Source organism: Lycium ferocissimum, chromosome 1, assembly GCF_029784015.1.
Source record: "Lycium ferocissimum isolate CSIRO_LF1 chromosome 1, AGI_CSIRO_Lferr_CH_V1, whole genome shotgun sequence".
In the NCBI taxonomy this organism is placed as follows: domain Eukaryota; kingdom Viridiplantae; phylum Streptophyta; class Magnoliopsida; order Solanales; family Solanaceae; genus Lycium; species Lycium ferocissimum.
The window spans coordinates 6,642,985-6,786,524 of record NC_081342.1 but is presented as its reverse complement, the minus strand read 5'-3'; the positions used below and the strand labels follow the sequence as shown (position 1 = coordinate 6,786,524).

The following is a 143,540-nucleotide window of genomic DNA, read 5'->3' as shown; positions in this document are numbered from 1 at the left end:
TCAAGTAATTCACATAGGTTGTGACAACATCTATTTCTATTTAAATTTGTGACATCTTCTGGTGTCTGAACAACATGCCCAATAAGCTTTACACTTACCAAGATGCGTCATTTCACTTGATAATAATTTCTACGTTAGCATGCTTTAATAGACGTAGAATTTAGATCCTCACAATCTTTTACAATATTGCGCTATATTGTACCAAAGATATCTTCGACGATATATCATTTGTATCGGTTCGCAATGTGACCAACTTATTGAGATCTCATCACTTTCATTATTTTAGGTACCTAAACCTCTCATAAGGTTTCATGAAGTGTTATGTCGTGTGCTCTTCAAGAGCACATTGTCTCCTTATTATGACCATTTTGATCATTTGCTCCTCGCCCTTTTCAAGGATTATTTCTTTTGGAACCGATCGATCTACCATGCTTCATGCATGTTGTATACTTTGTCCTTCAGGGACATTAATATTAATAGGAGCATTTTGCAGCTAAAATATGAAACTAGTTTTGGGTCAACAAATGCTTCTAACATTTAACTTGAATTACTTTTTGAAATGAGGATCATACTAATAATAATTCATAACATATTTCTCAGCTACTTATTCTCTCCCCCTTATGTTAGAAAAACTAACATATATCCCATTTTCTTCGGGGAATCCATCTCTGTGCATCATGGTAGATTAATTAATCATATACCACACATAAAAAATTGTTAGATGGAAATATCTGGTTCCTAACCCTGAACTAATTGTGAGAGGAGAATTTATGATAATTTATTGGTCTGAAGCATATAAGTGTTGTTGTATGCAATATATCATATTTCAGACCAATACATGAAGCTTTGTTCTCATAAGCAATGGTTTAGCTATTTATCGGAGGCATTCAGTGCCAAACCAGCTTGGATATAAACCAGCATTAACAAGATGAATTATCTTGATTACATAATCTGAAAATTGTGCTCTCAACTCAATTATTTTGAGCAAGCAATTTTGTAAAGGTCAAAATGCAGGTTGACAATAAACACACATGTGACCATCTCATTGATGCATCTATTTAAGATATCACATAACAGGTGAACGGACCCATATTCACCTTTTATATTTTTTCAGAATTTGGGGAATTCAATCCCAACATTTGCCAGTATAATCAACTTCTCATAAGAACAAGCAACAAAAATAAATTCTTGAAGAATCTTCTAGTTCTTCAATATATGCCAAATACTCAATTTTCACATCATATTTGAATCGGGATGGCCAAACGGCCCATGCCGACTAGTAAAATTATTTATACTAGTAAACTTCAGGTTTACCATACCATGTGCTATATGTTTTAGTAAACTTTTGGTTTACTATGACATGAATTATTTTTTGCATCAATAAACTTCTGGTTTACCATGTGATTCATCATGCTTATATTTGTGTGGTACAATTTGGAGAATAAAGAGGGTAACCATTCATATACATATTTCTTACCCACTATAATTTTGAAAATATTTAATCCTCCCATCATTTATAGCTTCAATATGATAGCCATTTATCTTAGTAAACTTCGGGTTTACTATAACTCGTGTTTCGATCATAACAACTTCGTATATTACAAGCTAGAAGGAATTACATAATAGTATATAAGCTCTTCAGGAGCTTGTAATTTATTCTCCATAATCAAATATTGTTTGGAACTACTAGTGCCATGATCTTCTAGATAAATAGTTAGCTCTTCTGGAGCCCTTAATTGATTTTGTACTATCAAATATATTTTAGATACTGCTGGCATCATAAAAGAAATTTTAATTAAACACTACTGGTGTCGTGACAAAAAAAACGTTACAACCAAATGAAAATCATAATGACATTCTTAAATTCATACATGAGAAAAAATAAACATTAAGTTATACAGTCTTTGGTACTTCTATCATCAACTTATATGGTAAATATCTCCTTCAGGGAGAATACCCACTAACATCCGAATATTTTATATCAAAGCGACAACCACATGGTTATTTCTTTCTTCAGGAAAGTTTATGTACGAATTGTTATTTCCTTCTGGAAAATCAGTAAGTAAACATAATATCTTAATATGGTTATAGTAGAAAGTATTTTACAAAATTTGTATCCTTTTGCCTTAGAATGATACATAATAAAAATATCCAAGATGACTTGATGTATGATAGGTACGTGCAGTAATGACTTTCATACCACAAAATAACATTTATATCCTTTGTTATTTTATTTCTTCAGGAGGTGTTGTGATATTTCTTCATTCACTTTGGAAAATGAAATCTAGTCATTTAGATGAGCCTTATACCTAATTTTCAATAGCTACAAACTGAAACTTTGATAAATTTGAACAATGAAGAGTTACCAAAGAAAATATTCAAGTTAGAAAATATTGGGATAATAGCGTAAAGAAACAAGACTGACATAGTTTCAATACAGTGATCTATATACACTTTATTAATTGATCATAATCCCATAATATAGATATAACAATATCAATTGATCACTATCTATCAATAAGTTACTGGAATATTTGCAAAAACTTTACAGCACACATAATTTTAGTAACCAGCCATACAGAAGGAGAATTGGCAAACAATCAAGCCTTATAACTAGTTGGCATGCTTGGATTTTTTTTATTTTTTTTATTTTTTGTCTTGGACAGAGAACCAAGTATTAAAAGAACATGACAAGTAAATAACATATTAGCCAAGTAACTATGTAAAGTTTGTGATTTATCTATGATTGGTAAAAGTCATCAGGTAAAATATTTTAAAGAAGTCATCCGGTAACTAGTACAATAATATATTAATCATAAAATTGTCATCCTTATTTGAACGTGAGAAAATAATGAGCATAACATAAAGCAGATCTCACATACGAAAATGTGTAGCTGCGTTACGCGAATAACTTTAGAGGAAACTTACCTTGTCCTGGATAAAAAAATAAATTAATTAACTCTTAAAGAAGATATATTTGGCTAAAATAGATAATCTCAATTGACAGAAGAAGAATCTTAGAGTTCTACTAATTCGGAAGTAAATTTCAGTCTTACTACTTCGACAGTAAATTTCAGATTTACTACTTCAAGAGTAAAGTTCGATGTCTTATTGCTTCAGGAGTAAATTTCGAATTTTACTACTTTAAGATTCGTTTAAAGTTTTACTACTTCAGGAGTAAAACATATAATATTTAGAATATTATTCTGTCTCTTCAAGAGGTGAGTCGTGATATTTTCATAGCCAAAAACACGTATGTATTTACAATCTTTACTAAATATCATCACATTCACTTCAGGGAATGGATCTGTGTTTATAACATTTATCAAAAGTCCTCATTCTTCAAGAATGGAACATAATCATATCGAATGTGCCTTAACCATATAAAATTATGATCGCTTATAACCTCTTTTAGGATATTGCTACTTCAGAAGCAAATCGAAGTATAAATACAGAGAATTTTTCTCTAACATATCTTCCTTTATAATCAAGATAAGCCTATGAAAGTATTTACCACTGCGAGTGGTCAAATATTTCTTGCATATTCTACAAGAGTACTTCCAGTACTTCTTTTAATATAATATACAAAGTATGATATACGTGTATTTAAATGATACCAGGTAATGGATTAATAACGAAAGAAATTTATCCAATCAAATAGTCCAAAAGGGTATTAATCCAAGGCATTACTTACCTTAACTCATCTGGAGCAATATGATAATAGGATTTGATTGATAACAAATCCCGTTGATGGCCGCATATATGTTGTTGCTATAACCCTTGTACTGGGTCATCCTTCTTATGGGAAACACTCGGCAACTTTATAACATTGTTCAATTTCTCAATTGATTAGAGTCTCGTACTGATAACGTGTTATAAAATAATAAAGCAAGCAAGAACAATATTGTAGACAAAGAGAGAAGAGACGAATTCTTTTATTTCTCTTGAAGGGATTATATACAATGAAGAGAATATCTATATTTATAGGAGAAAGTTAACTTAGTGCCAAAGTCACAAACCCTAAAGTTTCTCCTAAAGATAGACATTCATAATTAAATAATATTTATAACAATATATTAATTAATTATATTTCTGATTATAATAAATTATATCTATATATCTATCTATATTATTTTAAAAGCATGAAATTAAATGTTGGTTGATCAAAATAGTCTTTAAATATTGAAAGACTCTTATACCCCTTTAGTGTAATTCTACAATATTTTTATTACGTATTTTGGTAACAAAAAAATATCAAAGTTTGTACTTAATTGAGTTTCGATTATCAGCCGTGAATTTGATTCCAACGCTAATTGTTCACTATGGTAAGACTTCTATTTAAGAAAAACTTCTATTTAAGAAAAAATGAGTATTCTAACGTTTACTATAAATTAGTGAATTTTTTCGCGCTTCGCGCGATTATACATGACGTTAATAAACTACCAAAATGATCTTTTTGTAAATGTTATCGGCTTAAAATATATGATTTTCATATATACACATGTATATAAAAGTTAATTCCTAATTCCATAAAAGATAAGATAAGAAAAGAAGGGCGAATAAGGATATTAGTACAACTAGATGATGAAAGCTCATGCTAGCACGGACCCAACAGAAAAAATAGTACCATACCTTTTTTTTTTTTTGTCTGTCTTAAAAAGAATGATATATTTTTATGTTAGAAACCATTTAACTTGAAACTTCCCCTTTTACCTTTAATGAAATGATTTAAATTCACACAAATATCTATGACTTGTTTTAGACTGCAAATTTCAAAAATCTTTCCTTCTTTTTTAAACTTCGTGCCTAGTCAAACTATGTCACATAAATTAGGACACATAGAGTACCTTTTAGTAATATAATTATGAAATTTTTCTTATAGAAAGTATTATAATTCAATTAATTGAAAATATCAATAAATTATTTTACTTAGTCCACTTCTCCCATATATGACTTTCCTGGTTTGGTTCTCCAATTAAAAAATTTGAAATACACCTTCTCTTACCGAGTTTCATGCCATCATCTCTTTCTACTCAACAACACTGAAAAACGCTTTCATGTGTTAGCATCTGTTGTAGTCTTAAATTTTTAATTATAGACCAACTTCATCATTTTAAGAAAATATGTGTATACGTTTCTTGACTGTTTATATTTCGTTTTCTTGATGTTACTCCTCATTATTTGTGTGAGACGTATGTGTCTAAACTTATTGGGTATAAGTTTTAAATCTTTTGGTTTTATAACTTCTTTAGCTGTTTTTATGTTCAATTTAAATCGTTATTTCTTTTTTCATGAATTTCTCTTCTTTAAATTTTCTCTAAGCATATCTTTATCATTTTCTGAACTTATTATCATTATTTGAATGTCCTCTTTTTTTCTTTTTTCTTTTTTTGCTTTGTCTCTTATTTCTTCACGTGGACCCCACCTTAATTTTTTTTGCAATTGTCTCCTAATTGTACACGTGGACCCAACCTTATTTTTTTTAATTTCTACTATTGTAGAAGAGTGGGTCCCACCTTAATTTTTTTAAATTATTTTAACTATATTAGAAGAGTGGGTGGACGACGATCCAACCCACTCTTCTAATATAGTGGAAATAGAAATATTCTTGAAACATTTTTTTTTTCTTTTCTTATAGCCATATGAATAGTATTAACACAATTTTAGTTTCTTATTATATAATTATAATACTCTTGTACTTTTTGCTCATATTTCTGCACCTCGTAGTATTAACTAAGTAATCTAATTAGATAAGGGTGAATTACGTATATATACATATTAAGGAGAAATATTTACGAAATGTGACGATAGTTTTCTATTTACACATAACATTACAAACCCTATAACAAACATACTTTTTTTTAAAAAACAAAATATTTTTTTTAAAAAAATTATTTTTTATTTTAATTTTTTTTAATTTTTAAAAAAATATTACTTTAAAAATATTTTTTTATTTTTATTTTTTTCGATAAAAAATTTATGTATGAAATGTGTATATCTCGCTCAAAGCTTGAAAAGTTCGCTCAAAATTTAGTGTATGAAAACTGTATGAAATCTGTATATCTCGTTCAAGGCTTAAAAAATTACCTCAAAATTGTATGTATGAAAACTGTATGAAATTTGTATCTCGCTCAAGGCTTAGGATTTCGCTCACATTTTCGTGTATAAAGTTCATGTTAGATTTCTCTAAAATTAATACAACTACAATAACATTGTATACAACTTTGATATAACATTCAAGACTTAAAATAATCGCTTAAATTTTTGTGTATGAAATGTGTATATCTTGCTCAAGGCTTAAAAAATTCATTGAAATTTTGTGTATGAAAAATGTATGAAATGTGTATATCTCGATCAAGGCTTAAACATTACGCTCAAAATTATATGTATGAGAATGGTATGAGATGTGTATATTTCGCTCAAGACTTAGAATTTCATTCACATTTGTGTATGAAAAACTATATTAAAAATTTTGCTTACACATACACATTTTATACATTTTTCATACAACTTTCATACACAAAAATTTGAGGTAATTTTTTAATCCTTTGAGCAAAAAAATAATTTTTTTTAAAATTTTTTTAAAAAAATATAAAATTGTTTTTTTTTAAGTTTAAAATAATTTTTAAATTTTTTTTAAATAAAATATTTTTTTAAATAAAATTATTATTTTAAAAATAAATTATTATTTTTTAAATAAAATTATTTTAAAAAAAATATTTTCTGAAAATAAAATAAAAAAATGAAAAATATATGAAAATCCGTCATGTTTCGTAAAATGTCGTTATGTTTTGTAAATAAGGAAAACTATTGTCACGTTTTGTAAATATTTCTCCTTAATATGTGTGTGTATATATATATATATATATATATCGTTATGTTTTGTAAATAAGGAAAACTATTGTCACGTTTTGTAAATATTTCTCCTTAATATATATATGTAGTTTTCCCATTAGATAATTTTAAGCGTTTTATAATAAAATATAAACAAAAAGTTAGGGAAAAAGGCAAAAGATGAACCCAGGAAAGGATATACGAATTTTTTGATCTAAAATTTATCATGCACACATATTTTTTACTCGTATTAAGTCTTTATACCATTCAAATGAATACATAACATATCTCTTCATATACATCACTTAATCATAATAAATAAAAATGATTGATGAAAGCATTGGATGTTTATAAGTTTTTAACTATCCTAAAAGAACATACCATTTCCTAAGGAATTTTACTACTCCTAAGGAGTATAATTTATTCTGATCGTGAGACTTTATACAGAGCCCACATTTGATAACTTATTTGAAAAAACGTTCAATATCACGACACTATAATCAACAATCAATAGTCATTTACTCATTTATGATCTCCTTTATCTTTGTGAAAAAAGAGTCAACCGTCCCATGACTCCCATCAAATGGAACATACTTCAACTAACTGAAATATGAAAGAGCTTAACATAACATGGGCAAACTAAACAAGTAAACAAAAGACAAAGTCCATTCATCTTCAAGCTTTCTACAACCAATTATGCACTATGAAAAATAATTATATTAAATATTTATTATATATTTATAATCATGATATGTGAGTTTTCTTGATTCTCTTAAAATGGAAAGAATAGAAAATACTTTTCCAGCAATTTCATGTTTTTATTTTTATAAGTAGATTCTTTTCTTCTTTTTCATGGTCATTTGATAGGAGTACAAATATTTGATTTAGGTGTTTTTAAACACTTCTGTAGTTTAGGCAGTACTTAAGCACCGCCTGAAATCTCTTCATCTTCTTTACCATTTAATTGAGTAATGAATTTGCATTGATTAGCTTATACGTTAGCAGATGGAATTAAATATGTAAAACCAACCGTGTTTGGAAATTTCAGAAGTTAGTGTAAAGTTTACTTTTATTGCAAACGATATGGGTTAGTATCGTTACAAAAATTTAAGCAGTAGTGGATATAGATGATTTAATTTACAACAAGGAATATGAAAGGATGTCTTTCCCTTTTAATTCAGCAATGAATGTAATAATTATTAGACTTATTAATAGAGTAATTTTATTTTTCAGCAAATATTTTGAGGGGAATATAACAGAAAAAGCTCAAAAATTGAGAAAAAAAGAGAAATATTAATGGAGACCATAAAGAAGTGTCACGTCACCTTATTTATACTTAGCTTTATAATATATTGATTTGATATTATTGATGATTGATTGATTGATTTAACAAAAGCATGCACATGCCTCCTTGGAGAACTAAGAAATCCGGCCTTCTGATTTAATATATGTAAGATAAGGCTGTTTTAATTACTTGTTTTTTTAATAGAAATATTATAAATCTTACTTTGGTAATCAACTTAATTTTGTTTCTTCTATAATCAACTTATTTTTTTTAAGAAAATAAATAACCAAATATTCTTGAAAGTGATTGATATTCTTATAATGTAATTTTGTTTAGTTGATTTTCAACGCTTTTATATCTTTAAATTACACTAAATAAATATATGACCACTTTATTTCCAATATTGATTATCTTAGCAGTAACATATTTTCTATATGGGAAAAAGGGAAAAATAATAAATACCGTGAACATCAATTTCAAGTAAGTGTTGAGTAGATATATATAATCCGAATTTTCTTTTACTATGATTGAGATTGTTTGAGAATAACGTGCAACTGCACGTTTATAGAGACTAGTTATATTAAAAGCACGAATGACCTTAGAAATATTGATTGGACTTTTTGCCTTTTATTAAAATAAAAGACTATATAATAGAAAAAATTGTCATTCACTATTTTTCTCAAATTATTATTTAATTATATTTATAATAGTCATTTAATTATCCCCTAATATTTAAAAATAAACATTTAATTACATACCTGAAAATTTTAAGCTCTTGCCATATTTTTTAGGTTTAGGAGTCTTTTTATCCACGGACTGCACGAAAAAATTTCACCATCGGTCAGTAATTTTAACTGCGGCCAGTAATTTCAACCACTTCGTTTTAGACTTCCGCTTCTGCTATCGAAAAACAAGTAAGTTTTCTGTGTTACGATATACACAACTATCTAATTTGTTTAAATTAACACTTTCCAAGTAGAGATTGGATTAATTAGAATTGGTATTGAATCTACAAATTAGATAGGTTTGGATTGGAGTTAAATGATTTTCTTGCGGTAACTCCAATAAATTAAAATTTAATCTTTTTCCTTCATATGTTTATGTTATTAATTTGATGCATTGTGCATATAAATACATATGCACATTATTTTGTTTATCAAGATTCTAATCGTTAAGTTATCTAGATTGTAGGATTTAATAGATTAGACAGTGCTAAATTGATAAGATTTTTTTTTTTTTGATAATTTGAAATGAAGCAATACACACATATTTTTTTGCGATTGACGTGATGCACATGTGCAATGCACGTACGGTTAAACTAGTATATTTAAAGACATGTACCACATATTGATTCTTTTACAATATATGCATATCGAATTTGGTAAATTGCTACCTATCCGAAACTCCATCAAATAATGATAAATAAATCACAATTTAACAATATTTAGCAAATACTTCTTCGTTTTATCGTTTTAGAATATATACTAAAAGAAGAGAAGGAAAATCGATTTAAATATTTTCTTTCGAGTGAATATCAATATTTTGAAATAGAGTAAGATAAATAAAAAAAACACGGACAATACATTGAAGTTGAAAGAAATATCACACCTAATCTCCATTTTTGGCAATCTTGTAGATTGAATTATACATTTAAGCTTAAAAGCATATTATACATTTGCTACACAGAATTTAAATGAAAGAATGGGGTTGGGAGGAGGGGTGATACACTAATTAACGCAGGGCGAATATTGTGAATTTCACAAATTTGAAGGGTGTTTAGATCCTTTTCCCTAATTTAAATTATATACCATGTAAATATAATGAACTTTTACAATGTTAGTGTAGTTTAACCAATAATAGCAAGCTAGTTAGATTTGTTGTCCAAGTAACAAGCAAAAACTTACTTATTTCCCGTGTTTACACCAAATGACATCAACTTATCGTGATTAAATATAAAGAGAGGTAAAAATAGTCCTAATCAATTAACTACTCCCCTTCATTTAAAAAATAAATGAATATTAGAAGTGTGACACACCTCTTAAGAAAGTTAATTAATGACATTAATAAAAGGGTAATTTGTCAATATTACCATTTTACTGTCTTAAAACTTTTCTTAAAACAAGAGATAGTCAATTTTGGGAGTAGGAAAAACAATTAGAGAGGTAATTTTGAAAAAAGTAATTAATACATCTTTGGACTTCGTAAAATTCATTTATTTTGGAAATAGAAAAAGTTCTACAAATTCATTTATTTAAGAATGGAGAGAGTATAATTAAGTGATAATAGTTCAAAATCACACTCATTCATAAATCCTAAATGTAAGTAAATTACATCAATAACCAATTGACATCACTATACACAAATTATCTAAACTAATATTTGGTTGTATAACAAATTTTAATATCGTCAATATATCAACTTAAATCCCTCCTTTATCAATAATCAAATAAAAACGAATCATTAAAAGGGTAATTAAATAAAAAAAGTCAGTGGTTGAGTGAAAAGGTAAAAGATTAGACAGTAAAAAGGATTATGTCGCAGTAATTCTGTTACTTTTCGTTGCCGTGCTCTGAAAAATTTAGATATAACACTGTACCAATAAAACAAGATATTTATAAGATAATTTAATTTGTATTTTACATAACTAACTAACTTGTTGTGTGAGACTTCTTTTAATATCACAAATTCATTTGATTCAAAATTTGTGGGCCCAAAAGTACAAACTTTGGACTCACTAATTGGTAAAACAAAAAAGAGTCTCGCATAACTTGTGTGAATTGTGTGTGCTACAAAATAAAGTTTCTCTAAATTTGCCTTTCCTAGGTATATTTTTGTACTATTACTTAACCATAGTAATTCAATTACAGTTAAAAGTTAAATTGTTTGATTTGATATAGACATCAAGAATGAAGAATTTGTTTGTCACCATTGTTGAAGAGAATGTTGAGAAATTGTCCAAGAGTTTCTTGAAGCTCAAGTAAAAGCTTTTCCAAAAGGTGTTGTGATTATTCATTTAAGTTATGGTCCACAAGAGTTTTTTTTTTTATTATGAAATTTTAAGGTAAAAAAAAAAATGAATAATTTATTTGTTTGTTGTTTTGGGATTTGTGGGGCTATTTCTGCAAAAACCTAGTGGGGTCAGTGTTTGTAATGGGGTTATAACCCATTGATATTAGATTAGTTAAAATGGCTTCATGCATGAAAAAATAAAAGGCTTGATAGAATAATGCTTTAGTTTTTGAAATGTATTTTGGGTTGTTGTTTCAAGCTTATAAAAACCCAGAAGTAAGAATATTATTGTTGATCTTTTTTTTTTTTTTTTTTTTTTTTGTTGGCAAAATATTCATAATAAAAAAATATTATAGTAGACGAGTTTCCTGTTAGTATAATTTTTTTTTGGGTTGCTTTATTTTGCTTGTTTGAGGCTGTGCCATTCTCTCTTTTTTCTTTGTGTAAAAAGTAGTTTTTGTGGGCGTTTGGATATAAGAATTGTGAAATTTGAAAAAAAATAAAATAGTATGTTTTAAAGTTGAAAAAAGGTATTTGGAAATTAGAGTTGTGTTTGGACATGAATATAAATTGCAGTTGCTTTTGAATTTTTGTGAGTGATTTGAAGTGGAGTTTTTCGAAATCCGGAAAGTTTCATATTTAAACTTGAAGTTGAATTCCCAAAAATTGTAACAACTCTATGTCCAAATAGTTTTCCGAAATAATATTCCAGAAAAAAGTGAAAGCTACCCATGGCCAAACGGGCACTTTGTTTTCAAAGTGAAATATGATTCAAAAATTGGAGTTGTTTTTCAATTTTTATGAGTGATTTGGTGTGAAAAAAGTGAAAACAACCTTTGGTGCTTTTCGAATTCCGGAATTTTACTACTAAACATGATTTCTTGAATTCAACACTGGAAAAAAGTAAAAAATATTCATGGCCAAACGGCCACTTAATTATGTTTTCAACACGCTTTGTTGTCTTGCGGGTGTCTAGTCTTTTTCATAAGACAAAAATGTGTTAATTCTGTTGAACTCCGGACTAGAGTGTGTTTGATATCACGTTGAAGTGTATAACCATCTCATTAAAGCTGAAACTGTTGGAGAGAAAACACTTTATTTACTACTTAATTATATTTTTAACACTATTACTATGTGGTATGTAAATAGTATTTTTTCCGACTACAAATGTGTGATTTATGTACCTTCTTAACATATTTTTTAACTGTGTAGATTTTTATTTAAAATATATTAAGAGATGGATGCCTTTATACTCCAAACTCTTCCTGTTCGTTTCGGGATGGAGGTAGTAGTAAAAGGAGTTTTGGAAGCAAAGTTGCTGTTAAAGAGAACTTCAAACTTGTTTTTACAGGTTGAAGATGGGATCTAGTTTAACTTCATAGTAATCTTGTATGGGCAGGGGCAGGTAGTAGTTGTTAAAGAATAACATGGAAGTAAGTTATTGAGACACAACTTAAGTGGGGACTTAATTTCTGTTAAACTGATGTCCTGTTGTTGATATATGGAACCATGCAACTGTCATGGGGCTAATTTGTACCATTCCTTGTAGATTTTTAAAAAATTTCCTCAACAATGTATCTTGGAACACCCATTAGCATCTTTTCTTGTGACAATTGGGTGTTATCTTAGTAATATTAACATTGCAAATTGGGAATAAAAAACTCTTCTGGTTAGTGGTTAGTGGTAGGAAGATGTGTGATACAACAAAGTTTGACAAGTAGGGACTACTTATAATCCCCATTCCCTCTGTCATATCTCTTGGATTGTAGAGAAGATGTTGGCTGATAAACAATAAATACTAGTAATAGAGGACTTGGTGAAATGTGGGGAACAATTCTGCCACTACATTAATTTGTATTTTGGCTGATGAAGTGATTATTATGCAGTCAACCCTTTTCTACTGTCTCCTATGTTATTTGGACTCTCCTAAAATGTCATTGGGTGCGTGTCAGATCCTTCAAAAGTAGTGTATTTTTGGAGGATCCGACACGGGTGCGGCAACACTTTTGAAGAGTCCGAGTAACTTAGACTGTCTCACACCGAGCTCTATTAGGATTTTCTGGAATGATGAAGTATCGGCTTGATGCTTAACTATGTCATACAGTCTGTTTTTCTATTGATGTAGCATTTGATATAACCAACATTCTGCACCTCCTATTAGCTTCCGAAAGAACTGCTAGGAGTCCTCATAAATCTGTACTAGATACTGTTCTACATGGATTGTCATCTAGTAAGTTAATAAACAACAAACAAAACAACAACATACCCAGTGGATTTTATTAGTATGCTATGCTTAAATTTTATCCCAGTCATTGTGTTGGTGCTTTTTCTTGTTTATGGTTGAAATGGAGATGTAATGTTTTTTCTCCTTTTTTTTTTTCGCATTCAAAGGAAGAAGCTATACCTCAACGGGCCCTCATTGAGCCCCTTCAAGCTCTTCATTAGTAATATAAAAATGGCTCCAAGGAATCCGAAAGTTACAAAGGCCTATGAGGCAATGAAAGTCTTTGGCTATACTGCAAAAGATGTGAAGCCAGTGTTGAATAACCTTCTGAAACTGTACAACAAAAACTGGGAGCTTATTGAAGATGAGAACTATTCTGCCCTTGTGGAGTCTATTATAGACAGCAAGAAGTCAAAGGTACTGTTATTACTTTTGATTCAGTGCTTATTTCCATTGTCCATAAGCACATGATACCCCTTGCAACGTGTTAATTCTTTCTATAGATTATGTATGGTAATATTTGTGTCTATCTTGAGATCATGCACAAAGAATAAAAGGGGCCGTTCATTCATCTTCACATCTTTCCTTTCAATTTCCAATGAGAAGGCATGTCATTATAGTTTTCCTGATGATCAGGTAAGGCATTTGGTAGATGAGCCGGAAGAAGATGAACCACCGCTGAAAAGATCTAGGCTCAGCTCCCAGGGAAATAATTCTTCACCTTACGATCCCAGCCCAAGTGCTGACACATGTACTTCAGAGTTGCAGATTCCCAGCAAGCAGAAGATGTCTGAGTTCACTACTGAGTCTTACGAAACCGAGGATGTTGAATTGAAGCCTCTTTCTCTCTTGAACCATCATCAGCGCCAAGGCAAGAAACGGAGTTCTTCAGAGGCTTCTCCTGTTTCGGAGTGGGCTAATGACATTGTGGTACTTTCTGATGATGACATGGAAGGACCTTGTGCTCTTTCAAATCCTGCTGTGATTCCCAAACGAAGACTAACTTTTAATAGTAGCCCGGAAGAGCCAAATGTTATGGGTTCAACTGATGCATCCAACCAAGGTGCTCTGGTTGAGTACGACGTTAGTGATTCTGTGCCCCTCAACGTGCCATTTTCTGATAACCTGCCAGGTTTTGATGTTCCCCTTGCTGTTGTCCCTTCAGGTATTCCTTCCATGTGTAGAGTTAACTGTTAATAATATCTTTCTGTTTCTCTTCCCAGACACGGTTTAATACTTGGAAAGTGTTAATGGAGTGTTCTTTAGTTAGAGTTCGGCTACCCATTCTGTTGATATTCTCTAGATGCAACAACAACATACCTAGTATAATCTCACAAGTGGGGTCTGGGTTGATATCTTCTGGATGGATTTTACTTTTGAAGTTTCTTTTGACTGTCATGTACACTTGTTTTGGTGATTGCATACTAAATCAGAACGTGAATATATTAAAGATTGACTAAAAGGAAGAAATAGAGGAGTTAACTTGCTAACGTCAATAACTATATTCTAGAAGTTAATCTGTTGTCTGAAAGCCAAACAAAGACAGCTAAGTCAAACTGCTATATTGCAATCCTTTCTCCAGTGATATACAATTCTTCTTTTTGAAAGCTTCAATGATTACAAATTTTCTGAGGGCAAATTCTATGAATTTGTTCTCGTTCTAGTGATCTTCTTTGAACAAATCAAAGATGTGAAATCATATTTATATAAATGCTTTCTACAAAAAAGCTACATCTTCCACTTTTGATTGAGCTGGAAAAGCTAATCTCTTCTTTTCTGTTATGACATTGGTTTAAGACTGATTCAGGCTTTTTCTTCATATTATGTGGGTTATAATTTTCAATTAATAAGTCAAATACATGTCAGCTTTATCTTTCATACAAGCTAGCCATGCAGAGATTCTTATGTTTTACAGTAATTCTATATTAGTTTCTGCTCATAGTAAGCCCAACTTTGATATTTTGGTTGATGAAAAGGAAAAAGCTATGTGAATGAAGAACATGCAGATTTGTTGAATCAGATCGTAAGTTCTTTTCTTTTTGTTGGTAAAACCACTGGGAAATTGTATCTATGGGTAAAATCGTACGTCTGGAATTTTGAATCTTTTTTATTTGTATTTCCTTCCTGTTGGTTTTGTCAAATCCTCAGTCTTACCAAAATGTGAATGTTATCTAAATATTTGGGTACAGAAGGAAATGAAGAAGGTGCAACAAATTCATCACGTCTAGATATTGCTTCCTCTTCAAAAGGGGAGGTTAAGATCTCGTTTGTCTATAAGCCAAATTCCTCCTCAGACTTTTGTCCACCAAGTTTAGATGCAGTCTTAAAGCGGATGGAGGAAAAGTATATAAAGTCTTACGGATTTTCTCAACCTGGTTTTGCTCTGTTGAGGTTGATGGAAAATCTGTGTGAATGCTATCTGACAGCTGGCACCAAGGCCAGGGCAGCAAATGAGCCATCAGTAGAGTCTCAGAAACTTCATCCAGTAGGTTTCAAATTGTCGAATCTTGTCAAAGTCGTACCTCAAATTCCAAAATTTCCAGCTTCAGGAAATAGGGATATAATCTGCCATATGGTGAATTTTAACGGTACTAGGATTTACGGTGCTGAAAATGACAAAACTCTTAAGGTCCTTAAACTCCTTGGGCCTCCAATGATGAACAATTCAGTTTCTGCTTATTATATTGAAGACATTTCCATTGGTCAAGAGGAGCACAAAATTTCGTTAATTAATGAATTCAGCCATGAGATTCTTCCAGTCTTCAAGTACATACCAAAAAACGTCATTTTCCAAAATGCATACGTCAAGTTTCTCCTTGCTCGTATATCAGATGACAACTGTTGTTCAAGCTGCAGCGGGGATTGTTTGTCTCAAGATATACCCTGTGCTTGTGCTGGTGAAACAGGGGGTGAATTTGCCTACACACCAGGTGGTTTGCTCAAGGAAAAGTTTCTCGAGAATTGCATCTCAATGAATCGTGAACCCCAAAAGCATGGTTTAGTATATTGTCAAGACTGTCCCCTTGAAAGGTCTAAGAACAATAGCATTTCTGGCCTGTGCAAGGGTCATTTGGTGAGGAAATTTGTCAAAGAGTGCTGGCATAAATGCGGCTGCAGCAAGGGATGTGGCAATCGTGTTGTTCAGCGTGGCATAGCAGTTCCATTACAGGTTAGAAAAAATATTGCAAATTAAGGGTTTCGTGTATGACCACTTTGTCTCTTTTTGAACATAAGAAGGAGATTGTTTCAGTAATAGACTTATATGTCATTTAAATTATTGGTCTGGGAACACATAATAGTTGATTGTGGTTGAACTATAATTCTATGTTGTATATATTATTTTTCGCTATCTTGTTGTGATAGAAATGGTACTTATCTGATATATCCAAAAAGAAAAAAAGAGAGTTTTTCTGCATGATCAATACTTTTGAAGAAACCTAGAGTAGTAAGAAACTATTTGACACATTCTTATCTACATGTCAGGTGTTTATGACAGCTGATGGGAAAGGTTGGGGGCTCAGGGCACTGGAGGATTTGCCTAGAGGTGCTTTTGTTTGTGAATATGTAGGTGAGATAGTGACCAACACAGAGTTGTATGAGCGAAACACCCAAACTGCTGATGAGAGACACACATATCCAGTTTTGCTAGATGCAGACTGGGGTTCGGAAGGTGTCCTGAAGGATGAGGAAGCACTTTGTTTGGACGCAACTTCCTATGGCAATGTTGCAAGGTTCATTAATCATAGGTTAGTTTCTAATTCTCATCCTTGCCTCTTCGTGGTTGCCTCTCTCCATTTCCTTCTTCTCTCCTCTTTGATTTATCCGGTGATAGATGGTGTGTACACTTTTTCTGCATAATATTCATAATATTCATGTCCACCAGCTGTTACCTAATGAACAAACAACATGACCAGGAAGGTAATAAATAATATCATGTTCGCCAATTATGCTTCTCGCCTCTCGGAATGAAAATATATGTCGACTCCCTAATAAAATTTATATTTACACTCATTTTGATTATGACTTTTTGAGTAGGTAATTAATATATCAGGAGTCATGAGAATGTGTATAGTATCATCAATCATGCATTGAAGATAACAATGTCGTCATATTTACTTCTTCAGCATCACTTCTCTATTCTTCCCTGCAACTCTTCACTGCTTTACCCCCTATATCTCCATCTGAATGCATGCTGTAACTTCACTTGATGCTTGGAATTAATATTTTTTCCCTCACTCTTTCAGTGTATCTGTTCTTTGTTTCTATTACTTTGGTCCTCAAATTTGAAAAGAGGGGTGATAGGTAAACATTGGATGCAACATCATATCTGGCATGTAGAGATGTTATAATCAATTGATTCCTTTTGTTCGTATGACTTTCTCTATGAAATAAATTTGGCATGGAATGAACCACCAGTCGAGCACCATTACAAGTTCCCGTTATTCTTCTTTGCGTGATCAAACAACTCGTTCTTTGCATTTATTGTTTCTAAGAATCACATTTATGTGGAACAAAAGTTGTTGCTTCTTTTTCTCTTCCCAATGTGGACTGAAACTAATCACATTGTAATTTTATCTTGGTCAGATGTTATGAAGCTAACTTGATTGAGATCCCAGTTGAAGTAGAGACTCCGGATCATCACTACTACCATGTACTTGTTATCTATCTTTCTTTTCAAGCTGTTTGAAGTACCCTTCTGTTATTTAGAAATCCGTGGAGTATCTACATCAAGCATCTTTTTTTAATGTCACTGCAGGTGGCTTTTTTCACTACAAGGAAAGTTAATGCTTTAGAAGAGTTAACTTGGGTAATGCCCCCATCTATCTTGAACATCATGACTTTAGAACTTTCTCATTTTAATGTACAGGAAGCATGAGCTAAGTCAAAGATAAGTGTAATTTCTTTTTAACTAGCTGTTGACTTTGACTAAAGAATCTTTGTAAATATGAAACATTGCAGGATTATGGCATCGACTTCACTGATCATAGTCATCCAGTGAAGGCTTTCAAGTGCTGCTGTGGAAGTAAAGTTTGTCGGGACATCAGTCTTCGGTGAAATTATTTAACAAGTATATTGCTTCTTGTACAGTTCTACCTATCAGCCTTCAGTACATTGAAATGTTTATTAGGTGCTGCATTTGTTATAGAATAGAGTAACTGAAGCTATTGTTTCACTTCAAAAACCTTGCTGATTGTCAAGAAGCACTATTTTGTTTTTCGGGAAAAGAACAGCTGATGTTAACTATAGAAAAAAGAACTGCTGATGTTATGTACTATCAATTGGTGAAATTGCATGAGTACGTTGGAAAAACATGTTTTGTTTGTTGATTGTTTCGTACATTTGAGTATATTACCTCTTAATCGGCTACCACTGCAACAATAAGTTAGCATTTTCGCGAAAAGAAAACCGAAATACCAACTTAAAGTAGCCAGTATCCACTGAGTGAAGCCATTTCATCTATTCCAATAGATACCTAACTGGTAAAAGCTCATTTATTAGGTTCTCCGTGAATAAAGCTTGGAGTTTATGGTTGGCAAAAGTCTTAAATCACATTTCTTTGCAAAAATGCAAAAAGTCAAGAACATCATTATATTATTCCTTTGATGAAAAAGAATTTGAACTATAAATCTTGCATCTAGCTAGTGACTGGGGATCACAAGATCACAAACCTTTTTCATGGATCACTTCTTGTTTGCTTTGAAGGGGAGTCTTAGCGCATATAAAGTTCTCCGTGTGACCTATATGGGTTCGAGCCACTGATGCTTGTGTTAAAGATAAAATTGTCTACTTGTGTATTTGAATCGCAAAATCAGTCATTGATGCTTGTCACGGTAAAGTTGTCTCCCACGTGACCCATGGTTTTGAGCTACGGGATCAACATGTCATAGTAGGTTTCCTAAATTACATCTCTTGGAGTGCAACCCTTTTCCGGATCCTACGTAAACACACGATATTTCTTGCACGGGCTGCCCTTTTTACAGTCTAGTTTGCTATGTGTACGATGGTCAGTACTCAGTATAGCTGATTAACCAATATGTATTAGGAAACAAGTACTAATCATATCATATTATATTAAAAGTGGAAAATCTAAAGTTGAAATACGGAAATATCCCTAAGAAGTTGATTGACTTTTTTTACCCATCAAAAATAAAACATTCTTAGTTATTATTGTACATAAATGTAAACATACGTTGTAAGTCTGGATAAATATCCAATTGGGAGTAACTATTAGCAAGACAGGAAAGAACTCCCATTTACATTATACAATGAATGAGCCAAAAAGTTAATAGATACAATGAATATCAAAATGGGAATTGACATTAATAGTTTTTAGGAATCTGTTATATTTTATAATGTATAATAATTGGTAATCCAAACGCTTCATATGATAACGCCGATTCCATATTTACCGTAGTGAAACTGCACCTAACATCATCACTGGGTATGAATTGATCACATTCCTATGTATTACTCTACCGTTTTAATTACTCTCTCCATTCACTTTTACTTATCCATTTTTGACTTTTCACGTTGTTTAAAAAATAATAAATAAAGTGTGTATTTACCATGTGCCCATATATTAATTGCTATATAATGGTATTGGTTTTGGAAAATGAGTTGGAATGAGCAGTTAATGTTAAGGGTAAAACAGGAAAAAAGAATTTGTCTTATTTTGATATGTGAAAAATGATAAGTAAAAATGAAAATCTATTTTAGAAATAGTGGACAAGTAAAAGTGAACTGAGGGATTATGTGGTAACTAAAAAGCACTTATATTCATGAATCGAATCTAGTCCTATTCCCCACTAATATTGGCCAGTAAATACTTTCATTTATGATAAAAGGATTAAGAGAGGCGTATAACTTTGAGATTCCAACATGAATGAGCAAGCAAAAAAGTAGTAATATGATAAGCATATGATGTCTTTTCTCGGCGTCTTTCCGATTTACACTTGGGTTCCTTTTTCCCCTTTGCACGTGTGCTCTAATATTGCTTGATATTTATGCTTACAACCTCAAGTTTGGTTTTGTAAATTAACTTAATTAATAATTTTGTCCAGCCTCAGTGTATGTTCACGGCTCTGCTAGAATCCTCAATTATTACACTTCAACCATTTATGTTCCTTATTAATGCCGGGATGCTCAACTACAGAAGCCATCCATCTTGTAAGGAGACTGGTGGATCAATATAGGGAGGGAAGAGCGACTTACACATGGTATTTATCGACCTAGAAAAGGCTTACGACAAAGTTCCAAGGGAGATCCTTTGGAGATGCTTGGAGGCTAAAAGTGTACCTGTGGCGTACATTAGGGTGATCAAGGACATGTATGAGGGAGCCAAGACCAGGGTAAGGACAGTAAGAGGAGACTCAGAGTACTTTCCAGTTGTGATGGGGTTGCATCAAGGATCAACTCTTAGTCCGTTTTTATTTGCCTTGGTGATGGATGGATTGAAGCGGCAAATTCAAGGTGAGGTGCCATGGTGTATGCTTTTCGCGGATGACATAGTCCTGATCGACGAGATTCGTAGCGGAGTTAACGCTAAGCTAGAGGATTGGAGACGGACTACGGGTCAAAGGGTTAATTTGAGTAGGACCAAGACGAGAATACTTGGGTGCGAGTTCGGTGAAGCACCTCAGGAGGCTAGCGTGGAAGTGAGGCTTGGTACCCAGGTCATCCAGAAGAAAAGTAGTTTCAAGTATCTTGAGTCTATTATACAAGGTAGCGGTGAGATTGACGATGATGTCACACATCGTATTGGGGCAGGGTGGATGAAATGGAGGCTCGCTTCCGGAGTGCTATGTGATAAGAAGGTGCCACCACTGACTTAAGGGCAAGTTCTACAAAGTGGTGATTAGACCGACTATGTTGTATGGGGCGGAGTGTTGGCCGATTAAGATCTCTCACGTTCAAAAGATGAAAGTTGTCGAGATAAGAATGTTGAGATGGATGTGTGGGCACACCAGGAGTGACATGATTAGGAATGAGGCCATCCGGGATAAGGTGGGAGTGGCCTCGGTGGAAGACAAGATGCGGGAAGCGAGGCGAGATGGTTTGGGCATGTGAAGAGGAGAGACACGGAGATGGCCGGTGCGGAGGTGTGAGAGGTTGGCCATGGATGGTTTCGGAAGAAGAGAGGTAGGGGTAGGCCGAAGAAGTATTGGAGAGAGGTGATTAGACGGGACATGACGCGATTCTGACTCAGGGACATGACCTTAGATAGGAGGGTATGGAGGACTCAGATTAGAGTAGAAGGCTAGTAGATAGTATCGTTTATCCTTTCATATTAGTAGTTGCATTATCGCGATATAAGTTCTTGTGCTTTGATTTCTGCTACTATATGTTATTTCCTGTACTTTGATTATCTTATTTTATCTGTGATAGCTACTGCCCTTTGCAAACTGCTTCATCATGGCTTAGTTGCTTTCATAATTTGCATTTCCATATCGCTTTGAATTTCTTGACTTTATCTGACCTATTTTGTGCTTTATTGGGAGTGTCTTTTGGAAACGGATCGTCTACCTTTGGTAGGAGTAAAGTCTACTTGTCACTCTACCCCCAGACCCCACGTTGTAGGATTTCACTGGATTGTTGTTGTTGTTATTGTTGTTGTTGTTGTATTAATGCAGGAAATTATTTTGTCGATCACTAAAAAAGTGTGGATAGTTAAACAACATTGCTTATCAACCTTTTTCAAGTCCATAACATCACCACCTGGTTTGTTGCTGAGGAGGATATTATATACTAGCACAAAATTAAGCCGAACCCCACCTGACAATGAAAGTTTGGATCCACAGTATACTGAACGATTAGATACCGTGTTTTCATCAAATAGTGGAAATAAAAGGTTGATACATCAAAATGGTAGGTTGAAAATTTGTTAACCTCTATGTGGTTTGTGTTTACCAAAAATTTATTTACGTGCAAGTTCTTTATGACATACAACAACAAACGGTAGGATGTAAAAAATTTAAGTTTTTGGGAGAACAAAAAGTTCATAAAATTTTATCAACGTAGGGTATAAAAGAGTTTTACTTCCCCCTTCCCATAATGGTTTATACAATTTTAATGTGTTTTTACTGATTCGAAGAACTAGTGATATCAAAAAGAGAAGACGTAATAAAGTCACGGGGAGTCTATAAAACAGGAAGGAGAAAGAATTGAGGGAAGTAAGAGCAAAAAAGAGTCTAACTCCTCACGAGTTGAAAAAATCTCGACATATATATAGCTGAATAGATTAACATGATTATATATCGATTTCCCAGCAGCTTTCACTTGTCAGATAAAGTAAGAAGCTCAAAAATATAAAACAGAATTTAGATACTAGTCTATTTACACCCTTCCATCTTACTATTGATATACTACTAGTCCATTTACACTTCTTCAAATAACATATTGGCACAAAAAAAGTTATAACAGTTTAACCGCGATGCTCATTATAGTAGAGTAATCCTCGATGTCGTGATTCTCATTTCTTTTTGCCTATAACGTGCTGGTGTAGATCATCTTCCGGGGCTTCTTGGGCATCTTGTGTGGCCTGATCCACTTCATCCATTTCAACAGGCAGTCGTCCTCTCTCAATTGTTCAAAATTTAACTGATTACACCAGTAGCTACCACCAGATTTTAATAGAAGGATCATTTTCAACTCAGAAAAAAAAACAGAATTAGTCTTGCAATTTAACTTTACACAATGGTTCAGTAGATACACCAATTTTTGAACCCAAAGAAACTAGGCAGTCAAATTAAAATTGTGTTCGACTTTTCCAAACTTCTCTAATGCAAATTGGCTTCAAAAACTTTTCCCAAAACAACAAGAAACTAATCTCCAAGTCAGTAAAACTTAGTTTTAGAATTCTCAACCCAAAATGGACTTCCCAGTGCTGGTGCCTAAATCAATTCCAAGCTAACAATGAATAAAACAGAATGATTTCAATCATAAAATGCGTATTCACGACAATCAAGACAGATTTCAATCTCAATGTATAGATCTTGCTACACAAATTTTAGAGTCTCAGATTCACGACAATCAAAGAATCCGAGCAACTAGATGTTCAAATTCTCAATTCAGTCTTCAACAGCTACAAACAAGAAGTCAACAATGAACAAGTTCAATGACAATTACCAAACTACTTAAAACTGAAGTTATCAAAATTCTTCCAGAAAATATGCTCAAAACTGAAGCTAGAAACAACTCTGAAATTTATGGGAAGCTGTTAGACCTAAATAAGGGTCTGATTATTGAGCAAAACTATTCAAAAGAGTAATATTTGTGAAAAGTGAACAAAGATTCTCCACAGGGACTTAAAGGAGCAAACAGAATGCAATTACATTGAGAAACTGACAGTGAAACAAACAATGCAAGGGTGTCATGAAAAAGCACTACTCCTTTTTGTATATAACATAAGAATTAAAGAGGAAAGCAATGAAGAAGAACACTCTATCCAGTGAAAACAGATCACTTTAGCTTTTGAAACAACTCCATCCAGTCAAAACAGATCACTTTAGCTTTTGAAACAACTCCAAGTACCAAAAATTACTTCTATAGGCAGACCCTAGTCAACTATCAAAAAAAAAAAATCCTTTTTTTAATAGTGTTACTTTGATACTGACTTTTGCAGGAGAAGAGAATGTTGCTGCACTTTGTTTCTCTAACTAAAATTTTGTCGGATAAGTTCTACTTTAGATCTCTTAACAACACAACAACAAGGAGGTTGAATCAAGATTCAGAAACAAGTCACTGATGAATGATTAGTTTAGTTCTTAGTAGAGTACCTCAAATTTAGGAATGATTGTTTTGCAACTCCATCATGTTTCTCCTTTTGATGTGAAAACTGCAATTTTGATTAATCCCAAGTTAAGGTTCTGCTGTCTAAGTAAATCTTCATAAAAAAAAAAAAAATCAGCTGCCTTAAGTCAATTAAAGTATTTCCATCTGGTCTTGTGTTCATGACAGCTCTCTCTTATTTCAGTATCCATCAGAACTTTTTGAGACAAATAGAATGATAAAGGGTGAAAAGATTATAGAATAAACCAAGATTTGCTTGAATCTGAGTGCAACTGCTTGAATCAAAGCCATAATTATGTCAAAATTCTCATTGAATAAAAGGGACTACTGAATTTTTTCACATTCTAAAGACTGGAGCTGTTGATCTAGAAAATAAAGAAAGAATAGACGAAATTACTTAATATATTTTGAGATAGAAAACCTCCCGCACTTTCAGTTTAGCATAGAGTGTGACATACAACTTGTTCATAAGATGAAACAACATGAGAAGTTTTATCCTTGCAGTTCTCCTTAAGGAAACAGATCATATGATGCGGAAAAACTTTGTTATCCCTTGATTAATAATTCTAGATCTTTCACTTACATTTCTCAGGCGTTCTTGAGAAAATTTACAGGTAATATGATGCAAGTTACCTGTGAAGAAAACATACCTCAATCACAATACTCCGAAGTTTCTCTGCCATGATGTGTGGAATTTTACTGGACTTTTTTGCACCATAATATTCCAAGCTCATTGAGAACCATTTCACCTTAGCTTTAAATTCTACCATCTTTAGCTGAAACTTCTTTTGATTACCGTGAAAAGTTCTCTTATACTGTTCCATAACTGATCCTTTGTTACAGAATTTCCAGCTTTTCGCGACCTTAAACGCGTAGCTTTCAACTTCATCATCAATATTGAAGGCAACCCTTCTAATATTTTCTATCAGTTCTTGAATTTTTTTGTTTTCTTTTTGTGTTTGTTCAGCATATTTGAGTAACTGCTTCATATTCTTGAGTTCTTTTTGAAGTTCCTTAACACATTTTTTGGAACCAAATAAAAGGTTGACTTTGTTTAATCTCAACACACCTTCAATTCTCTCAATAAGAAATGAGACAAAAGACTGAGCCATTGATGTTAATTATGGACTAACAGATGAAAATACAGTGCAAAAACTCAAAGTGATGACAGTATGAAGAGGAAAAAAAAGGGGTAAAACTTAGATGATTTTCAAATGGGGTGGCAGGGAAAAAGAGTGAAAATGAAGGTTCTCTAAATGCTTGTTTTTTGGGTTCAGAGTTTCGTAAAGGAAGCTTAAGTTTCAATGGTGATAATAAAGTTTTTTTTTTTTTTTTTTTTTAGTTGAAATGTCTTTTAGATTTAAACCCAAAAAAATAAAGTTTTTTCTTGATGTCTTTTTGAATTATTTAAATAAAGGTTAAAATTATTTGGATCCAATTGCCACTTGTCACCTTATCGGCTAGGTTTTATGTAAACTGTGAAAAAATTAACCAAAAACACTAGTACAGTCCCGTCAAATCTAAAAAATTGCAATACTAAAAACTCCACCAAACACTAGTACAATTCCGTCAAATCTAAAAATTGCAACACTGAAAACTCCACTAAACACTAACAACAACTACGCTTCAGTCCCAAACACCAAAATTGATAAAAGTAGTAGTTGTCTATAGTGTAAAAGGGTTGGTTTTTTTTTTAAACGCCAAACCAAACCAATTGCGTCGGGTTTTTAAATTTATACACCAAACCAAACCAATAAAATTCGGGTTTTTCAACCTTCGGGTTTCTATGTTATTCGATTTTCTCGGGTTTTAAAGGGTTTTTTTTCGGAATAGTCTTGATAAAAAACATATAACTTTTACTTCAAATATTTCTTTAGTTCTAGTAAGATAAATGTTATATAATTAAGGTGTTTTATATGTTTAAAATATGGGTTATCAAAATGTGAGAAGAGTGATGACATTATATTAAAATATTCAGTAAAGCTAATAAACAAGGTCAAAATAAATATTGCTAATTAACAAGCATAAAAAAAATGACCATAATCTAAAAATACTAAGTCATGCTAAAATAAGTAGGGCTAATAATTATTAATTACATGACAAAGAAATAAAACTTAAGTTATGTTTTTTCATTTCTACCCAAATAAATTATCTTATCACTAAGAATAAATATCCAACATTATTGTCATTCCTAGTGGACAATTGAATTTCTTTTGTTAATGTTGAGTTAGTTTTGGTTTGGTCTTTATTTGAGTTGGACTTTATTTGAGTTATTAACATCTTCCAATATATCAAAACTTATTGACTTTCAACTCAATTCAAAAATGAATAATATGATAATAGTTAAAAAATTACGAAAAAAATTTAAGAAATATTTATAAATTACATTACAAATAAATATTTTTATGTATAAAATATTTTAAAATTTGAATACATGTAATGTCGGATTGAATTTGTTCGGTTTGGCATATTAAAAGTAAACCAAACCAATAACTTTTTTGACTAACTAATCAACCAATTGTCCGAGTTTTTTCGGCTTGATATAATGTTTGGTGCGGTTTGTCGGTTTCACTACTGGCCCTAACATCTAGTGAAATTGGATTTTTTTTTTCTCACATAACTAAAGTGGGATCTTTATAAACAGTAGTATTGAACAAAGATACAGAGAGAAAGGTAATTTGGAATTTCAAACACTTAAAAGGAATCTATGTTATTATCTGAATTTAAAGACAACTTATTTTATTCATGTATAAAAATAAAATAAAGATAATTAAATGTAATAGTGGTCGCTTTAATAGTGTTTTCTTTTTTATTCATTTAATAAATGTTTTAAAATCGTCTTATATATGTTTAAAATATGGGTTATCAAACTTAGTTACAAAGTAAGAGCTTCATTGCTCTCGAGTTGTTCAGTAGAGGCTAATCAAACAATAATAAAAAATAACTCGACATTGACTCATTGAGAGCTAAAGTACTCAATAGCACATTATTCATATATATATATATGTAATCTTGTGTGTTTTGTTATATATATATCATGTGTGTGTGTCTAAAAGTAATAACAGTGGTTACTTACATATTCAAAGGGTATTAATAATTATTACATTTACTACCCAAATTCCGGCAAATTCTTATCACTCTGCCTCTTCACGCGTTTTGCTCAATTCATATTTGAGACAATGACACAAATTTGTAATTATCATAAGCTTTTATTTTCTCTGTTCCATTTCTAGATAAACATTAGATATTAATTGAACACAAGCTTCCAATATTTTGATCACATACAGCTTGTCTGTTGTTCTTTTCCAACAGTGTACAAAATGAATAATTAGTCCTTGTTTTATCTCTTTCATTAACAAATCAGATGAATCCAAATGTTGTGGATTCACTAGTCACTAATATCTTTCTAAGATTTTGTCCATGATAGAAATATAAAATTGTGTAATTCTTCACACCTTAATCCTTGCAATAATATGAAAGCTTAGTGATAATGACGTTGTACCGATTGGCATATTAAGAAGTGACAGTAACTTTTTTGACTAACTAATCAACTAAATTGTGTTTAGACGGCTACATATAATGTTAAAATGTAACATAAGTTGATTGAATATCAATACGTTAAAGTCCTTATGAGTTATGATTCCAAACTCTCGAGAACCACCTCCAAATTGATCAGTTATTTTAATTTTTTTTTTTTTTTAAACTTATTTGGGGTTGAGCGAGACACTTACAAAACGCTCTAAGACTTGCACGTGGAGTTTTGTTTTGTAAGACTTATGTCTTAAGCGTGTGTCCTAAATATGACAAATGCTTAACCTTCAATGTTCAGGGATTATGTCTTGCCTGACATTAAGTAAAACACCTAGTCTAACGTACCCACATTTTAAAACACTGTTCCAAATACCTGATGAATAATCTGGTACATCTCACTTGAATAAAAATGTAAAAATCAACCTAAATTCCTATCAAACACATATGCAAGCATTCAAACGGGTCTAGATTTTTGTCCAAACATCCAATAAAGTCATCAGGCCCCAATTAGTTCGTGCTTCGTAACTGAAGTCAAATAAGAAGTGATACAAATTCATCAATAGTGCAAAAATGATCCACTTTCCTTCTTCCTTTAATTGCACGGTTTGTCCTTCAAATGGGCTGGTCTTTAATTTTTGTCCTTCAAATCGACTTTATGGCTAGCGGAACATAAGTTTTGTAAGATACGTGCATAGTTTGTAAGATACGATGCAAATAATATTGTGTTTGTACAAAAAATTATGCAAATGACCCTTAGGATCCTCTTCAAATTGAAAAACCTTTCCCTCATCAAACAAAATAGTAAACAGAAGCCTTCATTTGCAAATGACCTTTAAGGATCCTCTTCAAAATTGAATAAATAAATAAAACCAGAATTTGTCATAAAAAACCTCGAGGGACAAAAATTAAAAGAAAATGCCAATTGCCCGTCAAAAGCTGCATGTAATAAGCCCAAATAGAGTCCAAAAAGCCCACAACCCAACATTCTTCGAATTAAACCCTAAACTACAATTGCTATAAAACCCTAACAAAACCCTAAATCTCCATACTTGAAGAACCAAAAATGTCAAAACGAGGTAACTCTACTTCCTCTCAATTCAGTAATCCTTCTCAATTACATTTCGCCTAATTCTTTTTTTGTTCTTGCAAAATGATGTATAGGGCGTGGAGGGTCTGCTGGAAACAAGTTCAGGATGTCACTGGGTCTACCGGTGGCGGCGACAGTGAATTGTGCTGATAACACTGGTGCTAAGAACCTTTATATTATATCAGTAAAGGGTATAAAGGGTAGGTTGAATAGATTGCCATCAGCTTGTGTAGGTGATATGGTTATGGCTACTGTTAAGAAAGGGAAACCTGAATTAAGGAAGAAAGTTATGCCTGCTGTTATTGTTAGACAACGTAAACCTTGGCGCCGAAAGGACGGTGTTTTCATGTACTTTGAAGGTAAATTGTTTTATTTTTTTGATTTTGTTATGTGATTTGAGTTTTTGTTGATTGCCTTAATTCCTAGTTGGAGTATTGAGTGGAAAATGAGAGATGTACTCATTATTCGGTGGGGATGATTAACATTTTTGGTCCCTAAATTATGGTTATATTCTGATTTTGGTCTTTGTGAATGTCTGTTTTTAGTCCTTTTATGTAAGAAGTGTGTTTTATTTGAACTACTTTTAGAACTATAGCATGGGTAACTAGGTTGTGAGCCACTATTAATAATTGGTAAATTTATGAATATTCACAAGAGAATGGATCAAAAATGAATGTTTTTATTAATTTAAGGCTAAATGTGCATAGTTAGATATCACAAGGATCAAAATTAAAATTTTCCAATAATTCAGGGACCAATAGTGCTATTAACCCATATTCTGCGTGTATCTGAAACGTGTTAGTCATACTGAAAATATCTATTAAGCAGTGCCCAAATTTTGGATCATATGATTTTATATTAGTATGCTAGTAAAGTAGCTATGTGGATAGTTATAGAATGTTACAATATTGAAAGATTAACGAAAATTATTGTACAAATTGAGGTTCTGTGGACATCAATGTAGTAGAGTTTAGGGTGTTGGGACTTCCTTGCTAGTATAGATATACATTTTCTTTGTTCATTTCTCCCAAATTTTGAGCATTATGTGTATAGTGGAATGCTCCTGTAATGTGTTTTTGGACTTGGTATGCTTTCTTCATTTATTGAAGTAATGTACGAATGAGAGCTGGTCAACCAGTATCAGCATTGAATTTTTTCCTTTTTTTTTGTATAGTATTGTTTTGGTATTTGAGATATTAGCAAGTCAGCTTCTTGGCTGGAATCGAACCTTAACGATCCAGTCAATTTAATTACACAAGCTTGCGAAAAAGAAATAGGCCAGTATCACTCGCCTGAATCTGATTCTTCCCCTTGATTTTTCAGGCCCTTTATCTACTGGCACATCTAATCCTTCTGATTACCAGAATAATTTTATTTTACAATTATATCATAGCTTGAGATTTTGTTTTGTCCCCCCCCCCCCGCCCCCCCCCCCACACCACCACCACCACCACCACCCATTTTTACCAGATTATGCTCTACTGTTAGAATAAATTGATTGTTATGTATGTAATTGTATTAAGCAAACGCACTCTGTCCCAGAACTATAATTAATGTTCTGTGGCAATTTCTTCGTTTGCGAAATGAATGTTATTTCAGCTTTCAAATACTAGTCCACTAGGTCTTTTCTTTCATGATCTTATTGGACACATGGTTGGATTACATTCTTTTTACTTGTGTTTTTCCAGTAGTAGTATCCACATAATAATTTCATATATCGAAAGCAGAGTTGACAATTTGATGGATATTAGATGAACATGATAGTTCCAATCGCAGGTTTGAATGTTTAAACATGTCTTTGATGTGGGAAAAAAATAATTTTACATTTGCTCGGACGGCAGCATTTGCTGGATTACAGATTTTCTGATTTCTACTTGCTGGATTACAGATTTTCTGATTTCTACTCTATGGAATAGTTTTTGGAATTTATACCAAAATTAGATCGTGAATGATCTTGTTAAAAAAACAACTTCCTAGCTAAGGTAGATGAGAGTCAGTCATAAGATCAAGTAGATTTTCAGTCTTCTAGCACCTTGCTCTGTCAAGTCCGACACAATTTATGTTCCATTTCTCTCATTTTTGGGTCTCCATTGGATTTTTCTCTCGTTCTTCTGGTTGCTTTGCTGGTAATGTAGTGTTGAGAATTGGATTTGAGTTTCTCTGCACTTCCCATGACCAGCTATAGCCTAACCAATCTTCCCCTACCTCGGGTGGTAACTTCTTTTACCCTCCCTGTCAAAGATTGGGAAACTTGATGTCATGAATTTCTTTGACTGGTTCATCTTTTTACTCTCTGTGTATATTATCTACCCTTGTTATCAAATTGTATTGTTGATACAGTGTAACGATCAAAAAAATTTATCCTGTCCTGGTTTACTGTCCCCATTTTACAATTCTTTCCTGGATTGTTCTGAAAGAGACCACATTTTAACAACCTTCTCTTCACCTGAAAGTTAGAGGCTATGCATGTGTACCAGTTTCCATGCAAGGGTTATTGTTTGTATTTGCTGGTTTAGGGGGTTGTCTTGATGTATATATGGCCTATTGCTAAATGGGAGATGTATGCAGGATGATGTGATGCTTCCTTAACCAGCAAAAATGAACAGTCGGGTATATAATTGAGTGGGATCTCCCCAGGTGGACCTCACTTTTCGCGATTCGATACATTCTCTCCTTAAGTTGACCATGTTTAGAGATAGCTGAAGTTTAATTTAACATATGATCTTGGTAGTGGGTTAGGAGTTTTTGTTCTGTTTAAGGTGTTTATTCTGTTTTTTAAAAGAGTATAACTTGTACCTTGCAATTGTTATCAAGGTATGACTTTCTGTATCATGTTTCTTATGATTCTGTTTCCGATAATGAGTAATGTTCGTAAAAAAATTTAAGCTTAGGATTGTGGCCATGGTAGTTAGAATTAGCCATTTGGTGGGTATGTGCTGTCTTTTCCCTTCTGTTATAAATTATCTACCAACATTTTTTTTTTTGAGAAAGTCTAGCTTTAAATTTTGAACCAGACTTAGTCAGGTGTTAACATTTCATCTAGTGGTTAATACAGTTACTAGTCTGGGAAATTAATGTTGTCTATCGTTACAGATTTGCTTATACCATTCAAGCACCTTCTGCTCCATATGGGCCCAACATGAAGTAACCTATTTCTTCCATTCTGCATACATATAGGCAGAAATTGATGAATTGGTGTCTGTTGTGTTTTAAAGTTATCTTTGTTTCATTTCTTTTCAAATAAGATGATAGTTTTTTTTTTTTTTCTAAAGGGTAACATTTCTTGATAGTGTTTTTTACATAATCTTTTTCAAAATTTTCTTGCTATTATGGTGTATAACTTAAACATATCCAGCCATTAGTCAGGTAACAACCTCTTATCCTGTGGTTGATGCAGTTACATGTCTGGAAAATGGAAGTGTCCATCGTTACAGATGTGTTCATTCCTTTTAAGCTCACATCTGCTCCATTTGGATACTATATATGTTATTGAGTTGTAGCATTTTAAGCATTATATAGTGTGTCTACATAAATCTAGTTCAATGTTTTCTTGTTATTGTGTTGTTTAACTTAAAAACATATCCAGGCATTAGTCAGGTAACGACCTCATTATAGTGGTTGATACAGTTACATGGCTGGAAAATGGACGTGACCATCGTTACAGATGTGTTGATTCTTTTTAAGCTCACATCTGCTCCATTTGGACTCTACATTTGTTATTGAGTTCTAGCATGTTAAGCATGCATCTGCAAGGTGGAGGGAGTGTGTTTTAGTAGTGATGTTTTGTAATTTCTTCTCAAGCACAAGAATGTTTCTAAAGGTAAAGCTGAGATCATAACATGACTTGTATCCTTCTGCAGATAATGCTGGTGTGATTGTCAATCCCAAAGGAGAAATGAAAGGTAAGCTAATGCTTAATCTCAATCAAGAAAATCTATCTAAATTTTATGCATTGGCGTGTCTGATCAAAATTTCAAAATAAAATCTTCTACATGGTTTTTGTTGTATCATGGATGATACACACTTCCCGTGAAAGAGCGATTTGCATAGTTGCATTGTTAATGAAGCATGTTTTAATTCTTTGTTTAGCCGTATATCAACGACTGTTTAGTTTTCAAAAATTTCTCGATGTATGTATTGTTCATAGCCTGCTATCACTGGTCCAATTGGGAAACTGATTTAGGATTGCTAGTGCAGCTAATGCAATAGTTTGAACAAAGATTTAACCTGCCGATTATGATACCTTATTATTGTATCTCATATACAAAGTTGTAACAGATTCTGTGGCCACGGATTGCTGGTTTTCTAAATTTAAATCAATCAATTACAATACAAATTTATGTTTTCATGAGCTATATAATGTTATAGCTTTATAATGGTGATCCTATGGAAATGCTGAGGCAGTTCTGCTATCACTGGTCCAATTGGGAAGGAGTGTGCTGATCTATGGCCGAGGATTGCTAGTGCAGCTAATGCAATAGTTTGAACAAAGATTTAACCTGCAGATTATGATGCCTGATTATTGTATCTCATATACAGAGTGGTAAATCTCTCAGATTCTGTGGCCATGGATTGCTGGTTTCGAGAAGCGAGATTGAGATTTAAATCAAATCAGGCACAATACAAATTTATCGGTTTTAGCTGTCATATCTTGATAGTCTCGTTATTTTTAATTTTGGTTGGTTATTTTATGCTTTGATTATCCCGTGTTCTGTTTTATTCAATTTCTATACAATGTTAAATTAATGGGAACGTTATTTAAGGACCACACGATGGGGAACTGGTTGTTGTTGTTGTTGTTAAATTAATGGGAACGTTATTTAAGGCAAAAATAGATAAGGAAATGGAAAAAGACGAAGAAGCCTAAAAACAAGTTGAACAAATAAAACATAAAATACCATAATATTATAAACGAAACATCTAATTACTTTAGAAGCACTTCTGTAAAAGTAAAAGAAAAACGGTGAACTTAGTCATAAAATTCTACTTTGATTCACTGCTCAAACCCTCAAAGTCCAAGATCGTATTCTCGATTGTAATGTTAATTTTCATTTCTGAATTTCTGAATTTCTGTGTTCCCCTCAATATTTTCTTTATTTCACTTCAGACTATAGGGGATTTAAGGGTTAAATCCTTTCAAACATTAACCGTTGGGAACCTTCAAAGCTTAAAGAGAAGTATTTTGATGTAAGAAAAAGAAAACTTTGGAGGCTGTGATCACGTGAACTGTTTTGTGCGTTTGATTTGATTATTTTCAGTTTTTATCTTTTAAAAATCAAACCAAAAAGTTAGGCTTTTGGTTTGGACACTGATCTACTGTTGATGAAAGCCGGACCACGGTACTCAACCCCCAAATATATATTAAAAGTAGTTCCCATTGAAATGCTTTTGATTATTAGCTTGTTTTGTCTTAAAAGGGTGGGATTCGGGATTCTATTTTTACAGTTGGGAACTTTTAAAGCTTAACAACCGAAAAGTTTGAGTAAATCAAAAGTATTTTGATGTAAGCAAATATTAAAAAAGATAAACTTTCGAGGCATGAATGCAAATCATCTTGAACTGTTTTGTGCGTGACAAACTAATGGAATTGCAAAAATTTTGGGCAGTAAACATTATGTGTGCTAGATATAATTTTCTTAGAAAGCAAAAAAACCAAAAAAGAAAAGAATAGAGAGAAATATTTAGGCTCATTCTTGGTCTGAAAAAGCAAATGCATATAATTCTAAATGTCCATCTCTTTGATCTAGTACGAGCTTTTGGGACAAGCAGAACAAAGCGGAAAAAGTGAAGAAGAGCAGGGAATAGGAGGAAAAAGATGAAAAAAGCCGGACAACACCCAAATTGATTAAAAGTTGTTACCAGCGAAGTACGAATTATTTTGATTACGAAATAAGCTTGTTTTGTCTTAATGCCCAGCCCTAGTCTTAAACACGAGCAAGACCAAACAAATTGAGGTGTTAAGTAACTATTGCATGATTAAGTAAAATGGTCACTATTCAATTTTAATAAAATAAGAAATTAGTACAGTTACTTCATTTATTAGCCGTAAAATTTTACGTATTATATGATCATCAAAGGCAATAATTCTCAAGGCAGGTACAATTGTTTTCCACTTTGCAGTTGAAGATTGCTGCTTCAATTTATACTGTCCGTCTTTTAAAAGGATACATTGATAAAAATATTTAATAACAAGAACATTTTATATAAATTACCTTTTATAGTAAAGACATGGATTTGAAAAAGAAAATAAATGAGTTTTTATCTTTTAAAACATCAAATATTTTGAAACCATCCGTTGGTCTAATCGACTAATAATTTGGGACCGTAAAGAGTAATTGAGTAAACTATGGAGTATGTCTCTGTCGAACAGACAAAAATAGTTCAATGATATGTTATTGCTTATATCACGTATTGTTTTAATTTTTTTGTACCAAAAAAATTATGTTTCTGGATTGGGTTAGGAATCAGCGTTACATAGCTGTTATGTTGACAAATATGTGTTGACCCAAAAAGAAGTGTCAAGAGACGTGTTACCGACTTGCTGATTAATTCCAATTATAATTGGTTAAGCATTTTGGTGTTATTGTATTTTTAATATTTAGTAAATTATTATTTGTTGACATTTGCCTCTTGTAGCTGTAGCTAGCAATCATAAATCTAATGACCTCCATTGGAACTCTGCCACGTAATATAATAATCAAGACTGATTACAACTTACAAGAGGGTTGAGAAGTAGACGTACTTTAATTACTCATATATTATAGCAAAATATAAAATATTTACTTGCGAAACTTCTAGTTCGAAGTAGTTGTTTATGTCAAATGTAAGTCTAATACAACTTAATCACTTTTCCCCCAAATATAAAATGTTAGGATCATTAAATGTTGTGGTGGGTGGTAGTGTCACTCTATCCTAAATTTGAACCCGATTTCGAGCCTTAGAAATAGAGTTGCCTTTCGCAGGGAATGCTTTAACCCTGTTTAGTTCCACCATCGGTGAGTTATAGGTTATTTGATCTCCTTAAATAGTCTTGAGCAATCTTTATCTCAGAACTTAATTTCTGTATTAAGTTAGACTCATAATTAATTTTTTATCATGATATTAGAGTTAGGACCATCCTAATTCAGTGTACCCAATATTGACCCCATCTATATTGTCCACGCTCCAAATGTAAAGTCTTGGGCATTGAGTATGAAGGGGGATTGGAGTTGGGGTTGGGGGCGGGGGGAGGGGGGCAGGGTGGAGGTCTCATATTGGTGGATGATGACTTAATTTGTCACCTTATATAGTCTTAGATAATTTTTATGTCATGAGCCAATTTTTGAGATTGAGGATAATTTTTATCTCATGAACCAATTTTTAAGGTTGAATTAGAACAGACATTCATTTCTTATCAAATTCCCCAAAATGAATTTCTCAATATAAATCTAAAATAATTGACTCTCATATCGGTACCAGAAATAAAAATATACAATATGTTGCTGGTTTTAAATGGTCATAATAGGACGGAATTTGGTTCCAACCTTCCTTGTTTCTTCTTAAAAGTCAGCCTCAGCAATTAAATTTTTTCCTTATATATATGTACTTACAAGATTCTCCTTTCCTGTTTTTTCTGTTCCTTTTTTGATTTTTCAACTTTTGAGACCTTCTTGACATAGGGATATTAGAAAAGTATTAATTGAGTAACTAAAGCAAGAGCAATCCCAAAAACTAACTCATAATTATTACTCGTACTCAACTATATAGTACTCCAACTTATAAGAAAAAAATCAGTTTTCTTGAAAAAACTATTTGCTTTAAAATTAGTGTTATATGGCGGACAAATACAGTAATTCTCTAAGCCTGCAATAAAGTTTTTCAATTGATATAAATGGCTAGGGACCAAGATATAAATTATAATGGATGATATTATTTATGTTTATTTAGAGATGCCCCTCGATTAGGTTCAATTCCATGTGATATAGCTGTACGTTGAAATGTCAATACGGTTCGACTCCATTGTGGCACCCACTTGGCAATTATTTCTATTTCTAATTATACAATTTCTATTTGGTTTGTATACGTGTTGTTGTTTACTTTCTTATTTTTATATCTATTATTTGTTGTCACTTCTTTATTGTAGATATTATTGGCTTGCTCAAGGCACATGTTCCATCTTCAAGCTTTGCACGGTTCAAATAATTTAACTGCGGAAGTTGTTATTAATTAAGAGTAATTATTTTGGTAAAATTTAAGTCAAAAAATTTTGATATGTAAAATATAAAAAAATAATTAGATTTCTCTTTTTAGTTTGTTTACACAGCAGTAACCTTTCTTGTATTTTGCGATATGACCCATAGCAAACGCAAAATATGTGCAAGTGATATCGACTTATTGACACAAATTAGCATATACGTGGGTTGGTTGAGACAGTACGTGAAAGCTTTAGGATTGTACTTCCTGTCCCTTATAATAAGTTTATGTTGTATTATTTTCAAGCATTGTTGGATGAATCAGAAATGTAAACTTTTCTTTTCTTTGTTGGAAAAAAATATAGTTACATACTCCTATTTCATAACTTTTTCCCTCTAGCAAGCTGTTTCTCCCATTAGATATTATACTCACCTTAAAAAAAAAAAAAAAAAAAAAAAAAACTGGTGTTAATTGTTATTAATTCTGTATTGCAAAAAATACTTTGAATTAGTTAGAGTAATTCACGAAGCAGAAACAGACCGTCCAAAATTTTTTGCAAAATCAGAAAAAGAAATTAACTAATAAACTAAAAAATAATATGAACAAGATGTTAAATTATATGGAAAATCAAATCGAGCATTCCATCAATTCACAAGGTGGCCCTAAGCGAATTATGCTTCCTCAATGCATTCTGTTGGAATCTTTCCTCCCGGGGATAGAACAATTTACTCACCAAAATAGCGATATAAGCAAATTCTCGTGACTACGAACCACTCGAAGGTAGTGGTATCACACGAGAGTTTTTAAAAAGTTCAGAGAAAGAAGAAGAAGAAGAAGAATATCGGTAAAATTTCGTAAGTAAAAATTCTGAGGATCAACGGAAATAAATAGCCTGTTTGGGAAAAGGTTGGCAACCTTTCAGCAAAATTCTATTTAAAAACGGAGGGAAATTTTTTAAATTAATCGGAAAAGAAACGGGTCGGGTCGGGTCGGGATCTTTAATTAATTAAATAAATAAATAATAATTAATTAAATAATTAAAATTAAAGAAAATTTGGTCCAAAAAGATTATCAATCAGATCACCAAATCCAAATCCTAAGCCGAGCCGAGCAACGACGATGGCGCAAGGGGAGACCCTCTTCTTGACCCTTTAGCAACAAGAAGGAGTGCTTCTACTTTTAAGTAGGAGAACTTTTTGTCCACCACCTATGATGACAAATGCTTATTTCATAAAGAATAAATGAACAACTCATTTTCCCTCCATTTCTTTTCCTCCATTTCCCATTCAACCTATCAATTAAACCCAACAATCTCACATGAATGGGGAATGGCTATAAGATAAAGGAATGCGAGGACGTTGTGTAATATACAAGCGAAGATTAATTGCATCTGGATAAGTAGGTTTCCCTTTGAACTTTTCGTAGTGAACTTATATAGGATATACTCGATGATACGAATCGATTTGGGGGAAACACCAAATCAAAACCTAAACGTGGAATTATGGATAAACAAGAAATTGGGGATGAGAAATAGAGGGATAGAAACTAGACCCTAATGATAATGAATCTATGGACAAACCTAAATATAAGAAATCTAGACCCTTCCAATCGAATTCAATCAATAGAACCTAAGCCATTTGGAAATCAAGGCAAGGAAATTCAATTGAAATACAAATGAACAACCTTCGTGAAATCAATGGAAAAATGGTTCACAAACCAACAATGGAATCCACCATTAACTAAGCTAACCCTGAACAAACTATCACTCCTTAGAGTATTCAATACATAATTCATCCCTTCTAAGTAAATAAATGAAAGACAAGCTATATATACAAGCTAAGTAAAGAAGACTAATAGCAATTATAATGCTACCCTTAATGAAGTAAGGGCCTTATTTGGCCAGTCTTCTTAGTATAGTCTTCAATTCAAGGATTGGACTTCAATGGCCAAACACGTCCCTCCCTGCATAGATAGCCCTCTAATCAACCTTGCATGCATGACCTTCTTGCAACCATAACCCTCCTTGCGCAAAGTAGTCACTTGCACAAATAACCTTTTGCGCAAATAGCCATCTTCCGGCCTTGATCACCCAAGCTTGCAATTGTGGCCACTTTAAGAGGCAAGCCCTCGGGGCCTCCTGGACTCTCGACTTTCTCCCATGATATCTCCCATAACTTGAAGTGCCCTCCAATGACTCCATTTAAACGCACCCAAAGCTTCATCCTCTATGAATCCGCTTCCAACACAAAACTTTGAGAAAGTTTCGAGTAGTCGAGTCATTCAGGCCATTTAGGATCATATCATCCTCCCTTCTTCAAAAGGATTTGTGATCGAATCCGTACTTGCAAAATATGGAAGAGAATGAAAAGTACAAACCCCTTCACAAAACAAGCAAGGTAGTCATCATAAGGCCAATGATAATACCTAAAGTAAGCAAAGCATGCAACCAACATACTAAATGGCTCACTTTTATGATATAACTAAGCATCAAATGGATCTAGAAAGAACATGTATCCAAATAATGCCAATGACACTTGGCTATTCAAGTCATTTTGACAAAAGGGTAAATCAAAGAACCCAATGCAAGTAGAAATCCTAACTTGCAAATCTACATTGGTCCTAGCAATTAAGAAGTACACATCTCCCTTCAAGTCAAGAAACAAGTGAAATCCCTCATGTCTAAGTGTAGTATCACCAATAAGCCCAACCCAAGTCAAGGGTCCAATCATCACACTAGCCCACCTAGAGTAAGGAATCACTCCTAAGTCATCACCGGGGTCAAATACAAAGGTATCACCCACACTAATTTGCCCACATTCCCCATGCAAGCCCAACATGAAATCAAGTAATAACACTAGCAAATTATCACATGAATGGAAAGAAGTGTTATTACTATGCTCAACACACCAAGAAGTTACCTTCATGACTTTAGAAAGCCCAAAAATAAGTATGAGCCAAGAATACATACCGTCCTTAAAGGAAGTACGAGATGTGACTTCATACCGAAGTGTAGTCCAATGAGGTCTTCTCCAATAGATATCCTCTTCAAGTCTCCTCCTTTGATGAAAATCCACAAACAAGTTAATCACATAATCAAGTTCATCAAAAGAAGGATTTTTACCTTTAGGCTCTTCGAACCTATGCCAAGCTAAGAGTAGTATCTCCCCACCCCTTGGAATAGAAGATCTAGCATAGTCCTTCCAAGAAGTGTGCTCTTTTCCTTTCAAATTGCTCCCCTTCTTTAAAGAGCACCCATCACTTTCGGAAGCCTTTTCCAAGTTCGACGTTGGTCCATCAAGTGGGTCACAAACCCTTAAGAAGGACTTTTCATCTTCGGGAATGGTGTCAACAGCTTCAACCACTCCATGCTTGTCATCAAGACCAAGCCCATCATCATCCCACAGTGGGTTACTAAATAACTTGTAGTCTCCAAAGGACACTACATTTACAATATTACCAAGCATCCCACTAGGTACATGACTATTCACATGATCAATTTCATCAATATCGTCACTAAATTGAGGCTCATTAAACACATCACAAAGTTCCTCAAATAGTGGATTATCATGCCAAGAAAATTGATCAAAACAAGTATCCACACTAGTTGGACACAAATCGATCTTGCTAGAAGAATCAATTCGGTCATCGCTAGGATCAACTAGTGGGTTTCCTAACATTTCACATGACAATGTACTAACATGCATATCAAGAGGATTAACACTGGGTGGACACAACTTGAATTCAAGAGAAGAGTCAAGGTAGTCATTAATAGGATCAACTAGCATTGGATCATCCACTTCAACTACATTGTCAATTGTCATTATAGCACTAAGTTCATCACAAGGCAAAGACTCATTAAGCTCAATTAAGGACAAGCCATCAATTTCACTCACTTTAGTAACATGATCAATCACATCATTTGTGGTGTTAAGATTAGCTATTTTACCTTGAAGTTCACATTCAACTCCTTTGCCTTGGGTTTCAACTTTGGAGCTCGTTTTCTCCTTCGGGAAGCTCTCAACCACCTCATGAACCTTCAAAGGTTGAGGGTCATCATTAGGTTTGCTTCTGAGAATACCTGCACTATCATCACGACCACTAGAAAAGAAGGAAAGTTACAAGGGTTAGATAGAGAGTGTGATAACTCTCTCACTTTACTCCTCACATCCTCTCCTTTTTTCTCTCTAGAGCTGTCACTTGTCGCTCCCTTCCTCTTAATCTTTTCTCTCTCAATTTCATTTGAGTTAGGACAAGTGTCAAGTATTTCTTTAGAAGGGTTGGGAAAACTCTCCACCTCATTCTCTTCATCTTCTTTATCTTCCTCCCATTGTTTGAGTAAACATCCCAACATTATGGGGTGCATTTGTTCTAATTTCGCCTTGCGCCTTAGCGAAGGATTGGACCCTCCACCTATAGCAAGTATGGTTGGAAAGAGAGGCATTCCGTCATTGTCCACTACAAACTCATGCCACTACCCGTCCGGACGAAACCCTATGCTTTTGGAACAAGGATTACCCAAACACATGTGACAATGGTCTAACGGGAGTATATTACACCAAACCTCTTCTTCTTGGTAGTCGCCACGGGTAAAGAACACCTTCGCGCTCCTATCAACCAAGAACCCTCGTGAATCATAGTAAGGGTCTTGTTTCATCATACACTTTATACCTAATTGTGCAACCGCTTAAGGTGCAAGGTAGTTACCATAACTCCAATCATCCAACACAAGAGCATATCCCGCACTACCAAGTAAAGTGATTTTTGTCTCAAGTACTCGCCTCTCCGAGTCATTTCTCACTTGAGATATTGCATTCCTTCTTCTTCCTTCACCTATCAACATTCCCCTCCTAGCATCCACACCATAACCATGAGAACATGGCACATTCGTTCTAGGATAAGAAGCATGGTCCATTGTATTTCTTGAAGTAGGAAATGTATACTCTCTCCTCCTCCTTGGACTACTCCTACTTGGACCAATCCACACACTTATACAATTTTGCTTTGAATATGAAGTATTACAAGGCGATGTATATGAATATCTACTAGAAGACCCCTCATAAGAATTATATGCAATCCCATTATCTTCACAAACATATTCACCATAAAGTGTATAGCCACTACGCTCATCATCACCACATTCTTCCCATTCTTGCAAATTTCCACCAATTGGTTCATATTGAAAGTGTGCGAAAGGAGCATACCTCAATTCTGCCCCATGTCCATGGTGTGTAGGATGAGACTCTTCATGCTCGTATCCTCTATAGAAATCTTCGTCATACTCATCTACTCCTTCTTCTTCATAAGCCTCATGAGGTGTTGCCTTACAATTGTCCTCGGAGTAGTATTCTTCACTCTCGTACAAGTTATGATCATATCGACCATGTTCCTCATACGACTCATGAGCACCCTCACTATCATATTCATTGTAAGAATAGTGATGCTCGTATCCCATGTCATCTCCCTCATAGCCTCGTCACCCTCATAGTCATACCCTCTATCACGGAGGCATAACCTTCAAAATCATCTCCACAAGACTCGGAAGCTATAGATAACATCCTTATCTCTCCTTCTCCTTATGTCTCCTCTTCAGGTACCTACAAAATGAGCAAACAAGATTAGTAGCAACAGCTCCTTACGTCACTCGTATTTGCACTCAAACTTACCTCTCAACCTAAGCTTCTTTTCAAGGTTGGTCAAGAACCCTTTTAATCCAAATCAATTCACAAGATTGTTAACCTTTGTGGAAGAATAGATTCTTGTTAATTGAAGGACGGATGACTCGATAAAACGAAAGGACTTGAGCCAAAGAATTTTCAACGAAGCTAAAACAAGAAAAGCTTGAAAAGAATTGACACGAAAGAAATTCAGACTCAAGGACTAATCATCAACAAGTAAGAACAATTACAAGTCATTAATTAGTTTTAGGGATAAGGCACCATTACCCCCCTGAACTATACCCGAATTTGCTACGACACACCTTACCTTTCCCTGGGCCCTATTACCCCCCTAAACTTATTTAAAACGGAATAATTACCCTCCTAAATGCTGACGTGGCAAGAAGAGTGTGTTTAACTCTTTTTGAGAGAGTGAGAAACATAAAAAAGGGGAAAACTTAATTTTTTTTCTTAAAAATCCGCATTTTCTTAAAATTTGAAAATAAATCTAGTCTTCCACATTTAGTTTTAAAAACGGGTTTTCACATGTTAAGAAAATAATTAATTTTTTCAAAATTTTATAAAAATTCAGTTTTTTTCACATTTTGGCAAGAAAAACATTTTCCGGATTTTATTTGAAAAATAAAAGTGTCTAAGAAAATGAAATCAAGATTTTTAAGACATTTTAAAAAAATAATCAAGTTTTCCATATTTTTAACAAATCCATTTTTCCATATTTAAAAAAAAAATCATTTTTCAGCTTTTTTTTCTTTTTCAAAAAACGGGTTTTAAAAAAAAAACAAATTTTCAATTTTTTTTTTTTAAAAAGGGTTTTAAAAATCCTTTTTTTAAAAGAAAATTAGCTTTTTAATCCATGTTTTTAGTTTTTTTTTTTTTTAAATGGGTTTAAAAAAATCAAATTTTCAAATTAAAAAAAAAAGACGGTTTTAAAACTCATTTTTTTTTTTAATGAAAATTCGCTTTTTATTTTTATTTTAAAAAAATTGACACGTAAGTCGAAAAAAATTAAAAAAAAAAAGAAGAAAACAAATAAATACACATGTGGCAAGGAGAGTGCTGTCACTCTCCCATATGAGAGGGGCATCGTCGCACAGGGGTAATTATTTCGTTTTAAATAAGTTTAGGGGGGTAATAGGACCCTGGGAAAGGTAAGGTGTGTCGTAGCAAATTCGGGTATAGTTCAGGGGGGTAACGGTGTCTTATCCCATTAGTTTTAAGAATCAAAGAAATGAGATGAAGATGGAAGGAATCAAACTCGAATCACGAAACGATTTTACCTAGAATGTACGTCCAAGGTGTGTAATAGACGTCCGATACTTTAATATACTGGCTAGTTTTGACCCCGTACTTTGCTTGTGAAACTTTTGTAACTTTCTGGAAAAATATAGTAATGTACGCCCAAAGGAACGGAAGAAGGACGTCCCATCCTCTTAAGTACGTGAGGGATGTACGTCCTACTTCACCAAAGTACGTCCAACACAATGTAAGGAACGACCTTCAAGTTTCGGAAAATGTATGCCCTCTTATACGGGGAAAGTACGGGACATATTTATATGTACGTCCAAGTCCCTTGGCCGTACTTCTTCCGTAGATCCTTCAAAGCTCACTGGAAATTTTGTGGAAGAACGTCCACAAAGGACGTGACGTTCTTCAATGTACGCCCAACCTACTTGGACATCCTTTGCTTCAGTTATTTCCTTTTTGCACGACTTTTTCTTGAATTTTGGGCCAAATCTCTTGGATCTGATGACGTTTTGGGACCCACACAACCTAAGACTTTCCTTTTTGGCCCAACAAACAAATTTTCTCTTGACTTGCAATTTCTTTGGATCAAACCTTCCTTTTGGGTCTTCTTCTGAAGATGAAGATATGAATGTCTTCAAGAACATGAAGAACATTCAAATTTCCAAATACCTTAATTCCAACTCCTTTTTGCTCCAAATTTCAGATCTGAACTCCTTATCACTTGGAGAACAAAGCCCAATATCCAATTTGCCTCAATTGATTTTCAATCACTAAACCCACTTTTGAGTTCTTCAAGCTTTGATGCGTTCCTTCAATGGTGAAAGCCTCAAAACCCACTCAAACAACTTCAAACTTCGGATTTAGATGTTTTCCACCTCAATGAACTCAAATCTAACTTCAAAAGCAACAAAATCAAACCACAAAACAATTTTTCGAATTTTTCAATTTTTGATTTTTTTGGGGGTTTTCAAATTTTGAGCCTAGGATTAGAAATTGTATGAACAATCTCTTAGCCTATGCTCTGATACCAAATGATACGAATCGATTTGGGGGAAACACCAAATCAAAACCTAAACGCGAAATTAAGGATAAACAAGAAATTGGGGATGAGAAATAGAGGGATAGAAACTAGACTCTAATGATAATGAATCTATGGACAAACCTAAGTATATGAAACCTAGACCCTTCCAATCGGATTCAATCAATAGAACCTAAGCTATTTGAAATCAAGGCAAGGGAAATTCAATTGAAATCCACAAATGAATAACCCTTCGCGAAATCAATGAAAAAATGGTTCACAAAACCAACAAATGGAATCCACCATTAACTAAGTTAACCGTAAACAAACTATCATTCTTGGAAAGTATTCAATGCATAATTCATCCAATCTAAGTAAATGAAATGAAAGACAAGCTATATATACAAGCTAAGTAAGAAGACTAATAGACAATTACAATGCTACCCTTAATGAAGTAAGGGCCTTGTTGGGTTAGTATTCTTAGTGTAGTCTTCAATTCAAGGATTGGCCTTTCAATGGCCAAACACGTTCCTCCTCGCATAGATGGCCCTCTAATCAACCTTGCATGCATGGCCTTCTTGCAATCATAACCCTCTGCGTAAAGTAGCCACTTGCACAAATAACCCTTTGCGCAAATAGCCATCTTCCGCCCTCAATCACCCAACTTGCAATTGTGGCCACTTTAAGAGGCAAGCCTTGGGCCTTGGACTCTTGAATTCTTCTCCCGTGATATCTCCTATAACTTGAAGGCCCTCCAATGACTCCATTTAAACGCTCCCAAAGCTTCATCCACCATGAATCCGCTTCCAACACAAATCCTTGGAGAAGTTTGAGTAGTTGAGTCATTTGTGCCATTTAGGATCATATCATTCGATCAATTGGTAGATGTGATATCTTTGAACCGTCGAACTTTGTTGCATACCTAGACAGCATAAGTCACACAATTAACCCTCAACTATCTATGGTTCTCACGGTTGTGTTTGTTTCAGCCATGAACACCGCCTGGTTCCGTGAATGCATGAGAATGGCCTTTACCATCATTCCCTGAAGCGGCTTATACTTTTCACACTCACATAGGTGATTTCTAAACGTGTAGTCCTATAGACACATTATACGGTCATGTTCGCGTACTTAGACAATCATTAAAAAACTTTAATGCTTTATTAACTCATTAAAAGCCTTCAGGTTTTATCCTTGTTTCTAAACATTATTTTCATCACGAGAACGGGTTGAGTTATTTGACAATGTTGAACCCTCATTCATAACTTTGTTTGATCTTTGAACCTAACTCTTCGGGATCTCCGCCTACTAGGTAGAGTTACTGCCATGATGACTTGTCCTAGGCCTTAACCCCGTTCCCCTCGATGATCTTTCAACAACCTCTCTAGATAGGCCTTTTGTTAACGGATCCGACACGTTGTCTCTTGATTTTACGTAGTCAATAATGATAACACCACTAGAGAGTAGTTGTTTAACGATCGTGTCGCCGTCGAACGTGACACGATTTTTCATTATACATAACACTCCTCGCCCTATCTATTGCCGTACGGCTATCACAATGTATACATATAGGTGCCAAAGGTTTGGGTCAAAATGGAATATCTTCCAAGAAATTTCAGAGCCATTCAGCTTCTTCACGGGCCTTGTCTAAAGCTATAAATTTAGATTCCATTGTAGAGCGGGCGATGCATGTCTGTTTTGAGGATTTCCAAGACACTGCTCCTCCACCAACGGTGAAAACATGTCCACTCGTGGATTTAACTTCAGATGATCCGGTGATCCATTTTGCATCACTATATACCTCAATTAGTGCGGGATGTTTATTATAATGCAAAGCATAATTTTGGGTGTGTTTCAAATACCCCAAGACTCGTTTCATTACCATCCAATGAAGTTTGATTGGGATTACTCGTGAATCGACTCAAATTGCTAAACACGTGCGATATTTGGTCGTGTATAATTCATAATATACATCAAACTTCCCAAAACTCGTGCATAGTCTAATTGTGAGTCACTTTCACTTTCATTCTTTTGAAGTGCAAAACTTACATCAATCGAGTCTTTGCAACATTGAAATTTAAATACTTGAACTTGTCAAGTACCCTTTCAATAAGTAATGTGATTGTGATAATGCTAGATCTTGTGGAGTTTTATGGATCCTAATTCCTAAGATCAAATCAAAGAACCTTAAGTCTTTTATGTCAAATTTGCTAGCAAGCATACACTTCGTAGCATTTACATCTAAGCAATATCTCGTCATTATCAACATGTCATCAACATATAAACAAACAATGACTTCATGATTTGGAGTATTTTTAATGTAAACACATTTGTTACACTCATTAATCTTAAACCCATTTGCCAACATTGTTTGTTCAAATTTCGTATGCCATTGTTTGGGTGCTTGTTTAAGTCCATAAAGTTGACTTAACAAGTTTGCACACTTTCCTTTCTTTGTGAACCATAAACCATCAAGGGTTATTCCATGTAAATTTCTTCTTCCAATCCTCCATTTAAGAAAGCTATCTTGACATCCATTTGATGAATTTCAAGACCATATACAATGTACATTTTGCCACTAACACCCGAATAGGTATTATCCTTGTTCTGCGCGAGTACGTGTCAAAGTAATTAAGGCCTCTTTTGTCTATAACCTTTGACCACAAGTCTTGCCTTATATTTGTCAATAGTGCCATCAGCTTTCATTTTCCTTTTAAAGATCCATTTTGATCCTAAAGGTTTATTTCCAGGAGGAAGATCAACCAATTCCCATGTATGGTTGTTCAAAATTGATTCAATCTCACTATTGACTGCCTCTTTCCAAAATACTGAATCAGAAGAAGACATCGCTGCTTTAAATGTTTGAGGCTCGTTTTCAAGCAAGAATGTCACAAAATCTGATCCAAAGGAAGTAGATGTCCTTTGACGTTTGCTACGCCTTGGATCCTCTTCACTTGGTGTACTTTTCTTTGGTTCTTCCCGCGGTCGTTTAGATCTTTCACTTGACGACTCACATTCGCTTTATACTGATACGTTTTCAAGAAATTCAAAGACTATATCGATTCAATTACCGTATTAATATGAATTTTGGGATTGTCCGATTTGTGAACCAAAAATCGACAAGCTTTGCTGTTTGTAGCATAGTTAATAAAAACACAATCCTATTTTGGTCTGATTTTTACCCTTTTGGGTAAAGGAACTTGGACCTTTGCTAAACACCCCACACTTTGAAATATTTCAAGTTGGGTTTTCTTCCTTTTCATAGTTCATATGGAATAGATTGTTTTTGCTGTGGGGTACCCTATTGAGTATTTGATTAGCTCTAAGGATAGCTTCCCCCCATAAGCTCTGCGGTAAACCGGAACTTATTAATAAAGCATTCATCATTTCCTTTAATGTTCGATTTTTCCTTTTCGCAATTCCATTTGATTGTGGTGTGTAGAGGTCAGTAGTTTGATGAATAATTTCATATTCTAAACATATTTCTGCAAAAAGAGATTCGTATTCTCCACCCCTATCACTTCTAATCATTTTTATCTTTTTATTCAATTGATTCTCCACTTCGTTCTTGTATTGCTTAAATGCATCAATAGCTTCATCCTTACTATTAAGCAAATACACATAACAATATCGAGTGCAATCGTCAATAAAAGTTATAAAATACTTTTTCCACCGCGAGAAGGTATTGACTTCATATCACATATACGTATGGATTAAGTCTAAAGGATTTGAACTCCTATCAATAGACTTATATGGATGTTTAACAAACTTAGATTCAACGGATTTCACAATTTGATTTATTACACTCGAATTTAGCAATACTTCTAAATTAATCAATTTTCGCAAGGTTTTGTAGTTGACATGTCCTAAATGAACATGCCATAAATCATTTGACTCCAATAAGTAAGCGAAGCCGAATTATTATTAATCATGTCAACAACCATTACATTTAGTTTGAAAAGGCCCTCGGTGAGGTAGCTTTTTCCTATGAACATATCATTCTTCCTTATTACAATTTTCTCACTAACCAACACGCACTTAAACCCATTTTTGACGAGTAGTCCGTCTGAAACTAAATTCTTCCTTATTGTTAGGACGTACAGAACGTTGTTGAGAGTCAACACCTTGCCGGAAGTCATCTTCAGAAGAATCTTCCCATATCCTTCAACCTTGGTCGTTGCGCATCTCCCATAAACAGCCTTCGGTCCGGGGGCCGGGGAGCGTAGTTTGCAGAATGCTTCTTTCACAAGTAAGAAACATGTCGAGTGGCACCAAAATCAAGCCACCACTCCTTTGGGTTTCCAACCAAATTGCACTCCGATAGCATTGCACACAGATCATTTATGTCATCATTCTTCTCCACATTATTGGCTTGTCCCTTTTTCTTGTCCTTTTTAGGGAGACGACAATCTGGGGCTTTGTGGCCAGCTTTCCCACAATTATAGCAATTGCCCTTGAATTTTTTCTCGTTCTGCTCCTTACTCTTTCCAAAAGGTTTCTTCCTTTTCTTATTCTTTCGGGAGACGCATTCTTCAACGATGTTCGCTCCCATAATCGTTGAATTTCCACGCGACTTCTTTTCAAAGAATCCTTTATTATCTTCCTCAATCTTCAAGTGAATCACAAGATCTTCCAGCAACATTTCCTTACGCTTGTGTTTCAGATAGTTCTTGAAGTCTCTCCCTGAAGGAGGCAACTTCTCAATCACAGCAGCCACTTGAAATGCCTCGTTGATCACCATACCTTCAACAATAAGGTTATGGATAAGGACTTGGAGTTCTTGAACTTGGGTTCCAACAATTTTACTATCTGTCATCTTGTAGTCAAGAAACTTGGCAACCACGAATTTTTTTAAGCATGCATCTTCAGCTTTATACTTCTTTTCGAGTGCAACCATAATTCTTTTGAAGTTTTGCAGAATCGTAGACATTATACGTATCATCATCTAATGCACTAAGGATGTATCCTTTGCACAAAAAATATGCATGCTTCCAAGCCTCAGTAATCATAAAGCGCTAGTTTTCAGGCATTCCTTCTTCAGTAACAGGAGAATTTTCGTTTGTGAACTTTTGCACGCCTAGAGTAGTCAGCCAGAAGAACATTCTTTGCTGCCAGCCTTTGAAGTTGATACCAGAAAACTTCCCTGGTTTCTCTGCCGATGCCATCGTGTGTGCAACATTTGGACGGCTTGACGACGCAACATTTGTTGCCCCAACAGTCGCACCAACAGTAGTACCAATAGTAGTACCAACAATGAGACTAACAAATCGCTAGCCCATTAGGAGCATTAACATCACTTTCTGTTTCCATTCTTCACTGTCAATAATTAACAAACTGTTTAATAAATGGCAAATGAAATAGAACGGTAAACAGAGAAGATATATCTTTTTTCAGAATCTGTTTCACGATGAAGTTTTTATGTTCTTCAAATCGCATCACTGTTATGAACTTTAATAGTCCAACGAAGTTTTATGTTCTTCAAGTGGACTAGAGAAATTTAACGGAGTAGAAAACCGTGAAGGTTTTAGTCTCCAAAACAGAATACAGATTAATATGAATATATAAATAATAATTCCCTTAAGATTTTTATTAATTCTGTATTGCAAAAAATACTTTGAACCAGTAAGTTAGAATAATTCCAAACGTAAAAACAGAATTCAGCTTCTAAAACTATAGAAAACGAAATTAACAACCGAAAAATAATATGAACAAAAGATGTTAAATTACATGGAAAACCAAATCGAGCTCCATCGAATTCACAAGGTCCTTATGAAATTATTGCCCTCAATGTACCCGAGGTATTAGAATCTTTCCTCCAGATGGGACGATTTACCCACCAAAATAGCGGTACAACAAATTCTAGTGACTACGAACCGCTCGAAGGTAGTGTATCACACGAGAGTTTTTAAAAAGTGCAGAGAAAGAAGAAGAAGAATATCAAAAAATTTCGTAAGTAAAAATTCCGAGGATCAACAAAATATATGCTTTGTTTGGGAAAAGGTTTTGTAACTTTTCTAAAAGGTTTGCAACCTTTCAGAAAAATTCCGTTTAAAAATGGAGGGAAATTTTTTTAAATTAATCCGGGAAAGAAACGGGTCGGGTCGCGAGTCAGGATCTTTAATTAATTAAATAAATAATAATTAATTAAATAATTAAAATTAATGGAAATTTGGTCCAAAAAGATTATCAATCAGATCACCAAATCCGAAGTCGAGCCGAGCGACGACGACGCGAGAGGAGACCCTCTTCTTGACCCTTTAGCAACAAGAAGGAGTGCTTCTACTTTTAAGTAGGAGAACTTTTCTTTCCACCACCTATGAGGGACAAATGCTTATTTCATAAAGCAAGAGGGAACAACTCATTTTCCCTCCATTTCCCATTCAACCTATCAATTAAACCCAACAAGAATTACATATTTCAAATCACAAGAGAAATTGATAATAAACGAAAAGCTTGGAGAAAGATCTCTGAATTTTCGCCAGTCCAAGATTACTTGCAAAATTATCCTAATTGGGCAATTACATTTTACTTTCATGGAGGTGTGACTGATGATGTAACATGGTCGTAGTGTGAACAAACTATAAAGAATCAAATTCAATTTTCATGATCTAAGTTAGCTTACCCAGAAACCAAACTACATAAAATAGAAGATTTGAAACTATAGAACTAAGTCCATATGACACCATTGATTGACATAATTAGACAATTTTTATGTTTAATTTAATCAACCTGCCACCCAAGAGATCATGTGTTCTTGAGGACAACAATATACATGGTGACAACTAATTCCCATCACCCATGTGACCCTTCATTTGACATTTATCACTAAGTCCCTCAATAAGTAGCTACACAAAATCATCTAAAACTCCAACTTCCTCATCAATTTCTTCAACTTCTTCTTTCTCCCTAAAACAATGGCGAGAAAATTTGGAATTTTCTTCACTATCTTTTGCCTTCTCTTTACTTCATCTCTTGCAGATTGGAACATTTTGAAACAGCACAAAACCAATGATGGTCTCAAAATCAGCCTTAAGAATTACTGTGAGAGTTGGAGAATGAATGTTGAGTTGCACAACATTAGAGACTATGTTGTTGTCCCTCAAGAATGTGTTGCCTATATTGCAAAGTACATGACTTCCACTCAATACAAAGTGGATTCTGAAAGAACAATTGATGAATGCATACTTCATATTAGTACTAATTGTATTTTGGAACATGATGGGAAAGATGCTTGGATTTTTGACATTGATGACACCCTTCTTTCCTCTGTTCCTTACTACAAGAACAATGGCTTTGGGTAAGTTTTTTGTTTCTCATCTTTTGTTTTTAGGGTAAGATTTTATGTTCTGTGCATTGACACTGTATATATAAGATCTTACACTATCTGTTGAGTATGTTTCATATCGGTTGTGAATGGAAAATTGATCTTTTATATAATATTGGATAATCTCACGAATTAGCTTTTTGAAGTTGAATAATTAGGTCTAAGATATATAAGGCTTTTCGCTTTACTAGCAAGAGGCGAAGATTATCAGCTTATAGTCATCTATCTCATTATCTATTCGTTCTGCAAAAAATCAATTTCTTAACATGGTATCAGAATCGAAGTCTGGTAAAAAAATTTAGTTTACCTGATATTGAGGCTCATATCTCACATTCCAATCACGAGCTAACTTTAGAGTTGATTTATGTCCAATGTCCATTTCTTATTACCATTGTAAGGTTAAGTTGCCTTACAACAACAATTAGTTCAACAAGTCTAACATGACAATTTAGAGATAGAGTGATAAAATGTCATAGTCAATTACATTGCATTGATAGTGACAAATTAGTTTATACGTTTTAGTGCATATAACTCCTCATTGAGATCTTTTGATAAAAAATATAATGATATTTTTAATGTTAATAATGTTTTTTTTTTTTTTTTTTTTTTTTTTTGGGTGGCATAGGGGAAATAAGTTAAATATGACATCTATGGAGGCTTGGATGAGCCAAGGGAAAGGAACAGCATTGAGTCATTCTGTGAAGTTGTTCAATCATCTTAAAGAGCTAGGAGTTCAAATCTTTATTGTTTCTTCAAGAAGAGAACTTCTTAGATCTGCCACCGTTGACAATCTTGTCCATGTTGGTTTCTATGGATGGAAGGGACTCATACTAAGGTTTGAAAATTATTCTCTATTTATTTGGTTTATGGTTATATATAATTTAAAAGATTGGTACTAATTTTTTGAGTTTTTTTTTTTTTTTTGGGAATATTTTTCTTTTTCTTTTTTTTTTTTTGGGGAATATTTTAGAGGTCAAGAAGATGAATGCAAGAATGCTCAGAAATTTAAGGCAGAGGTAAGAAGTAAGCTTATAAGCAAAGGCTATAGAATTTTGGGTATTGTTGGAGACCAATGGAGCAGCATTGCGGGTCTTCCAAGTGCAAAAAGAACATTCAAACTTCCAAATCCTATGTACTATCTTGCTTGATGTGGATCCACTTTGTTCATTTCACTTGTGAATTTGTTATGTTCTTGTGAGGATAAAAACATAGACGACTTGTTGGATGTAATCTGTTTTCTCTTTTTTTTTTTTTTTTTTTTTTGAAGATGTGGTTTGTTGATGGTAGTAATTATCTTAATCAACTTGATGATTTGGTTGATTTCACATTAAATATTGGAGAGTTGAAGATTTATCCATCCAATTTTTTATGGCATTATTGGACCTAGCAATTGTCAACAACTACCACCTGCATGTGCACATTTAAGAAAATAGACAAAATAAAAATGAGTTGTCTCTTTTATAAAGTTGAACTTATATACTGACGGCATATATTTAGTTTTGAAGTGTTACCAATTCATATTTGGCATACAATTTACTAGTAGTTGATTGGTAACTTATTTGATGTGCAAACATTTTTAAACTATCGAGGTAAACTCTAACTTTGATGATACTATAGTTTGTTTGGCCAAAATTCCGAAAAATCAAAAAATTTGATAAGATGCAAGATCCTCTGAACATAGGGCGAAAGATAACTTGAAATTCCAAATCCATCTCACAGTTTCTGAACAAAGAAAAAAAGCTTAAAACATGTATACGAGAATACAAGATTCAGGCTAGCTCTTTCTCAAACTATTACATCTAAATCAGAACACTAGCATACGTAATACTTCTAAGTAGAACCTATTCTTGCTTATTAGCATAGTCACCTCCCATGCGAACCTTTGCACAATAGTCGAACAAACTCCCATCGAAGCATCGCCTTATGGCCTCTTTCGATAAGAAACCATCTTCGTCTCGAGCAAGAAGATACAAGATTCCCCACTCCATTTTTGTAGCAATCCTTCAAAATTAGAAGCGAAACACCAAAATGATTAAAACAATTACGTGTTTCAAGTTTCAACTGAAAATAAGCAGTTAAAGAAATGGGCCTACTTACCAGCCAAAAAAATCAAATGCTTCTCTATTAGCCTGAGTCATATCCCACAGTTCTCCAAGACTAAGCTTATCAGGCACTGTTCGAGCATATTTGCTAAAGATGTTCTCAAAATGCACTGGGGTGTATCTAAGCAAAAAACCAGAGAGTAAGATCAAGATCAACTTCAAGAAGTTGAAGTAATTTCATACTAGTATATATACTTGCCTGCCTTCTCTGTCATAGGTCCCTGAATCGCTTCCATGCTTGCACTTGTGTATATTATTAATGTATATTGGAAGCAACGGAGAAGGGAACCACCCCTGCAAATTAACATTTTACAGTGCGCTATTAACGGAGAGAACTAAAAACTCACATCTAGCACCATATGGAAATCATTGAAGCTATTAGTTTTGCTGCCTCTCCTACAATTAGATTTTCGGCCTTCATTACATATTGCTAAAGCTTCCCAAAATGACAAATAAGTAAAAACCATTGCTGATTCTGAATGCATCGAGTTGAACTAAATTTCAAACTATGTGCTACAAATCCAAACGAAGCAATAATGGCATGAAATATATTCGGTTTCTTTAATTTGTAATCCTGCCACTTTCATTAAGTATGTCGCTTCCGCAACGAATATTATTCTTTTAATTTTTCATCAGTTGTTTGGGTTACAAGTATCAGTGACTCTGCTTCAACTTACCGGGAGAGTAGGATAGCTCAAAGCAGCATTGATGACAATAGCCATTATGAACGACCCAATCATATTGAAACCAATTTGACGAAATCCTGTTCAAAGCGATTAGAAAGTGGAGGAAAGATCAGACATTGGCAAGTATCAGCTAATGATTCTAATTGATAAAACTATTCTTGAAGTGAAGAACCATAGGAAATTATGTCATCCCATTAAGTATAACTTCCTTCCTGGAAATCAATAAATTACACATCCACAAATAAATCAGCCTTCACAACAGTTTGCGGACTAGAATGATAATTTACCAGAGTATGTTTCCCATGGATAAATGATGCCATTATCATCCTGGTCGAAGAAGGCTGCGTGCTGCTGAAGAACACTCATGCCATTGTGCTTGTGCCCAGGTGTTCCGTTGGGGTGCTCCATATCTGGAGCGACCAATCCTCTAGCCATATCTGAATATTTTGAGTGAAGTAAGAATGCCATGATTATGTTAATTACAAGAAACAAAAGACCAGAAACACCAGCAGAACTTGCATATAATCAAACTAATAATGAACCACCAAGTGACAACTGGACAATAAGCCACTAATTTTGAGAAACAACACTCCAGTATTGAAATAAAACTAGAAAAATCCATTCAACTTTTGCAGATAAATGCTCTTAATCAAAAAGCAATTATCTACAGGTTCAACGCGTTTGTTATACTTAATACCTTTAGTTTGGTAATTTCTGTCTTAATTCGACTATGAATAAAGGATCCACAGACAGAAAGTAGATTTAATTTCTAATCATAGCTCGGCACTTTTTTTTTTTTTCTTTCATGAATATGGTGTACTTTATTTTGGGGTTTTTAATCTTAAAGGCTGGAATACGACCTTCCAAATTCCTCTAATTAACAAGTTCATCGCGTCAGCTTCAGGAATTACTGTGTCTGAATTTGGATAAGTCTTGGTCTGAGGGAAGAGATGCACAAACTTACAAACTAACAGAACTCAGTACACGGTTCCTTCTAAACACAGCGATAACCCACCTTACATTAGAACTCGCTACCCTTTAGCCTACTTTTTCATTACTTATTACTAGTCAAGCACATTACGCAACTCTCAAGGTTGAGGTGCCCATTTAAGTAAAATTTAATCAATATATAGACATACGCAAAGTATACACACTTGTACAGTCCCGCCCCGTCTTTGTGCTACAATTATCAAATATTTACCTTTCTCAAAAGAAGTCTAGAGAATGCAACTAATAGCAGTCCACAACCAACCAAATGAAGTCTCATCATCAAATGTTCAAGACTTGAAATACAATTTGCGAATATATTCACTTTCAAGAGGAAACATAGACGCACAACTAGGACTATTCCAATATAGGACTATTCCAATAAGAGGTATATTTGCGACTGCAATCAATATGCTATTCATCTAAACAACAACATACAAATCTCATAAGTGGGGTCTGGGGAGGTTGAGTGTACGCGGACCTTACCCCTACCTTGGGAACCTTGGGAGCCTTGGGAGGTAGAGAGGCGGTTTCCGAAAGACCTTCTGCTCAATGCTATTCATCTAAAATCTGACTTTAATAGAAGTTACTTATCACTTAACAAGTACCTCCATCCGAGATTGTTGAGTCCCATATCAGTAGGCACGGGAATTATGTGGTAGGAATGAGGATTATGTCTATCTTTATATATGATATTGGGCAAGGCTCACCTTATAAGCTAGTTCTTGGGTTTGAGTTTCCATTTTCTTATGAGTATGATTTTCCGGCATTCGTCCTTAAAAATTTAAAGTAATTTATTTTTACTCCTATCTTTTATGTATTTTAAAAAAAAAGAAAAAAAAAAGAGGGGCAGCCGGTATGCGCGGGGTCCGGAGAAGGGCCGGACCATAAGAATCTGTTGTACGTAACCTTACCCTCCCTTACCCTCCATTTCTGGCAGAGTCGTGGAAACAGCCTCTTGCAAAAATAAAATGGAGGATAAGGTTGCGTATATCCCCTAAATAATACAAGATTAGAGGTTGGCCAGGGTTCAAAATTCAACTTGAGGTTCCGAGTTAAAATTCACTAGAAGGTTTTTGTCATTTTCTATAGGTTATTAATAATTACGGGATTCAGTAGGCAGCGTATCGCTCTTAAGATAGTATATATCATGAGTGCATAGAAATAGATGAGTAATCATGAGCACTACAGAAATAGATTGAGTAATCTGTTTCTTTAGCCGAGAAAAAGCATTTTTAGTTAGTTTGCATGGTCAAATCATTAATCACGAAAATTTCTACAATAAACTGAGTAGGCCGCTAGTATAGTTCCTTTTATAGGCACATTCTGCAAATTGCAGGAATAATCTAGGATGAATACTCCTGATTGTTGGAAATAGAAAATAGAAAAAATTAAACTTTCTAAGTGAAGAGTCACCAATCACTTATGCTGTAATGCACATATCATCAAAAACTAAAAGAAGAAGCAAACTTACAAGGCTTAGGAATAGAAGTTTCCAAATCAGTTCTAACTTTCCTTTCAATAGTAACTGGCGCAAGAGGGGCCTCTGTTATCAATGCTTGATTCCTCTCCATTCCACCTGTTGTTATTGTCGTTTCTGCCATATCTCTCTAGTTGTCCACACACTTTACAACTTCTAACTTCAAGAAACTGAAAATGTAGATATCTGATGGAGGAGAAATAGTAGTGAAATTAGTGGGCAATAAGAAGAAGAGGATGGAGCTTTGTAAAGGTTACAAGTGGAAGTGTTGCGCATGAGTTGCTCGCCACAATTTTGCGCTGCTTATGACACGTATAGTCAAACCTGTCTGTTATTTCCCCCACAAATAGGCATACTTTGAAACTTATATCTGTCTACTAGAATACACTAGATGAAGATTTTATCATCACTTTGATAATAAAATTAGTATCTGTACCTGTGCGATGAACGGAGAATATTACCATTGAAGTAATAATATACGTCAATCATAGTACAATACATTCAATTTTAAATATGTTAAGATTTAAAATTTCATTTCTTAATAACATAATTCAACTAATATTTTATATCAAATTAATAAATGATAATTGTAAGCAAAGAAAGTTTACAATCTCTAGATAGTAATATTAGAAATTTTTTATTACTTAAGATGGAATCAATCATAATTGATTATCCTAGAAGCGTAATTCTCCTGATAATTCTCCTGATAATGTAAATTAGTCTTATGTTATCCCATTGAACAATTCAATGATTAAAAATAATTAATTATGTTATCCTATTGAACAATCCAATGATTAAAAATAATTAATTATATTTTTATGAATGAAGTTTAATGTTGTTTACTCAAAAGATGTAACATCTTAAGTTAGGTGGGACTAATATAAAAATGATCATCTCAGTGAATATCAATGTTGACTATACGAATGTCAAAAAATTGAGCGTTTGCTTTTTTACATGAGTCACTAGTATTTGTACCCGTGCGATGCGCTGTGAATATCAAAATAAATATTAATCAAGAAATAGTTTTGATGTCTTGTTGGAGTACACATTATTACATTATACTATAAGTTTTTATTACCATGTGCTTCACTAATATTGTTTTTGCCCCATGCTCTCATTTTAGTATAATAAGTATTAGTAATAGGATTTGCACAATGAGCAAATATTATCATAAAATATTAAGCTTATTAAATTATAATTTTCCTTATTTTAGCGCATTACATCATAATATTTAATTTTAATTAAATAACGACTGCAACTTGTTTCATAATATGTCAAAGAACAAAAGAGTTATGAGATTTTGAAAAAATATAGTATGTGATATAAACAACATGAAAATATAACATGATTCAAATATAATAAGCTAAACAAAATCTCAATAAAGCATCTTCAATATGATATTTCCTTTTCAAAATAAGGACTTAAACTTATATATAGAATGTATGAATTTCCAACGTAAATATACTTTGTGCCAAATAAAGATATATCAAATTGAATTAGCATCACACATAGCAACTTCTTTTGAACTTTCAAACCACTATATATAAATATATAAATAAGTGTTAAAAGATTAAGAAAACACAAGTCAAACAGTTCTTTTCTCTTCCAACAGTAGGAAATTGAAAAGCACAAGGGCAAGAATTGTTCTTTTCTCTTCAATTTAATTAAGGGATTAGAGACACAATTTGTCGGATAGAAGAACAAATAATTAATATTTACAAATGTTAAATCTACATCAAATGTGACCCTATTATTCAAAGTGATATTTTACCTCATTATTCAATTAGTGATATTTTCCATTTTTTTTTTTCAAAAGAGCACCATAAAAAGGATTAAATTTAGCGGGAAAAGTCACTAAAGATAAATTTTTGATATTTTTAAATATTTAGATGATATTGATCACTTTGGAGACTCAACCTTCTTAATGAAAATGTGAATTCATAAAAGCCATATATAATTTGTCATCGTTTTGTTTTTCCCTCTTTATTTCCTTCTTCTATAGGTCCCCTTTCTTCTCTCCTCCGTCATTCTTCTTGCTCTTTCCAACAAATCAAAATAACAATATCAATTAAATCAGTCAATGATAAACAAACAATAAAATATTATTCTCAATTAATATATATGCATTAGAATAGGAATTTTATATATTGCAAACCGAGCTGATCTATAGACATGCCATAGTAAATCATATCATCAAGGAGCTTGCATATTTTTTCTTTTGCCTAGCAGTCTAATTACTATAACAATTATTTGTATAAAAATTCCTTGTTATGAGGCTTTCCACTACCAGTAAATCTTTCAGGAGTAAAAAAAATAAAAATAAAAAGTAAAAGAAAAAGTTAGCGACAAATAAATCTTTGCTTAGAAGCCCATATCCTCTTGTATATATTTAAGGATAAGATATTGTCAACCTTATACAACATAATCAAAATACTAACTTTGATCCAAAATACACGCATATGATTAAGAATTATTGTATAATATATTAAAATACACAATAAAAATTACAATAATGTACCTCTGCCTTCAAATCCAACAATTTCGAAAGACCATTAAATACGCAAAAGTAATGTCCACAAATGTGAGAATTTTAGAGATGCCTCCCATAAAATAAAACTTAGGCGTGAAGACAAAGCAAAAACTAATAAAAAGTACGGTATTATCGATTCCTTATACAACATAATTAAAATACTAAATTCGATCCAAAATACATGCATATGATTAAGAATTAATGTATAATATATTAAAATAACACAATAACAGTCAAGAATAAGAAAATTTACATAATGTATCTCTGCCTTCGAATCCAACAATTTCCGAAAGACCAGTAAATACTGCAAAAGTTAATATCCACAAATGTGAGAATCTTAGAGATGCATGCCATAAAATAAAATATAGAGGTGAAGACAAAGAAAAAAAACTAATAAAAGTACATTATTATCTTTTCCTAAAGTTCTAAAACAAATTAAAAGCAAAAGCAAATTAGAAATAGTGGTTTGAAATAACACTAAAAGAAACATAGCCTTGATAAGTTGAAGAGAAAAATGACTACTTCGTGAAATATTTGTGCAGAACCAATTCACATTTGGTTGAACTAACTTCTCCTGCTGTAAATCATCAATCTCAGATTGAACCCTTTTAATAAAGCCGTAATAAGGCGGTTGATCTCGAACTTCTGAAACTCAATATCAATCCCATTGCAGTTAATATCTGAAAATGTATTATCTTACTTGTTTGTGAAGCAGTTTGAAAAATGAACATGTTTTGAGATGAAGAGGATTTTTAGGATTTTGCTGTGAGAGGTATTTACAGTTGAGTTGAACTGTTATTCTTATCTCAATTCAATTCTTTAAAACAAACCCACGATTAAAATCGTTTCTTTTGTCCTTTCTTTTGGATGTGCTATTTTTCTACTATTAAAGAATTGAATTTAAAACATCCATTTATCTTCTGCCACTTGGCATTATTTTTTCCATATTTTGACATGTGGCTTATTTCCTGATTAGTTGTTTGCAAACGTGGGTTTTTTGGTTTAACTTTTTGTCTGATTTGCTTATTTTTTTATTTTTAAATTTTTAAATTTAGTTTCAACAATTTTAACTTAAGCAGTTTTCTTTTGTACTTTAAATTAGGAATTTGGAATTTTGTAGTGTCATCTTAACAACTCTTTGCCTCTCCTATTAATAATAGATAGAAGTTTGTAATTTTCCGTTCTTTGAGGGAGTTTATTTTTCCTAATGTCTAGGACGGTGGAAATATAGTTCCCCACATAAAGAGGCTCTGAAATTGATTCTTAAATTTTTGTCATTTTTAAATTGTACGTGCAATTATCTTGTAGAACATATTTTGTGGAAATATAGTTCCACAAAAGTAGGCTCTGAAACTGTTTGTGTTTAAGAACGTGATGTCACTGTTTTAATAGTTTTTTATTTGCTAAGTATGCCCTTGCAGTTTTTTAAAAAATTTATTTTGCTGAATAATTTGTTCATTGCAGTTTTTTTCTTTTTTTAAAAAAACTTTTGTAGCTTATTCTTTTTTTTTCTTTTTGATTTTTAAATTTTTAATTTCTGATTTTTATGGTAATGACACTTGTCATCTCATCATGCTTTTGCCTCTCCTATTATATATAAATAGATTGGAGATACCTGAATCTTGATATGCTTGGACACAACTTATTCGGCTCTCCAACAGGAAATAATAATATGTCGGAATTTTGTCATTAACTAATATCAGGCAAGTAACTCAAGGAATTTTGATTTGCCTATAGTATTTGATAAGAATATTCTTGTTTCTTCTTTTTACGTGGACTTAAATGTTATCCTATACTTTATTTTCTCGTCTTGCTTTTAAACCTCTTTTAGCGTCGAACGTGAAGTTAGTAATAATTTTTTTTTCATATAGAGCAACAATTTAACTTCAAGACATTTTATTAACTTCTTAATCTCAAAGGAGTCAGTACTTCAGAGTAATAGCTTCTTCAGGTAGGATAGCTAAAATTTTGGATAGCTAAAATTTTGAATTGAACCTTTTTTTGTTGTAATGGCATATGTAGCAAAGATAGCACAAAGGGACCTTTGGGAAATTTGAAGCATATATCTCGACAATTCTTATAATAGTGATGTGTCTCATATACAGGATGCCCAAGTAGAAGCATTGTTGATTTTGTAAGATAACCTCCTTAAGTGAATTGTACGTACTGCATCCAACATCTGAAAAATGAATTTAAAAACCGTGTACATTTTTCATAGTCATTCGATTATGTAGGTCATAATTGCACCTTACTGAAGTAGTAGTTTTACCTGCAATTTATACCACTATAAGTATCCATCTTTTTACCTGTTAGAGATAGCAGAATGTTGAACGCCGAAGCCCGAAAGAGCAGATATCTTATGTAGAGGTGTTCTTTTAGGATGATTATGTAGTGTTGTTTTTGAACTTTCATTTCGTTTAGACATTTCTTGGATCAAGGAGATGTTTTAGTAAGTCGATTGCTTGTGCTAAAATGTAGTGGTGCCTGCACAGTACAGAGTGCCAATCCAATATGGGCTTGTCAATGAGGACATCTCAATTCCCAAACCAAGAATTGAAATTAGCATATTGGTAAACCTTTTGGTAAATCCATATATGTAATACATATGACGCCCTATACAATTATGTACTTTTCACTCAACAGTGGATTCTAGTAAGGATCATTTAAGAAATAGAAGAATTCCGCAACTGGAATTTGAACCTGCATGATTAGAAAAAATTTCTGTCAACTCAACCAAATAGATTAACAATGTAGATAAAGAAATAAATTGATTAACTGTTTTCTAGCCAAATAGATTAACAATGCATATACGCACAACTGACTAAAGGTTAAAGTAGCAAATCAAAGATAACAAATGAGGACATTCACATAAAATCCCATGGTTTGCGAAGAAGAATTTGGTAAACACGACAAATACATACGAATTGTTCTTAAGCTCTTTTCTTGCCCCTTTTGACAAAAAATTGAGAGCTTACATGTTCGTCACTATTTTATTGATAGATAAATAAATCATCCAACAAAAAGTAAATAAAGTTAAAAAACAACAAAATAAAAGAGTAAAGTGAAGTCTGCATAGATTGCAATTAAGCTCAGGTAGGTATTTCTCCACTTTCCAAATGAAATAGTTGCTTTCTAATTGCAATCCAAAGGCTTATGTGGTGTCGTTACTGATGCTTGCTGGTACCTTCCCTTCAAGTCCAAGTGTTGTAGATTGGTAAATGATGAAATCGATCCATTCTTTTCCTGAGAAATCCGATGGCTCATGTGAGCTCGGATCTTGCTGCGCCTTGTCGATTTCACCTCGCTACAAGCTGGTTCATCTTTATTGAGGTATGTGGACTCTTCTTCTTCCTCTTTTGTGTATCTCTTTTGCAGAGTTCCCCAGTATGTACTTGATTGTTACTGCTGTTTATTTGGTACCCGAATTGGTTTTTCTCCTTGTTTCCTGTGGGTTTTGTGTGTTGTTGCTGTATTAAATGAAATTCTCAGTAACCCCCGCTTCGATTGCCCCCAGTATAGAGTTGATTCGTGTAAGATTTGTGCATTTCCAAACCCCAACTGAGCCGAATCCAATTTTGTGTGTTTTCAATTGATTTCCTTTAGAATTTGTTCTTGTCCTACCCTAATCCCACTGATTTTTGTTCCTTAGATTGAGCACCATAAGGTACTCTTAGTTGATGCAAGTTCCTCTTAGTTGTACCTCCTCCATGATTTTCAATTTCAGCTTTTTGTTGAGCCGTTTCCCGAAAATTAATGCTTTTGTTGTGCCTGCATCCATGAACAAACTGTTAGTAAAAAAAAAAATTGATCCTCCCTACTCTCCTCCCAAAGGATTTGAATATGAGGATCCCTTCCATTCCTCCCTTTCCTCTTCTTTTCAGATTTTACTGCATTTCCTTATTCTCATATAAGGTTCCTCCAATTTGTCACTGTTTACTAATTTCCTGCCATGAGTATCCATCTCCATGAAATTATTGGCCACAAAATTTCCACTGTCAAGAGCAAGATTAGCTAGATGGTCAGCTACCTTGTTCCCTTCCCTGTAAATATGGTTAGCCAAAACAGTTTTCCCTTCAATGAGCTGCCCAATTTCCTCCATCATACCAACAATATGCCAAGGCCCTTCTCACACTCTTTGGATGATGTTCTTTAACAGAAGAGAATCAGTTCAAGCACAATCTTTTCAACCTGCATATTATTCAAGTATCTAAGAGCTTGAAGAATAGCCTTAGTTTCTTCTTGAGTGTTAGTACTCCAGGATCCTCTATTTCTTGAGCTTGTGCCTGAACTACATCACCTTTTTCATCTCTCAGACAAAAGCCCCAAGAACCCCTCCCAGGATTCCCTCTATATGCCCCATCAGTATTAGCTTTGAGCCACCCTTTATCAGGCAGTTTCCACACAATAGTAGTGACTTTAATAGGTTGAGAATATCTATTCAAAGCTTCTACCACAACACTCCACTTGTAAGGGGCATATTTGAAATTTTTCCTCCTTATCTTCATAAACATTATCAAAGTATGCATTACCTGATAGATCAACTTTGTAATTGTCATTTTCCTGTCATGCTTTAAAGCGTTCCTCCTTTTCCAAATCTCCCAGATTATAATTGCAGGCATCGCCTGGTAAATATATCTTATCGCCTGGTAAATATATCTTACCTCAGGCTTAGCAGGCAAATCCCACCATTTGTTTATCACTTGTGTGATATGCAAGTTCTGAATATCTATCCCCACAGGTCTGCAAAAATGTTTCCAAATGACCTAAGCATCAAGAGCATGTAAGAACACATGGGATATGTCTTCAGCGTCTGGATTCTGACAACAAAAACATCTAGATGGAAATAGATGTCCCCATCTTTTGAGTTTATCATATAAAGGCAACTTAAACTTCCAGAATCTCCACATAAAGAAGGATATTTTGATAGGCAGTCCCTTGATCGACATTAGTTTGTATAACCTACTAGGTTCCCTTCTTTGCCTGAGCAATTGAAAAGCTGATCCCACAGTAAACTTTCCCTTGGCCTCCATTGGCCTCCATTTTCCAGTAGGCTTTATCCACCTCTTTATGATCAGCTGGAGGTGCAATATTCTCCAGAATGTGATTAGCTAGATCTACAAGCAAGATCTCCCTCATCATGTCTTCATTCCATTGTCTATCTTCTGTTACATCTTTGACCAAAATTACAGTTGGATCCCATTCAAACTCAGTTGGAATAATGTGATAAAGAGCACCCACTCCTGTCTAGTTGTCCGTCCAGAAATAAGAATTCCCTTGTTGCACCTTCAACCAGATCTCCTGTTCAATTTCTTCTCTGACTTTGAGCATCTTTCTCCACACATAAGTGCATGTATTCTTCAAAGGTGCTGCTAATGCATGAAACTTCTTCAGATATTTATTACTCATGAAGGTTCTCCACAAAGATTGTTTGGTTCTCATATTCCACCATAATTTTGCAAATAATGCCTTGGATAAATCATGCATACTTCTGAATCCCATTCCCGCTTCTTCCTGTGGGTGACACAAAGTTGTCCATGTACTCCGGTGTTTGCTAGAATTCTCAACAGAATTGTTCCAAAAAAACATGTTTTATCAAATATGGTTCTTCCCTCAATAGATAATAGCTTCCCAGTCCAAGAGCTAAGTCTATTTTGCACTTTCTCTATCAACTCCTGAAAATGCACATACTGTCTTCTACTATAAAACACCAGAACCCCTAGATAAATAAATGGGAACTCTTTCCTTGGAATCTGAGTTACATTAGTCACCAAATCACTAATGTTTTGTGTCACTGAATGGTGCATATAAATTGGACTCTTCCCTTTGTTGATCTTTTGTCCATTAACCTTCTCATAATCTGCTAAAGTCTTCATGATCAGCCTTAATGAATAGTCATCTGCAGAGGAGGAAATAATGGTATCATCAGCATATGCCAAGTGATTGACATATGGACTCCACTTTGGCATCCCAAATTTATTAAATCTCTCTTTAGCATGTAAAGAATTTAAAGCTCTAGTTAGATATTCAACAACTAGTATAAACAGAGTGGGGGACAATGGATCCCCTTGTTTCACCCCTCTTGTGGATCTGAAGAAACCTTGTGGTTGTGCATTTATCAGAATTGAGTACCAATTATTTGAGATAATTATGATAACCATATCAATCAACCTTTCTCCAAAACCTATATGTCTTAGAACTTTGGTAAAAAATAACCAAGATACCCTGTCATAAGCCTTTGCAATATCAAGCTTAATAACCATATTAGCAAGCTTACCCCTGATCCTAATATCATGAACTATTTCTTACACCAATAGAATGTTCTCAACAATGCTCCTTCCTTGATAAAATCTGATTTTTGGGGTGAAATCATGTCTGGTAACAGCTTAACCATTCTTTCATGAATTATCCTGGAGAAAATCCTGCTAGTAATATTACTCAAACTTATAGGTCTCAAGTCTGAAAAATTAGTGATTTTTTTCTTCTTTGGAATTAGTACCAGATTGGTACATGTAATATATCGAGGTAGTTCATGTCCACAAAAGAAAGACCCCACCATATCTGACCCCACTATATGTGTCATGTCCTGAGCAATTATATCCCAACAAGCTTGAAAAAATTTTCCTGTATACCAATTAGGAGGGTAGGCCCTCCAACACTGTCTCCATTTAGGCCAAAGACTGCCTTTTTCACCTCTTCTTCTTCTTTTGAAATTTCATGTAGCTTTCCATTCTATTCATCACTAATCATTTTGGGAATGTGCTGAAGCATCTCAAAGTCAGTAGGTATATTCTCCTCTCTGAATTGATTTGAAAAGAATCTGATTGCCTCCTCTGCTATATCTTCCTCTGTTTCCAACCAGACTCCACCACTGTCTTGTATTTTTTCAGTTGTAATCTTCTCCTCTTTCCATTGACATCAGCAAGAAATTTTTTTGTATTTCTGTCCCATCTTTAAACGATTTCATACCTGCCTTTTGCTTCCAGAACTTCTTTTCAATAGCATAAAATCTTATCAATTCAGCCTGCTCTTTCTGCAATCTTTGTCTATTCAAGTTGTTGGGATGTTTTTCAAACTCCTATTCAAGGATTTGTACCACCTCCTCCAAAGTAGCAATTTGTCTAAATATATCTCCATAAGTTTCCTTTCTCCATATGGAAATAGCTTTACTCACCTTTTTTAACTTGTTATGAAAGTTAAAAAATAGATCAGAACTGAAATTTGAAGCCTAGTTATTTTTGACCACTTCCTGGAAAGTCTCATGCTCCACCCAGAAGTTCAGGAAGCTGAAAGACTTCTTGATTGGTCTACTATCCTGCTTGGGACTTATCAATAAAGGAGAATGATTTAACCCTTGCTTGATCAAATGTTCTACTTTGACCCTTACTTGATCAAATGTTCTACTTCCAGATTAGGGTAAGTGTTCAGCAAAGCTTAATTCCCTAAGCACCTGTCCAATCTTTTGAAAATACAGGCCTCATCTGATCTCCCATTCCACCAAGTGAACATACTCCCTGTGAAACCAAGATCCACCGGTTGACTTACATCAATGCATTGTCTGAAGTCTTCAGTCTCTGCAAATTGAACACGAAGCCCTCTATATTTCTCATCAGCCTCTGTAATCACATTAAAATCTCCACCAACCAGCCATGGGAGATGTATATGTGTAGCAATATCATACAGGTCCTCCCATAATGCAATTCTAGTGCCTCTATTTGTACTAGCATAAACTACAGTTATAATAACTTCCTGTTCCCCATCAAAAGAAGTGAGCTTGAAGGACAACAATTGATCAGTGTCCTTCAAAATTTCCACTTGAAATTCTGCTTCCATAAAAATCCATATCTTCCCATTTACATTGTAAGCAGCAGTCTCCATAGTAAGCCACATTTTATATATATCAATGTGTCTAAAATGTTGAAATGGCTCCAAAAGGGCTATAACATTGAATTATTTTTGTCTGTTAGTAACACCACTCTTTCAAAGGCCTGTTGAGTATTTGCAGATCGGATATTCCAAATGAGAAAGCAATTCATTGAGAAGTGGATTTGGCAAGTGCTTTCCTTGTTTGTACACCTCCTGTTATTTTAGGAGGTGCACTTTTGTCTCTTTGTCTGTGATGCCTAGTCTCCTTCCATGCCTTTGTAGTATTCTTTGGAGATCTGTCTGCATTACTAGTATCTTCAAACATCTTTCTTTCTTCTTCCTCATCATCTCCAATGTCAATCTCATGTTCTTCTTCATTTTCATTAATTATAAGCTGATCTTGTTGCTGCAATTTACTGCCTTCCTCTACTTCTGTAGTGCCTTTTGTTTCCCCTGTTATGTTCATCATTATTTCCTCCTTGTTGTTCAAAATATGAATTTGATTGTCTTTGCTCATGGTTGTATCTGTTTGCCCATCTTGAGTATCTGCTATAGCTAATATCCCTGTGGTAACTGATTCTGCAGGTAATCTAGGTTGGAACAATTAAAGATCTGTATTGTGATTATCATTAGGCGGTTTTTTCAGAGTGTTTTTTTCCCCTGAACAGGATTCTTCCTGGCCTCCACAAGAAATGGCTTCTGGCCTATGTTGAGTGTTTTCCTGATCATGCCTTTTCAGAGACCATTCCCCTTATTGTTATTTGTTGTCTTTTTTAGTAGACAACTTCTTATTTTGTTTTGCTTCATTACCTTGTGGTTTTGTCATTAAATTTTTCGGTTGGTCTTTGATTGCATCTGCTTGTGTTTAAATTGTCTCTGTCTTGTGTTGGTTATCGTTGTTATTGTTATCTTTGTTGTGAATCTCTGTCCTCTTCCCTTTCTCCCATTCTTTGTTGTTTTCTATATCCTTGCTGGTAGCACTTTTCTTGCCAAAAGATGCCTCAACCCAAGGCTTGGAAGTTTCTTTTTGATCTTTAGTGTTGGTTGTATGCTGTTTCTCTAATTTCTCTTGCATCTCCTGTGTTAGATCTACCAAAGCATCAAACTTGTTTGCTGTTACTGTATTCTTGGAAGTATGTTATCCTTCTGATTGTGTTGCCTCCTTTACATTTTTCTTGTTTTGCACCACATTCCAATTCTCATATACTAGTTTTCCATTTTTATACACCCCATGTTGTTGTAAGTCATCAACTGGTTGTTTTCCAGTTGATTTGTTGATTTCCTCCTTGGTTTTCCCTTTTGTAATATCCTGTCGTCCTCCTTTTTGCTCCTCTCTTTTTGGCCTGTGTTCCGGATACAAAATCCAGCAGCCATGTAAGTCATGGCCTTGCAATTTGCAGTGTGTACAATATTTAGGGAAATAATCATATTGAATTTTTTGCCATTTTGATCTCAATTCTCCGGTCTCCTCATCCAAGCAATTGATTTGAATTCTTTTTGGTTACTCTTTCAACAAATCGACTTCCACTTTCATCCTAGCACAACTAGGTATCGTTTGATTGTTTGTGGCCTTGTCAATCATCAGTGGTGTACCAACTGCAGTTGCCAAAGAAAACATTGATTCTTTGTCAAAAAGATTTGTTGGTAGTCCAGAAAAAGATATCCAGGCAATGGCTATGGTTGTCTCTTCCTCCGGATTGAACCATGGATCCCATTTTAGAAATCTGAGGGGAAAATATCTATTTCTGACCCTTAATTCCCAAGCTGTTGACATTAATGTTGCATAATCCTCTAACGGTGACAATCTAATCAAAATGTGGCGTTCCTCCAAAAATCCAATATTGCACTTTCCTTTGATTTCCAATGGGATTGGCAATATTTTCCTCAATTCCGCCAGATCTGGCCTTCCATAGGAAAATTTTGCTGCAACAGCAAATTGTAAATTTTGTCGCCTTATTAACTTTTCAAACTCGTTCTTCGTCCATGTCACAGTTGGTTCACTATGCAACAAAGTAATAATTTTTGGTTCAAAAGGTTCAGAGGTTTGTTGTTCTAAAGCATTATGTAACGCAATAGCATAGTTCATAGGTTTAGGGTTGGTGTTATTTTGTGATTGGAGTATTTGTAGTAGGGGTCCCGGGGGTGGCCGCCGGCCGGCGCCGCCATTCCTGGTAGAATAGTTCAACAATGATCTAGGGTAGTGTAGGTTTTGCGTTAAATTGTAATTATTTATCAGCAAGTGGGAACTATCAAAACGTGAGGCAATTGTTGGATTTTTGGAAGCACGTAAATGCAGCACTATCTTTTTTTTTTTTTTTTGAATTACCATTTTTTAAAAATTTTAAAATAAGAAATTTATGGTGATGACTTGTCATCCTAATATTGTTTTATCTTTTTGTCTTTTCTTTTGATTTTTGTTGTCTTTTTTAATTTATTTTATTTATTAAATATGAATTTTCTGGTGATGACACTTGTCATCACATCATGCGTTCTTTCTCCTATTCTATATAGATAGATAGATTAAGAGCAGTTTTGTAGTCTTAAAAGATATATATTGTGTGTCAAAATATTTTTTTAATTTGTGATTTTAAATATGTTATGTAGGGTATTGAATTAAAGAGTTGTCAAAAAGTTTTTTTTTTTTTTTTTAAAAAAAAACAGCCTAAAAATGAAAGTAAGATAAATAAATTGAAACAGATGGAGTATAGAAAATATTAATTTTGTTTAAATTTAATTGTATTAATTAATTTATTTATTAATTCAAATTATTTTGACTTATTTAGATAATTTATTTAAGGCGGAATAGTTTTGGGAGACCCTGCACTTGTCCATTTTTGTCATCTCAGTGTTCGTAGTTTGCCAATTAAACCCGTCTACCTTTTAAAACTGAGTATTGTAAATACCTCTGACCGTTAACCGATCCTATTTGGCAATTTGATGGTTGAATTGGAACAATGCATGAATTTCATGCATATAAAGAGCGTGAACATAAAAAATTAAATAAAAAAATGATAAAAATGAAAAAAAATAGAAAGACAAAAATAAAATAAAAAAATATGAAAACTCTTTCTTCTTCCCCCACGGGCCCCACTCCACCCTTTATTGTTCTTCCCCATCCCCTCCCTTATTTCTTTTTCCCTTTCTCTCCCCTTCCCATTTTCACCACCTTCATAGCTTCAATCAATATTTGAGAAAAATAATTTTCATCTCCCTTTGTCTTCCTCGTATTTTCTTTATACACCAACCTAAAATACAAAGAAACACATTAACAACTTTCAGGTGAGTTTTCCGTTATTTACTTTCTGCTGCATTTCATTGTTATTTAAGCTTTGTAAATTTCTAGGTTTCCTCTATATTTAGCTTGTTTCTCTATTTTTAATAGATTGAGTAATTTTCAAAGTTTTTGAAGATCTTTTCCTTGAATCCAAGAACAAGGAAAAATGTTGAGCTTTTACGCAATGAAGTAGGCTGATGGTGACATGATTTTGGTGGTGGATGGAAGAGGGAGATGGGAGGGTAGAAAGAGAAGAGAAAGGTTTGGTTTTTTTTTTTTTTTTTTTGGTAAGAAAAAGGAATAAATTTGTTTTTTTCCCAAAGCTAATTTTTATAAAAATAAATGATGATATGGCATTAATTTATTTAGGTGGATCTGATGTGTCCTTCATGTCAGGGCGAGTGAACTATACACAGTGTCAGAGGGGTTGAAAATACTTGTTTTGATAGAGTTGAGGGGTTTAGTTGACAAACCCGTAAATACGAAATTGCGTGACAAAAATGGACGAAGTAAAGGGCGAAAAGCCTATTCCACTTTTATTTAAAGTTGAGCTGATGAAGGTTGCGTATGACATGAATAATGCATCGAATGAAATTCTTCTCTTCCAAAAAGTATTTGAAAATGAGAAAAGAACAAAATTTACAAGCGGGATGAGGCAAAAGCAATGGCTACAACGACAAAGAGGATTATTAGCTACGGACGCTTATTTCGGTTGGATATTTACGCTTAACGGTTTGACTTACCGATTTTTAAATGTATATCAATTTGTTAACCTAACCAATAAAATATCAGTTCGTTCAGTTTGAATTTAACAGTTACGATCGGTTAACCAATAAAGTCAAATAAAAAAATAAAAAATAAAAAAGCAAAATCCAAAAGATTCATCGCTGAATCTGGTAAAGTGAAGCATGAAATTCAAGAACTTTCTCATCACTTTCTAATATAACTGAAGTATGATATTCAAACACTTTCTAATCACTTATCACTAGCAAAACCAAAACACATAAACAAAAGAAAACTGAAGCAGAAAAGTCAAAACAAATGAAAAAAGAAAGAAAAATTGCATAAGAAAGAAAAAATGCATACGCCTCTATTTTGGGGAAAAAAGGGCTAAAAACATTCTCCATTACAAATTTGGGTCAAAAATATCCCTCCCGTCATTAAAGTTTTCAAATATAACTCCGTTAACGGAAATTCTCAAAATAACCCGATTTCATTTTTATACCCGCTCCTGTGCCTAGTGGCTCCAAATGTAGGACTCGGGAAGAAGTTGCTCGCATATGAGTTTTTTATGTAGTTGGGTCGGGTTTAAATGGAGCGGGTTTAAAAATAAAATCTGGTTATTTTGGAAAATTTGGGGATTTCTATTAAGATAGGGGTATTTTTGAAAGCTTTAATGACATGAGGGGTATTTATGGCCCAAGTTTATAACAGAGAATACGTTTAGCCCTTTTCTCAAAGTAGAAGGGCATTTTTTACCGTTTTACCTAGAAACATTTGAATTTCAAGCGCGACTATATCTACTCTTTAGAGTTTAATATTTTAATAACTTCTTATACTTTCTAAACTACTTATATATACGGAGGATATAAATGTATATTTAATCTTTCTTAATGGGCTAATAATTTATCTGATAATGAAATTTAGTAATCTTTATTCCACACCGTTAAGCCATTAAGTATAAATTTCAATCAGTTCACCAACCTTTAATCCGATACTCCAATACTAATAAACTTATAAAATTATTTGGAATAATTACTTGGCATAGCTACCTCTAAGAGGTAATTATTGATAATAACTACCTTTTAATTTATTTACTTTTCATAGCTACAATGAACTCTCAAGTTACCCGTCATAGCTATACCAAAATACATAAACCTCTCTCTATTCTCCCTCCCTACACATTTCAAATTTTTCATCTTCTCCAAACTCTAAATAACTTTCTCTCTCTTTCTTATTCACTAACACAACCGCTGCCGCCCCACTGTCGGGGCTCTGACGACGAACCATGACAGCAACACCTCTCTCCTCTCCCTCTCCTTCACACGACTCCCGAAGCTCTCATTCGACGAGTAACTGGAGCTCCACGAACCATAAACAACCACCACATCCCGCCGCCATTGCTTCTGTCATAGATGCCGCCACGTCGGCGTCGAAGAAGAACAAGCAGAACTTACTCCAGCGGCTGTGTTTTTTACCCAAATACAGTGTATTTTGTTAAAAAAACTGAATAGGTTCTTCATTTTTGGTGAAATACAATGGTGTATTTCGCCAGAGATTCGACCGGTTTTGATTGCATTCTTCCTTTTAAAATGTATCTCGTCTAGACGGATCCATGACTTCTTCTCCTTTGTATCTCATAGCTGAGTGTATTTGAGTGTATTTCGTCATATGTATCTCATGTGTATTTGACTCATATGTCTTGTATCTCATATGTATTTGGCTGTTTGTGTTGTATCTGAATGTATTTTTGCTTCTTGTCTTGTATCTGAATGTATTTTGCTTCATATATATTTTAAACGTACACAATGTATTTGAAATTTTGTTAAAATACATTCAACTTCGCGGCAGCTTGAGTACATTTAAATACATGCGACATCAAATAATGTTGGATACAACTGAACAGTGTATTCAAATAAAGTAAAAATATCTAATGTAGCTACGAATTATAAATATAAAAAAGATAGTTACGAATGATTAATTATTTCTAAAAATACGAGTTATTCACGTAAGTTGCCCTTTATTTTTGTGTTGTTGTTGGGTTATCATCTGCGGAACCGCACAATTATCGGCCCATTCAGTCATCAAACATTTGCAAGACTCTTAGCTACAAGGCCCACTCACATCAATCAACTGGGCCCGTATAAAACACAACTCCATCACCATAACCTGACCCTCTTCCTTGCTAATTTCCTTAACGCCTCTCCGTCTACACAAAAAAGGAGAGGATATTTTGACGCAAAATCAAACAATGGCAACTGAATCGGCACCGGTAGAGTCGGCGACGGAGATTCCGCCGGTTACGGCGGCGGGTGAGACGGCGGCGAAGCAGTCACATAAGCTAGATAGAAAATGGACGTTTTGGTTCGATAACCAATCGAAACCGAAACAAGGTGCTGCTTGGGGAAGTTCTCTAAGAAAAGCTTATACTTTTGAAACTGTTGAAGAATTCTGGAGGTAATAGCAACATCATATCTTCTAGATTGTTCGCGTTATGTTTAATTAGATTTGTGGAAACCCTACCTATAGCTCGGATTTTTAATGAAACAAAATTTCTGTGGACGTGTTTTTTTTCTATTTGCTCGAAGTTAGATTTTTAGTGTGATTTATCAATTGCGTTTGTGGCGTTGTTTTATGTCATCTGATTAATTAATCAATTAAGATAGCTTTCGTGTTGAAGCATTTATGTGTTGTGGAAACCCTATCTATGGCTTGTAAACAAATCGATGTCTATACTTTACGATGAAATGAATTAGTAATATCTGTGCACGTGTTTTTTTTCTATTTGCCTGAATTTAGATTAATTAATGTGATTTATCGATTGTGTTTGTGGAGTTTTTCTTGTTCAATCTGATTAATTAATCGACTAAGATAGCTTTGATATTGCAACATTTGTGTTGAGGAATTCTGGAGGTAATAATCGTCGCTATTAAATGTATAATAGGAAAAAATGATGTGTTCTAGATTGTTCTGGTTATGGTTATTCAGATGTGTGCTCGGTATTTGTGGAAACCCTATCTATGGCTCGTATCACAAATTGATATCCAAAACAAAATTTCTGTGGATGTTTTTAATCTTTCTAGTGCTCGAATGTAGATTTTTAATGCGATATATCAATTGCGTTTGTGGTGTTTTATTTCATCTGATTAATTAATCAATTAAGAGAGCTCTGGTATTGCAACATTTATGTTGATCTAAGAGTATATGTGATCTTCTCAAAAAGGAGCATGTTCTGGACAGATGTTATATGGCACTGTTTCTATTTTGTGGATGTTGAAAAAGTTTGCGCCTTAGAAGATATCTTCGATTAAGTTCCATTATTAATTTTGTTCTATGCAACTTTCACAATTTTCAAGAAATCAAATTTACTTAGCAGTTCAAAGCATATGATGCTTTCTCTATAAAACTAACTTTTAAGATATTACTCCCTCCAATTCAATTTGTTTGTCTTACTTTCCTTTTTTATCTGTTTCAAAGAATGTCTCTTTCCTTTTTTGGCAACTCTTTAATTCCAACTTTCCTCATGACATGTTTATGACCACAAGATTAAAGAACATTTTGGTACACTCTACATGTGCTTACTTGACAATCACAAGATTCAAAAGTCTTCTCTACTTTCTCAAACTCCGTGTCAAATCAAAACCAGATAAACAAATAGAAACTGAGGGAGTATTATTTTAATATTTTCTTCAACTACCATTGCTATAATTATGGGTGAAATCGGCATGTTAAACTCACTGTCCAGTCAAGCAGTGTAATATTAAACGAATGGAGCACCTTTTATCTTAAGTTTCATAATTTTCCTAATAGTGATTTTTGATGCGATTTATCTAATACTTTGGATGTTGTACGGCTTGTTTTTGATTGATTAATGAGGTACTATGGTTTAGAAAGAATAATAGGTGGTAGAAGCTTCTCTTAAATGTGGATTGAAGTGTTGGATCATCCTCTTTGCAGTTTATATGATCAGATATTCAAGCCCAGCAAGTTGACTGTTAATGCAGAGTTTCATTTGTTCAAAGCTGGGATTGAGCCCAAATGGGAAGACCCTGAGTGTGCTAATGGTGGCAAATGGACTGTTACAAGCAGCAGAAAGGCTAATCTTGAGACTATGTGGCTTGAAACTGTAATTCTTTACTCTTTGGTTTCTATTCATTAGTTACTATGTCATAGAAAGCACTTTGTTGATTAGTCTTCTTGCTAAAGATGCTCATATATTGTTTGCTGGATGGGATTCTTTTGGACAGCTGATGGCATTGGTTGGTGAACAATTTGATGACTCAGAAGATATATGTGGAGTGGTTGCCAGTGCGCGTAGGAGTCAGGATAAACTATCCTTGTGGACTAAGACTGCCACCAATGAAGCAGCTCAGGTTAGTTTCAAATTCTCTTGGTGTTAAATAGCTTCTGAACTGAAATCTGAGTTGTTTTCCCACTATTTCCTAAATGTGATATGAAATATTTTAAAAAAAAGGATATACCAGAATACCAGAAACAGATACATTTGAAGCAATTTTGGTGACTCTCCTCTTTCATTTTCCATTAATATGGTCTTGTGATGTGTTTATCTTTTTTCTTAATGCCGATATGAGACCTATCTCTGTTTTTATTTTTATTTTTTATAAATAGGTAAAAAAGAAAAAGCGGTTTTATTTGAGAACAAGAAAAAATGCCCTTCCCCATTCCGACCGTTAGGTATTGAATATATAATTTATATACCTGATCAGAACCATCACAAGCCGTTGATTATTCTTATTTGCTGGCAGGGAAGTCCTTAATATTTCTCTTCACTTATTCTTTAACATAGTTGGTAGATATGATATTCTTTTGTTATGTATTGTAGTGGTAACCTTTATCTGTGGCATTTGTTCTTGTTATCTCTTTCTGGCTTCTGTTCTTGCATTCTGATAAAAAGCGCTTTGCCCGGGGCCCTTGTCCTTTGCACTGTTCATGGATGTGTGCATCTAAATCTGCTTCATTTTCAACTTTGCTTTGAACTCTTCTGAAAACCCCTTAAAATGTGTCTTGGAATCTAAATTGTTTTGTGGTGATGTTCTATAGAGCGTAAGAAGGTTTAAAGTGTGTGAAGCTTTGAAAGGTGTTCCCTCGGAGGCTGTACTCATCAGTGACTTATCACCAACGTGGTTATTTTGAAGAGTTAATGGCTAAAAACACCTCTTAATCTATCATGTTTTTTGCAAGATTCATACCCCATGAACTATATCTTTCATGGGTTAAAACCCCTTGCTTCACAGTTGACAAAGCGTTTGTTAACACTTACAGGCGCGTGAGGGGTAAAAGAAGTCTTCCACGTGGCTTTTATAATTGCTAAAACCTCCTAAACTATCACTGTTTTGTAAGTGTCATACTTAAAGTATCAGGAATTTTTATTACCCCTAAGGGGTAGTTATTTTTTTTTATTAAGGTTGTGGTGGGACGGGGTATAAAATGGTGGTTTTTTTTTTTTTTTTTTTTTGGGGGGGGGGGGGGGGGGGGGGGATACACCTGCTTTTTTTTTTTTTTTTAAATGGGTCATTAGCATCTTTTAACTATGAAAAAAGAATCCTTATGAATTGTCAAGTCGAAGTATGAAGATCATAGAAGTGTGATGAATTAGTTGTGCATCCAACCCAAAAACCTTAAGGCTGTGTGAGGTAACCAAACATTTTTATTAATTCCTTTTGAAGCCCTTACTTCCCATGTGGAACAACTATCCAACTTATGAGAGTGAGATATGAATTTTGTGAAAGGTAGGTTTTGATACGATGTCAAACAATTTGAGCATTCACCCTGGAGCTCTAAGGGGTCATTTGGTATGATGGATAAGCAAAAATAGTCCTGGGATAAAAATTTAGCATCTTATAAGTTGGGATAACTAATCCCGGGATTGTTATTTTATCATAGAGGGTGGAATAACAATCCCGGGATTAGTTATCCGGGATTAGTTATCCCGGATGCCCAAACCAAATGAGCCCTAAGGTCTTTGGTGGAAGACAAGATCAAAGCAATAGTATAGCTCATGTCCTTCATTAAACCCTTTGGATGCCCTCCCATGACCCATGTAAGACAAGTAGACAACTATATAACTCAACAGCCTTGGTTCTTAACAAATCAGCTAACATTATGTGGGAGAAGCAATTTAGGACTAATATGAAAAAATCCTGAAATAACTGTAGTACTGTGGTGAAACATGTATCATTTGGTGGTAGTAAACTGAGGAAGGGCAAATTCTGATTGCTTAATTACCAGCATCATGCTGTGAGAGTTTCAGATACATTATTGGGTTTTCCTGAATTGTTTTCTTGATGTATCATAATATAGTCTGTTGATACTAAACCCAATATGGTAATATTTGTATGTTTTCCTAAATTATACTTCCTCGTTCTCAATTTAGTTATCCTATATAAGACTTGACTGTTATTTTATTACAAAAGAAATGTGGAGATATTTATTGTATTCAGGCTTTCTAATTTAAAGAGTGGGTGCCGAAGTACTACTCTTTTATAGCCGAATATTGACGGATTATTTCAGTGTATGAGGAACAAACTTCCTTTTGGGAAAAGCAACATAATGGACGAAACAACAAGGGGAAATAGTTTTAATTAATTTGGGACAAGAGAGGATGGAGTAATTTTTGGTTGTTAAACGTGGTACAAAGTATCGGTTCTAATGCATCATTCATCTAATCTGTGTATATGTGGTAATTTAAGTTAATTCTTGGATTGCAGTTGAATGTTATGGACAGCTGGCTCAATAAAGTTGTGTACCAGTTCTCATCACCTTTGTTTAATACACATGCCACCTGTGTGTATTAGTATTAATGGATTTGCTCATGGATGATTTAATTCCCACTCTCATATTTAGTTTTTTTTTTTTAAAAAAAATATCCTAATAGATCCTCTTTTCCAATTTATTCAAGTACCCCCGGCTCTCCCTCTCCACCTTTCCCTAAGATGAATCTTCCTTCCCTTTAGATATACGTCATGGAGTTTTCAAAATGAGTACTTGTATTTCATTGTTTAAGGACTATTCCATGTAATACCAAATGCTTATATTTATATTCATTGTTTACAGCATTGCAATACACAGTTCTCCTTGCTTCACTAGGTTTTCTCAATCCTCTTTAGCAGATGATTCTCCTTTTTGTATTGATCTGTAATTGCGTATGCTTTCCTGCTTTTGGCCTTGTAACATGTCTGCATATGACAATGTTCAGTCTGAAATGATTTGCCTTAAGGCATGATGTTACACTTGATGCACCATGGTTTTGCAAATTATATATAACTGGTTTATTTTATGTTGTAGATGGGCATTGGTAGGAAGTGGAAGGAGATTATTGATGCTGAAAAGATAACCTATAGTTTCCATGTAACTTCCCTTACCACTTACCCTTCTTGCATATTCAATAGTAATTCTTTCCCCTTGATTTTTCTTTCTTTCTTAACCAACATTTCTTTTGGTCATTGCAGGATGATTCCAAGAGGGAGAGGTCAGCTAAGAGCCGATACACTCTGTGAATTTCTTTAACGTGTGGGATTGAAACCTCTCCCTAAGTTTTACCAGAAATTGTATGATTAGCACAGTTTTGCACTTGTCTGCTGCAAATTTTGAGTGTATTGAAATTTATTTGGACTGATGTATGTTTGGATGTAACGTGTTAAGAGATTTTGTCCAGCTTATTGTTACTTATGTAGCGTTGCTCCTTTTCTAAATTTGGCGATGAGAGTTTTGCAGAGTTTTCATTCCCCCCCTCCCTCTATTAAGAAAAGTCTACTCGATTGATTGAGTAATTTTATAGCTAGCTATTTATTGTATGGAAAAGAACAAGAAGAAAAAAACTGGTTAAGTTATAGGTCAGGTCGATCGAAGCAGAAAAATGATTGTAGCAATTGAGCCTTTTTAGTGAGGGTATAAAAGAATTTGGAGGATAATAGTAATTGAAGACTTTGCATGCTGATGTTGGATCGAACTAGCAGACTGACAAAAAATTCAGATTCGTAATTTTGCAAAGAACACTTTCACCTCGAACGTACACTAGCTAAAAGTAATTCTAAGTTACTAGCAAAGATTTGAAGCACATTTCATACTTTATAATGTTCTTACTCCAGTACATCGTGTCTCAGATACGGTCATACTTTTGTGTATCCACGTGAGATTGTAAGTCCATGTTAGTTACTTCTTTTTTATATGCTAATAATAATGATGATGTTCAGCTTGCACACTAACTCATTGGATGCCTACTATTTTCTTCGCACATTTATCGTGTAATTCTGTTCACTGAGCATAAATAGATGAGAAGAAGTATATTTGTTACATCCGTAAACTTAGACTATTCTTCCACATGACGATTCAAAGTTCCAAATATTGATGGGCTTTTGGTTTGCACTTTGCACCTTTCAACTTGTGCCTTGTGGGAAGAGGAATTTGAGGGATGCAAAATGGTAACAAGAAGGATCCTTTCAAATATGATAGTACTTGGCAATTTGGAGTACGAAGTTCAAAATTAAAATCTTATTATCATGACTTTTCATGAAGATGTATTTCTTCTTTTCGAAAATTTCTCGCGTACTTCGTTATATTTCCTTAAAGGGGTTAATATATACGATGAATACGGATACAAATACAAATGTTGAAACAAGAAAGCATACCTAGACTACAAAGCATATCGTATATGTTTGAATAGTACAGATAATTAAGTTGTATCTGATTGATTTGTCTCAAGTACACAAAGCTATAGCTATTTGATCATAACACATTTTCCATTGGCAATGGTATGGGACACTATATATAAAGAGCATCAAGCAAGAAATCCAAGTCTTTCACCATTCTTCTTTGCCAATCGGATCAATCCTTGCCTTTGCTTCTGATCTGCTCCTATTGACTTGCAGAATTCTGTGATTACCTGAAAACAAATACCATAAAACAGAATTCTTTTTTAGTACTATAGGTTGTAGAAAATGATAATACTACTAGATACTTTCGCTTTTCTGACATGAGGGATGGAGCTAGGGGGCGCAAGGGGTTCATCTAAACTCCATTCATCGGAAAATTACACTATATATACTAGGTAAGAATTACTTTTATGTATATATATCAGATGTAGAATGACTTGGCTTCTTCATCTGTTTACTTCTTTATATTTTAAATATCTTTAGTTAAAATTCTGACTCCATCAGTGTTTAGCATATTCAGGTATAGAAAGTTGTTTCTAGCTAACGTGCTTATAAGAAAGTAAAAAATCTCTTCGATATGATAATCTGATGTTCATGGAATGAATGGGCGTTGTATAATTCTTCTATTTTTCTTCCAAAGAAATTAACAGTTTAATCTAGCGAGGAGAAAAAGCTTGAAATCCATTGACACAACCCATTTGGATATTCCAAAACAATTTTGAATTGGTAATACAAAACTTAAAAATAGTTTGTTTGAACCCTTGTTTCAAATGCATTCAAACTAATACAGAACTTTAAGGATCTGAAATATGTAACATCTCAAAATCTTGCCATAAATCCAATTCATTCCAAAATAGACAAAACTATATATTTAGTTTTCAATTTGAACATCACACGAAATTGTGTTTAAATCTTGATATTAATTTATACTTTTTATCACATTTTACCAAACAATTGTGATATTTTTACTGACTTTATCTCCAAATTAGAACTTTGATAGAGCATTCAATCACATCAATACTTAAGAAAGACCAACGCGAAAAATACATCTGCCCAAGTTCTACAACTACATAAACAAGAAGAAAAAGATGACATAAATTTAAAATATTAGTTAGTGACTTAGTGCACACAAGATGTGGTCTAGTAGTCAATGAAGTGGGTGAAAAATAATAGAAGATCAAAATCTTAACAGAGACAAAAAGACCTTAGGTAATTTCTGGTCAACGCAATACTGGTGGGAGGACAAAATTATTCGATATCTATGCTGGTCGGCAGTTACAGTTTCCAAGTAAAATAGTACTAATAAGTGATGATTACCTGAGAGTGTAAAGCAATAGCTTTGCCCCTTAGTTGGTTGAATCTTTTCTTGCCAACAATATTCCTAGTCACAACAACAATTGGTGCAAATAGTCCTTTCCCTTCATTAACATTCCCCATCATTGGCCTTGATCTCACTGCCTTCCCAATTCCAACATTCACAGGTTGCACTTTCCTAATAAGCATCCCATAATCTTCACCACCAACACATGAAGAAAAGGATGTAGTTGCAATTGCAGTTGTAATTGCCATTGGGAAAAAGAATTACAACTTTTTTTGAAGTACTAATATATTCTTGATTATTGAAGGAACAAGTGATAAGGGAGCTAAGGGATTCTTTGTTGTTATTGTGGTGTGTTTTTGAGCTTATGTTATAAGATTATTTTTTTGTGGTTTATGAAGGAGGGGTTGTTGTAAAATTTTTAGCCTTAGTTTGGTTTATATTGAGTGGTAGTGAAGAGGCATATTGAGAGCCACACAATTGCACTTGCTGGCTTTGATTTTTTTGTTGGACTTTGATTTTTGCATTTTACTTGAATAATAGGAGTAAGATTCTTCTTATTTTTAGGGTCCCCATTATTTATTCTATTTTATTTTTATTTATCCCATCTGTTTGGAGATCTGTATCTTCTATTCTAGTGGTTCTTTTTCTCCGTGTGGGGACACCACCATTGCAATTTGAACATCCATATGCCAAGTGGTGGTCGTTTATTAATTGAATTTTTAAAAGTCTTTTAATGAACACGAATTGTGATTCTCAATTTTGGAGCTTGAACATTTTTCTAGAAAATTTAATTAATAATGAATTTATTGAACCACCTAAATGAAAAAAGAGAGTAAATTACTCTAAATAGAACAAAATTTTATTTTCCTGTGTTCGATAAGAGTCTTTTTGGTCTCATCAGAGATTTATATTGCAGAATTTCTGATATGAGATTTTTTTTTTTTTTAATAATATTGGCCCAACACAAGCTTCAATAAATTGATAATACAACAATGATGATTCATATGCTCAATTACAATTTGCTTGAAATTGAGGCATATATACTCGATAGTAGAATAAAAATTTATTAGTTGAATTTGAGTGCATATTAATAGTTCAACACGTTGTGAGTACGACTCTTTCTTTTTCCTTTTGCTTTATGACAAGGTCTTTTTTTTTTTTTTTTTAGACTGCCAATTTTTTTTTTTTGTTTTGAACATGTGTTGTTTACTAATGGACGATGCAAAACACTTGAGGGGAAATGGTAGGTTTGACCCAAAATGCGACATTTTAAGTTTTGTGTTCAAGAATCATAAAGGGCAGCTCACCAGTCACCACTAGATGATTCTTGTTCATACTCCCTCTATCTGGATTTATGTATCTTAATTTCTTTTTTAATCTCTTGAAAAAATAATATCGCTTTTATATTCTTAAGCTTTTAATGCCAATATTTTTTCAATATTGTTCATGCACCCCTTATAGGAATAGCATTGTAAGTTTAAGACGGCAAGATTCGAAAGATATTCTAATTAATGCGTTATCACTTTTAGTTTAAGATTATAAAATTTCCTTTAAAAAATAGCTTTGAATTAACTTTTTGTTCAGTCAAATTAAGATCTGAGATAAAACAAATGAAATAAAAGATTTGTCTATTCGACACAAATTTTAATTGTACGTACGTTTTTTCTTAGTGGTTTCAAACCATTTGTGAAACAATATGGTTCAGAATCATACACGAAGTCGTAGACGATCCAAGAAACTTGGAAGGCTAGCATGCTATTAGTTGACAATTGGACGGTGCAAAACGTTTGAAGACGAGTACACAGTTTTCACTCGAGGTGGGATATTTGAGTTTGTATTTGTAAAGTCATAATTTTTTTTTTTTTAATTCAGTTTCATATTTGGTGCATGTGAACAATATTCTTTATGTGGAGAATCTGAACTTTCAGCCGTTAATATGGTAGTATGTATGTCCTATATATGAAGCTTCATAGAACTACGTACTGCAAATTATTTGCCTCTCGAATGAGACATGTTTACTTGGCTTTCTTTAAGGACGGTTTACATATACGAAACAAAATTTATATTTGCAATAACTCATACTAATATTATTTCATTACGTAGAACTCATCATGTGTATTTCTTTGTTCAATAATCTTTCTGGACGCATTTTGATCCTCCTCATCATTTAGAAAAAGTAAGTCATCGGTTCTTTACTATTATTACTGCCTAAAAATGGTAAATTATCCGATAAGATCTCATTTGTAAGTGGCTAAGTGCTACAAGATCTCGTGCACTTTTTATTCCTGGTTCTGAACTCGAACATTAGTACATGATATTTCTTATTCCAAATGGTTGACCCTGATGGATCATCCAAATATAACCTTTTTTTATTTAAACTCTATTAGTTTTACTTATTAACCATCTGTTAATCTAAGTTTACCATTTGCCTCTTATATTGAAATCAACGCATAATTATCACTCCTTCAAGACCTTTTACATGCCAGGCGGACTATAGGGAGAAGCTACAAGTAAAACGCCTATTATCGACCAAATTAGCGTATATTTTATGACATATTCTATATTTAAGAGGTGATCCAATTTACTGCATCTAAGAGAAATGAATCCTAAGGTTTTGGAGCCTAAACATTTTTCATTTACCTCAAAGTTCTATAACTATAATGTATGTCATAATTTAATCATTTAGAAATATAATTATGTCTATTGGTCTGTAAGCATCGTGAAATATTTTTATCACATTATAGTAACTGATTGTGCGTGGATTGATCATAGATTACAAATAATTGGAGTGATTATATGCGGAGATGATCTTCTTTACTTCTTGGAATTACTAAAATATGTTAAAGAGTCTTCTGTTACTAGTTTGGAATGTTTTTTGTTCTATATTTCTTTTTTATATACCTAATGTTTGGTAAATACTCTAGTGCATCTAATAGCTTACTCCTGATGAGAATAATCTGATTATTAATTTGTTTCAAATCCTTTTTATATATATTCAAAAATTCGTCTAGGAATTGAAGCATATCCTGAATTCCGGTTTTGGTTGATTCTGCAAGCATTTCTCAATTGGTCGACAACGTTTTTGGTGATTTATATCCTACGATATCCTTCACGCCTATCATGCTCAAATCAAACATATTTTTGCCACTCTCTTTTTAGCCTCATTTAATATCTCTTCATACATACATAATCAGGATATGACCTATTATTAATATTTTATGTTTTGAAATTAGTCAAGCGAATTCATTAAAGAAATATTAAAATGATCAAAGCTTGTCATAATTAACCACATGACATGCTTATAGAAATTCAGATAGCACTTTTGGAAGAAGAATGCTCCGATCCTTACACGTTTGTTAGACAATCCGAGGAATTAATGAGGACAAATTTAGCAAAACTAATAAGTTACATTTAGTAAATAAAATTTAAAATAATATAATATTAAACTTTTTTTCGTTAAGAAAATATATATTATATATACTTAAGATGCAACTTTACAAAAGTTAGTGCTGCTAGGAGCACCAAATGGTGATCACCATATTGGTGATTTGATGAGATGTTATGGGAGTCAAACATTAGCTGATAGGATACCATAGTGGTTATCTAGAACGTTTTGAATATAATTACATAAATTATTGAAATCATCCTAGCAAAAGGAGTTCTTATTTTGTCTGACTCAAAGATTGGCAAAGCAAACAAGGGAATCTTTAAAAACCACAAAAAGATCATGAGATTTGAGCCTAGCTCCTTCCTTAGCTAAGGCATCCGCTAGCTGGTATGGTGGAGATGCAGGTTTCGAGCATGAACATTAAGAATCTTTAATGGAATGCCTATTAAATCTTATAATATTTAGGACCAAATATGGACTATGATATCAGAATATCATGAGCATGCCAAAACTCATCAAATTACCTTTCAAGAAATCAAGTGAAGGAAAATCTGGTTTCAAGTACCAAAACATAATCATACCAAACTTACAAATTGCCTATCATGGCATGAAATTATCAAACTCTGGTTATAACACCAGAATACAAACAGCCGAAATCAAACGCCAGAATACAAACAGAACGAACCCAACTTATTGCTCTAAAAGAAATTAGTAAATCAAAACTTGGACAAATCACCAAAACACAAAGCAAAGATTAAAATTTTCAAATTGAAACCAACAAGTAATCAGTCGAAACAATGCTATTATTCGAATATTTTTTGGATTCTCTTGAGCACCTTATCAATGATTAATTTAATTGCATCAAAAGGAGGCACCAAAATCATAGGTATTTGGCTGAATGACGACCAAAAGAATGATATGTGGAAGAGTTTTGGTGGAAATTGTATTGGAGTTGGAGTTAACTTCAAAGAGAAGTTTAAGTAAGTTTATAAAATGTTTATCCTTCATAGCTGTTTCAAATTTTTTCAAACTTTTGTTTATTGTTTTGTTTCCTAAGTCTACAGGCAAATACTTTCGAGGCTGGAGATATTGCATGATTTTGGATTACGCCATGGAAATTTGCTTGATAGAGTTTATTTCGGGGCGAATGAGAAAGTTATTTTATGCAACTTTTTCTTTCCCGAAAGTACATATCATCCTTTGCACAATTATTTTGACATATCTACCATTTTCATCTACCAAAAACCCTAATTAAGCTTATGCTTGAAATTCATATTGGTCTTCATTTTTCAATTCTTGCCCTGGTATGATGCAAGGTTACGAATTGGTTCTTCTGTTTGAACTATTTTGCAGATGAATGGTTTTGGAAGGTCATTTTTTTGTTTGACATAGTCAATTTTTTGAATTATTTGTTTGACATAGATTTTTTTTAATTTTTTTGTTAAATGTTCTTTTTTTTTTTTCTTTTTTTTTTCCTTTTTTACTGAAAAATTAACACTAGGACACTATTATATTTGTAATTTTTTCTTACGGAATAGTGTTTTAGATGAGGAATCCGCATTTTCAAAAAGAATTCTTCTTGAATGTCCAAGTTCAAATTTTAGAACGCAGTGTAAAGTGGTACATGATTCAACCTTAACGATTTATAAATAATTTGTAAATTGCAAATTGATAATATAATTGTTCAATTTATTCTATTTCCATTTGGTGAATAGAAAAATTAAGACGTACATATATAATAGTTTAGCATCATCTTTTGTGTGAATTGATGAGTAAAAGTGCAGAAAATCCAACAACTGAAATAATTTTTTTGCATACAATAGTTATTTCACTTGAATATTTTAAGGAACTGAAAACATTTTAAGGTTTATCATTGCTAACATGTGAAAATGCCTAACAATAAAGTGAAAATAGATAATTTAAACGTTATCAATTATATTTTTTATTTGATTATTATGTTTTATTATTTGTTTGAATATTATTCAGTTTGTTTGTATCTCAAACTATGTAGTTATGATTGTTGTGCCATTCAAACGGCTCTGACATTACAATTTATTTTCTTTGATTTCAAAGATTTTTTATTTTTGTGTATGTTACCAAGTGATATTGAATGAGAATAAAGATTTAAGAAAGAAACTAAAAAGAAAATTCTTTGCGTGCTATTAGGTGGGATGTTAAAACAGTAACTACAAGTTTTCAATGATTTCATCAAATAAAATCTATCCAACTAAAAAAGTTCTTTCCACTGTGATCGTCAGATTAACTTTTGTACAAAAGGTGTGATCGCCAAATTAAAATATTGTTCGTCTTCCACATCTTTTAACATTTCTTCCAATTTATTGTTAGATATTGGGATGGATCAATAAAGCTGAGATTTTTAAGTAAGAATTAGATAATAAATTAACACTAGTTGATAAAATTCTAACACTATAAACTTTAAATTCTCTTTCAGTAATATCAAGAAGAAAAAATACTAGGACTACTTTAAGCTAAAGGGACAAGTTCATCACTTATTCAAACTATATTGTCAAATCAATGTGTTTATGAATTCACCATAGCAAAAGAAATCGAAAAAAGCATTGAGTCAAGAAAGAGCATTGGAAAAATAGAGCAATCGAGAGATGAAAGTTATGAGTGAGTGAAATAGTCTAAAGACGAAGTGGATCACTAATGTCAGGATTAGAAGACACGTTAATCTATTAAATATCTTAACAAATATCTAAAATGGCCTCAAATGAGTGAGCTAAATGGCTGTTTTGCCCACCATGGATCATTCTTGATTTTTTTATATGATAAAATTAAGGGAAAAGGGTCAAATATACCCCTTTACTTTAATTTAATAATTAAAGATATCCTCCGTTAGTCAAAGTAAGTAAATATATCCCTTCCGTTAGTCAAAGTAGGTAAATATACCCCTTTCGTTAGTCAAAGTAGATAAATATACCCCTTTCGTTAGTCAAAGTAGATAAATATACCCCTTTCGTTAAGAAAGTACACAAATATACCCCTAATTCCATTCCACCATTAATTACCCAATTTAACTTAAAAAAAAAACCCATGCCCTACCCGCCCCGTCCGCAGATTAAATTCTTCCACCCAAATATACCCGAAGACTACAACCGACCCAACACATCCACCATCACCACTTCCACCACCACAACCAAGTAAATTCTTCATAACCATCTTTAACTACAATCCCAATTGTTTTGTGCCTAAAACTTCAAGAGATTGTTGGTTTTTAGTTTTTAATTTTAGATTGGAGGACCGTTGTTTAGAAAGGAGGCTTGTGGCGGGATTTTCTAGCCTTTTTGAGCCTAAAGCTTTCATTTTTTATTGATTTTAATGTTGCTAGCTACCTGGATATGTGATACAGTGATACTTGAAGAAATTTATCTCAGTTTGCTCCAAGCCAAAGCTCTCCGTTGGATACCTAAGTATTTTATAAAGGGTGAAATATTATAATAATCGTGTTTGATTGATGACAATCATGCTTTCTCTGGTATTTCGCATATGATATTCAATACTATATTTACTGAGATTGAATGATCTTTTTTGTTTTGTTCAATTAATGATGTTCGAGGACATGGTTAAGGATGGTTATGAAGAATTTATTGGTTGTGGTGGTGGTGGTTGTGTTGGGTCGGTTGTAGTGGTGGTGGGTATATTTGGGTGGAAAGAATTTAATTTGCGGGTCGGGCATGAGTTTTTTTAAGTTAAATCGGGTAGTAGAGGGATATATTTGACCCTTTAATAATAATAATAAGTATTTTGTTTCATTTAAATAATTTTACTTAAAGACCTCTCTACTTATAAACTGCAAAAAAAAAGAAAAAGAAAAACCTCCAACTTAACAAATTTTGGACAATCACACTTTTAGAGAAAAGTAACAGAACATCAAACTTAAGGTATCTATTTTTAATAATACTAGTTTCACGCCAAGTGCGTTGCATGTATGCCGAATAATGTTGTTAATGCACCACCACTTCATCGCGATGACACTCACGTACTGCGCACACAAAATTCCACATAAAAACCATCTCATTCAAACGTCTCTCTCACATTGTCGTCTTTACTATTTTTTTTACATGCCACAATTTTACCCAACAATCCTCAATCGCTATAACCCATCTTTAACCGCCATAATATTGTTGCAAAGGATTTAGAAGTTAAATATTGTATACATAGGTTTATTTTAACATTAGGAGGTTGATGTGGAGCTTTGAAATTAGTACTGGTGATCTGAGAAGGATCGTTGATGGAGTTGCGTTGATAGAGTTTCCAACAAAGGGTAAAATTTAACTTGGTGGTGCTAATAGTTACATTGTTTGAGTTATATTTGGGATGACTTTGGGGCTTGAGAGTGGTTAATTTGCGCTTAGGGAATAGTGACATTACGGTTGGAGGTTTTGAGTGTTCATGAAGACGATTTTGCTGCCGTGGATATAATAAGCCTAATTTTGCAAAGTTCAGACACAAATCTAGACCATTTCACAAAATCTAAGGGTAAATTTGAATCTTTTCTCTCGTAAAAAGGTCACGTGTTGAAAAACTTCCGCCATTAGTGAATAAGGACATATGTGCCAATTTATAACGATAGGGGTGTATTTTACCCTAGATATTAACAGATGACATACTTGAGTAATCTCTAATTTCAGTGGCGTATTTGAACTTTTTCTCTTTTTATATAAATTCAAAGAGAAGCAGGAGGATAACAGGTGTTTCATTTTGAAGTTTGAAGTGATGGACAGTGGGAAACTGGAAACACTTTAGATCATCCAAAATGGGATTTAAAAAATAGTGACGGACAAGATGATATTTCGCTTCTTTTTGTAACTCTAATCCGTTCCGATCAAAATGGCGATAATGTGATTTGAACTCATGACCTTTTTGCTCTAATAATATGTTGAATTGTGTTACAAACTCATTTAATAATTCAAACTGTTAGAACACACTTTTAATTTATTTAATTACTCTATATGTTATATGATCAACACCATAGATACACCTATGCACTACAAAAAAAATCATTATTTTCCCACGAAAAATGTTTAGTGACTATTCTCATAGATATTTTGATTGAAACACTGAGAATAGAAAAAAATAACAGTGTTTTCACATGAAAATATTATAAAGTTTCCCAGCGTTTTAATAGGGACCTGTTTTCCTCCATGCGTTTTCTCAATGAGTTGGTTCGATGGCAATGAGGTAGGAAAATCATATTTTATATCACAAATTTTTCACTGGTTCTGGTTGGGAAAAATCTCTGTTTCTAGTTGTGATATATGTGGAGCATAGTGATTTCACATTATACATTGAGAGAGCATACACACAATAATGACGTTTGTAACGGACATAGCAGGGTAGATCCAAAATCTGGGACCGAGTTTTAAATGAAAATTCTTACAAATACGATGATTTGAATATTGGAAAGAAAAGGATAAAAATAGTCCCTTAACTATGATAGTAGGTTCAAAATAGTCCCTTAACTATGCACTTAACGGTTTTGGTCCTTTAAGTTTGCCACAAGTTAACATAAATGGTATTATGTTCAAAATAGTCCCTTAAGTATGCACTTAACGGTTTTGGTCCTTTAAGTTCTCCAAAACAGGCTTTAGTCTCGACAAAATATTCATCGAACTCGTTTGTTAGAGAGAAGCATAAAAAAAATTAGCGAGAACTCTAGATCGGTCAAATAACTCGGGACAAAACCGAAGGACGTTAGTCGGTTATAGGAAAAAACTGAGGAAAAAACTACAGACTTGATAATGTTAGAAAATAGTGTCTCGGAACACAAAGACCGATGGACTTTGTCGATTTAAATCGAGGAAGTCCATTCGCTAAAAGAAAATACACTAGATTCGTTTTTCCGAAAACTCGAGAAAAATAAATACAAGTGATTCTTTTTTGAAAAAAAATAGTTTCCGCGCATTTTTCCTCAAAAATAACCGATGGACTTCCGTTGGTTTTCATAAAAACAATAAAAAAAAAAATAGTGTCACTCGATTTATCCATCGGTTTCCGTCCGTCGTTTTTTGCTTGTTTTTGGTAGTGACAACTTTTTTTTTTGCTATTTCTATTTATTTGTAAAGTCTAGTGATGGATTCCCTGTTTTAATCGACGAGTCCGTCGGTCTTTGTGTTTTTTACTTTCGACATTATGTTCCTATAATCCAATGTCCGTCGATTTCGTCCCGAGGTATTTGATCGTTTCTTTAATAATGTGTACCTCTAAACCCGTTAAGTGCATAAAGGGACTATTTATGTTAACTTGTGGCAAACATAAAAAAATTTGCATAGTTAAGGGGACTATTTTGAACCTACTATATTTAGGGACTATTTTTGTCCTTTTCTCGAATATTGGATAATGGAGCCTGATTACAATTGAATGTACTCTTCTTCTTTTTTTTGGTTAAAATTGAATGTACTCTATGCGTTAGTTGTTCCTATACCAATGATATTCAGAAAGTGATCTCAAAATCAAAATCAAGAAAGCATAAAAAAATTTCTTCCAAGTTGACCCTTATTTAAATTAGTGGAGTTGTACCTACCAAGAAACCATTAAATACCGTACTTCTTCATCAAGAAATTTAATTAAAAATAAGTTAGTAAAAAAACTTATTATTTTCTAGAGTAAATAATTTCTTAAGGGGTGTGTCCAAACTAAAAATATCAGTTAAACGGAGGGAGTGATAATTAAGGAATGGAACACAAATAAATTGGGATCTTCTTCTTACTCAATTGAAAACGCAAATAAGAACTCTTTAGAACAAATTGAATCTAGACTCAAATGATATTAATGTACCTGCTTGGGTAGCATTTAGCAATCAAATGAGAAAAGAAAAAATCAGGCACGGAACTCTCGGTATTCTCCAACAAAGATATCACCCTCAAATTATTCTAAAGATTTGTCAAATAAGGAACTTTGATAAACTTAATAAATTAATAACTCAAAGAAGAGTTTAATATTAGAAAAGGGTAAATTAGTTCAATTGTAATTCTTTTTGTTTAATGATAAATATGTTAAAAGAATTATTACAAAAAATAAATCAAAATGAAGGAGGAAATATCGTAAAACACGAGGAAGGTAGTGTTACGAAGTAAGACTTGAAGGGAGGTCTATGAGATTATCCCTAATTTATATACTTTGCTAGACATAGAAGTGTTGCGAGAGAGCAAAGCAAGTACTAAAATTTTTACTGAAAAAATGAATGAAATTCATCTAACTATTTACTTTTATTATTTATTTTATCGAAATTGTGAACATCCCCTCCTAAAAACATCTATTTTTGTATCTTTGGATCAATATGTTATTTTTAGTCTTAAACAAATACATACCAGAATGAAACGGGAAAGATAAAATATGATCATACCTCTTTCAAAATGAAGAATGGAATTTTTTTTCACTTTGTTGTCTTGTAACGGCTTAGCAAACATAATCAATAGGATACGACCTTTTAAGTTCGGGCTTTGAGACGGTGGCTGTTTGTAGGTGTTTTTAATAAATGTTGTAATTAATTTTTTAAAAAGTCATTTAAATAATTTAACTTTTAAATTTGTCTTTTAATATAATATTTTATCTAGAAAAAGACCAAAAAATTGTGTTTGATTCAAAATCCCCTCCATTAATAGTCCATTATGTTTGCAAAACTTTTACAATCCCGAATATTATGTTAAAAATTTAATTGAACTATTAGAAAATATCTAAAAATACCTTCATTATTTGGATAAAAATAGTAACGGCATTTATTTATCTTCTTTGAACAAATAACATTACATGTCATTTTATTACTAGTCGATTTTCAAAATCTGGAAAGATAAAAGCCCCTTTTTTATGATTTTTATTAACCTCTTTTAAAATTTGAAAAGTGATTTTTTTTTAAATATGGAAAATTGAATTTTTTTTATTAAAATTTGGATATTTTAAATCACTAAATTTTTTAAGTAAAATATTTGTCCATGGTTTTCTTCTAGATTTAAAAAAATTGTTTTCTGGATTTGTTTTTTAAACACGGGTTTTCCACACTTTTTGGAAAAAAATAATCATCAATAAAACACAGATTTTGAAAAAAAAATCCCTTTTAAGTTCTTTTTTTTTTTTTTTTTTTTGTTAAAGTGTCCTAAAATCATGAAATCTAAATTTTTTTTTTAATAAATATTATAATTAATTTTTTAAAAAAGCATTTATTTAAATAATTTAATTTTCAAATTATTTAAAAAAATAATTTTTAATAAAATGCCATGTGTAATTTAAATGATTTGTTTAGATTTTTTAATTGGCAAAAAATTAGAAATTATTTCTGCTATAGATGGGTAACGAATGTGATTTTTAATATATAATATAGATAAAAGAATGTATTATTTGCAGCCCAAAGCAATTTTCTTCAATTTTTTAAGGTAGCCGGCGTTAAGATTTTCAGGTATTGACTTTTGCTAAAAACATCACCATTGATGAACATTTCTCCTTAATCTCATCAAACCTTAAAAACATTCAAAATCATCACATTTCTTATACAATTAAGATGTCATTAGCAACCCATTTTTCAGCATTCCTTATTCTTTTTACACTAGGCATTAGGCGTCTTGTTTGTTGCATATGCAATTATCTCAAAAACCCATCACTTTACAGATCAAAAACATGGTATTTCTCAGAACCAAAATTAAAAAATCTTGATTTATACTCTCTTCTTATAATCCTTCCAATTGCCTCTTTTTCTCATGTATTTTTGTTCTTAGCTTTTTCAGGCAACAATGTAACATATAAATTCTCATTCTTGCAACAATCTTTAGTCATTTTCTTCTTTTGGGTATTATTGATTTTGATTATAGTTAAAGAAAGTTTTGATCTTTATGCAATTCTTGATAGTTTGGTTTATAGTTTTGGTGGGGTTTGTTTTGCTGTTGAATTCTTGATGAATGGGAAAGGACTTGTTGGTCTTAGTGGTGATATGTATGGACATTTGGGTGAATTAGCATTTGTTTGTGCTGGTTGTTGTTTGTGTTTAGCAGTGAAACAATCTTGTTTCTTTGTGGAGTTTTTGTTTTCTTGTATACTTGTGTTGAAAGGGACTTGGGTTTTGCAAGTTGGGTTGTTGTATACTGATATGTTTTCTTTAGAGGGATGTGAGAGTCTTTTGGTGGGGTTAGCTAAGGGAAAGAATGATGTTAAGTGTGATCTTGAGGAGAATAAGTTGAGGGGAACTGCATTGATGGATCTGTTGTTTATAGTGCACGTTGTTGTGGTGATGATTATGAGCTTTGGGTTGTTTGCGTTGTTGAATCGGAATAAGAGGATGAGATGTGGCGATACAAGTGGACCGTTGCTAGCACAAGTTGGATCAGAAGGTGTGTTGATGCGTCCGCTTCCTGAATTAGAGTTAGAATGAGAAATTTTAGATGTTCTTTGATAGAGCAGGATTCGAAAAGAAACTACAGAAATGGTTTCCTTGTAAGTTTTGAATTTGCAGATGTTTCTTTTAATCTTATATAGGAAATTCTAGTCTTTTGTTTCTCTTGAGCTTCTATGTCTTTTCCAATGTACTTTACTAGCATGAAAGTTTTCATTTCTGACACTTATTATTGAATGAAAGCAGAGTTTCTATAGTTCATTATGTTATTGTTGTCTTTCTATATTTGTATATTCATTTGGTTGTTAATGGCAAAATGCTGGTAGCAAAGAAAGAACTTCGTGAGTCAAAGTACGATCTTGTCTTTAGTACAAAGATACTTCAAAGACTAATGTTTTGAGTCTTAACTATCCAGCTCAAAAAAGTAGTATCTCTTACACCAATATAATTCCCTAAACCCCTTAGCATTTGTTACACAGTTCTTTTTTATGAAGTAAGAAGAGTCATTGAAGGTATCAGAAGATGCGAAATAACAAAAGTAAATGGGAAGAAAAAGAGATTTTTTTTTAGCTGCAATACATAAGAATTGGACTAGAAATAGGGAGTTGGCAAAATCCAAGAACTGTTCTATGCTATATACAGAAGAGAGTTTACACCAGGTAAACAAATTCATACGAAATCTAGCCTTTAGGGAGTAATTTGTTACCAAATATTATTATTACTATTATATTTAACGGAAAAGGCTCAAATATGTCATCGAACTATCGAAAATGACTCATTTATGCCACTCATCAATAGTTTGGCTCATTTATGCCATCGAACTATCGGAAATGACTTAGTTATGCCACTCATCAATAGTTTGGCTCATTTATGCCATCGCCCGTTATCAAAATGACTCATCCATGCCATTTTTCATTAACGCCAGTTTTACAATACCAGATATGATACGTGACCTCCCACTAGATTATGGTTGTGGGTGGCTTGGGTGTATGGGTCGTATTTTTTATTAATTTGGGATTTAAAATTGGGCTGGTTTATTAAATGACGTAGACCTCTAATCATAGGCGGAGCTAGAATTTGAGGTTTGTGGGTTCCAAATTCAAATCTTTAAGTTACTGGGTTCTAAATTACTAATTTATACATATTACACAAATTTCTTAAAGCAAATATAAGGTTTGAACAAAAGCTTGTGGGTTCGGCCGAACCCGTCTTCGACACTGTGGCTCCGCCACTGCCTCTAATTGGAGGCCACGTTTCATATCTGGTATTATAAAACCGGCGTCAATGAAAAATGGCATGGATGAGTCATTTTGGTAACGGGCGATGGCATAAATGAGCCAAACTATTGATGAGTGGCATAAATGAGCCATTTCCGATAGTTCGATGGCATATATGAGCCAAAGTATTGACGAGTGGCATAAATGAGCCATTTTTGATAGTTCAATGGCATATTTGAGCCTTTTCCGTATATTTAATAAAGTAATATATGTTATGCAAATATTATCCATAATTTCTAGTGTTAGACAAGCTTCAGGCATAGCAATCCTACCTGATAGAATACTTTTGTAGGGCCTTTTTATTCTTCCAGAGTTTCATGACATTCTTTCTCAGCTCTCCTATGTTGAATCATGTTCTGGTAATATGCTATTACTGTAAATGATCTGACCTCCCTGCTATACCGCCCCCTTCCTCCAGCTCTTTTAGCAACAAAATCAGCCTTTGTACCTCCCAATCATCAATAAAGCTTTCACTTGATAATTTTATCTTCACAGCCAATTAAAAAGATTTTGTGGGTTATCGATCTGAGACCCCATTCCTCCCGTGGTTTCAGTACTACACTGCACTTTATCAGATGGTATTTATGTTGATTAATATTTCCTTGCTACTGAATTTTTCCTTATGTTGTCAATCCCTAATAAACCTTAGCAGGAATGGAAACAAGGACATAAAACATCTAAAAATGCTGTCAACACACTGTTAGAAACTTTGAGTCTTTTCCCTAATGGAGAGATATCTTCTTCCCTTGTGTGGACCTTCTATCAAATTTCGCCGCTACCCCTTACCAAATATCCATAGCTTTGTGGCTAGCTCCCTATAGATGAGCCAAATAGCTAGTTGGGAATTCCCTCACTTTATACCTAAGTATCTCTGCCAAAATCTGGAAATTCTGCAACGTCTTAGATAGATTGAGGACACTATTGCTTGTGTTACCTGATATTGCTTCAAAAGCCATCAATACTATTTTCAGGTATAACATTTGTCTCTCCTTAGATGGTTGGAGGTATGTATGCAAACCTCACTTTTTTCTTTCATGCCGATGCCAAGGGAGACTGACTTCTAGTCTTGTGTACATGCGCTCAGTTTCTAAATGTGACCGCTCATCAAAATACATGTGCATAAACCTCATCTTCAATATTTTCAAATGTGTCAAGAGTCTGAACAATTTACCTTTCTTTTCAGGATTCTTGTATTTATAGATATACAGCATATATAAAGTCACATTTATGTATTTTTGTTTCATTTGGAAAAGAAAAAAGAGAAAAACATCACGTACTTTGTCATCCGTCAATAGATGTTTATGTTAAAGGAAATCAAAGCTAATGCCTAACTGATAGTGTAATAGTTATGAGTAAGTAGCTGTTCCATGTTATGAGGGTAGCAAATTGATCTAATGTTTATGGACAGTTGCACTAAATAATCACCTTCAAACTGTTGATCATCAAATAGAAAAGAAACTTTCTTACTTAACAGCTAGAGTAATATGCAAATCTGGGTTTAATCTATGATAGAAGTGTAAAACAACTGCTAACCAACTCATTTATGGTGCTTTAATATTTGTACATAGTACACGGGTATCAATATGTATTGACAACATTTGAAATACAAAGGTGTTTTACATGCTAGAGTGTCAACTATCCTGATTAAAGGATATTTTTGTCCCTTTTGACGTCAACTATCCTAATTATGTTGAAGAGAAATATCTTTTTCCAGTTTTCTGTATTTTGTCTTGGAGGAGAAGCTGGGGAATGTCAACCATTTTCGACGAAAACGGTCGAACCCATGGATTTTTAATCTCGAAGGAATCCTCTTAAGTTTACTGGTGAAAGCACTTCTATGTCTGAGTATTTTGAATTTTGAGAAATTTACCAACTTTTTGATGCGCTTGTATCCTGCATGAATGTTGGTTAAAACAATGTGAGCAGAAAGTAAAATAAAAAGGACGTATAGAGTTAGCAAAACAGTTAAAAAAGAAAGAAAAGCAATTAATATGGAAGGTAAGTGGGTCCAAGCTAATAGAATTTATGGTCTTTCATTTTATGTGCATAAACATCATAAATCCTGTTGTACTGTTATTTGGTTGTTAAGTTCTCTTTAGGTTTTCTATTCAAATATATGTTGTTGACCTCAAAGTCGAAGATTCATACCTTTCACCTCTTTAATCTGTTGGTCATCTTGAAGTCCCGTTTTCTCTAAGACCTGCAAGTTGCAATCAGATAGTTTATCACTTCACGTATTTTGGCAAAATTAACATCTCACAATGCAGAGAGTAAGAGAGTTTTTCTACTGTCTATACTTCATGAACTATAATGTGCTACTCCTGGTGAATATTTGATCTATTGCTTTACCTCAACCAGACTCTTCAGACATGTTCTCATCCTTCTTTGTATGAATCCTCGAGTGCTCTGTTTGGTGCAGAATATAGACATAAGATGTTAATAGTTATAATGCTATCACTCTAAAAGAATCTTTTTTACCTTTACATGATTTTTGACAAATGCGTAAAAGTTCAGAAGGTTCCACACAGTCTTGTCTAGCCTTTTCCCTTCAATATGACGCGACGTGATATCTGTGAATCCCATGGTAAAAAGGTAAATATCAGGCCAAATCCAATTCCAAGATCTTGCCAGTTTACAAGTAGACCTTTTCTCTTTTTAAATGTCTGTTTCAAATCATCACTCATGTTTAGGAAGTTTTTGGAGTCTGTTTTCTTCTCCAGAGCTGAAGTAACATAAATATTTTACTTTTGCCATTATCAAGTGTTTCATTTATTTTAGAGAAACAGTTATTTGTCTGTACATGTGAGGTGTTAATAGGACTTAAGTTGATACCAAAAGAAACAAATCCTCCATTTGTGCTTAAGTCTTCAATTGCTTCTCCTCTTAGCTCAGGAGGTGGAATAGGGGACCAGATACAATGGGGTGCCTTGGCACATGCTTTTGAATTTGCAACATCCATGAGTTCCTGCTGGGGAAACTGTCAGTTATCCTCAATGCTTGAACAAAGTGATACATGCTATAAAGTTACAGAGTCGTACATGTTATAAAATTGTGTCACCTGGAAGAAAGCTGTTGCTATAATCACATCTGTTTTATCCTTAAAACGCATTGGGAAGACTGCCGTGATTTTCTGGGGCTGTCACAAATGTGGAGTTCACATATTAAGAAGCATGAGGCTGTATCCTCTCAAACAAATCTCATATTTAGGAAGGATTTTTTCTCTACATTTTTTTTGTCGAATTATCTGTCTTCATTCAAGTTCCTTTTAATATGCCGATATAGCTGTTGCCTGTTCATGTGCCATATTTTGAACTCAGCATAATGCAGCAGCTATATGCAGTAGTTTGGAAGTATTATATGGCGTAGTTTAGAATATGATTTCAATATGCTTCTAGTGCCTTCTAAAGAAATTGTATTTTCAGTGATGGTGTGATTGAAAAAAGTTTCACATAATACGGAGTACCTGTTTTATGACATAAAAAGGCTCTCTTGGGTGATAAACAAGCTTGATTGGTTTGTACATCCCTTGAGCCACATCTTGTGAATTCACATTCATCAGCATTTCTTCCAGCTGAGAACTCAGAATTACACCTTGCACAGCAGCAATGTCTGTGATCGTTTTTATCGAATCTGAAAAGAAAACAAGGCAACACAATTTTATGAGCACCACTGCAGTGTGGAATACTATCAAAGTTGTAAATGTTGATTTGTACAGAAGTGGGGAAAATTTTAGTGATTTGAATTTGAAATATCCAAAACCAAATTGTCTGAACAGCATACAATGAAGATGGCAGATAATTCAAATCTCTTCTGGGAATTTGCTCTTTTTAGTTTGAAGATCTTGAATATTGGATGGCTTGGTTTCAGTAAAAACCAACTGAAACGTGTATCTAAAGACAGGTATTTATTTTCTTTGCTCCATTTCTATTTTCCTTTCTTTTTTTTTTTTTTTGCTTAAAACTTGACTAGAATTTTGTTAATTAACTAGGCAAACATGAGTGTTCCTGTTCGAATTTTTGTAGGCATGACTCTCCATTTAGCTCCTCCTTCTGTCCTTTTTTTCCGTCTTCTTAAGTTTCTTGATTCTGTGAAGCTTATTTTTTCCGAAAGAAATATTTAGTTAAAACTGCTCAATAAACCTCCAACGTTCAATTTCTTTGCATCGACACAGAGTAATCTTAACTGAAACTGTTCTAGCAGCAAGAAAGATGTGATTATAAATTTATATCAAATTACCTGACAAGAAAGAAGTTCAATATTGTTACACTACCGATCTACGATTATTATAACAAACTGGAAGTAGCTGACCACTATAATGGTTCTCTTTTTGGCTTGTGATGCCAAATTTAATTGTTTATTACATGATCTATCATTCTACTTCTGAGAATAGAACAGGAAAAATGTGTGTGTGTGTGGGGGTGGGGGGTGGAGGGAAGCAGAGTTGATGTGAGGAGTTCCGAACCTTTACCATACGGCAATCTAGCAAAATTGAGTCGTAAAGTCAGCTGATATCCTTCTTTTGGAGGCTCAACAATCTCCACAACTTCAGCACTAATTGCCTTTACCTTCTCCATGGTGTAACGTGAAAGCCGAGTTGAGATCAGGAATGCTTGAGACAGAATTGGGGTTGATATTGATAAGTAGGTATGATCAGGATCTGACACCAAGGACTGATAAAATATTTTGAAAAGATAAAAGTTATGGAAGCTTTATCACACATATTTTGGATTGTTATAAAATGCATTTCTCAACTTGGAGTTCTTTTTTTTAATATAAAATTAATTACTTAAATTGTTCTTCTATCCGAAGGATCTTCCTTAAGACAAGCCTTGTCTTTTGTGCCATGAATTTCAATCAGCCATGGATCGTGTGTTTGTAATTGCCTGTTGCTCTTACCTGAATGTAATATTCAACGGACCCAAATTCATGAAGGTGATGGTCGGCATCAATGATCCGTTCATCTCTGTCTCAAGAAAAAAAAAAAAAAAAGAGCATGTTCATTGCTAGAGTTCTAGTTTTTACATGTGTTATTCAAGAACTTAAGATTCACTGTAGGAAGAAAAACATTTAAGGACTGCTTAAAGTTCAGTTAGTAAAATCTAAGTTGAATTACTTACACTTATTCTAGCTTAACAATACTAAATGGACCTCAACTTTGTATAGTTTTGTTTTTGGACTATCTAAAATGTATTTCTCAATAGTGTCTTTACCTTGTCTAAAATCGCCCTTATTCAGTCTAATTTCTAGTCTAACTTAATGCATATCTATAAAAGGAAGTAGTTCCAATTAATGTGTTGCATGACTATGATTTATAACAGCATGTTGTTTCTGCAGCGGGACCAACTTCGCACAAACTTCGAGAATATCGCTGTTGGCTCATCTCCTTCAAGCACTTTGGTAAGTCCAGTGTACCTGGCTTGTGAGCAAAAAAGTGGCATTCCCTTAAATTTGCTCAATATTTTTTTTTTGAAAACTGGTAAATTGAAAAATTTGCTTTGCTCAAATATTGCTGACTAACTGGACTGTTGAAAGCAACATTTGATAGTGCAAATAACATATGTTGTGCTAGAATTGGAATTTTACTTGTACAACACCTTCTCTTGTCTGACAAATACAACCCTTCTGCACACTCAATTTCTATCCACTTCCACATCATAACTATACATAAATTCTTATTCATCGTCAATGTTCACTGATCCTGTATTTGTATTGAAAACGTAATTATACTTCACCTAATGATTCCTGCTTAATCTGTACAATATCCTTATGTTCTGTACTTTCTCCTTTTTACGTATGAGATGTTCTCCAACATGTTCTGTGAATTTAATTTCAGTTTCTAATAATGTGATCTTGAAAATTTTCATGAAAATCGGAAGTGATCTTGAATACTAGACACATCGTACACTATGATCAGCACTGTACAGGAAAAGAATATGTCTATTTTATTGAGAAGTAAAAACATGACTTGAAGTACAAATAACAAGTAGTTCATTTTACCGGTATAATCTGAGCAGAATCTCCTTCAATGCTGGCGATGCACGTTCGAAACACGCCATGCTCCGTGTGTTACCTTGTGTGTTGATCTTGATGGTAGAATGAACTTCATGAAGGTATGTAAGACAGGTTTTTACTGATGAGTTGTGTAGTAGTAGTTCACTTTTTTGAGTAAAATGCAAGTTTCTAAATTTTGCAATCATGTTTAGCAACTTTTGAAGCAATTTGTTTGACTACCAAGACAAATGGCACCCCTCCCTTTTGTCTCTCAGCCCTTATGATAATATCTGCCAATGCTTGTCTTCAAAGATCAGGAAACAAATAATAATCATGTTATGATTCTATGTACTGGCTACTGAACTAGGAGTCTTATTATCATTATTGTCTTCACTTACTGAATCTTGGGTTTGTTGCATGTGTGCAAATCAATCAAGAAGATCTCATTCTACATTTAAGTTATTGAGTTATGGAACTAATGTACTTAATCAAAAGAAAATTTATTTTTGGATCTTATTCTGGTGTTGGGACCAACTTCCCATACAATTGAGATCTTCTTGTCTTTCTTAATGAATTGCTATTTTTTCTTATTTCAATTTACTCTGGGATAATTTTTCTCTCTCTTAAATGGACAAAGGTGGTTTGGAGACAGGTCAATTCAGAATTTAAACTCAATAGGTTCAACCATTAAGGTTATTAACACTGAACCCATTACATATTTAAAAATAATGCAAATCATATTGTAACAGTTCTGAACCCATTACATATTTTAATGATTCTTGTATATATAGATCGCATATATAAATCATATAATAGTATTTTGTTGCAATTTTAACTGTTAGTGGAATAGTTATGAGTAGGTACCCGTTCCATGGTAAGAAGTTAGCAAATTGATCTAATGTTTATGGACAGTTGCACTAAATAATCACCTTCAAACTGTTGATCATCAAATAGAAAAGAAACTTTCTTACTTAACAGCTAGAGTGATATGCAAATCTTGGTTTAACCTGTGATAGAAGTATAAAACAACTGCTAACCAACTCGTTTATTGTGCTTTAATATTTGTACATAGTACACGGGTATCAATATGTATTGACAATATTTGAGAAAGTGACAAATGCAAAGGTGTTTTACATGCTAGAGTGTAACAACTATCCTGATTAAAGGATAGTCCCTTTTGAGGTCTAACTATCCTAATGTTGAAGAGAAATATCTTTTTCCAGCTTTCTGTATTTTGTCTTGGAGGAGAAGCTGGGGAATGTCAACCATTTTTGATGAAAACGGCCGAACCCATGGATTTTATCTCGAACGAATCCTCTTAAGTTTACTGGTGAAAGCACTTCTACATCTGAGTATTTTGAATTTTGGGAAATTTACCAACTTTTTCATGCGCTTGTATCCTGCATGAAGTAAAATAAAAAGGACGTATATAGTTAGCAAAACGGTTAAAAAAGAAAAGAAAAAAAAAAGAAATATGGAAGGTAAGTGGGTCCAAGCTAATAGAATGTCTTTCATTATATGTGCATAAACATCATAAATCCTTTTGTGCTGTTAGTTGGTTGTTAAGTTCTCTTTAGGTTTTCTATTCAAATATATGTTGACCTCAAAGTCAAAGAGTCATACCTTTCACCTCTTTAATCTGTTGGTCATCTTGAAATCCCATTTTCTCTAAGACCTGCAAGTTGTGATCAGATAGTAGTTCATCACTTTGCGTATTTGTGCAAAATTAACATCTCAGAATGTGGAGAGTAAGAGAATTTTTCTACTGTTTATACTTCATGAATTATAATGTGCCGCTCCTGGTGAATATTAGATATAGTGGTTTACCTCAACCAGGCTCTTCAGACATGTTCTCATCCTTCTTTGTATGAATCCTCGAGTGCTCTGTTTGGTGCAGAATATAGACATAAGATTTTAATAGTTATAATGCTATCACTCAAAGGATTTTCTTACCTTTACATGATTTTTGACAAATGCGTAAAAATTCAGAAGGTTCCACACAGTCTTGTCTAGCCTTTTCCGTTCAATATGACGGGATGTGATATCTGTGAACGCCATGGTAAAAAGGTAAATATCAGGCCAAATCCAATTCCAAGATCTTGCAAGTTTACAAGTAGACCTTTTCTCTTTTTAAATGTCTGTTTCAAATCATCACTCATGTTCAGGAAGTTTTTGGAGTCTGTTTTCTTCTCCAAAGCTGAAGTAACATCAATATTTTTCTTTTGCCATTATCAAAGGTTTCATTTATTTTAGAGCAACAGTAATTTGTGTATACATGTGAGGTGTTAATAGAACTTAAGTTGATACCAAAAGAAACAAATCCCCCATTTGTGCTTAAGTCTTCAATTGCTTCTCCTCTTAGCTCAGGAGGTGGAATAGGGGACCAGATGCAATGGGGTGCCTTGGCACATGCTTTTGAATTTGCAACATCCATGAGTTCCTGCTGGGGAAACTGTCAGTTATCCTCAACGCTTGAACAAAGTGATACATGCTCTAAAGTTACAGAGTCGTACATGTTATAAAATTGTGTCACCTGGAAGAAAGCTGTTGCTATAATCACATCTGTTTTATCCTTAAAACGCATTGGGAAGACTGCCGTGATTTTCTGGGGCTGTCACAAATGTGGAGTTTACATATTAAGAAGCATGAAGCATGAGGCTTTATTCTGTCAAACAAATTTCAGATTTTAGAAAGGAAGTTTTTTCTACATTATTTTCCCACTTTTTGGAGCATGATTTTGAGTATTGCTACTTGAATGCTAAATTAACTAATTGATCATCACAAAGGGTTACAGCATTTATGGCTGCCATATAATGCATTTTAAAATTTGGAATTGTATTTTCAGTGTGTTCATCTATCCTTAAATTTGGAATTATATTTTCAGCAATGGTGATTAAACAAAGTTATCACATAACGTGAAGTACCTGTTTAATGACATAAAACGGCTCTCTTGGGTGATAAACAAGTTTGATTGGTTTGTACATCCCTTGAGCCACATCTTGTGAGTTCACATTCATCAGCATTTCTTCCAGCTGAGAACTCAGGATTACACCTTGCACAGCAGCAATGTCTGTGATCACTTTTATCGACTCTGAAAAGAACAAAAGACAACACAAATTTTATGAGCACCACTGTGGTGTGGAATACTATCAAAGTTGTAATGTTGATTTGTTACAGAAGGGGGAAAATTTTAGTGAATTGAGATTGAATATACTAAAAAAAGTCGTCGTAATAGTATTAAATGAAGATGGCAGATAATTCAGATCTTTTCTAGGAAGCAACATTAATGTATCTGAGTTTGTTTTAACTTGCATCTATCTATTTGCTGGGATTTCTTGGGACTATTTCTACTATTTACTTGATCCAGTTTGTTACGATGATGTAGAAAGCATTTTCTGTGCATTCTCTTTTACGATAAATAATTCCCGGTTTCAGTACGTTTACATCATTTGCTCATTTTAGTTTGAAGATCTAGAATACTGGACGGGCTTGGTTTCAGTAATAACAAACAGAAACATGTATCTAAAGACAGGTACTATTATCTTTTCTCCATTTTTTTTTTTTTTTTTTTTTGGCAGTAAACTTGATTACTAGTCTTATTACTTTAATCAACTATGCAAACATGAGTCTTTCCCTGTTCTGAAATTTTGTAGACATGACTCTCCATCAAGCTCCTTCTTCCCTCTTCTTATTTCTTCTGTAGTTTCTTGGTGTGCAGTTTATTGTTGCCGAAAGAAATACTTAAATAGAACTGCTTAGTAAACCTCCAACATCCAATTTCTTTGCATCCACAGAGAGTTAGTCTTAACTGAAGCTGTTCTAGCACCAAGAAAAATGTGATTTTAAGTTTACAAAGCTCCAATTACTTGACAAGAAAGAATTTCAATTTTGTTCCACTACCGATATGAGATGTTTCTAGAACAGGAAAAAGAGAGGGGAAGAGCAGAGTTGATGTGAGGAGTTCCAAACCTTTACCATACGGCAATTTAGCAAAATTGAGTCGTAAAGTCAGCTGATATCCTTCTTTTGGAGGCTCAACAATCTCCACAACTTCAGCACTAATTGCTTTTACCTTCGCTATAGTGTAACGTGAAAGCCGAGTTGAGATCAAGAATGCTTGAGACAGAATTGGGGTTGATATTGATAAGTAAGTATGATCAGGATCTGACACCAATGACTGACAAAGTATTTCAAAAAGAAAAAGGTTATGAAAACTTTAACACACATATTTTGGGTTGTTGAATATCAGAAAAAATTTAATGTGTGCTAGTGGTTGCTTGTTGCTCTTACCTGAATGTAATATTCAACGGACCCAAATTCATGAAGGTGATGGTCGGCATCAATGGCCCGTTCATCTCTGTCTCAAGAATATAAAAAAGCATGATCATTGTAAGAGTTTTACTTTTTACATCTGTGTTATTCAAGAAATTAAGATTCACTCCAGGAAGAAAAAATATTTGAGGACTGCTTAAAATTCAGTTAGTAGAAAAATGGTGAATTACTTACACCCATTTTTTTCAAGCTTAACAAAACTAAATGGACTTCAACTTTGTATAGTTTTGTTTTTGGGCTACTGTAAAATGTCTTTCTCAATAGTGAGAAATGGAACAGTCGAATCTCAATGAATTCGGTCATTTACGGTTTGGCAAGAATTATCTCTGTAATTTTTGAACTGGAAATGGGAGGTCTAGTTCGTCTTGCTAAACTAATGGGAGGTCCTTTTTGTTCCTAAACTAGAGGAAGGTTCAAGTAATTCACCAAGTTTTCAGAAAATAAAAGAATTATTTTAACTTTTTTTGAGTCTGGAATCATCATCTCTTAACCTAGATTGGCTGTAGTAGTCAACCTCTTGACTTCAGAAAAGGAGGTTCCAAAGCAGATCTCTCTGTTTATTCGATGTTATTGATGTGTCTTTTCTTTGTAGGTTTCCTATAAATCTCTTGAATATAGTAATGGTACGGATCCAAGTGGAGTGAAATGGATAGTTAGGATTCATATACTGGCCGCCCAACTAGCTTGTGATTGAGACGTAGTTGTTATTATTGCTGCTATTTTCTTATAAATATCCTTCTTGGATAGTTTCCTGAACACCCTGTTGGACCTGACTGAACTTGCAAACCTCCCAAGCGATACCTCTTCCCAAACTTAACCCTGTCCTCCACCCCCACCCCCTCCTCATCAACCTAAAATTACGATTATTCAGTCATAAATTCTAGTCTAACTTGATGTATAACTATATAAGGAAGTAGTTCAATTTGTTGCATGAATCTAAATAATGGCATGTTGTTTCTGCAGCGGGACCAACTTAGCACAAACTCGGAGAATATGGTGGTTGGCTCATCTCATCTCTTTCGAGCACTTTGGTAAATCCAATATATTTGCTTGTGGTCACAAAAAGTGGCATTCCCTCAAGTTTGTTCAATATTGCTGTCACTAACTGGACTGTTGAACTTGAAAGCAACATTTGATAGTGCAAAAAATAAATGTTGTCCTAGAATTGGACTTCTACTTGTACAACGCCTTCTCTTGTCTGCCAAATATAACCCTTTTTCTGCACACTCAATTTCATTCTACTTCCACATCATAACAACAACATACCTAGTGTTTCCCACATCATAAATGTTCATATATTCGTATTCATCGGCAATGTTCACTAATCCTGTATTTATGCAAAAACTTAATTGCACTTTACCTAATGATTCCTGCTTAATCTGTACTATTGCCTTATGTTTTGTACTTTCTCCTCTTTACTTTATGAGATTCTCCTCTTTACTTTATGAGATGTTCTCAAACAAGTTCTGTGAATTTTATTCTAGATTTTTCTAAAGACGACTTAGGCAGATGGAAAGAAATCACCTAGTGTTTTTGTTTCCGCTGATCTGAACTTGTGACCTCATAGTTCTTCCCCCACTACATTGACCACTAGGCCACAACCTTGAGTTTATTTTAGTTTCTAGTAGTGTGATCTTGAAACTTTTAGTGAAAAAGTAATGTTCACTAGGACAGACTAGAATTACCATGGAAATTGGAAGTTAGAACTGAACTCGAATATTAAACAAAACCTATTTACTAGGTCTTGAAATTACAGAAGTTGTTATGGCTCATATTATGGCTGCCATTCTGGAACAGGTGATGATTCTAACTTATTCAAGATAGATATATAATTTAATTTAGTAAAATGCTTTGTTTTGTTAACCTCTACAGGTAAAAGAATATTTGTCTACTTTATCGAGAAGTAAATCTTGAACCATGACTTGAAGTACAAAGAACAAGAAGTAGTTCATTTTACCGGTATAATCTGAGCAGAATCTCTTTCAATGCTGGCGATGCACGTTCGAAACACGCCATGCTCCGTGTGTTAGCTTGTGTGTTTATCTTGCAGGGAGAATGAATTTCATGAAAGTATGTAAAACAGGTTTTTACTGATGAGTTGCGGTAATAGCAGTTCACTTTTTTGAGTAAAATGCAAGTTTTTAAATTTTGCAATCATGTTAAGCAACTTTTGAAGCAACTTATTTACCTACCAAGACAGCACCCCTCCATTTTGTCCCTGCCCATATGATCACATCTGCCAATGCTTGTCTTCAAAGATCAGGAAACAGCTAATAATCATGTTATGATTTTATGTACTGGTTACTGAACTATGAGTGTTATTTGTCATTATTGTCTTCACTTATTGAATCTTGGGTTTGTTGCATGTGTGCAAATCAATCAAGAAGATCTAACATTTAAGTTATTGAGTTATGGAACTAATGTACTTAATCAAAAGAAAATTGATTTTTGGATCTTATTCTGGTGTTGGGACCAACTTCCCAAACGATTGAGATTTTCTTGTCTTTCTTAATGCTTTGCTATTTTTTCTTATTTCAATTTACTCTTGGAATTTTTTCTCTCTCTTAAATGGACAAAGGTGGTTTGGAGATGGGCCAATTCAGAATTTAAACTCAATGAGTTCAACCATTAACGTTATTAACACCGAACCCATTACATATTTAAAAATTATCGGTTCATAAATTATATAATAGTATTTTGTTGCAATTTTAATTTATTTTTACACATTAATTTCTTCTCTACTCTAAAAGTACTGAGTTCAGATGAATTGGTGGCCCAAGGCCGCATATGCAACTTACATTTTTATGGTTCAGCTGAACTCAATATTTTCGACACATAAGATAGATATGTGAAAACAACTAACATTTCAACAAATACCAATAAATTTGAAAAGCCATTACTTTATGTCCAACCCTTTTTTTCTTCCACAATAGTTTCAGTGTCTTTGAGCAATAGCAGTGAAATGTCAAGGAGGAATGGGAAAGAGGAAAGTTAGTTGAACATTTACCTACTCTGGCAAGTGAAGTTGGCAATTAAAAAACAAAGATCAATATGTTTTTATGATTTAAACAATTATGCCGAGATACTAAGATTATATGAAGGCATTTGTTGGATATATAACTTATAAACTTAAATTTAATACACTGATGTGGTGGTGGACTAAAGTGTAGGATTTTGGACCACCTTAGATTTTAAGAGATCTATAAAAAATTTAAAAAAAGGATTATAGACCACCTAAAATCTAAGGTGGTCCAATAGTTCACACTTCAGTCCACCAGTGTATTAAATTTATCCTCTTATATATCCAACAAATTCCTTCATATTGTTTTAGTCATTGTCCACATATGTAAATTGGATAATTCCTTCATTTTTCAAATCATAGACGAGAGAGATTTTTTAGTTTGAGTGGGTAACCTATGTCTAGCCAAAGAAAGCAATATTTATACATAACTAAATTTATTTCCCAACTATCAGTAACCCAAAGAAAATAATATGTTATACATACTAAACTCCAAAGAAAGAATTCCAGCTAGACTTATGGTAGGAGCTTAATTTATATACACCCATGTTATAAATTATTCTTGAGCTCAGGGTGATCTTTCGGAAATAGTCTCTCTGATCTACATCAACTAGATAGGAGTAAGGTTTGAGTACACTCTACTTTTTCACTTGTGAGATTATACTGGGTATGTTGTTATTGATATTATAAATTATTCTTAGAATGTCAATGTGTAACAGATCATTTATCATAGTTTGCAGGCTGTATTTGTTATAAGAGTTACCTGTAATTAGTTTTTAAATAATTTGATTGAGTAATTAGTTATCTATAGACCCCTTATTTTTTTGCATCATTCCATACGTCACTATCCACTAGTGCCACTGTGCCGTCATATGCCAAAATATCATGCACAAATTTGACAATTACAATGTCTTTTTCCCTTATATAATTAGACCTTACTATCTGCTATTATTTGCTATACACACCCCGCAGCCACAAAGTTTACAATATTTTCTAGGTATACATATACTTGTAGTCTTGTATTACAACAATGTTCTATATATCCAATAACAAATTATGTCTATTTGCAAGGAAACGATTAATGACAATAATTTTACTAGACACCTCTTTTGTCCAATAATATATCATTAGATTGAACAACTCTTATATGTTTATGTGTTTAGAAAGCAAAGGAGGTCGATAAAGCTTAGTCGGGTGTCGTAATTTATAATTAGATAACTCCTCCTAATAATGCAATTCTATTGCTTTACTCAAAAGAAAAAGAAAGCAAAAGGCTAGCCTTAACTTTGAGATGAATTAAGTTTTAAAATGCTAAAAATGAACACACAACAACGTTTTCTTTAATACTTAAAAGTACGGTCTCAAAAGTATTTTCTCTTGATGCAATTATTTTTGAGTTGGCCGAACTATTTTGTATCCACCTAAATAAAGGAAGTCTCGTGTTGTCAATGGGGCTTGTTGTTTGATACGTACACAACAAAAATGATTTCCCTATTTGCATCCCCCCACCCCCACCCCACCCAAACAAAAAAACATACAAAATTACTTATTCTCAAAATCAATCACGTGTCGAAAGATATTATTAATAAGAAGATGGATCGTGAATCTAACTCAATTCTAAAAACTAATGCATGAGGTGAACATGTTCAAGATTATTGGCACTTATATCCTCTCTTATGTTGGTTTTTAATTTTTGCTCCTCATAACAATTAATTTTTTCGCGGGACATAAATTTATATTTTCATATCATAATATCTCACAAGTTATGTCTTTGCCCTAAGGACTTATGCCCTGCTAGATATAAATTCGACTGTTAGAGGCCAAAAATTAAAGACCAGCTCATTTGAAGGACAAAAATTAAAGACCTGTCCATTTGAAGCACAAAAGTGTAAATGACACTACATCAGTTCATTCCGTTATGACAAGCTAACAAATTTTTCACTAGGACATAATTAAGCATATGAATATTGAAATCTTTCTTTCTTCCTTTTCCTACTCTGGACTTCTGCACGAATAAAGCTAATATTAAAAGGAAAATAATAACAAGGATTGCAACAAATACTATGGACCCTGTCTCACCCGTCATTATGTACTAGTGCTAACTAATATAAAATTTTTGCTATTTGGTAGTATTGGTTTTTGCCTTTATTGCAAACATTATCTTGCCAGGTTCTGAAATCTTAAATTAATTTTACTATTATTTTAGCATAACAAAAACCTTTTGCCAATATTTTAATAGTTTGGTTTGCTCCTTAAATGTTAATTTAATCAGCTTTAAGGGTATATAAAGCGGCGGTGAAGATTTAAAATATTCGTTTTGATTGACGACCTTTGTTTGTTGTGAATGGCTGAATTTAATTTATGGTAGCGGTTGTCTAAGATTTTATCAGTTTTAGTTTAATTTGTTTTGGACTTGTGAGTTTGCTTTTTGGAAAAAATAGGTGAGTGTTTAGATGTTTCTAGAAACAGCTCTATTTGAAAAAATCACTTAAGTAAGCTTAGATTAGAAAATATTGCCATTTGGTTTGAAATTATTACTGCTAAGCATCTTTAAATATTGCCATTTGGTTTGAAATTATTACTGCTAAGCATCTTTAAATAAAGTTCTCAATGGTCAAGGGCTGATGAAGTGTCGTAGTGACAAGTTTATGAGCTTTGTATTATTATTTTTAAGTAAGAAAGTCAATATTTGCTTATATTCTTCAACAAATTAGGTAAGAATTCTTTACTTTGGGTGAAGTAAAATAAAGTACTTATGTACTAATGTATCTGGAATTTGTGTTGAAACAATTTCTTGAAAATATTTTAGACATCACTTACAATGTTTGATCATCTTGAAATATTTCGTTACATAAATGGAGAAATCATTTTATCTTTTTCTCTATTTCATTTATTTCAACCAAATACTTGAAAATTTTATCAGAGCACTATCCATAATTCTCAACCGCCCCAACAATCACAAAGACACTCAATTTTTATACTCAGCATACTCGAATTGTATATTTTCACGAAAACATATTATTTATGTACAGCTTTTTTGTATCAATTAATCAAACAGTACTCAAAATATATGCATAATAGGTTTAAATAATTAATTAGCTACATTATTTGAATATAGCATGAGCCAGGTACAAACTGATGCAAATCGTAAACTCAAAATCTAAGAAAATGTGGACCCAATAAAACCAACATCATTGTGGGATTGTGAAGAAAATATCAATGTTATTTCTAAATGGCGACAGGCGTAATTACTAATTGTAGATAAATATAAACAAGGAAGAGCTGGTCTAAAGCACATTAGTTAGTTTAATAATCATGTCCCTTTTCTACTCATGAAGACTTTCTTGTTTTTCTTTAATAGGATGAGACTACTTAAAGAATTCTTAAAACAACTTTAAATCATCCAAGAGATGACTTAAAGAAATTATTTCTCTAATAAAATGCTCTATTGTACAGCCAATTCCATCATGTCCACTTTATTTCTTTTTGAGAACACTTATTAATTGAAAACTATACATCAAAAAGTCCTCTCAAGGAGAATTTTTTTTTTCTTTTTTCTAGGTTCCTTCAATTTTAACCATTGAATACAAACTCAATGGGATGAGGGATTGGATATTTCTTATTTCATGTTTTAACAACCAAGTTAGCCTACCAAAAAAAAAAAAAATGTCCTAGCAACATGTCCTTTTCTTCTTTTCCCAATTACCTAAAGTTGGAAATTGAGAAATTTAGTGATTAAAAATGGTGTCATAATCATTTCAGCTCTATTAAATAAGAGCATAATACACTGCACCGCATTTGATTAAATCAAAGATTTCCATTATTCATCAAATTAAGGATATTGATATTGTGGTTTCGTACTTACGTTCAATCATTCTCGTGGGAAGAATTTTTCAATCAACTCATAAGTACTAAATACAAAGAAATCTTAGATAAAAGGGATGACATCCTAAATGTCGGTATGTCTTTATAAGTGTATCACGTGATTGGTAGAAAAAATACTTAAAATTATGAATTGATTATAACAAGTATAAATATTCCTTTACTCAAAATGTTGTATACTCAGCCCTCTGTATAATGATTTCATGGAGTGCAGATGAAACAAGTATTTCCAAACTAAGGAATATTCAAATGATAATGAAATTAACTAACCAAACACTTGTTAGAAAAAGAAAATAAAAGACACCTTCATGTGAAAAAATTCAGTGTGTTCCACTTTAATGTGTTGCGTCTTATTCAACATGTAGCCCCACATTGCCGCCCGCCATCTTCATAACTAACTTTTTTTTAATTTTTAATTTTTTTTTTTTATCAATAACTAGTTAGCCGCCATGGCAATTATTTACTTTTTTTCCCGGATTTTTTTTTCATTTTATTTAAAAATTAATGTTTAGTCATAAAAATTCTAAATAGTTATATTCAAAATTTGAAAAACACTTACATCTCTATTTTTACCTCTTTTTTTTTTCACTTTCAGTACATTCAAATAACTAAATATTTTTTATAAAAACTATAACCAAACACAACTCTATCTCCAACTCCAACTTCAAAATTTCAAATAAAGTGAAAAATATTTAATTTCTATATTCAAAACGCCTACTCATTTTATAACACTTACCCTCTTCTAGTTTAAGACTTTACAAAATCATTAATTTTAATTTTCACGTTATAAAACCTATTCTCTCCACATAAATTGACTCACTTTTCATTTAATATATAATTGTTGTTTCCTTAACAAATTGTCGCTAAAACCTTTAGCTATCATTTTGGAAAATCTAAGGAATAACAGGAGAGCGACAGAGCGGATGAGTGCAATTTTTATCTTTCTATTATAATTTTACTTAAAAAGATGAAAGAAAGTAATATGTGTTTTTGTTTTTGAACTTTTCGATCCCTTTTCCTTTTCGATCTTCTTAATATCTAAGCATAAAGTAAAGGTGATAGGCAAGTCTGTAGAGTCATATAGAAAGAGGAGTTAAGTTCTTCAACCTATATGTTTGTTTGGAATTTCCAAGTTCAGATTATCTGGGATCCAAGCTGATCCAATATATGTAAAAGTGTAGTTTAGTGGACAATAAAGATAAAATAAACCACGAACAATTAGGATTTAAGTTCCGATAGCAGTAAAAATGCTAAGTACAATACTCGATTTTGCGTATTGGACATAGTTATTTAGTATTTGTGATAATGAGAAGTAACCAAGTATATGATGAGTTATAGGTGTATATAAGTTGAATTCGCTACCACTATGATTATAATTAAAAAGATTGGTCCACTTTTGTGTTTTTAACTTAGCAAACTCTAAAGTCCTTTTAAGAAGAAAACTTTTTTCTAAATCCAAATTGAACTTGCTCCCCAAATCAGGTTTATCCGTAAAGGCTCATCTATATAAGTAGGGGTGACTGTGGTACGGTATTTAATACGATTACGATGACTTCAGTTTCTAAAAATATTATACCATTAACATACAAAATTAATTCGGTATGTTTCGGTATTTTTAAGTTCGATTTCGGTATTTTGCGGTTCGGTAAATCGATACCATAGTTTATTCGACTTAGACTTACATATACTCATATCGTAGAGAGGCTACTCAAAAAACGTCTCAATTATATTGTATTAACACTGTACACATGTAAAAATATTCAAAAGAATGTACAAACAATCGCCTTCGTAAATCAATTATACAAAAAAAAAAAAAAAAAAAATCATCAACACACTAATGATGACTTGAATTACAATGAACACCAGTTAGATTGAATTACATCTAGATCATTTTAGAACCAATTTTAACGAACATACTAAATTTAATCATGTTTACAAGCAAATCGTTCAAATATAGAAGTGCATTTAATGATTGTTAGTATGTAGTTAACCCCAAAAAAGCAACAATAACAACTTACCCGTTGTAATCACACAAGTGAGGTTTGGAAGGATGGTGTGTACGCAGACCTTACCTTTACCTTGAGAAGGTAAAAGCAGTAGCAACAAGCAAAAACAGTAGCAAGTTAATAAGATAACCCCAAAATGCAAACTTTATAAATCTAGAAACTAAAATTAGACTCCATTTTTGTCGCAGAGTGGAGGGAAGTATTTTTTATAATATATTTATACAACAAATACCAACTAATATAAAGTGACACCTTAATTTCTAACACACTAAATAAGTAGAGAAAACAACTAACATATAAATTACACAAGAATTCACACAACAATGACAATCAAACCTATATATAGAAAACACTTGTTCTCCGCATTTTCACCTATAGAATATTTAATTCCTAATTATAAGTGAGCTTTTCTTTTTTTAGCTTTCCACAAATAACAAAAGTAAACGCACTTGTCTTTCTATTTCACTCACACACACACACACACACACACACTCTTGTCTCCCTTTTTGTTTTCTCTCTCTTTTTTCCAAATCTAATCATAAAAATTTGAGGGTTTTTGATTCATTGCTATACCAATCTTTATATTATCTCCATTTGCCTTCACATTTAGAGAGGAAAGAGAAAAAAGAATTCTTGGAGTTTCAATTGTTTGATGCTTTATTTGTTCTTTACAAAGTTGAGATTTTTAATGCATACCCTTATAGTTTTATGAGGATTTGAAGATCAAGAATCTGAAAATTCCCTTCTTTTTTTTTTTGTCAATTGGGAGCTGAATTTTTGTTTGTCAAGAAGATAATACATTAAATCTTGGAATTTTCTTGCAAAGATTTGAGCTTTTTGAGGATTTTGTAGCAAAGATTTGAGCTTTTTGAGGATTGTGTTGAAATGGGGTTATTGGTTCTGCAATGGAATCATTTGATTTTGGGGTTCTTTAGGTAAAATTTAGTAGGAACCTTTGTTGTTGTTGTTGTTGTGTATTTGGATAATGGATACAAAAAATAAGAAAGATTTTAAAGGGGAGAAAATTCAGTATGTAGATAGTGTAGAAGCTCCAAAATCTGTATTGAATGGGGAAAAAGATGAGGATGATGAATCTAAAGCATTGTTGTTGCCTTCAAGAAAAGGTGGGTTGTCAAAAAAGACAGTAAAGCCAAAGAGAAAAGTTCAGTGGAATGATACAAATGGGAATAAACTTACTGAGGTCTTGGAATTTCAGCCAAGGTAATATTTTTTTTCTCTTTTCAGTAGAAGTTTTGGTCCATAAAATGTGTTTCAAAGTCCAATTTTCCTCTGGTTATAAGTGAATTGTTTTGATTGTTCATTAAGGAAAATCATACTAGCTAATCAACTTAATGTTTTTGCATAGTGGATCACTAGAACAATTTGGCATAGCAGTAATTCTCAGTAGAACTATTGATGGTATAGTGACTTGATTCTGGTATTAGATTTTGTAAGTCAAAATATTTGCTGGTCTGCTGCTTATTTCAAATCTGAAACACAGTATTAGATGATGTATATGCAGCCTGTGTGTCGATACTTTTTTATTATGATAAGCATATCGATAGAGTGAATCGCAGCTATAGACTAGTTGTCCACGATAGCGTTCTTGGCATCCTAATATATGCAGCACAATATAGCCTGTTATTATGAGTCCCCGAGGGAATGAGTGAGTGGTTGAGGCATATCAGTAACAACCTGGAGATTGAAACCTATCTACAACAATTGAATGTGAGCGCATCTGCTCCAACTCTGGTGTGCATGGTTCACAACGACTGTGATTGTGGGCAAAGGCGGATCAAGGATTTCTAGAACATGGGTGCACCACTAAATAAAGGAGAAAAAAGAATGAATTAAGTGGGAACCGATTCCTATTCTTTTGGTTAAATAACTCAGCATTCAACCAAGTGCACCATTCAGCCCTTTTGAAGCATGGGGGCCAGCAAACAATATTACATCAATTCTAGAAAATATGTAGATAAAATACCTTGTTTGAAGGAGAGACCATGGGTTCACGTGCACCACAATTTCTAGAGTAAATTCGCCCCTGATTGTGGGCTAGCTATCGGTGGATTAGTCGAGGTGTGTGCAAATGGCCTAGACACCGCTATCATCCAAAAGAAAAAGAAAAGAACCAGTGATCATTAATTTCCTATACTATTAGCTGATGAACCATGAGGCCTTAAAGGAACATGCTTTGATCCTGGCTGCACGACTTGCCTGATCTTGTCAAAAGGTACAAGCTTCAGTATTAGCATTGCGTAACAAAACGATATAAATTCTCAGGCTTTCCAAGATCACAAAGGACAATGGCTAAGTAGTATGTCATCCGAATGCCGCAATGTAGTGGCAACTCCCCATGTTTACGAGCACTTATTTGAGCAATATAGGTATTTAATGAGCTGCCCGTGTTTGTTTCATTTTAATTTACCCATGGATTGTATTCATCATAAGTTTATTAAGCATCTAAACACTCTTGCAGAAGCAAGTACTAATGTAGAATCTTTTAAGAAATTTTGGTCTAAGAAATGTGTGCGAGCAGCTCGAGAAGAGAAGTAGGATAAAAGCTTGGGGGAGGTGAAGCCCTTTCTCATGTATTACGTGTCATAATTGATATCTACTAGAATATTGCATAGAGCCATCTGCTTGGAAATGTGTGCCTCTACAGTTCGCTTTAGTACCTCTTAGGAATAAAATTGGGCATAGAATATATGCGTCTTGACAAAATTTTAGAAACCAACCCCACCCAACCCAAAACACACAGACGTACAAATTTTACTTTGACTTATGAACTAGGAGGTCCAACGCTTTATACTGGATTGAGTCATTATGCTATGAAAAGGAAGGGTAGAAAGATTTACGAAGTGAAAGAGGAGTGATAAGCTTATTCTCTTTTTGGTCAGATGTGGGAAATTCCTCCATGTAAGCATTTTCCACCCATTTGAAGAGACATCAAATTACTTCCATTTCTCTTCAGAAGTGAATTATAAGTACTTCACTGAAGGGAAATAAATTGATAAATCCCCTTCCACCCTACACCTCCCTACGTGTTTGGTGAACCAAACAGATTTATAAGGGGGTTTTAACCCAGTGAGAGCAATGATTCACTCTGCTTTAACAGCATTGCTATCACTTACTGTGGTCCTTATGTGTATGAAAAAATAACTGCAGTTTCCTTCTGTTCAGAGGAAGGAGGTAATAGATAAGTGGAGTAGGGGTGAAGCTTGGTGTATGAATTAAGCTAGCTTGTTTCGTGAGTACTAAATGACACCTTTTCACTTGTGCTTTTCAATTATGGTTTCTAGCCTTTTGAAATCTTCTTTTTCGGACTTCTTACTGTTGTTAAGAGTAAATGTATGTATGTTGCTTAGAGGCTTAGTTAGGTGAACTAGGGATGATAAACATGGCTAGTGAATCATTTTCCTGCAACAGTTTTAACCCACCCTGCCCCTCCCTCCCCGCTCCCTTAACTTTTTCTTTTTCCGTTTGTGTTGTTCTTTTTTTCATTTTTGTGCACTGAATTATAGTAATCTTTTTAACTCTATTAAGAGTTTGGACCTTAGGCCTAACTCAACTGCAAAACCTGGCTCAGGAGGTGAGGGTTACCCCAGATCATATAAAGAGATAATAACACATTCCTTCAACCAATATGGGCATTCTATAGCAAACTCTAACAACTAAGTGCACGTTAAGATAAATCAGATAATGGATTCAATCTTATACATGCTGATTTAATAGGGAAAAAAGGTATAGCAGTGGAGATAATTTTCAGCAAACCATGATGATAATAGTTAAAGATACGGCACAATGGAAGAAAAAGACCCATATATGTGATATTAGTTGAGAATAGGTTCTAAACTTATTATAGAACTTCTTACATATATATATATATATAAATAACTTATTTCCGACTTTTATTTTATTTAGTATGTTGATGATATGAAATGCTCAAAAAATTAATTGGGTTTGTTTGGTTTAACTTATTAAACGAAGACTTACTTAAGCCAAAAAAAATAAGTTGGACTACACCAACTTATTTTTTTTTGGCTTATAAGCTGTTTCAACACTTTATAAGTCGCTTTTTAAGCCCATCCAAGAAGTGGGTATTCATATAAACCAACCCCAACTTGTATGGAACTTTGATGTTTTTGTTATATGATGATGATAGTTAGCAACAACCATAAAGGATGAAATTCTCCTCCTATTTTCCCAGAATAATAACAAAACATTTCCATTATGGAGTTTATCTAAGCCAAATCTACTAGTAATAGTTTTTCCCTTTCTTTTGCTCCGTTCAAAGACAGCCAGACGTCTCAGGACTCACATTAGAGAGGCTTCATGATATGGCCAAAATCCCCATCTAACATGTTTAATATTCTGTATTTTATCAAACTTGGTCATTGATTTTCCCTATAATAATGTGGCTTCTCCTCAGTAGACAAAAGCTATTCATGTACCGCCAATTAAATTATCTAAAAGCATCATAAGCAGTAGAGCTTCAGTTAGAAACTAAATTTTTTTATTTTCTCCAAGGTTGTGATTGCAGAAAGAGAACTCACGTAACAAAGTTTTAGAAGTCAAGAAGAATAATACAAGGTTTGAAAAAAAAAAGAAGAATACTAAATATTCAACACTAACCCTGAAAACAATCTTTTATTACCAAGCTTCAAAAAAAAAAAAGAGCCCTAAATCTAACAATGGAGAATACAAAAGGCGCAGAAGTTAAGTAGTATTACCTAAGCAGAACAAAACTAAAAGACCAACTGCACCTTTTTATTGTTGTAGGTTAAAGCGGTTACATCTTAGAGGCATTCAGACGGGATGTAATTACTTTGATACACCTCTGCTATGGAACGTACAATTGCTTTAGTTTTGTTTAGTTGCTGTGCTAAAGCTTATTGTGATTGTTCTTATGTATAGCTTTTTTGTTTTTCCTGCAGTGATGCAAGTGACTCGGATGACGATGAATCAGATTCTTGCATTTGTAGAATAATGTAGTTCTTATTGAATGCATTACCAAGCCAATTGTCCTTTTGACTTAATACAGGGTTAATCAACATGTTGAATCTACTGTGATTCACATTTTATGGCATATAATAACAACAGTTTATTATAAAGAGAGTCAACTGTTTCTAGTTTTGGTTCAAATCATCTGGCACCTCGAGCCAAATGAATCGGCCCTTTCCTTGTACACAATCAGATAGAGAGAATGACTTCCTATGTTGTATAATTTATATGAGTGCTTCGGGTTTTAGTAGATAACATACAGAACCTTCGGGTTTTCTTGTGTTTTTTTTTTTTTTTTTTTCTTAATTATAATGTATATGAGTGCTGAGCCTTACATGGCAAGAATGGTTTTGTAACATCTTTCTTCCTCTGTCCACTGTTTTCTTTTTGTAACAATAAAGAATTACAACATGCATATGATATGCTCTCAACCAAATACAAGTCTCCGGATGGAAATTTTATGTCTTTTTTTCTCTAGCGGAGAAGAGAATACAACACACTGCACTCACAAATCATGCACAAGACAATCAATACTTTACACACACATCAATCCAAATGTATTTAAGCCATTCTTTGCACTTTGTTTATATGAAATTGACTTCATCAAGCACAACTTGATCTTTTGCTGTATCTTCAATACAATAAACAGCTGAGCCATTTACTGATGTTTTTCTTGGTGTAAGCCAGTTTGAGAGACTGGCATCCACTGAAATTTCATGGCCCTGAGGCTTTGGCTTAGAGTTATTTTTGGGATTTAGGTCCACAAAATGGTTTGGTGGTTTATCAATCAAGGGCAATTCTTGTTTTCCATCCAATTTGATAATGTTTTCCTTCTGATGCTTCACTTGATGTGCTCCTCTTGCTTTAATTGTTTTCCATTGAGTGAGATTTTCAACTGGAAGAAGCACAGAATTCCTATGATTTTGGCCTACTTCATTTGATTCATCTTTGTTCAGTTTTTCAACATTTCCAAACTTGTTTTCTTTCTCAATATCCAAAGAGTTATATTCATCACCCCCACCATCATCATCTTCATCGCTAACACCATAGTCTTCATCTTCATCAAGATCATCGATATCACTTTCCTCAAGTGTTAGCTCGTCTTCCTCGTCATCGTAGCTATTGTTGCAGTTATAATATCGATAGCTTGAAGGGTACATAGACATACTTGCTTTTGTTGTTTCTTGTTCATTGTATTCCCATTGTGTCTTCTTCTCCTCTTCCTCTGAGAAATATGTTGTGTTGTAGTCATCGTCTTGGATTCTCTCATAAGTCTTAACATCCAAATTGAAGCTCACTTTCTTTTTTACCTTAGGTTTTGCTGATTCTTTAGGCTTATGCTTATCCCTGCATGAAAACCAAAAAAAAAAAAAAAAAAATCACAAACTACCTAAATATCAAGAACTAAAAAACCCATAAGTCGCATCCAGGTCGTGGCCCAGCGGTTAATGAAGGTGGATGAAAATCGTGGTAAGTTAGGATCCAAATCAATAGACACAAAAAAAAAAGTTAGATGATTTCTGCCTAGCATTTTGGTAAAATTGCTAGGTATTTGTGCTAGTGGGGAGGTAACTGGATGAAATAGTCAAAATGTGCAAGCTGGCACACACACACCGTTATCAAAAAAGCAAAGAAGAAAATAAGAGAAAAACTACTCACCTTGGCTCAGAATTTGGAGAATCTGCAGCATTGTCCTTCTCAGAATCTAGTGGTACATATTTTTGGTGCACCTAAAACAAGATTCAAGGAAAACAAACATCCTGAAACTCAGATAAAACTAGAGGAACACTTCTCATAAAAGGGATTTGGCTTCATGGCAATTCAAATATACACTTAATGAAAATCTAAATTTTGCATAGAATCCAAATCAACATTAATATAAAGACTTCATTTATAACTAATTCACCACAACTTCTAACCAGGGCAAAGCTAGAGGAGCCTAAGGGGTTCATCTGTCAGAAAATTAAATGGATATGTAAGGTCAATTCTTTTTTTCCTTTTACGTATATATACTAGATGATGAACGCCTTTGAAAATCCTACCTTCGCCACCGCCTCTAACCACTTAAATTAAACATGAAAACGTGTCATATGAAACCCCTTTAAGGACAAATGCTTGAATTACATAAATAAGTTAAAATTGACTCAAATCAAATTTAACAGTCAGTGGGAACTTACTTGGAACTTGTTACAAGGCTTTATACGCTTTTGTTTCTTGCTGGTAAAACCAAAACATCCAAGAAAACATCCCATACTTTTTAGATCTCTGCTTTCTTGATTTTCCAAAAAAAAAAAAAAAACTGGCAGAGAGAATGGAGGAAGAATTTAGACTGTATATTTGCAGAGTGTTTATATTGGGGTGGTGGGGGAAGGGGGAAAGAATGTGAACTTATTTGGTAATGAAGATTTAAATATGTAGCCTCCAACGGTTTTTGAAAATAGGAACGTTAAGAAAAGGGGATACAAGTGTAATAATTAAGTGGGGTAGTGGGTAAAAGACAAGGTTTCAAGCCAGTTTGCCAGCTTTTTTCTGATTCTTGTAACATTTGGGGTCACTTTTAGAAAACTTTTTAATACATTGGAGGATTACAGAACATTTTTTTGTGCGGATTGCCCTTCAAAAGCACTGGTCTTTAAACTTTTGTCCCTCAAATTGGTGGTCTTTAATTTTTGACATCCGCTCTAAGATTCTGGGTTCGAACCCTAGCTCAGTAAAAAAGAAGAAGGAATTTCGCAAGGCAAAGGTTTGGATTCGCAAGGCAAAGTTTTGCATTCAAAATTCTGCCTGAGGCCTAACTTTGGCCCGAATAGGCCTAAAATAGGCCTAACTTTGCTACAAAACTCTGTCTTGCGAATTTTTTTTATTTTTTTTTACTGAGCCGAAGTTCGAATCCCAAACCTCATGGTATTAGGCGAAGGACAAAAATTAAAGACCAATGCATTTGAAGGGTAATCGTGCAAATCACCCGTTACAGAAGGGGAAAATTTTATTAGTTTTGGTGTGCCGGTTAAGATTAGAGGCTTTCAAATTTTATTAGTTTTGGTGTCATAGGTTAAGATTAGAGGCTTTCAAATTTTATTAGTTTTGGTGTGCCGGTTCGGGTTCGACTGAACCCAATAATTTTTATATTTTTGTTAAAAACATCACTAGATATGTATAAAAATTACTCCCTCCGGATCAAAAAGAGTGTTCACTTAGCCATTAAGGAAATACTAACTTTTAGACAAAATAGATAATTTGACTAAAATGCCTCTAATTAAATAGGTATTTGGTCACTTAATACTTAATAAGGATAAATCTGGAAAAATAAGGTTAATTCTTTTTTATTTAGTAAGTGAACACTCTTTTTGAACAAAAAAATAAAGGCTAAGTGGATACTATTTTGATCCGGAGGGAGTATACTCCAATTCAAAATCCAATTACTACCCATTGAGGTCGTATCCTAGAATTCAGAACTCAAAAGTCTCAAAATCTCGCTCCGCCTCTAAATTTATTGTCTGCTAAATATAACAATATTGAGGCTTTACTTTCAAGTCTGTAACATTTCTTTTCTCTCTAACCTATGTTTATTAATACTACAATTTTAAATAATTTGAGTTGTATGTTGTCAAAGAATTATGTTATGGTCTTGAAATCTCGATAGATTATATGTGATAAATAAAATAAATAATCGAGTTTTTCTTTTAGGTGGGTGAAAGTGGGGCTGAGCGTGAAAAGAAAGGAAATCAAAGGAAAAAACACATTTTCTTTGTGAAATGCATAAGTTGTGAACACGAACAAGAAAATAGATATGCCCTAAGAAGTGATGACTTTCGTGCAACTGTTTGCACTTTTGTTATTGTTTTTCGCATCGCATAAGGCTTATTCAATGAGAGATGTTTCCTTTCATGAATTGAACGGTTTAGTGAAATTTGAATGTTGCACCTAGATGTAAAGTAATATAAAAAGTACCAATTTCAACTAAATTATTTCCCAGTACTTGCTTCCTTCTTAGTTGAGACAAAATAAATTAAATTGCTAAAACTTTGAGGGGTTTATGTGAGTTAAGTAATCAGATTTACGCAAATTGATGTTGACAAAACTATAACAAATGAAACCACTTTTTGAACTCTTTGACCTTTTCCAGTAGGTAGTCTAGGATATTACTTTTTAAATTCTTTGTCCTTTTCCAGTAGGTAGTCTAGGATATTGTACATTCAAAGGACCTGGCTATTACTTTCGCATCTCGAAGCATGTATATATCTCATCAATTACCATGAGAACATTGACTTTCAATATCCAACAAATTTTGAAATCTTTGGACATTTTGAATATGACAGAAATTAAGTTGTAAGGTTACAACCTGAATAGTTTAATTAAAACAGCAGAACAAAGGAGAGAAAGAAAAAAAAAACAAAAATACAAAATCAAATTTAAAGATTGAGAATAACGTTAGTTTGAAAAAACAATGGAATTAATAATTTAAGAAACATATCAGTAGTTTTCATATTTTTTCAAAAATAAATAAATAAATAAAGAATTGATATTTGATCGTGTTGGGCAGATTCAATCATGATCCATTTGTGGATAATGAAATTTTATTAAATTTAATTCACAAGAAAATGTTAGTCCGAATAAATAAATTGTGGGCTAATATAATTAGATTAATTATTTAGGTCCAATAAACATGGATTTAAGTAATGGTCCAATTTCATTGGGCTAGTCCATTTAATGGGGCTACAAATGATGAGCCCATTTTGTCAAGCCCTAGATGTCATTTTATCCAAGAGGCCCAAATTGGTGCCACATGTCAAATGACGTGGCACGCCAAGTCAAACGAAGGAGCCAATAGGATCATGCCACGTGTCAAAATGATGCAGCATGCCTAGTCAAATCAAAGGCCAATGAAGATGCACCACATGTACAAGTGACATGTTCCGGCCAATCAAATATCGACATCTCAGCTTAAATCTGATTGGTCGAAAGAAGTCTGTCCTTATCACAACTCTTCCATCGTACAACTATAAATAGGGGTCTCATAATTCAGGAAAAGGGATAGAAGTTCTAACGAGAAGCCAGGGAGAGCTCGTGGATCAAACGCCGCAGATTTCTCTACAAGCTGAAAGCATTCAAGCACTCAAGTATTTCTCTAGAAGTTCTAGAGATCCGCACGAACATTCAAGACCAAGCTCAAAAGCTCTTGAATTCAAGTCTAAGTCAAAATCAAATCCATCAAGTTCAAGATCAAGCTCAAAAGCCCTTGAATTATTGTTGAAAAGACGAATCAGAGGAATCATAGAGATTGTAACACTCATATTCTGAAATCAAATACAACGATTGTTGCGATATTTTTCTGTCTTAATTATTATTTTCTCGACGCGAATTTTATTATCTACAATTTGAACTTAGCTTGATCTAACATCTTTAACCTAAGCTAACTTTGAACGAGTTGGATCATGACCTGTTTATTAATTGACTCGTCCAAGATGGTCTAATCCGTCCATTTACCACCTATATTTCTCCCCTTCCAACTCTAGGTAAATACTTTGTGGACTTGATGTTGTAACAATAACGAATCGCGCTTAAATAGACATTAATTTTAAGTATGGTTCCACTCTCGCTTTCTCTTATTATCCGAAAAAATATATTCAATTTATTTTTGCAACAAATGTTGCATGTTCTACCAAAAGTTTGGTTTACTTAAAGCAACTGTTAGTAGAAACCCCAAAGCTTGAAATACAAAGCGGAAATTTTGAACTAAATAAAAGCATCAGGGCTAGAAATACAATTAACTTGTTCAATTAGTACCATCCAGAAGTTAGAAACAAATGGTATATCAGGATTTTGCAGCATATACTTAGATATTCCTTTTTTTTTTTTTTTTTTTGCATAATTATGATATTCGCTATATGTTAGTTTACACTTTGCATCAAATGCTATGAGAATCATTGGATGAGTTTTTATTCTTTGCAAGTGGAAAGCGCTGTAAAATCAGAATATAATCACCCAGTATTCCAACCAAATGACACGTAGCCAACTCCAAATTATTTATAAAACAATCACATAATATGCTTTTATCCCAAATTTCCACTTTTATCTTTGTAATTTTCTTGTGATTTTTTCACTTAAGCATGATTTGAAGTCACTATTTATGATGTTCATTGACCCGCGTTTAACATTTATATATAATATAAAGCTAGGCATATATAAGGTGATGCGGCACCTCTCTATGGCCAAGTAAACTATTTATCCTTTTTCTCTTTTTTTGACTTTTTTCTCATTTATTTTTCCATTTATGTGCCATTTTAAATAAAACTAAAAATGCACTCCTTTAACTCTCTTACTAATAGCTTAGTAATTACATTAAATGTGATACATTTAACACTTTCTAGAACATTTAAAAGAAAAACGTTTAGATTCATTTTATTGTCATAAAAGGTCTGATATTATTACCCTAACCTTTCTCATTCCTTACAATTTACTCTCGTAATTTTTTCAATTTGTGCTCTTTTATAAATTCAAGGCAGAACGTGTAAAGACCACTAACTTTCTAATTAAACTGAATAATTAGCTCATATTAATGCGTATGCATTTTCATCTTCATTATTTGTTGTTTCCCTATTTTATTACTTCATGCGTTATTGTTGTGCCTCTTTATATTTGCACTACAACAAAGCATAGTTTTATTTTTCTTTTGATTTCAGGACGGAACTCTCTATTTTGGTGCTGCCAATATATATTCTGAGAAGAGCAATTTATTCATTTATATTCTGTGTAATTTCTTAAAAGATCATATGTACGTAGTAGTAACTTTTTCCCTTGTGGCTTTGATTTTTAGACACTATGAAAAAAATTAGAAGTTGGCAATGGATAAGTTCTATTGCTAAATAGCAGAATCAGTGCTAATCTTTTTTAGTGACGGACTTGCACGGATTATCAAACAAATTTATTAGCTATGAGCAATTTAGTAACGAAGTTTATAGCTAATTTGAACGAAGTTTTATTTTTCTTTTGATTTCAGAACGAAATTCTCTATTTTGGTGGTGTCAAGATATCTCCTGGGTAAAGCAATTATTCATTCAGATTCTCAGGTAATTTCTTAAAAGATAAGATGTAGTAGTAACTTTTTTCTCGTGGCTTTGATTTTCAGACACTATTAAGAAAATAGAAATTAGTAATGGACAAATTCTATTGATAACTAGCAAAATCAGTCGGTAATCTTATTAAGTGACGGATTAGCAACGAAGTTTACAGCTAATTTCAATTTTTTTATTATGAAATACGACCAAATGGAGGGAATGGTTGCATAGGAAGCTCACGAGAAGAAGATTCAAGCATTTTACTCCTGTCGAGGAAGGGGGATCCCATTTAAAATAACATATAGGTGATCCATATTACGATTGTTGTTTCAATTGAAGTTTCAATTGATCCATATTACGATTTTACTCCTCGCGCTTCTCTTATTATATTCTTTTCGATATCCTACAGTTCTCTGTTTACTAGAAGAAAAAAAATTATTTCATTTATCCGCCATTGTGAATGATTTTCTTGCTAGTGAATATATTTGTGTTTCATTTATCTTATCAATATACAACGTAAATAATAACATTAATTTAACTTTCTTATTTGTCAATTTGTAGTTTTAAGATGAGGTTATGTAATTTAAAGTTTAATTTAGGTTATTTATTTTTCTGATACTCCTTTTGGATCTTCCTATGTTAGATAAAAGTTAAATACGCTTCATTTTATATATAATTAACTATATATTACATATACAGAAGCATCTTCTCAAGAAAAATTTAAATTTAACCTGAACGTATGTTGTGTTATAAGCGTGTTCTATCTCAGAAAAAAGGGATCGTATTTAACTTTGTAAAACAGCTTGCATTTTTTTTATATAAAGAAATTCATTGATATTTTTGTAACCGAGCGAAGCGCGGATAAATTTACTAGTTCTTTTAGTAAAGACACAAATTCAGGTTTGTCAATAAACCATTTGTTTGATAGCTACAAGCCGAGAAGAAAGGTCTTGAGAACATTAAGGGCCTGTTTGGAAAGCCACCCTCGTATGGAATTAGGTGTAATTACACAGTTTGGTATGTTTGTTTGACCAAGTAATTACACAGTTAGGTGGGAATTTGGTGTAACTGAGAGGGTGTAATTACACTCTTCAATTCTCGAGGGGGGGGGGGGGTGGTGGAAGTTTTAAACTACACCTCTTAATATTAGAAAGTATGAGTCATTAACAAACTTGGCATATAATGAATGACATTATTAAAGTAGAAATTTCGTTATGAATGAGGTTATAGACTTTCTTTTGAATTATATTTACTCAAGTCGCGTTGGATATTACTTTTGTAATGTTGGAATTTGAGATAAGAGTATTATGTTAAACTTTTTCTTTTGGATTTTGAATTTAGGTTATATTTTCGATTTTAATTTATTTGCTTTAGTACTATTGAATTGTTATTTCACGTTGCATGTTATTTATATTTCACTTACAATTGATAGATTTTTTGGTCAAACATTTGAATAATGTTATGGCATTATATTTATAATATTTTTTTTTTGTCAAACAGCCCATCCATGACGTTCTCACAAAAAAAGTTTGTTTTTAAGTTTTATAATTAATTAAAATTAAAATATTATTAACTTGAAAATTATATATGAATTATTTTTTACAATAGTAGTCACAAATATATTTTCAACAAACAATGTGCTATTAAATAACTAATTTAATATAATATCATTTATAAAGGCACATATTTTTTAATATTAATTTTAAATTTTTAATAATTAAATTTTATTTTTAAATTAAACAAACTGTGTAATTACACTTGTGCAACCAAACATCACGCTTGTAATCACACTATAATTATATTGTGACAAACAAACAGGTTGTTATAATTACAATTATAATTACTAGGTAGCGTAATTACTATCCTAGTAATTACACCAATTCCAATTACCGTGTGGCTTTCCAAACAAACCCTAAATATATAATTACTCTCACATAAGTGTGAGTTAATGTTCAATTTCTATATTGGTACTTTCATCACCATTGTGTGCTACATAAGGTGTCAATTCGCGCGAATTCATGCTGCATAAGTATAGAAATTATTTCCTATATTGTGATAAAATAAAAAATAAAAAAAAGGACACAAGTAAAGGTGGCAACCGGTTCGGCGTAACCGGTTTTAACCGGTAACCGGACCGGTTAAACCGGAACCGGTAGAACCGGTTAACCGGTTCCGGTTAACCGTGTTTTTGTTTCATCGGTCCGGCCCGATTTTTTTGAAACCGAGCCGGTTAAACCGTAAAACCGAACGGACGAGTTAAACCGGTAAAAATTAAAAATAAAATAAAAATGAAAGTATATATAGTATATATAGTATATAAATATATATATAGTATATATATTAAGTATATATAGTATATATAGTAGATATGTATATATAGTATATATATAAGTATATATAGTATATATAGTGGACATGTATATATAATATATATATAAGTATATATAGTATATAGTATATATATATACATATAAGTATATAAGTAAGTATATATAGTATATAGTACATATATATAAGTATATATAGTATATATATTAAGTTATACACATATATAAGTATATATAGTATATAAATATATATAGTATATATATTAAGTATATATAGTATATATAGTAGATATGTGTATATATATTAAGTATATATAGTATATATAGTAGATATGTATATACTATATATAGTAGATATGTATATATAGTATATATATAAGTATATATAGTATATAGTACATATATATACATATTAGTATATAAGTAAGTATATATAGTATATAGTACATATATATAAGTATATATAGTATATATAGTATATATATTAAGTTATACACATATATAAGTATATATAGTATATAAATATATATAGTATATAAATATATATAGTATATATATTAAGTTTATATAGTAGATATGTAGATATGTATATATAGTATATATATAAGTATATATAGTATATATAGTAGATATGTATATATAGTATATATATAAGTATATATAGTATATAGTACATATATATACATATAAGTTTATAAGTAAGTATATATAGTATATAGTACATATATATAAGTATATATAGTATATATATTAAGTTATACATATATAATATATATAGTATATAGTGTATATATAGTATATATAATATATAGTGTATATATAGTATATATATAGTATATATAGTATATATAGTATATAGTATATATAGTATATATATTAAGTTATACATACATACATATATATATATATATATATATATATATATATATAGTATATAGTACATATATATATATATATAGTATATATATTAAGTTATACATATATATATATATATAAGTATATATAAGTTATACATATATATGTATACGAAAAGCACTATTCTATATTACGACTTGCCGTTAGTCCGTTAGTCAAGTAAATATTTAAACTTTAATTATAAACTTGTATAACATATGTAAATATAGCTACAATATACTAATAAATACTATAATATATATATATAATAAAAAAAAAAAAAAAAAATAGATTTTAACCACTCCAAACCGGACCGGTTCCGGTTTGGAGTTTAAAACCGTTTAATCGGAACCGGCCGGTTCCTTAACCGGTTCCGGTTGGAACCGGTTGCCACCTTTAGACACAAGTTTACATTTAAATTCAAGCTATATTATTCTGAACTATCAATTTCAAAGTTAACCCTGAAGTTGATTTTATTTGGGGGGAAAAGAAGAAAAATGAGATTCGATCCTTTAACCACATGGTGAAGTACGGAAGGCCTCAATCAACTGAGCTATCCTCTCACAGCACTGACGAAAATAAAGAGTATTTAGCTATCATTTTTATCTTGTTTGTTTTTATTCGTTGAATTCTTGATTTTGTGACAAGTGGTTAAATTAGGTCAAGTTTATTATAGTTTCGAACTTTGAAATTAAAGTGAAGAAATTCTTGATAGAAAGCTTTTCCCCTTTTAATGGAACTTACGAGAGCGAATCTTGCTTAGCCGGGCAAGTTAATAGCTATTACCAAATAGTTATATTAAAAACGTTACAACTATTATTATACTAAATTGGTTTCAATGTTAACTTAATCACGTGGAGACAAAGTAAATTTGAGTTGTAATATATTAATATTCAATAATTATCGAAAATATTTATAATTAAAATCTCTTAAAGTGGCTTGGTAACACACTCTCTAACTCTTACAAACAATATATGTTTTGCGTAAACATATATATATATATATATATATTTTATTACTCATAAGTCAAATATAACAACTGATGTAACAGTCTTGGACCTAACTCACATCCCAAAAGCTAGCTATTAAGGTGGGAGAGTCCGATGCTATTTAAACTCATGTAAGCACACTATGCCCACCGATGTGGGACATAACAAACCACCATGCTCCGCATCCGTCGTCCTCGACGGCTATGCGCTAGACATTACTAGCCCCGGGCGCAGTGGCGAAGTCAGAAATCTGACTAAGGGTGTTCAAACTTATAAAGTAAATAATTTTTTTCAATGAGTGCGTGCACCAAATTTTTTAAATCAAACTACATAATATTTAGTAGCCATTTTTCTATGTAGTTTGTCCTCAAAGAGTTATCCAAGCATTAAATTTGATATGTATTTTTGAGTTTGTGCTGAAAATTTTGATTGAGTGAAGAAAATCTCTTAAAGGAGTCCAGTAAAAAAAAAAAAAAATCACCGGGAACTAATAAAACAAAAAATTGGTAGGTAACAACAAAAACAATACCCCCAGTGTAATTCCACAAGTGACGTTCGGGGAGGGTAGAGTGTACCTAGACCTTACCCCTATCTTTACTGATGAGAGGTTATTTCCGATAAACCCTCAGCTTAAGAGAATAAGAAAAAACAAGGGGAGCGAACCAGACAACCATCTTTGGACGTGTTCGATGGGTGGAGATGACATTTTAACTTCTACACAAACTTCTTGAGCAATTAGAAAGCAAGTCAAACGTACTTCCTTTAATAGATCTAGGAGAATTATTTGCGCTTCACGCAGTGTGAACAACATCAATAAATTTAAAATATACTTTTATAAATTTAGCCGAGCACTTTCAAGTATATGCATATAAAAATTAATAATATATTAATGAAATCACGAATATAAACATCTTTATTAGATTGAAACTTAATTGGAACTGCAATTTTTATTATCATTTTTTTATGAAAAGAAAATCACTTATTAATATATGTCCAGTAGTTCTAATACATAACTATATTAGTCTAATTATAAACAATTTATTTATTTATGTATCTATTTTTCTTACTTTTTTCTTCCTGGCTTCGGTTTCTGTACCTTCAATAATTAAAATTTCTATATAGAAATTTTAAAAATACATATGAGTAGAGTCTTTCTAATTTATTATATTAGTAACATTTAGAGATACTGTTGAACGTAAACAAAGGAATTGGCAACGTAAAGTTGCCTTTGGGTGACAACTCAGATACTACCCCGAATGTTGCTCTGAACACCCTTCACCGCTCAGCTGCAGCTCACAATTGTTCAAGGGTGTTCATTACGTATTATATATCCAAATATTACAGAATTTACTTGTATATCCAATATAATTTTCACCGCTGAGCTGCAGCTCACAATTGTTCAAGGGTGTTCATTACGTATTATATATCCAAATATTACAGAATTTACTTGTATATCCAATATAATTTTCCGGCGAAGGGTGTTCGGCTGACTACCCTTGCTATAGTGTAGCTCCACCTCAGCCCGGGCGAACACTGCTATATCGGCGTCACCATCCAATGCACAACGAACACGAAGGGCGGGGGGTGGCTTTGATACCATTTGTAACAACCTTGGACCTAACTCACATCCCAAATGCTAGCTATTGAGGTGAGAGAGCCCAAGGCTATTTAAACCCACGTAGGCACACTATGCCCTCCGATGTGGGACATAACAACTGCTTGCCAAATTTTTATTTTAAAACTTCTATGCATAAATCATTATCCTTTTTCTCAATTTAACATCTCACCCCTCAATTTACCTCAAAAGCTTGTACTCCCTCGTGTACAAATTTGGGGAAGTAAAAATGAGAAGTTGAAAGATAAAAATGGAAAGAGTGAAAAAATCAAAGAAGAAAAAATAAAAAGAGAGGAAAGACAATTAAAGGTAAAAGAAAAAGGTCAAAAAAATGTTTTACGTCAATTTAATAAATGCATGACATATGTGTGCTAAAAAGATGATCATAGCTTAACTAAAATTAAATAATATATATTTTCACTTACTAAATTACATAACCATGATAAATTATGGGATTACAATTGGTATATTGTTGTTGTTGTAATCATGATAAATTAATATGATACGTGTAAATATAAGATGCAAGTATTGCTTTGGTGGACAGAATACTTGGTACCTGTTGCTAGTGAGAGATACAGTATCACACCGAGATGTGCGCAAGCTAGTTCAACACCACGAATATTAAAAAAACAATAAATATAAGATGTAAATAAATATTGACTCAAGAAAAAAGGCCAAAAAATCTAAGCATCAAATAGTGACGCAAGTACATAGTCACAACTCACACAGTTGGAAAAATATCTTGGAATTCATCAAATAACACCAAATTTATAACATTAAATCTGGACCGTTGAATCGCCATACGCTAACACAGTCCCTTCTCTTCATTGTCTTTCCTGTTTTTTCCAAAAAATCCCATATTAAATTACTTAATCACGGTATATTAATAGTACAATTTTGAAAAATCTGTTCGAATAAATATTTACCAAAGGAAAAAGGCCAAAATAAAATAAAATCTAAGCATCGAATAGTAATGTTAGACCAACTAGGGTCGCGATGAGTCCATCCACACTTAATCAGAGGTCTCGGATCCTAGTCCTGAATATAAAAAAATCCTGTTAGGAGTGCTTCCCCTTAAATAGGCCTTACTAGGAATTAGTTACACGGGATTAGTCGAGGCTCCAATCTTTTTTTCGAAATTTTTCTTTTTACTCCTCTCGGAGCTCTCTTTTGTTCCCACTCGAAAGTGGAGGGTGCTTGCCATCTGAACAACCCAGGGCTGACTCAAACCCACAACCTTCAAGTCGAGGCTCCAATTGGGTGTAGGATGGATCAAAAAAAGGAATAATGACTCAAACCCAAAAAACCTTCGAAATTCCTGAAAAAAAAACAATAGTGACTAGAACCAATAGCCTTCGGGTCGAGGCTCCAATTGGGTGTCGGATGGGTCAATAGTGACTCCAATTCAAGTGTCAGATGGGTGAAAAAAAAACAATAGTGACTAGAACCAATAGCCTTCGGTCGAGGCTCTATAATTGGGTAGTCCTTTAACTATTTAAAAACGGATGGGTAAAAAAAATTAAAAAAAATAGAATAAAGTGACTCGTTTTTAATTTTTTTTTTTTTAACAACCTTCGGGTCGGGCTCCAATTGGGTACGAAACGCGAGAGAGAGTCGGATGGGTAAAAAAAAAAGAAAAGGGAGAGAGAAATATAGGTCGAGAAAGACTAACGAACAGACAACCTTCGGGTCGAGGCTCCAATCCAGGTGTCGGATGTGTAAAAAGAAATGACGCAATAGTCAGACACACCCTTAGAAAAATATCTTTAAGAAGTCATCAAATAAATCAGGACCGTTGAATGTACATACTCCTTTCTCTTCTTTCACTTATGTAACCCTTGTAATATTCATTGTCTTTCCTCCTTTTCCCCAAAGAAAAGAAAATCCACCAACAAGTCGGCGCCTCTTCAAACCGTGTGAATGGATTCAGATCAAGGAAAGCTGTTTATTGGTGGGATATCATGGGAAACAACTGAAGAGAAACTGAAAGATTATTTCCAAGGTTATGGTGATGTCTTGCAGACTGTTGTTATGAGAGACAAGATTTCTGGGAAACCTAGAGGTTTTGGTTTTGTTGTCTTTGCAGATCCTAATGTTCTTGATAGAGTTCTTCAAGATGAACATGTCATTGATGGCCGTACGGTGAGACATTTACTTTTTTGCCCTCCTTTCTCGGATGAACATGTCATTCATTATTGTTTTTTTAGATTAATTGCTTGTGGGTTTTAGATTCAGTGAGATTTGTTTGTTAGATGTATAGAAATTCACGTTTTTAGACCTTTATTTTGCTGTTTCATTTGTGGGTTTTCACTAATTTGGTTTCTAGTAAGTGTATTTCGTTGATTATAGTTTTCTTAAGAGTAATTGTTTGTGGGTTTTAGCTTTGGCTTGATGGGCATTTTATAGTTGGTCGTATCCTAAGATTTTCTTCTTAGATTTATAGATATTTACTTTTTTTTTTTGTGGGGTTCTCACTAATTTGGTTTTCTGGGTAAGCGTATTTGGTTGATTGTAGTTTTTTTTAGATTAATTGCTTGTGTATTCTAGCTCAGGCTTCACAGGGTTCTTTTGTCGTTGATGGCGGTGAGATTTGTTTCTCAGATTTATAGAAACTTACGTTTTTGGACCTTCATTTTTCTGCTTCGTTTGTGGGGTTTTTACTAATTTGGTTTATGGGTAAGTGATTACTTGTTTAGGCTTGATAGGCTTATTCTTGACGGCCATATGGTAAGATTCTTTTGTACCTATTTTTGTTTCTGCTTCGTATGCGGTTTATTTCTCTTTATTTTGCTTGTGGGTGTTCTGTATTTCCTTGATTTTTGGTTTTTTAGCTGATGTGTTTTTGGGGTTTTAGTTTAGGCTTGATTGGGTTCTTCAAGATAGACATTTTATTAATACAGTGAGGTTTTTCTTAGAACTATTTTTTTGTGCTTTATTATTACTTTCTCGATAATTTGGTATCTGGGTGCTCTGTATTTCTTTGATTCGTGGTGCTTGAGGTGTTGTGTCTGTTGGTTTTAGTTTAGGCTTGGATCAAGGATAGACGATGTCAGAGATGACTGTATGGTGGGACTTCTTGCTGCATTTGTGGTTTTCTTCTGTACTTTAGCTTCTCGCGGAATTGTGTGTTTCCTTGTGTGGATTTTTGTATAGGTGTGGGTATAACCTATATTTTCTGTCTTGTCTTCTTGCTAGTTGCTTACATTCGTTGCTGTATGGACTGTTCACTAGTTTGATATTACAAGTTTAGCATGTTAATGCTTTGTTTGTGTGCTGATATGTTATGAGTGTGTGCCTGACTACTTCCACTGCAGATGTGCTCGTTATTTTATTTGATGGAATATCAACTCCTCGAGTGGCTTGTACCTATGGCGACAGACGTACTTCCTATCCAAAAGAAGCAAAAAAATTGAACCAAATAGAAGCTTGCCAAAAATGAACTGATGAACTTTGTTATTTCTTAGTTTTGGTGATCACTATTTTGGGTTGTCTCTGCACCAATGCTCAAGTGAAAGGCTGTCTTCTTCTTCTTCTTCTTCTTACAGAAGATGTTGGATTCAGAATATTATTTGAAAAAACTTTAAAGTTCTCTTTGGAGAAGAGTGTGCGCGCGATAGAAAATTGTGTTAGTTAATTGTAGTTCTTTTTGAGGTTTTGTGACTGGAATAATATTGTTGGTCCAATGAAGTGCCTCCAAGAACTTCACCACTCAAAAAGATGTTTTAAAAAACCTTTTCAAAAACTCAAGCCAATAACTTTATTCTAAATAACTTCTTCAAAATTTCTGAGGAAAAAATCATGTACCAACACCTCTTAAATTTTTTTATTACATATCGGCTGTTTCAGATCTGTTGTTGCATTCATTTCATCCCTACCAGAATCTCACGAGGTTCTGTAGAGCTTTCCTATGTCATACAAATATGATTCATATTTTATGCTTTCTTAAGTGATAACCTGATTGCTGTAAAATATTTCTTGGTGATCTTCTCGGAGGTGTTCTTTTTTCATGTATACTTCTGTTTTGGTTTAGCTGACATATCAACTGTACAGGTTGATGCTAAGAGGGCCTTGTCAAGAGAGGAGCAGCAAGGCTCAAAGCCTGGAAATACAAATAGTGCCAGAAATTTTGGAGGTGGTGGAAATACCAGGACCAAGAAAATTTTTGTTGGGGGATTGCCTCCCACTTTGACCGAGGAAGGATTTAGACAGTATTTTGAAAGTTTTGGTAATGTGACTGATGTAGTAATCATGTATGACCAGCAGACCAACCGACCTCGTGGGTTTGGCTTCATCTCATTTGATTCTGAAGATGCTGTAGATAGAGTTTTACAGAAGACCTTTCATGATCTGAATGGTAAACAGGTAGAAGTTAAGAAAGCTCTTCCGAAAGATGCTAATCCTGGTGCTGGTGGCCGTTCCATGAGCAGCGGAGGTGGTGGTGGTATGGGTGGTGGAAGTTACCAGGGGTATGGTGCATCAGGTAACAATCCCAGCTCTTATGACAGCAGAATGGATTCCAACAGGTACATGCAATCGCAAAATGCTGGAGGTATGGGCTATGGTGGTGGGTATGGTAACCCAGGTTATGGCTATGGCCCATCCAACAACGGTATGGGCTATGGTGGTTATGGAAGTTATGGCGGAGCAAATCCGGGCTATGGTGGTGCCAATCCTGGCTATGGTGCTGCTGCAGTTGCTGCCTATGGAAATCCAAATGCGGCCAGTGCAGGCTATGGAGGTGGTCCAGTGGGTGGACCAAGAAGCACATGGGGCTCTCAGGGTCCTTCTGCATATGGGAATATGGGCTATGGTAATGCTCCTTGGGGTGCTGCAAATGCTGCTGCTGGTGGCGGCGGTCCTGCTAGTGGAGGATCTGGTCAATCTCCAACTGGAACGACAGGATATGGGAATCAAGGTTATGGTTATGGTGGTTATGCTGGAAATGAGGGCGCTTATGGAAATCAATCTGGTTATGGCGCTGTTGGACGTGCCAGTGGAGCTCCTAGTGGTAATTCACCTGTTGGAGGTGGTGCTGCAGGAGACATGCAATCAGGTGCTGGTGGTTACATGAACAGCGGCTATGGTGATGCAAGTGGAAACTCTAGCTATGGGAATTCAGCATGGAGATCTGATAACTCGCAAGGTTCTGGTAATTATGGTGCTCCACCAAATGGAGCTCATGGTGGCCAAGTTGGATATGGTGGTGGGTATGGAGTTGCCCCCAGTCGGCAAGCTCAACAGCAGTGAATGAGATGATTCGTGCTGTCTCGGACTTCACCTCTTTTACTGGAGAGTTTTGCGTCACTTTTGCGTTTCACATGCAGCGTGCTGCTCTTGCGAGATGTCACCTGCTAAATGAGACTGGTTGGATTGCTTGAATCCCTAGTAGTTTGCAGTACTTATTTTCTAGTTCATAATAACTAGTATTGTCACTAGTATTACCTATTTCGTGTTATTGTTGTTAAGTGCAGTCTTAATCTCGCTTGCTTATGGTTATTTTATTAGTTAATGTGGTTCATTTGCTTTCATAGTCCACAGATATATTGGCTTGTGTTAAACTTGCGTGAATTTACTTTTTGGTTGAGCCATCTGTTGTGGAGTTAGAATTTGAAGTGGATTTTAACCTTTGCCTTCTGAAGCAGCGGGATGGTTTGGTGCTATTTTACATATCACTTAAACAGAAAAAGTTAATAAGAAGAATAGAACACTTTCTATTTTTCTTTGCGTGATGTAGTCGGACCATGAGATTTGGTGGTGCTACTTACTCATAGGAGAGCAGCTGTAGCGGACTTGGTAGATCAGTACGTAATGGCTAGCGATAATATTAGCGGTAGTTGCATTTTGAGAATGGCATAATGATTTCCCCCTGTATTTGACCTTGTGTTGTACAGGAGGAGAGGCCTGAATACTGAATGTGATGAACAGTCCACTCGGAGATAAATACGACCTTGGGTGCTGGAGATGTTTAGTAAAGAAAGGTACCTTACTGTGGATTTGGCTTTGTTTGATGGGGTATTGTCCTGAAAGTTTTCGCGGTGAAGCAGACCAAGGCCAAGCAGGCGCTGCTGAATTGAATTCTGTGCAGGGTCGTGACTAACAGCCATCCACTTTGGTATATATTGTATCCAACTGCTGTTGAGTGTCGTATTGGTTCTTTTGGAACTGGAGAGTAGACTTTTAGTGTCTCAATAATTTGATTAGGTACTTTGACAATTTAACTAGCAGAATTCTTCTTTAGGTTTGGAACAGTTTTTGTCAATGCAATGGATTCTTTTCTCAGGATGGTTGTTAGAAATTAAAACGGTTTGGTAGATCACTGGTGTAAGATGATTTGGCTTATCAGTTTCTGCCATGTTTATCCTGTTTATCCGTCATCTTCCATCAGTAGGATAACTTAGTAGTGTATGTCTCTTGTAGAATTAGATTTCAGCTGTCGTTGGAGTTTGTAGTTAGTTAGTTGAGCCTTTTATTCTGGCAAGTCATCATTAGTGTAAGATGAACCGACTTGCCATTTACAATGCTTATCAAGTTGATGCATTATTTTACATCAGTAGGGTAACTTATTAGTGTACTGCCTGTCATCAAATAAGAAATCAGTTGTGGTTGAAGTTTGTGGGTGGTTAGTTGAGCTTTTTATATTGTAGATTGCCTTGTGTTATAAGAGTATATTCCTTCAAATTGTGTGGTAATCTGTCTCTCGGATTGGCCTCTGAAGGAGCTAATTTATTTTCTTAGGTTGAGGTAAGGTCATGTTTCCATCAACGGTCTTTCATTATATGGGTGAAAGTTGAGACTGTCTGGGATATATTCCTTTACTGTTAACAAACCACCTTCTACATTTGTTACCTTTCCCTCAACTCCTAAATGGCACTTGTCTAGTGGCTACTTTACCACTTTTTTCACTTCAAAACTGGACTTAGTTCGCTTGATGCAGGGCTCTAATCTGTAACCGAAGAGTGTTCTCTTGAATACATTTGAGGTGCAAAGGTTTTGGGGTGATGATTTGTTAAGTACCAGTATGATTTTGTTGCTCGAGTACTTACCATTTCACTAATTGCATGTTTGGAAAGCAGGAAAGAGAAGGGAAGTTGGAAAACGTTTGCTTCCCTTGTTTGTTGTTGCTTGGAAGAAGTGCAAATTAACCAAGAAGAAAGAAAGTTAAATGGCAAAATTGCTCATTTGGAAATCCAAAATGAGGAAAATTTTCCTTGGATTATCCATTCCTTTCTGCAATTTCCTCTCAATTCAAGCATATGTTTCTGTTCTTGGTCCCTTATCAGCATTTCATATTTTTTATTGTTGCTTAGGATAGTAAAGGAATTTTGCTTCTATAATTGAGTCGTTATCTAATTGCTGGCCCCTACCCTTGTCTCGTGGACACAATCTTTGAGCAAAAGTCAGATCTTGACATGTACTTCACATATAAAAGAAGTTGGACGAAGAGAACCAGCTTTCAAAATTGTAGAGAAGTGTTGAACCAGCTTTCAAAATTGTAGAGAAGTGTTGAACCAGCGTTCAAAATTGTACAGAAGTGTTCTCATCAATTTTCATTTTGACCTAGAATTCTGAAAAGAGAAGATATTAGGGATAGGAAGAATAATGTGGTATTTGGTTGTCTGCTCTCGTACTGAGGCTGCTTTTTAGAAGTTACTACCAAGTACTAATTTAGTACCGGTGTGTAGAATTCCTTTTGTCACGCCTCATCTTCTTGTTGTGTTAGACACGGTTGAGGACACGATTGGTGCGTGAAGGTCCCGTAAAATTGAGCTGTCTCAGAAGAGATCTGCCTACAAGCTGTTTGGGTGGTGGGTGTGGGTGTTGTAACTTTCTTTATTTGTTTGTTTGGAATTACTATCAAACTGCTACAATATTATGGGTCTGACTAGGGGTGTTCATGGTTCGGTTTGGGTCGGTTATTGATGGGGTGTTCATGGTTCGGTTTGGGTCGGTTATTGATTAAAATTATAACTAAATCAATTTAGTCGGTTTTTAAATGTTTAAAATCATAACCAAACCAAGTAAAATAATAACCACCGGTTTGGTTATAGTCTTTCTTCGGTTTTTCGATTTATATTTACTATGAGACTTATCAAGACAACATTAAAAAGTTGAAAAGACACTGTCTTTTTTCTTTTTTTTTTTTGGTTCAAACGATAATTGTTATTTATAGTTTAAGGTGTAACATACATCATAGAAACATTTTTACTAATAGTGATAGTATAGTACTCAAGTTATCTAAAGTTGCTAAACTATTACATGTAGAGCTAAAAACTAACTTAGTAGTGGCTGCACCATTTTTATCATCTTAATACACATACCTGAAAATAAAGTAGAGCATAAGAGCTTTTAGTTGTTATTATAAACATATATATTAATTAAACATAAAGATTACCTAAAATTAAAATGAAAATATATGAAATAAAAAAACTTTGTGTAATGATCCCAAACTTTGGGGCAATACTTGCATTTTGCCCTAAATTCTCCTATTTTATTAAAAAAATTTTGTGTAATGATCCCAAGCTTTAGATGTTTTTCTATCATTATCCTCAAGGCTAGGGTCTCGACTACAAGGAGTTTTTCTTTTCTGCTTTTTAGGATTACCCACGTAAGAAGTATTAGGCATTACGATATGCTTGAGTTCCAGCAAATGCTGATGTTACTGAAGTATCTTCTATAGGAACCTCCAAATTTACAATCTCTGTCCTTTTCATATGAAAAATACTAGAAGTTTAGGATCCATATAGACAAGAAAAAAGAAAGGTATAAATTCGGGAAAAAAAAGAAGAAGAAGAAACAACTTAAAATTAAATGGCTGACAAAGAAAGGCTAAAAATTTAAGTTAAAGACATTAGCCTCTAACGTGTTAGAGTTTCTGTTTGTAGGTTTACACTTAACACTTAAAGAGTTAAAAAGACTTAAAGACATGGGCTTGGACATATTCTTAAAAACACAGGCCTTAAACAATCATGTGAAATAAGTAGATCAAAAATCAAATTAATGGTTAAAAGGTGCAAAATATTTATAATTATTTATGAAAAACTAATATTATACGTATAAATAATTATAAAATTATGTATATAATTTATCGGTTTGGTTCGGTTATTTTTTAATAGAACCATAACCAAACCAAATATTATCGGTTTTTAAAATTTAAAACCAAATCAAATCAAATGTCGGTTTTTTTCCTATGGTTTGGTTAAATTTTCGATTTGGTTTTGATTTTTAACCAAAACCGTGAACAATCCTAGGTCTGACTATATGCTAATTAAATGGAGACATGGTTAATCTCAATTTAGGAAGTTAGTTTAAGTCTTGTATAAGGAGACTGACAATAAGTTCCCTCAACAAATGCGAGAACCTCTTGTAGCCATTTTCTGCATGCAACACAACAACAACAACAACAAGCCCAGTATAATCCCAATTTAAGTGTCGCAGACCTAACCCCCACCTTGACAAACCGAAAGAAACAAGAGGAGAAGAGAGGGAGATAAGAGGAAAACAAGACAAAAGGTCAGATAGGGCCAAGCAGATCGAAAACAATATGATAACACAAATACCAAAAGCGAGAAAGTCATGGCAGACCAGTCCGGGCATAAAGGAGCATTAACTACTATATATAAATAAAATAATCAAAGTACCAACGGCCCAACAAATATAAAAGAATCGATGCATAAACCAAAGGTAATAAACAAATGAGCGAAAGCCGCAACTACTAAGGTGAAAGGGTAAGCCACCAGCCTCTATCCTAATCCGAGTCCTCCACAACCTCCTCTAAGGTCATGTCCTCGGAGACATATGGTCTAATCACCTCTCCCCAATACTTCTTCGGCCTCCTTTACCTCGCCCGAAACCATCCATAGCCAACCTCTCACACCTCCGTTTAAGTCTCTGTCTCTCCTCTTCACATGCCCAAACCAGGCTTCCCGCATCTTGTCCTCCACCGATGCCACTCCCACCTTGTCTCGGATATCTTCATTCCTAATTCTATCTCTCCTAGTGTGCCCACACATCCACCGCAGCATTCGCATTTCTGCGACTTTCATCTTCTGAATGTGGCATTTCTTGACTGGCCAACACTCCGCTCCGTACAATAAAGTCGGTCTAACCACCACTTTGTAGAACTTGCCTTTAAGTTTTGGAGGCACTTTCTTATCACACAGCACCTTTCCGTGAGGCGAGTCTCCATTTCATCCACCCCGCACCAATACGATGTGAGACATCGTCGTCGATATCCCCATCTTCCGTATAATAGACCCAAGGTAAGAAACTTCCTTTCTTTTGAATGGCCAGGTACCAAGCCTCACTTCCTCATCCCCCCTCACGCGGAGCCACCGAACCCACACTCCAAGTATTCTGTCTTGGAAATTTAAATCCTTTAGACTCCAACGTTTTCTCACTATCGTTAACTCGTGCGAGTCCGTCAATCAGGACTATGATGCGAACAACATACACCAAGGCACCTCACTTGTATTTGTCGCGTCAATTCATCCATCAAAAAATAGAAACAAAAAAGCCGATCCGATGCAACCCCATCAACCGGAAGTGCTCCGAGTCTCCTCCTACCGTCCTTACCCTGGTCTTAGCTCCA

At 33.5% G+C, this 143,540-nt stretch overlaps 12 protein-coding genes across 20 annotated transcripts; 6 read left to right on the top strand and 6 right to left on the bottom strand.

The window, feature by feature from the left end:
- Positions 1-13,571: 13,571 nt before the first annotated feature.
- LOC132068209 (probable inactive histone-lysine N-methyltransferase SUVR2) lies at positions 13,572-18,664 on the top strand. Its single transcript, XM_059461730.1, has 7 exons — positions 13,572-13,769; positions 13,989-14,517; positions 15,542-16,521; positions 16,836-17,098; positions 17,937-18,003; positions 18,109-18,159; positions 18,312-18,664. Exons 1-7 carry the CDS (start codon positions 13,584-13,586, stop codon positions 18,405-18,407), a joined length of 2,172 nt encoding a protein of 723 aa, XP_059317713.1. The 5' UTR covers positions 13,572-13,583; the 3' UTR covers positions 18,408-18,664.
- A 3,992-nt stretch (positions 18,665-22,656) lies between these two features.
- LOC132037949 (uncharacterized) lies at positions 22,657-25,462 on the bottom strand. 7 transcript variants are annotated; one of them, XR_009410159.1, is made up of 3 exons: positions 24,791-25,462; positions 24,128-24,234; positions 22,657-22,965 (listed from the first exon to the last, which is right to left on the bottom strand). XR_009410159.1 is itself a non-coding variant. In XM_059428792.1 (3 exons), the coding sequence occupies exons 1-3, from the start codon at positions 25,250-25,252 to the stop codon at positions 23,243-23,245; spliced, it is 537 nt and encodes a 178-aa protein (XP_059284775.1). In that variant the 5' UTR covers positions 25,253-25,461; the 3' UTR covers positions 22,657-23,242. The 7 variants fall into 7 exon arrangements, 6 of the variants coding, with proteins under 6 accessions (XP_059284775.1, XP_059284670.1, XP_059284814.1 ...); XM_059428792.1 differs by having other exon boundaries at positions 22,657-23,258; positions 24,128-24,186; positions 24,791-25,461; XM_059428687.1 differs by having other exon boundaries at positions 24,128-24,186; positions 24,791-25,461.
- A 3,163-nt stretch (positions 25,463-28,625) lies between these two features.
- LOC132037902 (large ribosomal subunit protein uL14-like) lies at positions 28,626-33,405 on the top strand. Its single transcript, XM_059428567.1, has 4 exons — positions 28,626-28,747; positions 28,833-29,117; positions 32,619-32,662; positions 33,164-33,405. Exons 1-4 carry the CDS (start codon positions 28,735-28,737, stop codon positions 33,242-33,244), a joined length of 423 nt encoding a protein of 140 aa, XP_059284550.1. The 5' UTR covers positions 28,626-28,734; the 3' UTR covers positions 33,245-33,405.
- An 18,149-nt stretch (positions 33,406-51,554) lies between these two features.
- Positions 51,555-53,566, top strand: LOC132037751 (acid phosphatase 1-like). Its single transcript, XM_059428387.1, has 3 exons — positions 51,555-52,165; positions 52,818-53,027; positions 53,163-53,566. Exons 1-3 carry the CDS (start codon positions 51,783-51,785, stop codon positions 53,338-53,340), a joined length of 771 nt encoding a protein of 256 aa, XP_059284370.1. The 5' UTR covers positions 51,555-51,782; the 3' UTR covers positions 53,341-53,566.
- A 293-nt stretch (positions 53,567-53,859) lies between these two features.
- Positions 53,860-57,714, bottom strand: LOC132037821 (peroxygenase-like). Its single transcript, XM_059428480.1, has 6 exons — positions 57,442-57,714; positions 55,268-55,417; positions 54,972-55,057; positions 54,494-54,588; positions 54,290-54,415; positions 53,860-54,193 (listed from the first exon to the last, which is right to left on the bottom strand). The coding sequence occupies exons 1-6, from the start codon at positions 57,569-57,571 to the stop codon at positions 54,034-54,036; spliced, it is 747 nt and encodes a 248-aa protein (XP_059284463.1). The 5' UTR covers positions 57,572-57,714; the 3' UTR covers positions 53,860-54,033.
- Positions 57,715-74,002: 16,288 nt separating this feature from the next.
- LOC132037682 (eukaryotic translation initiation factor) lies at positions 74,003-79,546 on the top strand. The gene is made up of 5 exons (XM_059428272.1): positions 74,003-74,291; positions 75,792-75,960; positions 76,082-76,207; positions 79,140-79,202; positions 79,304-79,546. Exons 1-5 carry the CDS (start codon positions 74,086-74,088, stop codon positions 79,349-79,351), a joined length of 612 nt encoding a protein of 203 aa, XP_059284255.1. The 5' UTR covers positions 74,003-74,085; the 3' UTR covers positions 79,352-79,546.
- A 917-nt stretch (positions 79,547-80,463) lies between these two features.
- Positions 80,464-82,320, bottom strand: LOC132037597 (protein PROTON GRADIENT REGULATION 5, chloroplastic). The gene is made up of 2 exons (XM_059428167.1): positions 81,824-82,320; positions 80,464-80,736 (listed from the first exon to the last, which is right to left on the bottom strand). The coding sequence occupies exons 1-2, from the start codon at positions 82,073-82,075 to the stop codon at positions 80,632-80,634; spliced, it is 357 nt and encodes a 118-aa protein (XP_059284150.1). The 5' UTR covers positions 82,076-82,320; the 3' UTR covers positions 80,464-80,631.
- Positions 82,321-97,317: 14,997 nt separating this feature from the next.
- Positions 97,318-102,495, bottom strand: LOC132037365 (actin-related protein 2/3 complex subunit 2B-like). 2 transcript variants are annotated; one of them, XM_059427969.1, is made up of 11 exons: positions 101,833-102,495; positions 100,732-100,798; positions 100,298-100,505; positions 99,299-99,465; positions 98,894-98,971; positions 98,668-98,800; positions 98,314-98,405; positions 98,185-98,241; positions 97,984-98,035; positions 97,706-97,728; positions 97,318-97,631 (listed from the first exon to the last, which is right to left on the bottom strand). In XM_059427969.1, the coding sequence occupies exons 1-11, from the start codon at positions 102,030-102,032 to the stop codon at positions 97,521-97,523; spliced, it is 1,188 nt and encodes a 395-aa protein (XP_059283952.1). In that variant the 5' UTR covers positions 102,033-102,495; the 3' UTR covers positions 97,318-97,520. The 2 variants fall into 2 exon arrangements, with proteins under 2 accessions (XP_059283952.1, XP_059283887.1); XM_059427904.1 differs by having other exon boundaries at positions 97,359-97,728; positions 101,833-102,492.
- A 320-nt stretch (positions 102,496-102,815) lies between these two features.
- Positions 102,816-108,324, bottom strand: LOC132037505 (actin-related protein 2/3 complex subunit 2B). The gene is made up of 10 exons (XM_059428066.1): positions 108,116-108,324; positions 106,117-106,183; positions 105,796-106,003; positions 104,751-104,917; positions 104,360-104,437; positions 104,134-104,266; positions 103,780-103,871; positions 103,654-103,710; positions 103,450-103,501; positions 102,816-103,226 (listed from the first exon to the last, which is right to left on the bottom strand). Exons 1-10 carry the CDS (start codon positions 108,172-108,174, stop codon positions 103,126-103,128), a joined length of 1,014 nt encoding a protein of 337 aa, XP_059284049.1. The 5' UTR covers positions 108,175-108,324; the 3' UTR covers positions 102,816-103,125.
- Positions 108,325-115,483: 7,159 nt separating this feature from the next.
- On the top strand, positions 115,484-120,486 carry LOC132037277 (uncharacterized). The gene is made up of 2 exons (XM_059427801.1): positions 115,484-116,286; positions 120,003-120,486. Exons 1-2 carry the CDS (start codon positions 116,051-116,053, stop codon positions 120,058-120,060), a joined length of 294 nt encoding a protein of 97 aa, XP_059283784.1. The 5' UTR covers positions 115,484-116,050; the 3' UTR covers positions 120,061-120,486.
- Positions 120,415-122,460, bottom strand: LOC132037198 (histone H2A.Z-specific chaperone CHZ1-like). The gene is made up of 3 exons (XM_059427707.1): positions 122,247-122,460; positions 121,729-121,799; positions 120,415-121,416 (listed from the first exon to the last, which is right to left on the bottom strand). Exons 1-3 carry the CDS (start codon positions 122,319-122,321, stop codon positions 120,654-120,656), a joined length of 909 nt encoding a protein of 302 aa, XP_059283690.1. The 5' UTR covers positions 122,322-122,460; the 3' UTR covers positions 120,415-120,653.
- A 12,312-nt stretch (positions 122,461-134,772) lies between these two features.
- LOC132037088 (heterogeneous nuclear ribonucleoprotein 1-like) lies at positions 134,773-139,560 on the top strand. Of its 2 annotated transcripts, XR_009409790.1 has the most exons (3): positions 134,773-135,094; positions 137,003-138,316; positions 138,844-139,560. XR_009409790.1 is itself a non-coding variant. In XM_059427574.1 (2 exons), the coding sequence occupies exons 1-2, from the start codon at positions 134,873-134,875 to the stop codon at positions 138,197-138,199; spliced, it is 1,419 nt and encodes a 472-aa protein (XP_059283557.1). In that variant the 5' UTR covers positions 134,773-134,872; the 3' UTR covers positions 138,200-138,480. The 2 variants fall into 2 exon arrangements, 1 of the variants encoding a protein (XP_059283557.1); XM_059427574.1 differs by lacking the exon at positions 138,844-139,560 and having other exon boundaries at positions 137,003-138,480.
- Positions 139,561-143,540: the final 3,980 nt, after the last annotated feature.

Bases quoted from the DNA above. Each gene is read 5' to 3' on its own strand.
- LOC132037365 (XM_059427904.1), bottom strand. From the start codon at position 102,032: ATGATTGCAAAATTTAGAAACTTGCATTTTACTCAAAAAAGTGAACTA. The intron at 99,466-100,297 runs GTTCGGAACTCC...TTTTCTTTTCAG, and splicing joins TAGATTGCCGTATGGTAAAG to ATTCGATAAAAACGATCACA. The intron at 98,242-98,313 runs GTAAAAAAGATT...TGCACCAAACAG, and splicing joins TTGTCAAAAATCATGTAAAG to AGCACTCGAGGATTCATACA.
- LOC132037682 (XM_059428272.1), top strand. From the start codon at position 74,086: ATGGCAACTGAATCGGCACCGGTAGAGTCGGCGACGGAGATTCCGCCG. The intron at 75,961-76,081 runs GTAATTCTTTAC...TCTTTTGGACAG, and splicing joins AGACTATGTGGCTTGAAACT to CTGATGGCATTGGTTGGTGA. The intron at 76,208-79,139 runs GTTAGTTTCAAA...TTTATGTTGTAG, and splicing joins CCACCAATGAAGCAGCTCAG to ATGGGCATTGGTAGGAAGTG.
- LOC132037597 (XM_059428167.1), bottom strand. From the start codon at position 82,075: ATGGCAATTACAACTGCAATTGCAACTACATCCTTTTCTTCATGTGTT. The intron at 80,737-81,823 runs GTAATCATCACT...ATTTGTTTTCAG, and splicing joins CTATTGCTTTACACTCTCAG to GTAATCACAGAATTCTGCAA.
- LOC132037821 (XM_059428480.1), bottom strand. From the start codon at position 57,571: ATGGCAGAAACGACAATAACAACAGGTGGAATGGAGAGGAATCAAGCA. The intron at 55,418-57,441 runs GTAAGTTTGCTT...CAAAATATTCAG, and splicing joins AACTTCTATTCCTAAGCCTT to ATATGGCTAGAGGATTGGTC. The intron at 55,058-55,267 runs GTAAATTATCAT...CGCTTTGAACAG, and splicing joins TCCATGGGAAACATACTCTG to GATTTCGTCAAATTGGTTTC.
- LOC132037277 (XM_059427801.1), top strand. From the start codon at position 116,051: ATGGATACAAAAAATAAGAAAGATTTTAAAGGGGAGAAAATTCAGTAT. The intron at 116,287-120,002 runs GTAATATTTTTT...TTTTTCCTGCAG, and splicing joins GTCTTGGAATTTCAGCCAAG to TGATGCAAGTGACTCGGATG.
- LOC132037088 (XM_059427574.1), top strand. From the start codon at position 134,873: ATGGATTCAGATCAAGGAAAGCTGTTTATTGGTGGGATATCATGGGAA. The intron at 135,095-137,002 runs GTGAGACATTTA...TCAACTGTACAG, and splicing joins ATGTCATTGATGGCCGTACG to GTTGATGCTAAGAGGGCCTT.
- LOC132068209 (XM_059461730.1), top strand. From the start codon at position 13,584: ATGGCTCCAAGGAATCCGAAAGTTACAAAGGCCTATGAGGCAATGAAA. The intron at 17,099-17,936 runs GTTAGTTTCTAA...TATCTTGGTCAG, and splicing joins GCAAGGTTCATTAATCATAG to ATGTTATGAAGCTAACTTGA. The intron at 18,160-18,311 runs GTAATGCCCCCA...GAAACATTGCAG, and splicing joins CTTTAGAAGAGTTAACTTGG to GATTATGGCATCGACTTCAC.
- LOC132037751 (XM_059428387.1), top strand. From the start codon at position 51,783: ATGGCGAGAAAATTTGGAATTTTCTTCACTATCTTTTGCCTTCTCTTT. The intron at 52,166-52,817 runs GTAAGTTTTTTG...TGGGTGGCATAG, and splicing joins TACAAGAACAATGGCTTTGG to GGGAAATAAGTTAAATATGA. The intron at 53,028-53,162 runs GTTTGAAAATTA...GGAATATTTTAG, and splicing joins TGGAAGGGACTCATACTAAG to AGGTCAAGAAGATGAATGCA.
- LOC132037505 (XM_059428066.1), bottom strand. From the start codon at position 108,174: ATGGCGTGTTTCGAACGTGCATCGCCAGCATTGAAAGAGATTCTGCTC. The intron at 103,872-104,133 runs GTATCAACTTAA...TGGCGTTCACAG, and splicing joins TGGGGGATTTGTTTCTTTTG to ATATCACATCCCGTCATATT. The intron at 103,227-103,449 runs GTATGACTCTTT...TACTTCATGCAG, and splicing joins ACAGATTAAAGAGGTGAAAG to GATACAAGCGCATGAAAAAG.
- LOC132037949 (XM_059428687.1), bottom strand. From the start codon at position 25,252: ATGGCTCAGTCTTTTGTCTCATTTCTTATTGAGAGAATTGAAGGTGTG. The intron at 24,187-24,790 runs GTATGTTTTCTT...TCAAAATTGCAG, and splicing joins TTCGGAGTATTGTGATTGAG to TTTTCACATCAAAAGGAGAA. The intron at 22,966-24,127 runs GTACTCTACTAA...ATCTGGTGGTAG, and splicing joins CAATCATTCCTAAATTTGAG to CTACTGGTGTAATCAGTTAA.
- LOC132037198 (XM_059427707.1), bottom strand. From the start codon at position 122,321: ATGGGATGTTTTCTTGGATGTTTTGGTTTTACCAGCAAGAAACAAAAG. The intron at 121,800-122,246 runs GTAAGTTCCCAC...ATCTTGTTTTAG, and splicing joins AGCCTTGTAACAAGTTCCAA to GTGCACCAAAAATATGTACC. The intron at 121,417-121,728 runs GTGAGTAGTTTT...GTTTTCATGCAG, and splicing joins TCTCCAAATTCTGAGCCAAG to GGATAAGCATAAGCCTAAAG.
- LOC132037902 (XM_059428567.1), top strand. The intron at 29,118-32,618 runs GTAAATTGTTTT...ATCCTTCTGCAG, and splicing joins TGTTTTCATGTACTTTGAAG to ATAATGCTGGTGTGATTGTC. The intron at 32,663-33,163 runs AAGCTAATGCTT...TGCTGAGGCAGT, and splicing joins CCAAAGGAGAAATGAAAGGT to TCTGCTATCACTGGTCCAAT.